Below are 105,985 nucleotides of genomic sequence, written 5' to 3'. Positions count from 1 at the left end.
AGCAGTTTAACAGCTTAGGTGAAAAATTAAGAGTTTAAATTTTGCTTAAAAGTTGCAACAACTAAAGTTTATACCTAAAAAAAAAGAATTTAAATAATATACAGCAGCAGACTTTTAACATTTGATTAGCTACTTTTCATTGTTTGTTTAAGCTTTGTATGGAAATTTCAACTAACTAAATTCTATATCTGTAAGGTATATAAATTATATACAGCACAAGAATTTTAGCTATTTTTCAATTTAAGTTCAAGTTTTGTTAGTAAGTTAAGCCAACTAAATTGTGCATCTAAATAAGAATCTTAAGAAAATACAGCAGGAGGCTTTCAGAATGTATATTTTGCTTGGAAGTTTAAACAAACTAAAATGTATAAAATTCATTACCTACTTTTCATTGTCCGTTTAAACATTGTTTGGAAATTTAGCAAACTGAATTGTATACCTAAAAAAGAATCTTAATACAAAACAGCAGAAGTTTTCAGAATTTAAATTTCTTCATCTCATCCTAAGTGTTATTGGGAAAATTTAATATCTTCAAAGAATCTTGATTAAATACAGCACATGACGTTAAGCTTTTAATTACACAGCAATTCTATTAACTCTTGAATTAGACCACCTGTTGGTATCTTTGATCGTTAATAAAATATTCTGTTGGTATCTTTGATCTTAAATAAAATATTCTGATTTAAGCTATTCTAAAATGCACAACAATTCTTTGTAATTGCATAGTTGGTTTTATTTATCACTGGATTAAATTATTTTGAGTGATTCCATCACAAATATCCTTTTATGTCGCGGTCACAAATTTGCATTGGCCACAAAAATAATGTATGACATCAGAAAATAAAAGCAACCGAGTCGCGACACCCGCAATTGAAGCCGCAATATGCATAAATCCTTGGAATCAGCCAATTGTCAAGACTGAGATGGAGAAGAGGAGGAGGGAGAGGGGCATGAGGATGGCGATCGCGATCGCAATGGAGACAGAAAGAAATAATAAATAACACAAAACAGTAAATGACGCGCGATTGAGTTTCACATTTGCCAAGTGATTTACAATTCGCTTTGCCTCAATTGAATCAACGACGCATTGAGGCAAGCTTGTGTCGTTGTTGCTTGTTGCTTGTTGTTCGTGCCTCATGGTCGCTGCTCGTTGCTATGTTGCTGCCACCGCCGTCGACTGAGGCTGAAGCTGAGACTGAGACTGAGACTGGCAGCATCATTGAGCATTTATGCGCGCCATCGATCAAGTTGAGCCGCCTCTGAATGCAATTGCAACGACAACGACAACAACAACGACAACGACAACGACAACATGCGGCATGCGCCGTCACAAATTACGAAATAGCCGAGTTTTAAATTGCATCTAGTTTTATCGACATTGTTGATTTCTGTTTGTTGACACACTTATTGTGACTTCAAGCCAGACTTGGAGACGGAGACGGAAATGTGTGTGCGACAACAACGTTGCCCATTGACCGATCCATCCATCCATCCATCCATCCGTCCGTCCATTCAAACGATGACTAAGCGCCAGAGTTGCTGGCAAACTGAGAGCACCACAGCACCAAGTGATTTCCAGTTATATCGTTCGTTGCGATAACTTAACAGAAATTGTGCTGTGATAAGCGGCATAGAAAAAAAACTGGTATGCTCATAAACAGCTACACAAATTCATAGGAATAATGAATACAGTTGGAAATACATTAATATAAAATATTTTAATTGAAATCTGCATACATCTGTTAACGCTCACAAATTTAAATCTTTTTGGGTATATTTATTTTTATACCCGTTGAGTAGGCTATTATAACTTTGTGCCTTTGTATCTCCGATCCCATAAAGTATATACATTCTTAATCAGCATCAAGATTAATTTGAAAGTTAGAGTCACGATTTTTGGTGCATAAAATCATAGCTAGAGTCTTTATGATTTGTAGAAATGGTTGTGATCAGATAACATTTATTAAAACTACTTGGGTGACAATCTGATATATGGTATATTTTAAATGTACATCGATATTCCAAAAATAGTCATCGGTATATTATAGAATTTTGTAGTATATTAATTTGGTATATTTTGAGAGCAATACGGCATTGTCTTGCTTTTATTGACAATGGGTAGCGGGTATCTCACAGTCGACCACACTCGACAATAGCTTTCTTACTTTTTTAAATTAATTTTCATACGGGAGAGCTGTATAGGTTCAGCTATTGTTGCTGATTCTTGTTTTAATTTCTAAAAGAGTCACTCGAATTTCTATAGAAATTGAATTAGTAAGCATCTATTTTATGTGTATTTTAATTTTAGCTTAAACAATCTTCAAATATTTTCTCATTCTTAATATCTTCATTGATCATTCAGTTTAAGTTTTTTTAATGAACTATGCAATTCAGAATTAAAATAAGATGAATTTTAACAAATAAATAGTATCTCTGTATTTTATAGTCTGTGAAATTAAATCGTCTATCGTTTCGGAATTAGTTGAACATTATGTCTTTTGCATTACTTTTCTTTTAATAAAACGAAGTAGCCGAAAACAAAAATACAAATAAAATATATGGAACTTCAATTCTATTTTATAGAATAATTTCAGAGAAATTTAATGTTAATTTTAGCTAATTATGAATGAGCTTGAATTAAAATATTTCTTCATTGTATTGTTTCAAGTCAAGTTTTAGTTTTGAATGAACTGTTTGAATGAACAAGTTCAACTACACTTCATTCGCACAATTCTATTGTGACTGTCCGTTGTGTAGGTGGCCCAAGCAAGTGGTTGATCTGTGGCGGCCTTGCTGACAACAACAACAACAATAACAAGAGTAACAACAATATTGAGCTGACAAACTGTAGCAGCAACCACTTGGACTTGGTTATCTGTGTCAGACAACGAAGCGCTGGTGGTAAGACGACAGCAACAACGACGACGACGTCGGCAACAAGCTTGCTTGCTAGTGGCGAAGAGAAGGCAAGCTTGATGCCTTAAAAGGCAGCGCCGCATTCGCCAAAATAAGTCAACAGATCTGAGAGAGCCGTTCAACAAAAATAAAAATAAATAAAGAAACAAAAAAAAAAAGCAACTGCTCTGATGGGTAGGAGTAGAGATCGCTTAAACAACTCGGCAAACAATAACAACATCGAGTGACACACCATAAAACTCACTAGTTTTGTGTGTGGGCCGAGCTCAGTTGCAGTTGTCTCAATGAATCGATGTTGAAACTATAACAAAAAGCTTAAAACTATATAAAACTCGCAAGACGCCCAAATGAAAACAAAAGCACACACAAATTGTTAACGATCTCACGAATTGGGCGGCCAATTTTGAGGGTCACCTTTGAGCGCAGCAAACTGTTCACCCAATTATTTGATGGTGGGCGCTGCCCGATGACTTTGAAACAACATTCGGGTGAGCTGCCCACAGTTATCCAACAGAGTCGATTGTCGGTTGTAAGCTATGATGCAACGCATAAACAGGTTCGAAGAAGCAGCAGGAATTCAATTTTCTTAAAACTTGCTCCATTTGAAAAGGAAATTCGTCAGTGCTAACTTACCTGGAAATGCAATATAATTGTCCAGATCAGGCCCAGCGTTAGCTTGGGATTGCCATCCACAATATCTTCGGCGCGTATGTTGACCAATTTGATCTTCTTGTAGCGCAGAAAGTCCAGCGCCATTTGTGCATTCTGCAGCATGTGGAAACGCATTTTTCCCTTCTCTCGTGGCTGTCAAAGAATCAAAAAGAAATCGTTGTTCAGTCGAAGCTGCGTTCGATGGAGTCATGTGAGTCATCTCTACTTACCAGGTGTTCGCCAGATAGCACCTCCAAGAGTGAAAGCAAATTGTGACCATCGCGCAAATCCTCAAATAAATCGACAACTCTTCGATTGGCCTAAGTGAAGAGGGGAAATGGAAAGCATTTAATATTGGAAAATTGTTAATGTTATAGAGGAACTACAAACATGCAGGTGTTGGAAAAGTGTGCGGGTTTTTTTTTTAGTGGGTGAGTGAATTTAGTTGTAAAAAAAAAAGAAAACAACGACAACGCAACTATAATTAAAATATTATTTTTAGTATTAACAATGCCTCGAAAAAAAGTATGCAATATTATTGCGAAAAGAAAAAAAGAGAGCTATAAAAACGTTTTAACAGAAATAAAAACCAAGTATAACGATCTCTCATAAGCAACATTTATATACAGTCGAATGCTTGAGCTGAACTTACAGACTGCGAACAACAGGGTATACCATTTGTCGTAACACAAACGTGTAGCATTGTGTAAGTCTGTAAATTTGTAGAATTTTTTTTGTAAAGATAATAAAGGAAAATTAATGTACATGTAAGTTGGAGAAGTAACCCAAACTAATACCTTGGCATATTTCCAATGCTGCTTGTATTAAACAAATAGAAAAGAAGATTGAGCTCTGTTTTAATGTTTTTTTTGGTTTTTGTTTTACAAAAGAAGAATACTCTCAATACCTAATCGACTAACTTTGTGTAACTATTTTCGCATAATAAATGCACTTCAATAGGATGAAATATTATTGATGACGTTTGATGATGTTTTCAACTAAATCTCTTTCTTTCTCTGCTTTGGTTTCATTTTCATTTCCATTTTTTGTTGCTTTCGTGCACTCACCTTTTTAAGATGTTTGTTAACCCATTTTGTGAAAGTCTTCTTTTGAATGGCATCGCGTTCGTCTGTGAAAATGTGAAAAGCGAAAGGTTATGCATTAATATTTAAAAGCTCTTGTGTGATACCAATTTGTCAGTTAGGATTGGTTCATGCAACAACAAAACTCATGCCAAGTATTAAAATATTTCTCTTCAATCATTCAACAAATTTTGATATGATCTAAACTGCAAGCTGACGACATCATCGACCAAAAATTACTCAATAATTTATGCAAAATTTATACGCCTACTGTAAATAAAAAAAATGATCGAAAATCTAGCTATTATAACTATATTTTTATCGCGTAGGCGATGAATTATGGCCTAAACTTTTAATGAGCTTGTTTTGTACACATTCTAAAGTCAATTCAATTCATTTCAACTTAATTGACAATTCATTTAACTTGTCTCGTAATTAGCCCGACTTGTTCCCTCTACATACTTACAAATATTGCGATAAGTTTATATATAAATCTCAGGGCCTCAGGCATTGACTTTATTCATAGTCCGAGTCCGATAAGACTAACAATCTGATAAGTCATTGCCTTGATTTGCTTTGGCCTATAAATAAGAATCGAGTTGACCAAAAAGGGACAGTGGCGAAAGAGGCGCACTATCGATCAGATTTTACTATATGTGAAAGGCGATTTTGATCTAGGCAAAGGCATTATCTTGCTTTCTTCAGGACTCAATATAATTGATTAGCAAACAACAAAGCTCTAAACTAATAGAAAACATGTGTAGAAGATTCAGTCGAGTGTGCTCGACTGCGAGATACCCGCTACTCATTTTCAGTATAGGCAACATTATACGTTATTATTTTAAAAATATACCAAATGAATATACTGACTAATACTGAAATATACCGAATGTTGCTATATTAATAGAGTATTACATTTAAAATACCATTTGCTGGATGCACAAAGTTATAATACCCTTCTACCTCATAAGGTAGAATGAGTAGCGGGTATAAAAAACAAAGTTCAGAGCCCATTGACTGATATGAAGAGTCGAGTACAAAATGTACACACAAAACAGTTGTAAACGAAGTTAAGCGATTAAGCGAACCGATAAATTGTAGTGCAGTGTAAATAAAACGCAACAGCGACCGTAAAACTTCGTGTGAAGCAGAAGGAGAAGCAGAAGCTCAAAAGCAAAACAAAAAATGCAAAATAAAAAGTAGATAAAAATGAGTGTATAAAAATATAAACTCTAGAGAGACAATTCTGGAGTGACTCGCTCTCTCTGCTCTCTCTCATGTTCTCTTCCCTTTAACTCTCTCAATCTCTTTTAACTCTTTTCTGTGCTTGTGTGTGTGTGAAGGTTGTTAACTTGTTTTATTCGAGTTATTTTGAGCTATTAATTGCATTTGTGTTTGTATTAATAATTATTTTGCTGACTAAAAGCAACTGCAGACTAAGCCAACATTCTACTTAAGTGTGAATGACTCACACACAAGTGTACAAAAATACTCGTTAAATCCTTCTCTTCGTAGATCTGATTACAAAGACAACAGATATATATAATATATTGTCGAATATACAATTCTATTTATCTCATACATAAATCAAATTTTACTAATTACACAACTCACGTCACATTCATAAATAGCTAAATCGCCATTATGACTTGTGTTCATGTTGTCATTACAATGTAAATTATGCTATAGATACATATATAGATACCCTATTTGAATAATACAAATATATCAAATTTCATATCTCGTTTAATATCGTTGTTTTTCCTTCCTGCTTTGTGGAATGTTAATTCAAAATTGAACAGCAAATCAACTTACATAACTCAACTCTTTAGCGGTATTTTTGAGATCGTATTGGATTAAATAACTTGAATTCAATTAACAACTATAGGGAAGCATCTTCAAAGTCAAAGAAATAAATATATATCATTTCATCAGGATCATTACGAGCATGTTAATCTTTATTCACAAGCTGGTTAACTTTCGATGGTTGTTATTTAACTATGTAAATTTCCCTCAAATATTGCTATCAAAAGTAAAAACAATTCCATTTCAACAAAATGATCTAAGACTACTATATGATTGTATTTGTTATGAGTGCCAGTAAAAATCGTATCTTTAGAGGATCCATTAAATTTATCACACAATTAGGAAACTACTTTATCTGGCAGTATTTTTACTCTCCTATTTCAACATTATTGACTATACAGGGTATAGGAAGTTTATCACTTGCGGACCCCGTCAACATATCACAATTCATAAATTTATAGGGTTCACTTCAATTTGACAACACGACACAAGGTGTAGAAAAGTATTGGAGTGTGTGTGCGAGACATACACACACACACACACACAGGCACACTCACAGCGAAACACACGCTATCTGCTTTTAATGCTGTTGTTGGCATTTTGTTGTATTCGTGAGCGCGTGATGATGTCACGTTCTAAGTTGAATTCGTTTCCACGATTAAGTGTTTGTTAACGTATTTTGTTGCTATTAGTATTGTCGGTGGCTTGTTGTTATTGTTAACGAAATTTCAGTTGGCGTCTTGGGTCGCATTTGAGGTTCGTTAATGTTTATTTTTGCATTCTGATTAGCGCACTTCAATGTCAGCGAACAACTACAACAATTGGTACACTAAGCGAAGGACGTTGCTTGACCACAACAACATCAATATCAACATCAATATCAATACCAATATCAATATCAATAGCAACGATATCGATGACTACAACGAAAAATTGCCAAAACACTCGTAATGAGTTTAGATAAGGTTTGCTTTTTTGCACATAAAGTTCATTATGCAATTTCCTATAAATAACGACTTTGCGTTTCGGTGACGGTTGGTTTTCCGCAGACTTAAATCAATTGATAAAATAACAGAACCATTCAGTCAGAAGTATTTCTACGTCTATACTATACCCATCCACACTATATATGATGATACTTGATGAGCTCAAAGTTCGAGTGAGGTGCCCGATAGAATTTTAAGACATTTAAGCGCCTACCTTTCGCGCTCCTAACCAATCAACACATTACCAAAATGGTTCGAAATGCCACAAAACGTATTATAATAATTTATTATTTTCCATAATTCGACGACGATTCCGAAAAGATTTGTGTCAACTTCAAACAAAAGGCAAATTAATATAAAAATCAACATAAAAAGCTCATAAATGTGTTATTTCTTATACCCTCTCTATAATCGATAAAAACGAAACGGGTCTGTGATCACATACTGCTAACTAAAGTGTTGAATTAAGGTATCTAATAGTCTGGCAAGCTTTACCTCAACATTTTCTTCATAAATTAGAAAAGCATAAACGGGTTTCTATGCACGATATTGGTGGATATAAATATATATGCATATTTCCCCCAAAATGTGTTGAGACGAAATTCGAGGAATTCTGAGCAACGACTAATTTGTCGACGAGCTATAAGAGTTAATTGCCTCAGTTTGGTGTAGATTGTTGGGTGACCAACCGCAAGACGAACCAAACGACGAGAGCTAACAACCAACCAGTTTAAAAATATTTACGCAAAATAAAGAAGACGGAAAATAAAATACTTTTGGGCTGAAGCAACGTTAGATAAATATTGACAGAAGTTGGCAAACAGGAGGGAGACCCCACCTAAATTATGCAGACACAACTCACAACTGAAAGAGTAGAGTAGGTGAAATGTTTACCTTAAATATGGGAGGGTTTCGAATAGTTCGTTACGTTTGGCTTGGTTTTTTGGGTGCCACTCTTTGAGCATTGAATGTCCATCAAATTTCATGGTCAGGGTCAGTCAATCAAAGTGCTTTCATAAACAGAAAGGTGTCAAATAGGGTTTCGTCGCGTGTATTTTGCATATTAATAAGATATTAAATTGTTGCCACTTTTTGGCGTCCAAAGCTAGCTTCGATGGCCTTGAACTCTGGCTAGATGCTAAAACGCAGATACCGTATAATAATTAGAATAAGAATTATACAAACTTAATTTTTATCGAGATGTGTTAAGCATTCGCAAATGCAAATCATTTCCGCTGGCGGTATTTTCAATATCGCTTTTAATAACATAGCTAACGAACTGGAAAAATGTTGACAAGCGAGTGAGAATCGAGTAGCGAATCGTTTATTTTCAATTGAATACTTTTCAAAACTATGTTATCAAATTTAAATGGATGATTAAATTGCTTATGTATATATTATAGCCCTCAAGGAGAGACAAACTTCTAACGAGTAGCGAGTAACGAGTAATTCTTTGAAAGCTTTAAGCACTCTATTAAACTGCGAACTATTAGTTAAAAATAAACAATTAAGGAAGTACGAGAGTTTAAGAAGTGAATGGTAGTTCGAATATTTTCATTCACAATTGGAACTGACGAATATATTTCAGGTGACGAATAACGAGTAGCGTATATGTTAGTACGGCTTTAATCAAGGACTCGCTAAAATGCAACGAGTAGCGAGTATTAGAATCAGCTGGAATTGGTTTAATTTGATCTGGAGCGGTCAGCATGTAACGAGTAACGAGTAACGAACAACGAGTAACTCTTGAATTTGGAAATGAACCTTGGCTGACTTACGCATGATATCCCAATCTTCTATAAAATGATCCCAAATGGACATGCTACCTTTAAACTGTGTCAACGCATCCTCGTAACCGCCCTGCGGTTGCGCCTGCGTCGACGAGTGTTTCGCCTTCTTCGCCGCCGGACTCGCTTCAATCAAACCTTGCGAGTGCCGATGATGCGAATGTTGCTGCTGATGCTGCTGCTGTTGATGATGGTGGTGGTGATTGCTGCTGCTGCTGCTGTTATGGCCATTCGCATACAATTCACGATCACGCTGCTCGCGCTGCACCTGATGATATTCCAGGGTGCCATTGCCACCGCCATTGCCACCGCCACCGCCTCCGGGCGAGACAGAGATTCGTGCCGGCGATGCGGCGGAGCTGCTCGTTGTTGTGGCATGATGATAGCTCTGGTGATGCTGATGCGTCTGCCTTGAGCTGCTGCGTTTCATGGAATTGGTGGTGGTGCTGCTGCTGCTGTGATGTTGCTGCTGCTGGCGCTGAAGACTATTGGTTGATGCCTCATGTTGAATCTCATTGGGATCGAAACCGAGACGATCCTTATAATAGGAATGCGATGTCATCTTACGATGTCATGAAGCACTCAAGCACTTTGGGATTACTTTCGCTTTCAGTTGCAGTTGTAGTTGCGGTTGCGATTGCGATTTATTTTGTTGTTTTGATTATTTTTAGCACGTATTCGTCGTTGGAGTTTTTCTTTATTCGTATTTCTTGTATTTTGTGTATTTGTGGATGGCACTTTGTGATTTTATTTTTATTGCTTTGCTGCTGACTGATTGACAAAACGAATGAGAAATGCTGGACGGACTTTAAAACGCGACTCTTCCACAGAGAAACCAGACAAAAGGGAAAGGAGGAGAGAGATGTGATGTGTAATGTATCAAATGCAAATTAACCCCATGAGTCAGCGTACTTGAACGTGAAATCATCGAATCGAATTGCAACAAAAAGAAGCAACGAAGCGAGCATAAAAAAAGGCAAAAGCAAATTACAATTAAAACAAATGCAATAAATAGCATTGAGAAAAAGTTGAGGAAGTCGTTGTCTATTTGCAAATCTAAATATCTCTCTCATGTAGCCGGCATTTTGTTCCAATTGACCAGCAGCCAAATTTTGAGCCACAGGCCACGCCGAGATACTTTTGTATCACTTGTATCTGTATCTCTACATATGAGTATCTTTATCTGTGTATCTGCTAGTGACAGACGACTTGCTGTTTTCTGCATTTGTTGCCCGGCTCTTGAACTGTCTCGACACAAAACTACAGACAATTGACAAAAAAGAAATGAAAAGAATCGCAAAGATTCCATCGCATAGCTGAAGTTCAGATACGCTTTCCTTCTGATAATAGTTTATAATAATATAAATGAAATATTCATCATCTTATTGTCTTGTCCAAGCATGAGTAAGTATTTATTCTATTTTTATTCAACTATTTATAGTAGATGTTTTAGCTAATTTCCTGACTTGTCTCTCAAATTAACAGATGCTCTATATATTTGCACTTAAAAAAAGGGCAGAGCACCATTGGGCAAATTGAAATTATAAAGATAAATTGAAATAAGACAGCACACAGCTGCAGATACCGAGATACAAATACACCGGGAGACCCAGAGACACTTACAAAGATACAGATACATTTACAGATACAGATACAGATACAAAGCAAAAGCGGCAAGTAAAAGCGAGCAATGCTCTGAATTGTTTGTCTCCCGTTTGTCTCTTTTTTTTATTTGTGTCTGTCTATGTGTTTTGCATTTAAAACTCAACAATGACAATAATAAATTGTACTTTCATTTGCGAAACTCTTCGAGTTTGCCGCTGAGCAAATTTTTTTATTTTTGGGTGCTTATAAATGGCATTTTTTGTAGCGCCTTTCTGCATTCTCAGCTCAAATGCATGAGGTCAGCTTTCTTTCAACTTCCACAACTTCCATAATAAATGTAAAAATAACTACATAAATAATAGTATAAGCACGCAACAGGCAGCTGGCCAATGAGACTTGCTGTCGCGCTGATTAGATACAAGTCGTCGAGTCGCCTCCGCTGCTCAGATACAGATACAGATACAGCAATAGATACTGATACTGAAATTTCTCTCTTCTCTCTCTCTCGCTCTTTCTCTAGTTCTCTGGCGCAGTGTCTCAATTTGTTTATAGGCAGCGGCTATTTTGTTATTGTGCATTGTGTTTGCATTGTTTTCACACACACAACACAACAAATATGCAAGTGAAGGGGGCGGTTGCTGATGTTTTTCATTGCCGCTTTTACTCAGTTTTCCTAATACTATTATTATGGTTGTGGTTATTATTATTGTTATGTTTATAAATATGTTGATTGTTTTATTTGGTTATTTGATTTGCATATTTCGATGAGTTTTCAATGAGTTTTTCATTTGACAATTTCAATGTTAATTTGTTGTTTGTGTTGTTTCACAGCTTTCTTCACTTTTCCGTTCGGTTTTCACTCATAATTTGTTTGCTTTTGTATTTGTTGTTGCTGCTGCTGCTGCTGCTGCTAGTTTTCTTCATTCACATGCAAAAATTCACACAATAATTCATAAAATGTATTTCTTGTTTACTAATTTTCACATCACTCGCTCGTCGCACTTTTTCAACACTGTGTGCCACAGTTGCTCCTCATAATCTTTCACACTCTCCCCACTGTCCAATTGTCCGTGTGTCTCCCATTTGTACTTGCGTGTGTGTGTGTGTCTAATGCCGAGACCTGACTTTAGAGGTTCACTTCTTTGCTGAGCACAAATTGCCATGAACAGTAACTAAAGCTGACGACTGTTCTTCCCAGTCTTTGTCAACTAATATTTGAGTGAACTGCTCAACTGAGAGCGCGATAGAAAGAGAGAGAGAGCGCAACTCAACTATGCCTGGCATTTGCAAGTGGGTAAGAAGAAATGTGGCAAAGAGAAGATAATGAAGAAAAAAAAACCACAGGTAGCACAGAGTTTGAGTCACATTTGGAATTTGCCAGCAAATTCGCCTTGCAGCGAAATCAAATGCTACAGCAACAAACAACAACAAGAAAAATGTGCGTGTGCAGTCGCATAAGCCATGAGAACAAAATGGAACAGAAGAGGTAGCGCCCAAAAAATGTATAAAAATAAGAAAAAAATAAAATAAAACCCAAAAAAATAAGAATAAGAAAAGAGCGCGTCAAAACTGGTTATTGAATGAAAAGCCAGGCGGAGACAGAACAACAAAATCAACACACAGACAGACGGACAGACCGACACACACACATACACACAAACAACAAAATAAGCAAAGCAAGCAAAGAAGTTTATTGACTGTCTTTTGGGACTGAGCCATTCTTTTGACTTTGCAAATATTTAAAAAAATGCACACACGAAAACATACACACAACACACACACACACGCATGCAGATAGGAACAAATACAGCTGCAACAATTTGTGGGACAGAAGCGAGGGGAACACCCTCTGAATCTGCATTAAATATTCAACAGTTATTTTATGGTTTCAGTCACTCTATTAAGTCATTTCTTTAGTCACTATTTTAGTGCTTTATTATGTGTTAGATAAAACACGCGTTTTGTTTGTTTCTTTTTTTTTGCATAAATTCTATATTATTTTTTTTATAAGCTCCGGAATTATTACGCTTTTTGTTTCCTCTGCGATTTTTGCACAACTTTTTTTCACTCGCTTTTAACACACACACACACACGACACACAACGAACGCGTTCTCGTCGTTGCTGCCGCTGCAGCTGTTGTTGTTGTTATTGTAGGGCCGAGTTAGAAAAACGGCTGTGCGTTGGCAGCAGAATTTACAAATTGTTGTTGTTGCTGCCTACTGCTGTCTTTGGGCACTTAAAAAAACGAAAAACTTTTGCTTGCAGAGGAGAAACGCCAACCGCTCGGTATCGTTGTTCAAATTGGACTGAGAGACCTGACGGAGCGCAAGCAACGATTTCAATGGGTGCCGCCAATAGTCGACCGCCTGCCTGCCTCTCTCACTCTCTTTATCACATACTCTGCATGCGTGTGAGTGCATACGTGAGTTAAGCAGGTGTATCGTGCTCTCACTCTCTGCGCTCTTGCTCTCTCGCAATGTGGCGCTGTGTCTGTGTGGGCAGTGTTGATCGTTGTGGACTCTTTGAGTGCGTGAGAGTGAGCGCGACTTTTGCTCACTCACTCGACTCCAACTCACTCAAAGCCAAAAAATGCCACATATTTGGTCAAGATTTTCGCTATGCGCCTTGCCTTTTCTGCGGGTCTTTAATTGCCGACAACTGCGGGCGAGAGGAAGCTGCTTATAGCTGGCTTATACTGTTTGCGGCGGCTCTCAGGCATGTGGGCTAGCAAAAAGAAGAAATCAAAATAAAACTACAACTAAAAAAAGAAATAGAAAAAGAAAATAAACCGCTAATGGTCATGGCCGTTAATAAACAAAAAGCCCTAATTTGGGTTTGTAGCTTGGACCAAACTAATAACCGACGAAAGAAATGGTGCGCGAATTGTTGCAGCCCTCGTTTCGAGTTCTTCAAACTCACTTCCTTATTGCAGCAAAAGAAGAAAGCACCTAAAATAGTTTTGGAAAATGTAAACAACTCGGTGAGCATTCGGTGTGGAAGGGGGTGCGATATTTGGAACGCCACTATATTAGCTGCTGACCAAAAACAAATTATAATACGGTTGGCGCTCTTATAAACATAAGTAGCGGCAGCAACAACAACAGCAACGAAGAAAAATGATGTGTAAAAATAGTGTAGGAATCCATAAAAATGTAGAAATGCAAAGATTAACAACAAGTCATCAACAGAGCGCACGAGTGCTGAGCGAGCAAGCTTAAGAGCGCCCAACGACACAGAGAGAGAACGCATTGAACACTGTGAGAGAGCGGCAGAACTACCATACAGAGAGAGAGAGCAAACAACAACAGCTGAGCGGACTTGATGAAGTTCATTGCGTGTGCGTAAAGCACTTGACAACGCAACACCGACACACACACACACACACAAACTGTCACATGTGCTGCACTTTGAGTGCAATTATTAAAAATGGAAAGTTGAGTAAATTGCAGAGAGATCGATGTAGTAAGTTGTAGTGGGTGTGAGCATTAATAACAGCTGTGTTCTAATTGACGGAAATACGTGGAAAGTGACGCCGAAAATGAGCTAAATTTGTCACTGGCCAATTGCCGAATTGATGAATGAGTCAGTGGCAAAGAGCCTTGGGAGTCGTGACTAAGCCGACCACTCCAAATACGAGTGTAAATGAGTAGGCTTAAGCTTAACACAGTCTGACAGTATTTGTGAGCCTGCCTTTCATTCATTTGCATGTCGTTTCTCGCAGTCGCAGTCGAGTGATTCTCGTATCTAGATTATGGAGTGTTCTCTGTCTCTCTCTCTCCCCCGCTCTTTCTTCAGCCCACTTGTGCAGCGCCTGCTGCTCTCTTGGGCTCTCAAGTGGCCGGCCTCAATCGATACAAGTGTGATATTCAGATTGCGAGCTTGCACTTGCTTGTGTGTACATATATGTGTGTGTGTGTGTGTGTGGGTGCGCTTACGCAAATTTCATTTTTAATTAGTTATTACCCAGTTCGCAAATCGTTGAGCTGATTTCCAATTGCCACTATTTAATTGCCAGCTGATTGCTTACGACTTCTCTTGGGCCATATTGCCTTCAGTCACGCCACGGTCGTGTTGTTTGTGGGGGAGGAGCAAAGCAGTTAGGAACTTTTATTCAAAGTTTGCTATTCACAGCGAACTAAATCCATGAACTGCGGATTATAGCGAGTTGAGTGGGGCGAGCTGTGGAAGGTCAGCAGCAAGGATGAACGTCTTGATAAATTATTTAAGCTCTGTTAAGCTCAATAATGTCGAGTACTGATTATTTATGAATAGTATTCGTGAATGCACTCGTGAATACACTTGATAACCATTCATTAATAATGTCAAAGCTGTCGCAAATATATCAGAAATGTGTGAGGACACGTGTGCAAATGAAAACACTCATGAGTGGTATTCTGGAATGCACTCAAAAGTATTTGAATATTATCTGCGCACATAATAAATAAAAAATACTCATGTGTATTCGTCAGTAATACTATGACAAAACAGTTCTTTATCAATTCTCATTTGTATTCACGTATACACATGAACAAGACTCATGAGTATTCGTCAGTGGTATTCAAGACTGCACTCATAAGAATTTGAATATTATCTGCAAACATAAAAGATACTCAATTATCGAATATCGCTTGTATTCAAATGTGTACTCGAATAGCACTCATGAGTATTAGCATGAATGCACTCATAAGTATTTGAATATTATCTGCAAACATAAGAAATACTCAATTATATTACCGTAATTATTTGCAAACATAAAAAATACTTAATTATACTTTCCCAATAGTATGATGTCATAGAAGCATTCAATAACACTCATGAGTATTCAGTATTCTTTAAAAACAATTTCGAACATCAAAAGTATTCCATTATAACATGCCAATATAATACTATACCTAACAATTGGTTCTCAATTTTCGCTCGTATTCAGTTTTCATGATAAATATGCATAAATTCACTTGTGAATACACTCAAGAGTGTTTCGCAGAAAATGAGTCTTGCACAATATTGATTAGCCAACTAGCCAAGCAGCTGCCTAACACACTACTATATATTACAAACTGCCCACGCTGTAGACGCCCAAACCACAAGAATACCGCCTGTCAGTTCCACATCCGCTTCATGACGAACAGCTAGAGACCAGACCAGGCCAGACCAGACCTGCCTAGAGTTGGCCTAGCCCCAGACCCGCCGATCGCAGACACTAGCCTCAACCCAAACCCAAACTCAGTCACAATCTCAGAGTCGACACTTTTCCGTAATGATACTTGTACCTCGACTTGAAGATATGCCGGCACTATAGGGCGTCAACCGAAAAGTAAATACACACATGACTGTCTGTCTGTCTGTCTGTCTGTCTGTCTGTCTGTCTGTCTATCAGTCATTCAGTCAGTGAGTCAATCATTCAACCAGTCAGTCAGTCAGTCAGTCATTTAAGTAGTAACTGACTGCGTCATGTGCTTAAAACTGGAGATGGAGACATTGCTGGACATTTGCTGCGCTAACGAGTATTGTCATTTTATTCATTTCCCCGACGTCCCGCTTCTAAAGTACATACTATATTACGAAAAGTGACGCAAATATGTACGACGAATACATAGGAATACAAGCGAGTATGTCAATATGTGGAATTCAAAATTTGGCATTAAACTGAAGTGAGTGTTCGCTTGAGAGTTGAGAGTGGAGTGAAAGACGATATGGGATTTCAGGCAAACAGCAAATACATTTTTGCAAAATGTGTAAACAAAGGTGAACAAAACGAAACAATGGAATTTTCGTGTCTCACTTGGCAATGAGAAGGGTCCCGAAAGCACACACACACACACAAACACACAAACATACATTGAGACTACAACTGACCCAGTGAAGAGACCCAGACCCAAGACCCCAAGCCCAAGACCTCAGATACGAACAAAGTGCCCCCATCACAGCTGGTCACATACTACACACACACACACACACGCACACTCAGACAGTCAGATAGTTTGTTGTACGTGTCTACATGCAACACACAATCACAAGCCAGACTTGAGACTGGTTTCGTGTTGTAGGCGTCTCGTCTCCGTCTCAACATTTTTTCAATACCATGGAAAATGTGGGTTGCCCTGGGAGTGTGACAGACTCTCCTCTGACAAGGGTTAGACGATGTTGCGTGATTATCAAGAAGCCAGGGAAAGTCAATTATATGGAACAATCATTGAGTCTCTTCCATAACGATTTAACTCACGAAAACCACAAGTAATTCGTAACTTGGCAAGCTCAGTTATTCCTAGATATAGTACCAGTATACCCCCATTTTTGTATTATATATATGGGTAATTCTCTAGTATATGTCGCTTGCGAACAGCTTTTCAGTGAAAAAAAAAAAACATAAACTAAAACAATTTGAAAAATAAGTGAAGCTTTGGATTAGCGCTATTTTTAAAGCTAAGATTGATTTTAAGAACTTGTTCTGTTTTACGATAAAATATATAAATTCGTTCATTTTTTTGTTTTGCGTACGAATTTGTTAATTTTTGCAATTATCAGAACAGAAAACAAAACAGAAAAAAAATTCCAAAACCATTCTTAGCTCTAATTAATCTAGAGCTATAAAAATAATCTTTTCTTGTTTTTAAAATTGTTTCAGAATATATTTTTTTTTGTCACTGTAATGCTGGTCGCACGCATCCCTCAGAGAATTACCCATATATAGTTTTCTTTATTCTTTATTATAATTACAGTTTAGAATTCAAATGTATAATATATGCATATATATAATTTCTTTATCATACATGATTCATCTTCACTTATCTAGCCGTTTTTTCGTTTCATTATACAAGTTCTTAGTATTGATAATATTTAGAATATTGTATTATTGTAAGATTTGTTTCATTCTTTATTGTACAATCATATTTATGTTGATATCATTCAATATACATAAATATTAATATGAATAATAAAAATTGGAAATAAATTCAACAACATTTATGAAATGTATGTAAAAAACTCAATAAATTTGAATATAAGGTTCCTTTAATCATTATTCTATTTAATCTGTAATCATTTTTTAAAAATGATTCCAAAAAGTGTTGAATTTGTCAACATTTGAAATTCTTTCATATTGAATGAAGCAACTTTTATACTTCCAACACTTTTTTGACTAATTGTTGAATGTCTTTATTCGAGCTCTTGTGAGTTCTAGGGTATCTTAAATGCGTGCATTCATCATAATTGCGAACAAGTGACTTGTTTACGTTTATTTGCGTGTAATGTCATTTAAATGATTTGCGCGATTGTTGTTGGCTTTGTCAAAAGGCCAACTTGTTTTGCAAGCCAGTTTTAACAGTGACGTCATGGACAACAACCTCCCACACCACAGCACAACAGACACACATACACACACACACACGCAACGAGCAGACACAACTGACTGACTGTTAAATGTATAACAGACCATAAATAACCAAAAATAAAATACGGCTAACAAAAAATCATATTTTAATCATTTTATTTGCTGCATTTTTAAGGGAATTGATCATTGAGCAACCAACGAACGGAGCGCTGATCTCATTGCAGTTGCTCGCTCGATTGAAGTTGTGGGCGTAACCGTAAAAAACAACAACAATAATAGCAGCAGCAGAAGCAGAAATATCGCAAAAAACACTTGTGCTAGGTGATGTGTGTTGTTTTATTGTGACACTTGACAGTCTCAATGAATCGCCAAGCAACAACTGTTGTTCCCAATGCGGGGAAACCGAACCGAGGAGTCTCTTGACCTCGCCAAATTGTTGTTGTTGTTGTTACTATTGTTGTTGTTGGCAATTAGTAGCGTAATTAAATATTTATGTACAAATTTCATTGTATGAATTTCTATAATTTCTGTATTTATTTCTTTTCTTCTTCGTTTTTTTTGTATCATTTATACCCTGTAAAATAGCTTACCAAAGAATAGAGTTGCAAACTTAAAGATAATCTTATTCTTGTAAAGCGCATTTCTATTTCGAATTTTCAATACCGCAAGGCGAATGTGGAAAATTCTAAGAATTTGAAAAATTGAAAGATCAGTTGGGATTTTCAAATGAAAGGAATTAAACAATTCGAAGCGAATTAGAAAAAAAGTCATCGATATCCTCTTTTGTCAATCTTTACGAATTCCTTTCTTTTCTATTTTCATTACTGATAATGATTTTATTTCAGTATTTTATAAAAAAAACAAAAAACAATCTAATATTTAATTTTCATCGCTTATATTAAATAGTTTGGTAGAAAAAAATCATAACAGGTTTAGTTACAATCAATTCCGAAAATTTCAGATTACAAAAGTTGTATAAACTTTGTAAGCTTTTATTGGCTGTTCTTTAAAAATGGGCAGCCGGTTACTCAGTTAGGATTATCTACTACTTAATATGAACTATTTTGCTTAAACCCTCGAATAAAATATTTAAATAACATTCAAAAATCGAGTTTCCTGTTCACTTGATAAATTTTCGATTTTGTGTGCCAATTTTATGTTAGAAAATACAGGGTATACAATAGTCGCACACTTTTGCCTTTTGCGATTGAACTTGACGCTTTATTGGAGTGTGTGAACGGCGGTATCTGCGTTTGATCGACGTTTATATATTTAGATATATGTGCATGTACTCCACTAAAGCCATAGACAGAGTTTCAATGTTTGTGTAGTTGACAAATTGACAGAGCAAATTGCTTATCTCTAATGAGTCAGAGACTGACGGAGAGCCCAACGCATTGGGAGCTCTGCCATATGTTCTTCTATCACTCGACTAGCCTTGGTGGGAGAAGCACAGATAAAAAAAAAAAAAAAAAAAAGCGAGCGACAAGCAACCGATATGGAGATGGCACAAAACTATGTGGAAGTGTGCAAGTTGCGAGTATCGAAACTAGTTCGAATGACCTTCAGTGTGGAGATACTCGGTATCTCTCTCCCCAAATCATAACTCACTGAAAAGAAGAAGAAGGAAAAACAGTAAGCATACCATAAAGAAGTCAACGCAAGCTCATTAGTTAAACAAGTTGCAAACATCATTATTATCGATTTATAGTGCTATTTTCGCTGGTCGAGACTAAGTCGTTAAATTCTAATTAAACTCTCAGGCACTTAAGATTGTCATAATTTAAAACGGTTAATTACCAAACCGACAAAACAAAGGCAGCAAACGAGCGAGAGCGAGAGCGCTATGTAAATGCAAATTGAATTGAAAACTAATTAGAGATATCAACACACACACACCGTCAGAGACGGAGAGTTATAGATGACAACACGCCCCGCGATAGGTTCGCTCGACACGCATACATAATGACAATTAAAAAGCAAAAAAAAACTAAGAACTGAGAACTGAAAACGGAATCACAAACAGAAACGAAATCAGACGATGTGGAAGCACAACTCGATAGATAGATGGAAGGGTAGAAAGAAGCGTCTACGTGCCTCATAAACAGAAGCAGGTTCCAAGTGTAAGAACACTCATCAGGCGCCCGCTTCACGTTAAACGAGAGGGGGAGAGGAGGGTTGCCCACATTCAGTTATCAGTTTTCAATTAACAACATCGTGTTATGTACGCGCAGTAGGCGTATCGGTATCTATAAGATACAAAACAAAGCGCAATGCCGAAAAATAAAAAAAAACAGAGGCAGCTCCACAAAATACAACACAAAATAAAAGCGAAATAAATTACAAGCAAATATTCTGTGTGTAGTGGCGACAACTCTGGCAAACTCAACTGTACTTCCGGTTTGGCAGTAGTATTGTTACCAGGCCAGGTTTATAATGCACACACATTCGATACTCGATGCGATCGAACTGCGATTGTGCGACCTGCATATCTAATACGTTATATCCAATAATTAGCTGACTCGCACTCGCACTCGCAATCGGAATCGGAGGAAGGCGCGTCGTGAAATTTATTAATGAATTATGCTAATACAACCCTTCCCCGATCGTTAATCGATAGCTCGATTAAACGGTATCCAGTCTCAAGACGCGACTGTCTGTCAGTGATGCAGACTTGCTAAAAATAAAAGCTTATGCGATACACGAATAAAAAGTGAACTCTTTTTCTCATTTGGGGATAGCCCCTAAAATGGTCAATGTGATCGAACAATGCGTAATCAAAATGACAACAAACAAATAAAAAGGAATGAAGAAATCAGAGTCGCTATTTAAATACTCTTTTTCCCATAAAAACCTGGCCAAAATATCGATTATCGAATTTATCAAACAACATATTTGCAAACTACTAATTAAAAAGCATAGACAAGAACATACAAATTAATATACTGAAAAAATACTGAACTGTATTGAAGGTATATCGATATACTATTATTTGTAAAATATATCATAAAGTACAAAATATACCAGACGTAGCTGAATGTTTATACACTCCAAGATAATAGATTAACTTGAAACAAAATAATTTACAAAAATTAAATAAAAAAATATTTAAGAAATTCATTAAAACTAAATTATGGCTTTTGTTTTGTTTCGCTTTAACTTGAGAAAAGATATAATATTCAATAATTTGTAATTTCACTGCAACTGCTTAAAATAAAATTCAAAAAACATTAAAAACTCATATTTTTAAAAATATAAAAGCTGCAGAGAGTTTCTTTGACGAAATCTTTAAGCTAAACTGAAAATCAAGCATACCCTTTGTTAGGGTATCGAATCGAAATATTCACAACCTTCTTTTGGTGTCAGAAGTGCGACCTACGCAACCGACCATAAGATTTGAGCCAAGTTTGAAACGGCAAAAATAAAGCGAAGAAAAAACAAACAAAATAAACATTTTATTTGGCGTAACCAAAATTGGGAATAAGAAATAGGCATAGGAAAATAGCGTTTAAAATTTGTTTGATTAAAATATTAGCAACGCTCCCCGAAATGTTGATGATTGACTGCGCCTCGCAATCAGACGCCAATGGATGGGAGGGATGGGGAAGAGAGGAAGGGGAAGGGGAAACAACTCTTGCAATCTGTGTGGGAGCTCAGCTCAGACTTCATTAGCTGACTGCGAAATCCGAGTTCCGAACTGCGAACAGCGAGCTGCGAGTTGGCGCTATGCAAAGTTTCAGTTCTCTCTCTTTCTCTCTCTCTCTCTCTCTCTCTTTAAAGCCAAATCGAGAAATGTAGCCAAGTTTTCCGTTACATGAACAAAACGCTGTGGGTGTGCGTGAGCGTGTGTGAGTGTGTGTGTGTGTGTGTGTTAGTGGGTAAACTGGCTCAGGGCTAATTAAAACTAACCATATGCGAAAAAAGCAAGTAAGGAAGCAAAAGTCGAGTCTCGTCGACTGTGAAATACTCGCTACACATTTTCAATAAGAACAGAAAATTCTGAAAATATACTAAAATATACTGAACGTTATATTTGGTATATCGATATATCTTCTCGACTTTAAGATACTTGTTACCTATTTTCAATATAAGCAGAAGAATACTGAAAAAACTACTAAAATATATTGAAGGCTATATTTGGAAGCTTCAATAAAAGCAGAACAATACAAAAAATACTAAAATATTCTGAATGTTATATTTGACTGTGAGATACTCGCTATCAATTTTAAATAAGAATAGAAAAATACTGAAAATATTAAAATATTTAAATATACTGAATGCTATATTTGGTATATCGATCGAATTTTTAATTTAAAAATATACCACACAATACAAAGTAAGCCAGATTGTGAATCAAAATACGAAAATATACTGAATCTTATATTTGGTATATCGATGTATTATTACATTCAATAGAAGAACAATATTGAAAAAATACTAAAATATAATGAAGGCTATATTTGGTTTAATGATATACTATTACATTTAAAATATACCATAGATCAATATTATGTATTGTACATACTTTATGGGATCAGAGACGCCTCCTTCCGTCTGTTACATACATTTGCTGGAGCCTGAAGTTATTATACCCTTCTAAACAATGGGTAGCGGGTATAAAAAAAGAGGAGGGAGAGAAAAACTTTGCAACATTAAGAGTTGTCCAACTTTTGCAAAAGACTCGAAATCGGTACAGATTGATTCACATGGAGCCTACGCAGTGCGGCAACAATATTACAGCTGCCTAATGTTTGTGGGTGTCTGTGGCAGACTGGTAGCCACTAGTCTATGTCTGAGACTGAGATCTGCTCCTCTCCCTTCTCTCCACATCCTCAACTAACTATCAATCTCAATCAACTGTAGCTGTGGCTTTCAGTTTCGCTTGAAATCTTGTCTCGCGACTTGTTGGATTTTTTCAAATCATTTGCAATTGAATATAATTTGGTTTTTTGCTTTTTTTGCTTTTGTGGGCGTGGCTTAACAACAGACTCGTTATCGTGAGTGGGCGGCATGGAAAGTGGAAAAGTGAGAAAGTGTTTTACGCCGAAGTGTAGACAAATCTAATCAAGGTCAGCAATTGAAATATGGAGACAAACAACATATTGGATTAGCCAATTAGATGTCTCAGACAACACACTATTTGAATGCGATTGTAAATAGACAAAGACAAAACTTGACTCACGGATACAAAGCCGATTAGTGCTAGATTTTGAGATTGCCAAAGACAATACAAAAAAATTTAAAAAACGGTTCACGAAATTCCTGAAAATTTCAAGTTAATGCTGCTGAAGAAAATATTAAATTAAAAGTAATTTTAAATAAATAATTATGGTAAAGGTTCTTTTAACTCGTCTGCAATATAATTGCTTTAAAGATCAATTGCAACTTTTATCAATATGATTTATTGTTTTAAGTTATTCAAAATACAAAAATTTTAAGTATAACAAGTAAGAAATCTACAATCGCTTCCCATTTTCAATAAAAGCAAAAAAGTTCGGTATTATTTTTGCAAAATAACAAATTAACGTTATCAAAAAAAAATACTAAAATATACCCACTGATATATTTGGTAGATCGATATACATACTAATGCATTCCAAATATACCATAAAATACAAAATATACTAAATTAACGAATACCAAACTGCAGTTGTGTCATATCGAATTATTTCTTAAATAACTTCTACAATTTTTATCTGATCGCAACCAAGTTTTTAAGAATTATTAAAACTAAGCTTTACCAAGCGTATGGTATTTTTTTCTATTTGTAGTATATACAGTTTTTTTTTTGTTTTAACTTAAGCGCAAGTCAGTTGGATTTCAATCAGCAATTTTCTGCCTACAAATGAACTCGGTTGAATGAAATGATTCTGTTGTTCTTGAAAACAAAATCATTTGAGTATATACTTGTAATAACTTTTGTAGTGATAACGTTATTACGTGGATTATAACTATTGAAATGCAATGCTTGAAGAAATTATATAAGCTGAGTGCTTGTAACCATATTCTTAAATTATAAATAAATTTCTTTGTGTTATTTGTGATACATTAGTATTAACGCCAATAACACTAAGATAATGCATTAAATCGAAGATTATTTCGTTGTTTATCTGAATCCGAAATAAATTTATTTCCACAGCCTGAAATTCCAAAGTCATTCCAGTTCCTTCCAGACATCCAATAAACTCGTCAAGAATCTGCATTTACATCTGTCTCCGGGCCACAAATAACTCGCAGCAGAGGCGAGACCAGCGACAATTGTAGAGCACTCAATAGACTCTTCAATTTGATTTTCCTTTTCTCAATTTGTTTTTTTATTTTGTATTTTTATTGTTACCGCACAATGCCCTCAACAGAGGCAGCAAAATGACTGCGACATAAATTTCAATTTTGTGTTGCAATTGCAAAAAAAAAACTAAGTAAATAAAAGAGCAGAAACAAAATAAAATAAATGAAAAACGCAAGCGACAAAACGTTAGGGAAATGGGATGAACAGAGGAGAGAAGGAGGAGGGAGGAAGTGGGGAAATCGCTGTGGGCTGCCTACTGCCAACTCCGTTGGCGGTACAGAAATAGAATAAAAGCGACAGGCAGGCAGGCAGGCAGGCGGAGGCTGCACCGTTAGGTGTGGAATTAGCGCATAATATGCGAGTTCCATCAGCGGATTGGGAGCGGCGACTGCCACAGAGCGAGGGAGAGGAGATAAGGGGAGAGAGGCGCTGCTACCGTATTGAAAAAATGTCAATGCAGCAAGCGAGCGCATAGAATAAAAGTTGTGTTGACTCTTGGCTGTTGGCTGTTGACTGTTGGCTGTTGGCAACTGCAACAGCAGCAGCAGCATTGCGGCACAGTTTGACATGCACTGCCATTAATAGGTGCAATGAACCGTCTGTCGAGTCTTGGCTCTGTGTGTCTGCCTCCGCTTCTGTCTCTGCCTCTGCCTCTGGCTCTGAGCCATGTTCGAGTGGGCCAACGCAAATATTTGGCCACAGAATTGGCACACACACAAACACAAACAGACGTTTTGTCATGTAGACAAAAGATTTGCACATAAATATTGCCTATTTCTTTTTAAGAGTTCTGGTTTCGAATAAAGCTCTACCATAAATAAATTCTACTCTCAATTTTTATGAACACCAGTGGGATGATATATCAGTTATTTTTTAAATACCATTCATACATTAACTACTCCTAGGGCATTATAAAATTGAATTTATGAATGAGCTAATTAAAGATATAATAAATATGAAATGTCCTAAACTAAGAAGAATATAAAAAGCAATATTATGATATTGCTATTCCAAAAATCTTGTGTAATTTTGAATAAATTAATTTTTGTATCTGAGAATAAATATATTTAAGAAATGCCATTTCTGGCAATCAAAAAATTTTAAATTAACACTAGAGCTTTATTCTGAATGAAATCAAACCCGACGTAATACCAATCAAAGTATTCTTTTAACTTGAACCGATGAAAGTTTCTATCAATATATGTTACATAAGTTTTATCTTAAGTGTATTCAGTCTGCTATTGTATGAATTCCTTATCAAATAATCAAGTATGTAAATAAAAGTGAGAAAGCTAAACACATTTTTAATAAAATCAAACTTGTGCGATAACGGTATTATCGTTAAAATATACTAAATGAATTATACAAAAATACTGCTTGTCATTAGGATATATCTATACATATAAAATATACCATATATACCCGACAGCAGTCGCAATTTTTTCTTAAATAACTTCGAAATTTTCAGCGGATCGGAGGAATCATAATTCGATTCATTCAACAACATAATGAAAGCTTTATCCTTAGAATCATAATTCGATTCATTCAACAACATAATGAAACCTTTATATCCTTATTCTTATCCCTATACGTCGTCAGTTGCATTTAGACCATATAAATAATATGAAAAAAGGATTTTTGCAAACTCACCTGCTATCCGCAGGACGGCACGATCCGCCGGATCCAGCTGGAGTATGCTGAGCGGCTTATCCTTGGCCCATTCGCTAAGGGCTTCGCGATCCATCATGATATTTGCAGCGCTCCCCGTTGATGCATAGATGCAGCGCCGCTTGGACAATTGCTGCTCCGATTGATGATGCCGTGGCTGCAGCAGCGGGCACGAGGCCGACGATGCAGCTACTGCTGATGACGATGCTGATGCCAAGTAGGCGCGTCTGTTGGGCTCCTCCCCCCGACCGGCGATCGCCACCAATTGCGGCGAATGTGGCGATTGCGGTGTGGAGCGAGAACGGACGTAACTCCGCGGGGACGCCGTCGTTGCGTCTGCGTCTTTGGCTGGGTGTGAAAAATGATTTGCGATCGACTGTCGCAATCGGAGTGTGTTGTCGGAGTGTGTCCCCTAATTTATTACTTATCCTTAATATTTACTAAAATTTGGCTAACATTTTGTTGGTAATTTATTTAATACTTTTCTGTAAATTAAGCAAACACAAAATACAAAATTAATATGGAAATAAAATTTCAGTTGCATACTTTTAGGCGGCAATGTTAAAGTCTATTGTGAACTGCTGTCTTTATATGTAAAGTGTGCTCAACAACAACAGTAGCAACAGCAACAACGACACTTGTTATCACGCGCTCGCGCCGTTGTTGTTTACCAGTGGGTCAATGCCAGCAAAACACACAAACACACACACACTCACCCACATAACAAGTATATAATATGAAATTCAAACAAAACGGAAAGGCCTTTGAGATAATTCAAGCGACAGCAGTTTTAGAGGCACTGTGTCATGGATAAAACACATAAAAACAACACGAGCACATGCAGCGCTGGTTTCGATATCGAAAAACGGTCGCGCAATTTGCAATCAATGAATTTCGAACGAACAACGGAAACTACGTTTGCTGCTGATAAACAAACGTGAGAGTGCAGCGAAATGTCAACGTGGGCTAGACAGAGATAGAGAGCAACGGCAAGAGAACGTTAAATGCGAGACCGGTTTAATGGGTTAACACAGAGAGAGAGAACGTGAGAGCGAGAGCAAGAGAGCGCATTTGCGCAGTCGCATTGCATTACCGGAAATAGACAGCGGCAAGCAAAGACAATGCGAAGCAGCGTGCAAAGTGCAAGAGCACGTAAAATGACGCCGACAGCGACAGCGACGCGGCAGAGGCAGCTGTGTAACAAACTTGGCCAAATAAGAAATCACAAAAGTAACAAGAAGAAGCGAACGTTTTATTATTTCTTCATGCTTCTCTCACTCTCTGTCTGTCTCGCTCCTTCGCATGCTTGCGCTGTTTGCGTTTCTTGCGCTTGTTTGTTATCTGCAAGCCCAAAGCCGGCTCAATGGCCAATTATTGCTGCTAAATTGTATTATTATTGAATGTCTTTTGGCAAAGTAACCTAACTGTGTCTGCGTCGGTATGTGTGCAACAATGTGTGTGTGAATTGTTTATGGGAATTTTCGTGACGCTTTTGGTTTTTGCCGCTCGCTTTTATGACTTTTAATCAATTTATGTGGACACTCTTTGGCCAGTCGTCATATGAAACAATACTAACTGTACATACTGAATGGCATTACGCTATTGAGGGCGACAGAGTGAGAGAGAGGGACGTCCGCTAGAAGCCGACGTGAGTGGCAAGCTTAAGATTAGAAACAAATGATTATCACTGTCAACAGCAACAACAAATCACTGTTGACAGTTAGCACAAGTGACTGTCAAACTGTAGTCGGTGGCCGCAGCTTGACAAGCACTGACATTGGCGTCTAAGCGTCGCTGCCACCGACGCCATCATCACTGTCACCAGACCTCAAATCAACAAAAAAAAAAAATAAAAAACTTATCGTAATAGCCTAAAAAGTATTTCAACATTGCCAGGTGTAAGTGTGAGTGTGTGTTTTTGTGTGTGCTTATCAGTAGATAAGCGAATCATGAATTTAATTGTTGACTGATAAGTTGTACAGTTAGAATTGAAATGAAAACTCGCAACAATACGCACGCGGCCTTAACTTTTGTACCTGAGAGACTGCAAGTGAGGGAGCGACAGAGAGACAGAGACAGCAGCATAAGAGGCTGATCTAATCGTTGCTCGAAAACTTATAAAACACGCCAGGTTAATTTACGATGACTTCCCCTTGGACTTGAATTTATATTGGGCTGAGACAGAAGCTCTGCATTTACATAGTTTTAATTAAAGATACATTGGCAATTTGTCTCTGCGCATTTAACTTGCAAATTAGCAAAGCGAATCCAATCGGCAAAAGCACAACAAAATGAGAATGAAAACGAAATGAGAAGAGAAGAGAAGAGGAGAAAAAGATTTGCAAGCACTGCCCTCCAGCTGAGATGATGACGACAGGTCCAACAACAGTTGTTTCGACTGCACAGACAAGCGAATATAATTAAGAACTGAGAATGGATGTTTGAAGAGCACTGAGGATAAAACGTGCGAATTTTTAAAATACATTGCAATAAGGAATCTTTTTAAAGATATTCCGCAGCTAAAAATACATTTGCAGAATTTCGCTGGCAAGCAAGCAAATCTTGAAAAGGAGCTGCAAAAATGTGATATAGGATGCTAAGGGAGTTCTAGAGTACGATCTAAAAATATAGAATCGTTTCTGCGAAGAAAAAAGAAAACTCTGCTGCAAGTGTAATTTGAGATGGTACAGAAATTATAATAATTCCTTTTTAGTGCTCTTTATGTTAACAAATATTTTAACATTATTTAGAAACTTATAGCATAGTACTTCTGAACTATTTAGCAATTATAATGATTCCTTAAAACTCCACAGAAAAGTTGAAGCTCCATAACGACTTTCAATATTTAAAGACTATTCCAAAAAAAACTGCTACCATCAGGGCTTTGTGAACTTTTTCACACTTTGTAAAGACATTACCGCTATTACTTAACACTGTGCTAGCCAGGTCTAGTGATTCCTAAAGCAATCCACATTTATGGCTCTAATAGGCGTTTCTTGTTTTGTGGAGAGCCCATAAAAAAGCACTTGAAACGACCGCAAAGAGTATTTTTGATGACATTCCACTACGGGAGCTGGGAGCTGGGAGCGATCGGAGAGGAGACAACAACAATGTGAGCTGTGAAGTGCTGCTCAAATGTTCAAGGGAAGAAAAAGCAAAAGCCGAGCTTAGATCAGCATTCTCGTGGGGTTCCCAGGCGGGTGGCAAAGGGAAAGGGAAAGAGAGAGAGAGAATGAGAGAGGCAAACCACAAAGTCAATTAAGCGACATTTGAACGGTCACAAAACAATAAATGCTGATAAAACACACTCACACAGGGACAATCAACCAGTTTGACAACGTCATCGCATAGTAGAGAAAAAAAAAGCGAGAACAAAACTAAAGCAATATTTTTAAATGGGGGCTGGGGGAAGGAAAACCATGGGAACTAAGCTCCGTGCAAATTATAATTGTCCCGCAAGCTGACAGGCATTAATAAACGAGCATTAATCTCGATCTAAAGAATCGAGTCGAATGAAATCATTTTTATGAAATTGCATTGATTATAATACGGGCGGTAAATGGCTCCATTAGATCATGAGATCACATTTATATTCACATGTCGGGGCCACTTTTGGGTGAGTTATACGATCATGTCAGCGATCATATCATGCCTAGCAGCTTTATTGTAGTTATTACTATAAAGTTATCGGACAGCGCCCGAGGTTGCCAATTAGAAAACATTTGCATATTAGTTGAGAACGAGCTCAATTAAAATGATATTCAGCGTTTTAAATTCTTGGACTATTTAGAATATAGTCCAAGACCTCGAAATGTGTTAATTGTCAGTCGTTTTGCCCTATTTAGAGCATTTTATAGCATTTAAATTTCGTTCAAGTTGCCAGCTAAGGCGAAATGTTCGAGTATATTTATGTGAGTATAATAAATTGTTCTTCTTCCGATAGATGAAACTATTTGAATTTTAATTTTTAACATATGTATATTAAAATATAGTTTGCAATGTTTAAGAATATTTAATATTGAATTCCATTACATTTTTTTTTTATTTCCTAGTTAGTCTAATCTAGTACTTCGATGATGGGGAGCATCTTTAGAACATGTTTTATTTAATCTCTAACGAGTCTACTCAAACTTAAATTCTCTCTAACATATTATTTTGTTGTCTTCAATGGTCTGATATGAAAATTGCAGGCAGATCAACCCAAATCTCAGATATATCATCATTCTGTCATCTTTTGCGGTCTTTGGTTGGGGCATTCCCATTGCCCACAATCGCTAACTGGGATCGGTTACTCTTCAAAGTGAGCTCATACTCCAGCTCATGTCGACAGCATTCTTTTCATCTTTCCATCCGTCTAGCCGCTAATTGTTAAATGGTCTGTTTGAAACTCTTTATTTTCATGTTTACGAGCAACGGCGGCTAATTGGGGCTTTCCTTTCACATATGCTATGTAGGCCTAGAGAGAACCGACATATTTCATCTGTGGAGGCGTTGCCTCGTCAGAACTTTAATTAGCTGAAGTTTAGGAAGTTCAAATTGAAAACTGGTGACTTATTAATATTCGAATTATTCGAATTGAGTCGAAATGAAGTTGTTCCGATTGCTGATGCTGTACTTTGGGGTAAACTAAGTTTAAATAATCAGCCAACTGGTGTTAAACTATCTAGAGAGTTTGGACTTGCAATTAGACTAATCGGCAACACCTCATACTAGGCACGCCCTTAAATCGCATGCAAGTCGGGCACTTGAACTTTAGGCACGAGTTCATGAGGAAACCAACGACACACCCAGACCAAGACCCAGACCCAGAGCCAGGCCAAAGGAGAGGAAAATAAATATAACAAAAACAAAAACAAAAAAAAAATAACGCAGAACTTGTCAGACGGCAAAAATACTTGCAGCAAACAAGAACAAGCTAAAAGCACAAGCGGCAAACAAATGGGGAGAGGGGAGAAGGGTGAGGGAAGCAGTAGAACAGCTACAGTCAACGCTCGGCTGCATTTTCCAGGCCAACAACAAGAGGAACAACAACAAACCCTTGGCATTTTATTTTCTAGGCTAGACGCCAAATCAATTTGATGATGTTACAAGTTGTTAAGAGCGTGAGAGAGACAGACAAACGCATAAAAAAGATAGGGGAAAGAACAAAAAAAATAATGTGCTGCAGAAGTCCCGACAGCAAAACACCCGATACAACTATTTCTTAAAGAATAATAAGAAATTGAATGTGACGCATTTAGCTACCAACGTTTTTCCACGTTTCTGTTCCCATTCCCACTTCGATATAAGCTACACCCAATTTCGATTACAATTGAAAATTATTCATTAAAATTTAGGATATTACCAGACGTACAACTTATTAACAATTATCGCCATAGCATAGAATTTCGATTGATAAACTCATTCATGACTCATTCCAAATTGCAAATTATTTTTACAAAAATGTATTTGCGTAATTTTGTTTTATAGATTTGAAAACAAACTTGAAATACGCATAATTATTATTAATCCTATTAATCCTTAGTATTGTTTCGCTTTTCATTTAATTAAACTTTTATTAAATGTACTGTAAGATGGGTAGAAAACAACATACTTCAACTTTAAATTATAGAAAAATAGACTACAGATAATTTATAGGGTCCATAGTTGGCTAGTTGCCACCAAGTGCTAATACCCTTTAACTCTTTGGCTAACGGGTATAAAAAACTGGATAAAGTAATATACACCATGTATGAGATAGTGGACGTGTGCTCGTGGCCAGCTGCCAAAAGGCATACGGAATTCTATTTAGGGGTTGATTGCGTGCATTTCTTGTAGCCGCTGAACTTCGTTGCTGTCTGTTGCGAAGAACAAGCACAAGAAAACACCAATAAAATTAAAAACACAAAAAAAAAACATTTGTTCGAAATTGTAAACAGAGCGGCATCGGCATATAAGCAAAAGTAGAGATGAGAGCGGATGTCTTGCACACGCTGCTCTCTCACACTTGCGAGTAGTGTGCAGTACTATCTCCGTTTGCTCGCTCTTGCTGAGGCTAGCTCTCCTTCTTTCGCTCGCACCTGCAGACATCATTGGTGTGCCTGCTATTAATGTTGTTGTGGTCAGTGTCAGGGCTGCCGTTGGCAGGTTGATTGCTTGTGCTTGCATGTGTGTGTCAGTGTGTGATATGTTCGTATGCGTGTGCTTTGAGCTTTGCCTGCGTTTGAGTGATAAAAGGAAACATGTGAGCGAGTTGATGTGTCACCCGTCATCATCAACAAGCGATTCCCTATCGATTTTTACCCAACAAAAAATTTGCCTTATTAGCAAGACAATGTGAAATTTTACGATTAAAAGCTTCACTTGTTTGCACAAATATAAAAAAAACGACAGAGAGAGCAGTATAAGAGACAACATCTGGGGGCAGCGCTGCCTTTGAGTAACCGGCCTTTATCAACTGCGACGCGACTGAGTTCTTAAGGGGTGGATGGAATACTCAAGGGGGGTGATGCAACTGACACAATTCTTGTACACACACACGCGCACACAGAAACTACTCTGCTCTCTAGCGTAAATAGAAGTGTATAAACAAATTAAGTCGATGTTTATTTAAAATGAGGAAAAAACAAATGAAGGCAACTGTTAAATACGAGCAACTTAAATTCCACATTCTGTCCATTAGCAATTACTTCGTATTGTATAGAGCAAATACCATTTTTGCTTGAAACTTTAAGCAAATGTATGTTTGTGGCTGTTGTCGATCTGCTTTTGCTTATGCCGTTTTTATTGTTGTTTTTTTTTTGTGCATTTGCATTTGTCACTGCCACACACACACACACACAGATCCAGAGAGAACGAGAGGAGACCGATGAAACACGTTAAACCTTTGAATTTTGCACAATTTCTTTTACACACTGTGTTTGTCTGTGTTTTTGTTGTTTGCTGTCATACATTGCCCTCAATCGTGTTGCTGCGGTCGCTGACGCCAACGTCGACTTCGACGCAGGCTGCATGGCTGACTCATAAGGAGCAGTATAGCGGCAGCGCGAGAGAGTGAAGCAGCACTCGCAAAGCAAATGAAGAGAGCGCAAGAGAGCGAGCGAGAGAAAATGGACAGCAAGGAGCAGAGCAGAGGGTGACGCGCCGTACTTGCTGTTTCCACTAGTTTTTTTGTCGTCTTCTTCTTCTCGCTTTTGGCTTTTCTCGTGCAAAGATTTTTCTTTTCAATTTGCCGTTTTTCCTTCCAATTCTTATGTTAATTTTCACATCTTGGCAAACAACAAACAAACTGCATATATATAAACATGTATTGTTGTTTGTTACACTGCATACACAAAAATTATAAAAAATAATTTATGGCAATTTAAGCAAGCGAATCGTCGGCGTTGTTGTTGTTGTTTTTGCTATTGTTGCAGTTGCTACTGTTGTTGTTGTTGTTGTTGGGAAATATCTCTTTGCGCTTTTTACACGCGTGCAGTTTGAATGAGCTGCACAATTTATTTTTTTCCATGTTACTCTTTAACTTTAACTTCGTTTACACACACACACACTTTACACTATGCTGCTGTTACAATAGACTGGCGCTCTTGTTACTGTCTTTACTGCTGTTGCTGTTGTTGTTGTTGTGCTTGATGCACTTCTAGATATATATACCGTTACACTTGTGCAATTTACCCAAAAGAAATAGGAACAACAAAAGCAAGAACAACAAAACTGCAGCGTCTACTACACACAGACAACACTTACACTAATACATGGACAGCAGCCAATTGCACACTCACACACACACAGTAATGGGCGTTTTAGGTGCAACGGGCACAACGGCGACGACGACGACGGCGACGAAAACACAACAGCAAAATAATTCACGTGCCGAAACCAAATCCAAAATCCAAATCCCAGCGAAATTTAATTCTATCGAAAAAACAGTGCGAGTAACGGGCCCGACAGCAACGATCACGCACGTCCTCCCTCGTTGGCTTCTAAAATGTAACTGACGACTCGTCTATCGATTGAGCAAGTGAAATGTTCTTTCCGGCGCCGCGGCGATAACTCTGCTGAGAGAGAGCGAGGGAGAGAGCAGCTGCTGCTTGTGTGTGAAACAGGTCCATTCAGTGCACGGCAATCGTAATGAGGTGGTTGTTCTCTCTTTGAGTAGCATAACATTGACGCTTATGACGTCACAACTTCTTTGAGAGATATTACATGGCTTATATTATATTTCGTACTGCGCGCCATTTTCAAACCCTCTTATCATTTTAAAAGTACAAACGAGTTAATAGAAATTAAATAATGAAATAAGAAAGTTTTTTTTTAATTTTATATACATTTATTAATATTTTAAGGGGCTATCTGACAACTTTCTTCCTTGAGTAATATAGGAGATCCTTATAGTTTAATTCTCCAAAATGTTAAACACACTTTTATTACTTAATGCCTTGCATATTTTTAATTCAAAATGAGAATATATTTTATTTGAAGGTCAGCAGCATGCCCTTGGCAACCTCCTGGGCCTTTTCAGCACCCGCCAACTGCTCGGAGATCTTCAGGGCGAACTCAAAGGATGTGCCTGGCCCACGGCTGGTAATCAAATTGCCATCCTGAACAACGTTCTTATCGTCCACATAACTAAATTTAAACGTAGTTTATTTTGGTTAATCGTTATTCATTTGTTCATTCATGTCAATGAGATCTAACCTGTATTTATCTGCAAGTTGATCCTTCATTGCCGGGTATGAAGTCAGCGATTTGCCGGTAGCAATGCCATGCTTGGCAAGCGCCGTGGGAGCAGCACATATCGCGGCAATCAGACGTCCAGCTGATTCCTGAGTGCGCAACAGTTCGCCAACAGCCTTCGACTCGCCCATGGCATTGGAGCCACCTAAACCACCTGGCAGCACAACCACATCGTAGGGTTGATCCACTGCTTGATCCAGCGACTTGTCGGGTACGATGATTATGTCTCGAGAGCCCTTGACGGGCTCACTGCCATTAAGACCGGCAACTGTCACAGCGATCTGCCAATAAAAGAATATAAATTAATCTATAAATAGCCGGCTGGCAAAATGATAAGTATTAGACAACTTACGCCCGCACGACGCAGAACGTCAGTGGCGATTGTAAACTCCATTTCCTCAGCGCCGGGGGCCAAGATAACCAATGCACTTTTACCCATTTTGTTGCAATTGTTGCTGTAGCCACAAGCAAAAGACGGATTCACTGCAATTCGTTTTAATAATAAACAATTATTAACCACAAGGTTAGAGAAATATCGGTGGCGAAAAAGATGCATCGATGTATTTAACATTATGAAAAACATCGATTTCTTATGTCAAACTGCGACGGTTTTTGCAGCCAAATAATAATTTAATTTAATATATTAATTTCTTATCAGAAAATGATTTATTATTGAATTAAGTAGTCTATTTTTTTACATGAATTCTGACCTTTCTTTAAGAAGTGTCTTCTCAAAACTTTTTACTTGTTGGAGTGTGACCACAAGTAAAATTTTAGTAACATACATTTTAACCATGAAATATACCAAAATACAAAAGCGCTGAAAAAAGCTGCCTGGTTACACTTGCTTGAGTTTTAAACAGTTCGTTATACTATCTATGTGCGTCAGTGGCTTGTACAAAATTGAAAATAAACATTAGGAAAAATTTAACTTCTATTATATACATAATTAAAACAAATTTCATTATAATTTACAATGTCGATTTGTTAAACAAGACTCCCGTAACTCATACAAAAATCTTCCAATATCATACGATGAATGATTAGAAAGTATTGCATGAGCTACGGGGAATACAATATGGAGTTTAGGGATATGTGATACTAATGAATACAAAAATATTCTGTTCTTTACAACGTGCAAATGCTGCACTACATTTCCTGTGACATCCATATGTAAAGTGCCTTGTTTTATTTGGGTCAATAACATATTAATATGTTCTTTGTCCCATATAAAATCTTCAAGCTTGGTTGATAAGTACTGAATAAAATAAGAATGTTTTTTAAAAATCATACCGAAAGCATCGACATAAGGATCCTTGTCGAAATCAAATTTCCCGTTGTTTTCTGATAATAAATTTCTATAAAAAGGCAGTTTCTCATTTGACATCTGGTTACTACCAACTAAATCTTGAGTCATATTTAACTTGTTAATTTTTTTAACTCTATATTCAAACGCAGTACAGTTTTTATGGAGGCTCTTTCGATAAATCTATTCACAGCCCTGCACTGTGTTTGCTTTTATGAAATACCTAGTATGTGTTATTTTAAAACTACTTGTTAGTACTTTAACTACCCCATCAAAAGACCCTTTAAATATAAAGCTATTGCACGATGGATCCATACAATAACCATACGCTATAAAATTTAATTTATTAATTCTTAGCTTCTTAAAGTATAAAACACACGCATTATTATGTGAGCTGTAAGCTTTTCTAATCATGTGCTCTATACTTTTTGAAACAGAGAACTTGTTAATTAATAAAAATCAATAACCTTAAATTCACAGTCCTCATAATTGAATTTTGAAAACATTGCACGTGGGCTATTCAAATTGTCAACTAGGAGAACCGATCGATTTAAAGTTTCATTTCCACTGTGGCACTCATTTCGAAAACATTTCAAATTGGCTTCTATCAATGTTTTGTCTGCCGGTTCAATGGAAATGTCAGTAGAATATATACTTGTGGTTAATTTTATATTTGAATTTAATTTATAAATACCATTAGACTTATAGACTCCATTAGTGGTTTTTGCCTGAAACTATATACAAATTCAAATTAGAATTGAAATGATCTACAAATATTTACAAATATTAAATTCAAATTTTTAATACTTACACGTTGGAAGCTCTTTAGCAAGGCATAACGAGTCTTGCTAGTGTTGGCAAATGGAACTACTCGCTTCTGATTGGCATTTAGTTTGTCCAACAATATTTGGTAATCCAACGTCGAAAGTGTGCTTCCGGAAATTAGTCCCTCGGAAACTGCCTCCTGTACAGCATCCTTATATCCATACTTGCTATAAATGCAAAGGAAACATTGAAATTATTTATTTATTTACATGTTACTTATTATACAAAATAATAAAAGAAGGAAGTGCTAGCTACTAAGGCCATCGGCTCTGAAATTATTACTTGTATTAAATACAGGGACGCTTTAAAGGCAGTACAGGGACTTTTCAGATATTCAGAAAAAATGTGTTGCAAAGTGAATAATAATAATTTTATATCTATATATATGTATATGTATATATACATATATACACTTCGAATATATATTTATGGCATTGAAAATTCAAACAATATTATTCACTTTGAGCACTCACTTTTCCAATCAATTTATATTTTCCCGGAATGGCCGCTGCATTGTCACAAAAGTCCCGCTGCATATACATACATACATATGTACATATATGTATGTATGTACATACATATGTATGTTAATGCTCTTAAAGTGTGCACTGGATGTATTATACATACATATGTATCAGAGAACGGCTTCGGGTGAATGAAAAAAATTACATATTATGTATGTATCTACTACTGTATGTACTTACGATTTCGAGAATTTGCGTGGCATTTTAAATATATTTATTATTTTAACTTTATAAACTTTCAACTTTATAAATCACTTGTTAAGACTGCAGCAATTTATCAGAACATACAATATTATTCCGTTATGTTCTAGAGTTGCCACCAAGCTTTCATAAAGCGTGGCCCAACTTTCGGTCGTTACAAATGTTGCCACCATGGTAATATTAGTTTGGCAATACTCACTAAAATTTAATTTTCTCAAAAATGGTTCTAGCGATTTGAATAAAACAAAAAGCAAAATATATGTCTTTCATTCGAATAGAATAAAATAGCGCAACAAAGCAAGTTCTACAAATATGAAGAATAATTTGATGATAGCGCTAACATATTGTTTTGCCGCTAATAGTGATCAAGTAAACTGTAAAATTACAATATATATAAGAATATAAAATTGCGTGTATTTATTAATTATAATAAATCAATATATATGTACATAGAATATTAAAATGTAATATTAAATTATAGTTATGGTTATTTCATTTAGTTATTTCCTGCAAGTATTTAAAGTCCCGGCAAAGTCCAAAGGGTGTTATTTAACACTAAAGTTTTCCAAGCTGGTTCCAGTTATTTGATGCACCTTCGAAATGAACTTGTTTTTGCGGGTTAACAAAAGGTTAATTTTGTCAAAAACCGCTTTAAGGATTTCAACCAAAATTGCTACATATATTCCTTATATCTCGAAAACGTCTCTAGAGAAATTTATGTTTTTTTTTTCATAAAACAATACTCTATAACTTGTCATATGCCGATTTGGCCGTAAACTCAAATGCGAGATATTGGCAAAAATGTTGCTAACCCAATTTTTCATTCACGATTTCAGTGGATAAATACTGCATGTAATTTGATAGAAAAATAATTTAGTTTTTTATTGTTTTGCATTTAAACTTTTTTAATTTAAAATTAAATATCAAGTAAAAAGGCGAAAATAAAAAGTTTTTTTTATCAATATTTTTGTATCAATGTGACGCTAAAGTTGCGGAGCTATCTTGACGAACATACACTATTTAATTGTTCATTTATAATTGTTCGTTCGAATCACTCTACTCTCTACCTTATCAATCACATCTCCTATAATGCATTTTTGGAGTAAAGTCACGATAGATCAACGCATCGTTGTTTATTTTCGATGTGTTATACAAACGATATCGGCAGCTCATCGATATTGCGTGTGAATTCAAAAATAAAAAAAAGTATTGTCTATAACGACTAGAAAACCTTGATAAATCTTAGAATGAAAGTAGTGAAAAATTCGATGTCAATATTTAATGAAGTATGATTCAATAATTCCCTCCATGGAAAGTCTTTCCAACTTCTGTACTCATTAGGCTTTAGTTTCGAGAGTAACAAATTAATACACATGCTTCTTGATTAATATAGCGATTCAATCTTATTAATCTTCACGTTCTTCATTGCGGTTAGAACATTTATTCGTATTTATAAACTATCTGTATTATCATCTTCATTCTAATGCCTTCCTACTCGTATAGTCTTGGAGATCTAATTGCCCATAAAGATGTTAATATGTATATACTTTTATGTGTACCCAATGGATCGAAGATATAAAACCGTACCCAATGAGTGGGCTATCAAAATAAATATATATTTCCTGTCGTTCCAATAATTTATAAATGCCATATAGTTTAAATATATTTTTATTGAACAGAAAATAGGTGTATATGTATATTGTTTTTATTTTTTATAATTAATGCAATCGAATATGTTATTTGGCTCTCTTCTCACTGTATATGTTGATATTAACATATGCGGATATATATGGATTGCCATTGTTCAACTTTGTTTTTGAAACGCAATTCAAAAAAAATTTAAAACCGCAAAAATTTGCAAACTAATTTGAAATATTTGTATAAAATGTAACTTAATTGAATTAGTTGATATACATACATACATATGTATGTATATGTACATACATATATGCACTATTTGTATTGAAGCTCTTACAAACTAATTGTTAGACAGCTGATTTTACTTTGTATTACTGAAAACTCCAATTTAATTAAATTAATTGTTTCTGATGATTCTCATACATATATTAATATTAATATGTGGAAAAGTGTTTTACGTCGTATTTTAAGTCACATTTAGAACTTGTTTGATTTGTTGTTGTTTTGTTGTTTCACTTATTAGTTGTGTTTTTGTTGATTTTTTTTTTTTTTAAGTTTTTGTGTATTTTTTACTAATAACATTTAAAAAGATCACCAAAGTTACAGATTTCCCATATTTGACGTTGCTTACGTTTCTCATTTTACGAATAATGTATTTTTTTCTCATTGTTTTTTGTTTTCTTAAATAATAATTAATAATTACTCATTTTATTGATTAATTACCCGGCATGTTGGTTTAGACTTTAAAGTAAGGGGCTTGAAATTGATCATTATCTTTATATCATATATAAGTAATTTGTAAGCTTCTGACGATACTTGATACCTTTGACTTTAACGATTTTACGATTAATTTTATGATTTTCACTAATCCAATTTCAGCTAGGGTTTAATATATATGTACTTGTTTTGTTGGAACACTACGACGACTTTGGATCTCGGGATGTGGATTGTGTTTGTGTGTGTGTTTTGTGGAACTAATTGGAAGAGTAGAGTATACAATTACGCACACATATACATCTATATATATCAATAAGTATATAATTGCTTGGATTTAGTCCTTTGATTTTATTTTGTTTTTTGTTGTTCTTGTTGTTTAATTGTGGCATAATTTTATTTCCTTTAGGAAGAGTTGTGCAATTGCTGTTCTAGCTTCGATATCATTATTCGCTCTAATGTATTCCGCAAATATATATATATATACATGTATATATATGTGTTTGTATGAAGTACTCTATATATATATATATATACTTGTATATTATTGTAGACATCTATATGTACTTAGACTCTATTTATTCATTATTCATTGAGTTGCAATAAACGGCACATTTATAAGTAATAATTGTTTGTTATTCTTCATAATCATATAATTTTATTCCACTTTATTTCATTTACGTTAAAGCTCAATTTAATTTCGACACATAGAAGTTGATGAAGCACTAATTGGGATAGTGACTTCTGTTCTGTGAATAGAAAAAAACGTATTATCTACATATATACGATATTATATATACTCGTTATTGGCGGCCTCGAGATTGAGATTGAGCAGAGCAAAAGTATTTCATTCAGTTGGGTTTTTTTTGTTTTCGGTATTCAGTTTACGTTTTGCTACTGTAACTCAGTTTCTGCTATGTTTAATATATATAAGAGATAATGTGCTTCGACATTGAAGAAACCATTCAATTTTGTTGTTGTATGAGTGAGTTTTGAGTGTTTTTCTTTTTTTGTTTTTTGATTTTGGGAAAGTACAGTTAATTTTATTGCAATTTCTATCAGCTTGTCACACATATAGTATATGTATGTATATGTAGTATATATACTAGTAGTTAATATTGTACGGGATTATATGGATTTAATATGCCCCATTTTATTTCGTCTTACATCACAAGTTCCAACTGAGGCTTGGTTTTTGTATTTCGTCTCGTCTCATTTTAAAACTATTTCGTGTTTGTTGTTTAAAGCTTTAAACTTCAAGTATTATTAGAATTGTCGAAACAGCAATTACAGTTACAATTATACAATACAAGAATACAAGGATACATATATCTCATATACATGACACACATATGTACGTATGTGCATGAGCTGAAGAATCCTTAACTTAAGAGACCCCGCAGATTATTTGCATTGTTTGTTGTTTGTTGATTTGTTTTGTTTTGTTTTGTTTACATTCACTTAAAATTATCATGATTGGTTTTTGTTTGCGTTACTTGAAATAATCGTACAAATTTAATCCCTTGTTAAAAACATTTCTACAAAAAAATCGTTGTAGGCATGTTAAAAATAATCATTTTTCGTCATTAATAATTTAAAATCAAAAGCAAACGCTTGTGTCAAGTTTAACAACTAATTTGTAATTTTAAAATAAAATATATATATTTTTATGTATTTTATAATGCTCACATATACGAGTGTGGTGTGTGTGTGTTTTTTTGTGTGTATGTGTGTTGTGTTTGAATACGACACGTTTACTTGGCAGATATTTAAAAAAAATTTAAAATTTTAACTAAATTTATAATGCGTATGTTGTTTGTGTGTGGGTTTGTATGTTAGGGACAGATGTCTATATATATATATATAAATATATGTTTATATATAAATATATATAAATTAATGAGCCACTGCATTTTCGACTCGATAGATAGCAAATCAGCAATAATGTTAACTTGAACTGTGTCCTTTACAAAAGTACATTTGTTGTGTATATCATTTGATTGGCATTTAAAAAACAAACAATTAAAATTAAAACTAAACTAATGCGATTTTTGTTGATGCTCTTCTTGATATTTGTTGGGTAGCTGCTGCTGTTTCTTGATTTTTTTTTCTTATTTTTGTTCTATTAACTAAAAGAAATGTTTGTTTTTGACCCGTACACCATGTAATATTTTTGTTAATTACAATTAATATTAAAAATTATGCAACTTATAAGATGAGCTAATTTAAAGGTACATAAATTAAATGGACATTGGGTTGATATGCCGTTTGTGTGTGTGTGTGTGTGTGTGTGTGTGTGTGTAGATGGTTGTGTGTGTATTTTGGATTGTCTGTGTGTATGTATGTCTGTCTCAAATTATTTGCTTATAAGCTAAAACTCACTTTGTTGACTTTTAAATTATTGAAATCTGATGCTTGTTCTAAAGTTTTCACTTTCTTCCCTTCTCGATTTCTGCACACAATATATAGTTACATATAAGTTGCCTAAATATATATATTTATATATAAATATAACTAGTAATTGTATGACCAAAAGTTTTGTCCCTTGTTGAAATTGGAGTTATACTTAATCTTTCTGGATTAATATTCTTATTATTTTTTTTTTCTTTTTTGTCTTGTTTTTTTTGGTAATTCTTTCGGCTTATGTGTTCTAAAGTTTCACAATTCTCTCCATTAATTTTACACAATCTGGACTTTGAGTTGAAGTATTGAAGTTATTTGTTTTGCATTACATTAATACATGCTAATTATTATTACACTCGTTTAATGCTTGTCAAGCTTGTTGTTGGTTTTTGTTTCGTTTTTGTCATTTTGCTGATGTTTTTACCTTATGCATGTTGTTGGTGGTTTTCGTTCACAGTACAGAGAATCCGAGTTGTTCTTGTTATTGTTGTCTTGTGGTTGGTATTGCTGTTGGTGTGGGTGTGTATTTGTCTGTGTGGTGTAAGTGTGTGTGTGTGTGTATTGCAACGTCAGCAACATGTTTTTTGATATACTAAAAACCTTTGGTTATTTGCAATTCTTGTCTTCATTTTTGTGTTTTTGTTTTGTTTTTTTTTTTCTTTCTTTTCTCTCAAGTTTGTGTAAAAATATAATTTATTCTATTACAAAAAGTTTCATCGTAAATGTGTGTTGCAGTTTTGTTGTTGTTGTTGTGGTTGTTTGTTTGACTTTCGTTTTGTTCCCTTTAGTAATGTTTTTATTTGTTTCGCTACGCTTTTTTGAGAATTTTGTTTTTGACTTGTGCTTTTCATAACATTCGATTCCCTTTCATATTCAGTTGTATTCTGCTTGGTGTATATTGTGTTCTGTGGTTGTTGTGTGTGTATGTGTTTATTTCAGACCTTCCGGCTTCTCTCTTTCATCATCTGCTTTACTTACTACTTTTAAACCTAATTTCTAATGCTTTCGGCTTGGCTTTTTCGTTCTCACTTTTTTGTATTTCTCTTGTTTTTCTGCTGCTTATTCGAATTCATTTTCGAAAATTTCTTGTTGTTGCTGTGTGTATTGTGTTGATGCTGATGTGTTTTTGGTGTCGTTTGTTGATGCTGTAACTCTTTAGGCAAAGTACATGACCTTTTTGGTATCGGCATGAACAGTGATGGCTCGTGCCATGGCTCCTGGTGTACGATCCTCGGAAGAGCCGCTCTGGTGTGATCCCTCGCCGGAATCGTGTTCCTTCTCAACCAGATGATATCTAACAAAAGCCAAAACGAATGCATTCAGTCGCTAACATTCAAAGAGGTAGAAGAGTTCATTCAATTACCTGGCACGGAAGGCAACCAAATGCGCATAATATGCGGGCGCTGGTATGCTGACAGAGCGTGTGCATCGCACATAGGTGTGGCACAGTTGATAGGTGAGGCATTGCAGCTCATCGGAATCAAAGTGATTGTCATCCCAGAGCACATGGTAATGCGAGGGACGGCTGGTGCCCTGGATACCCTGGTGACTGCACAGATAGAAATCGAATTCCGTGGGATGGGTGATGCCAACGTCGACGGTGGTACCGGCGGGAATGTTACCCGACTTGCCGCTCTGCTCCTTCTTTTCGGCACAGAAGAGTCGTGTGTGATGGCGCTTCTGGACGACAATGAAGGTGATACCCGGTCGGTATTCGGGCTCCAGTTTAATGCATGCCTCGCGAATGGCCGTCAACTCGTGCTGCAGCACATGGGGGAATTGACCCTCGGAGACGCCATCGCGGTAGAGTATGATACGATGCGGCTTGTAGCCGCCGGTGGATTTGTAGAACATAATGAGCAACTCTCGCACCATGCTGCTCAGCTCCTGGATGATCTCCTGGCGATGTTGCTGCACCCGCACCGTAGCCGCATAGCGCGATGGATGCGCATCCATTGAGCCAACAACGGCGGCAATCGATGGTTTCTTGTTGTCGCCAGCTGGCGGGTGAGTGACATCGGCGCCCAAGAAGATGACAGGCTCGTTGAAGACCTTTGGCCGAATGGATGGCACCAAGATGGAATTAATGCCGCCGAGCTTCACATTGATCTTGAGGCACAGATTGGAGAGCGTCTGCGGAGACGTCTTATTAACGTTCTTGGCCTGCACACACTGCGTGGCCATGCCCAAGACGGTGTCGCCTACACGCTTCACCTCTGCATAAACTGGCGTTTTACCCGGCAACACGACCACGACCAGTTGCAGTCCTGGGAACGTTATCTTCAGATAGCGGAACATGGGCTCCACCTGATCCGGACCTGTGGCATATTTGCAGAAACAGGGCTGGCCAATAATGGGCATGCCAGCATCGTTGGAGATCTTTTGCAGCTGTTGCGTAAAGTTGCGCAACGCATCCTCTCGCACTGTGCGCTGCGGAGCAAAGCAGGCGATGGCCCAAATGCGAATCTCGACGCCGGTAAAGAACTGCTTGCCACGCATATCCCAGACACCCTGATTGGGTGAAGCCAAACTGACCTTGTTCTGGGGCGGGAACAACTGTTGCCCGGCAATGCCCGACACACGTCCCCCATACTGCAATTTGGGTGGCGGCAAAACGCGACCGCGCACCTCCATCATGGAATTCGAGATGGTCAGACCGAACTCTTGCACATACGAGTCATTGTTGAAGTCGGCACGTTTCACCAAATTGTTAATCTCACGCTCACGATCGGGTGCCGAGCGTGCGGTGGCCTTGATCATGGTCGATGTCTGCATATCGGTCAGCTTCTTGATGCATCGCTGTCCGGCCACAATGTTGCACACCTCCAAGGGCAGGTAGGTGTGTTTGTGCTCCTGTCCCACCTGCAGACACGGCAGATGCGGATAGCGCAACTTCATGCGATACTTATCCAAAAAAGTACTTGGCAACAGTGCACTCCACTGTCTGGCCGTTCTCCAACTGCAGTGGGAAACTGCAATAAAATGCAAATTAGATAAACGAGACTTTTACAGTGCAGATAATGTACGACTTACGATTGCATTTGAGCAGGGCGACGTGTTACATTACAGACACGATATTTGCGACGCATTTGGCCGCAGTGCGTAATCTCGATCTTGAGTCCCTTGATTTCCTTGGTGAACTTGACGCGCTGCGAGTCAGTGAGCGGTTTTCGCTGCTCGTTAATGTCACGTATGTCCAGCACCTCGCACATAAAATCGATGACCGGCTGCGCCTTGTAGAAGGCAGTGGCCGAAACTGCAAGACATTGAATTGAATTAGTTCGAGTGGCATTAAACGCTTTCAAATTGACTTACCGTCAATGTTGAGCATCATCTTCCACTGCGAGGGACGCACACTTTGATGGAAACCAAACCAGACCTCACGACCGCCGCCAAGGGGATGATAATAGCCATCGGGGGGAGCTAAAGAAACTGCGTCCAACCGGCGTGTACGTCATGCTTGGCAAATGACGCATGACCACATCGAGGGCCAGTATGGCATCATAGGGTATTTGACGGGTGCGTCCTTCGAGCGCCTCCTCCAGATTGAAGAGAGACACTTGCGCCTGCCACTTGATGGTCACACGGAAAATGCGATCCTTGCCCTCGCCTGGCAGCGTCACTTCCAGCTCCAACCGCTCATTGCCAATGGGGAGCGGATCGCGCGTGTACAAATTGTTGCGACCATCGAATACGGGTTTGAGCACTCCAAAGATCTTGCTGTACGCATGCACCATCGTCTCGATAATTTCACGGTTCACCTTCCGTGGACACTTATCCGGCTGGATGTTGATGTCATAGTGATGCACAAAGCCGCGCGGCATCGTCACTTGAAAGTGATTCGCACGCAGCACAATCGGTCTGCCCTCCCGTCCCAAATTCGGCCGTCGGGGGCACGTAAACACCGGCATGTCCGGCTGAGTGGTGGGCGATGCAGCTGCCGCAGCGGCAATTGCCGCCGATACGCTGCCGGTGGAGCCAAGGGCCGAGGCGACCTGAGCCGCAGCGGCGGCAGCAGCGCCACCCACAGTGGCACCTCCGGCAGCCACATTCTGAGCACTTGGGCTGGTGACAGCGGTGGGATTTACCGAAGAACCGGGCGTTGGTGGTGCTGCAAAGTGTCGTGTGGCAAGTTCAAAGAATCTGATTAGTCAACTGGTCGTCTGATTGCATTTTCTTTGCAGTTGCAATTTTGCGAAAAACAAATATCTGGTGAAATATATATATTGGGCTATGCGACTAGCACTAGCACTAATAAATTCAATTAAAAATCCTCTAATTAAGAACGTTGCATGCACAAATTGCAAATTTTTGTTGTTGCACTACTCAAGAGAATATTAAAACTCTAATCGCTATAACAGGTAAGGCGCTTTGTAGAGATTTAAGTGTAGATTTTTAGTTGTGTTTTTTTTTTTGTGGTAGGTTTAATTTTTAAGTTTTAGTTGCACGTTGCATTCCAGAAATAAAAAAAAGTAAAATGAATATAGAGACAAACAAACATTACATGAACTAAAAAAAAGTATTGTTAGTAAAAATTTTGCACATTACTATGAAAATTCGTGTGTAGACATTTTGGGTTAGTAGTGTAAACTTTTTTTTGGTTTTTTTTTTGTTAGATTTGGTTTTGTTCAAACATCAACTAAAGAACATAAACAATTGTTTGGTTTAGCTTTTCAAATTCAATTATAGATTTTAAAATTTGATTTTTTTGTTTTAGTAGTTTTTAGTAATTTGGTTTTGGTTGGAGAGAAATTTACATGTGAGCGTGTCGAAGCTAGTCTGCGCCTGAGAGGGGCTCTGAGGCCGCGTGGGCGAGGGGGTGGTCCACTGTGACTCTATAAAAAGAAAATTTAATCAAAATCAAAATGGTCAGAAATAAACACAAAAATAAAATCCAAATTAATATATGTAAATAAAAACAAACAGAAAACAATTGGCCAATCATTGTTTGGTAAATAAAAAGAATAAATAAAAACAAAAATGAAATGTAAAATGAAAGAGAAGGCGATAAAGAAAATGTTGAATATATATGTATATATTTATAGAGAGAGTGCGATTAATATTTTAGTTACAGCTTCTCCCAACTTATTCGTTTCTTTAGTTATTATCAATATAATTGTCAATAAATCTGCCACAAGTGTGTGTTTGAGAGTGTGTGTGTATTTGTGCCGAGATTAGTCACCATGCCCCACTTACAATATATATGTAATTGCATACTATCGACAATCTATCTATGTATTATGTCATCTGTAGAAAAACAAAACGCATCTGGCGTCGTCGATCTATCTCTAAGACGCAAATACAACAAAAATGCGACGCAATTTTTGTTTGAGTTATGCTTTTTCAACTCCGCATTTAAGGAGCAATTGAATTGCGACCCCTTATTGCCGTTGTCTCGCTTCCTCTGCCTTAGAACTCAACTACTATGAGGCGGTCGTTGACCCAGTTTGGCGCACATGTTTCGTCAAATGTCTGTCAGTCTGTCGCACTCACTCTGCCTTAAAGCCCCACCTACAAACACAACAAGTCTGGCAGTCTAATGCAATCCTCTTCTCTTCCCTCTCCTTTCTATTTATTTGGAGCTTAGAGGCATATTGCACTTTACAGTCACTCAAACTCGTCTGAGTGATTTGTCCTCGTCTGTTTTACGCATTCATTCATTTCGCATTTAACGAACTACGAATGACGAAGATTGTGTGTTTTTGTTTGTCTTTGCAAAAGTAGAACATCACACTGCAATGAAGGGGGAGGTTGTGCGGGGTCTTATCTATATGTATATAACATGTGGCAGATTTGTAGGTTGATTTTTGAGTTGCATTGCATTCCCCACTTACGTTGTCCAACTGGATACATTTTGCACTAGTTATTTGTTTGTTTAAGAAATGTAAGAGTGTATCAAAGGTGTGTTTTGTTTTTTTGTCTTTGTGTTTGCGAGTGTTTTTTGTTGGTTTTGCTCTATTTTAAATGTAATTGATTGTTCTTGTAGTTGTTGGTTTTTTTTTTATTTGATGCTTTTCGTTCCTACTAATTATTATACTTTTTTTGTTTTTTTTTGATTTCAGCCTTTTGCTTATCACACTTTAAAGTAGTTTTATTCGTTTGGTTGATTTTCGCATTTGTTTCTTTTTGTTTTTGTTTATGGGCGCAATGTGAATTTATTTGGAATTTTCGCACTTAGAACCACGCGATTTACATAAAAAAAATGCGTTGAGTTTAATGTCGAGTCTCGTTAATTATTATATTTCTATTCAATTATTATTACAATTCTTATTGTTGTTGTAGTTGTTGTTTTTTATTGTAGTATTGGAAAAGAACACAAATGTAGGCACAGCTTTCGTTATATGTATGTTTGTATATATGTACATCTACATATGCTTTTACATATACATATACATATGTATGTATGTTTTTTTTTTGTTGTGTTTGCAATACAACTAAAGAACAAATTCTCTTTTATGCTTTTTATCTTGATCTCTCAATGTGTGAGTGAATGTGTGGGTGTTCTCTCATCAATGTATGTATGTGTATGTGTGAAAATTTCTGGTGTGCTGGGTGCTCCGCTGGACAAACGACGACGACGACAACTTCGGTGGCGCTTCTACAGCAAGAAAATGCTTTTGTATGCGTTTTAGATTGGGCAGCAAAAAATGTGTGCACGTATATTTCTTATATTTTCGAGACGTCGTTTTTTGTGCACCCGAACACGTTATGCGCTGCCAAAATTATACACAGACGTTAGCCAGACTATTCAATTTTGCTTTTTGATAACTTTTGTTAGCTTTTCACGTCGCGCATTATGCAAAAAATGCAATTTTCTTTAGTTTTTCACACTTGGACGTCCCGCAGCAAACACAAAAATTTTACTCGCGACGTGTGTGTGAGTGAGACGCATACTGTACGCTAACCACACTTAAATGAGGGCAAAGCACTTTGGTTTGGGGGTTGATGCGCATGAGAGTGATGGCTATAGGATGTCGCCTCGCGACGTGTTACAGTGGCGTATTCTGTGCATCATTTTTTCCAAATTAAATTGAAAATTGTTTACAAAAGTCATCCCAACCATTTCTTATGCATCAATTAATTTATTTGATTATTGAACAGCCATTAAATCATAAACCATAAGTCTTATGTTAACTCAAATTGGCGCTGTTAAAGCCAAAATGGCAATAACAAGGTTGCCAGATCGCATGTACAGTGTTGTACAATAAGCATTGAGCCTAATCTGACATTTTTCTCTCTTCCGACAATGCTCGCAGAGTAGAGAACATTTTTATTTGTATTTGTTTTCAAACAATTAAATTGTTTAAAATTTAGGTAAATAACAATGAAATGGAAACAAAAAATATGTCCAGAGTCTGTTAATCAGTTTGAACATTTTTTAGAAGTAGTATTTTTGGTATATTTTTAACCTAAAATACCAAATTTTTAGATATGCATGTCTGCTAAAAACGAAAAAAGCCTTAAAACTATTTTATAAATTAAATAGGTTTTACATTCTTCTAATGTATCTAATATTATCTAATTCTTAACCATTCATTTATTAATTTATCTTATTTGCCAACAAAACTACGAATCGATACTGAATATTTCAAAAGCATCGATTCTGTCATCGATACTTCTTGCGGTCTCTCCAGCTGAGCGTGTTTGTTACAAAACCAATTGTACAAAAAAAATTGTTTTTCGTTAAACAAATTAACTAATAGTTTACAAATTGCATTTGAAATGTCGGTGCCGTTTTCCGGCACACTCCGCCGCTCTGGTGGCATTGTTTCGGCGATTGGCAAGCAGCTGAAGAGCGTTAATTTGAAAGGCGTCAAACGCATAACAGTGCAGTTTGATCCATTTGCGGAAAATGTAAAATCCACACGGTGAGTGGGAGTGGGAAAGAAGGCGGGTAATGAATAGGGTTGGAAAAGCGCTTTCCCAACACCCAGATGGTTTATCGATTATGAAACATGCGCAGTACAACGCAAATAAATGGTAAAGATTTTCACGAACAAAAAGTGCTTAGTCAAAAATGTATTAAATATAAATATAAAACGAATATGTTGAAATATATATAAAATACAAAAATAATAGATGTGCAGTAAAATGATTTAAATGATTATGAATTGTTAGCACTTACCATAAACCTTGCCAATGATGCCAACGGAATTCAGCTGCAATGCAGTGCCCAAATCGGGCTGAAATGTCAACGGCAGCGTATGGAGCTGAGCTGTTCCCCCCGCCAGCTCCCGCTCCGTTGACATTTTAGTCGGTGTCGGCGTCAGTTTGAGGCGTTGCTTTTATTTCCACAAACAGAGACAGCTGCAAGCAAGCAAATGAATCAGCTATATAATAGTTAAACATATAGAATTATTCTTATTGACTGACGGTCATAAAGCTGTTTTATAATAAATATCGTTTTTCTTGTTTTTTTTCTATAGTGAATTTCTGTTCCTGCTCTCCACTCCGAAAGTGTCGCTATCAAATCCCAAGTGCGTTGTCAAACCGGAAATTGTTTGCGATCGATCGCCAGCGTTTATCAAGTTCTCGCTTATCGATTCAGCACAAGGTATGAACTCCATTTTCTTTAATGAATTTAATAGTAAATTTCTATTGTTTAATTACAGAGCAAGCCAAAGTCAAGGAGATTCGCTTCAACAGTGCAAATCTGAATACTCTGGAACTCCTGCAACTTTGTAACCAACACGTCTCGACTTTAGCGCCGCCTGAGGAAATTACCAATAAGGTGCTAACCAAAGCCGAAAAACAAAAGCTGGGTGGCGGTGCTGGTGGTGGCAAGAAGGCAATTAAAAAGAAGTGAATACTCCTCTGGAGACATCATCATGGTGAAGAAACACAAGGGCACTTTGGCGGTCATTGAGCAGATCTATCAGGATATTCCTGCTTTCACCGACATCTTTACGGAGGAGAGCTTCTACACGTTTGCCTTTTGTTTCGTTTGTGCCACGATTATAGTGGCATTTATTCTGTCTCGTTTTATTACCATAAAGCCTGTTGATTTCTAAGCCAAATTGCCCAAAATTAAAACTTAAGCTTTAAATATGTAAAACAAAAACTACACTGATTTGTCTTCTCTTTGCACAATGACTACTGCAGCCCAAAAAAAAAAAGAAAAGAAAAATAAAAAGGGCAGCGCATTGGGATCTCGTTTGCCGTCTTTTCGCCTGTTGGCGAAAAAACCAGTTTTGGGTACAAACTTTTTAATACCCGCTATCCGTTAAATAAGAAGGGTATTATAGCTTAACGCCAGCAGGAATATAAGCAACGATAGCGGGAGGTAGCTGTAAATATATTTAGCCATGGCCTTCTTGTTTACAGCGTGCAGAGAAAATAAAAGCTTGAGTAATCACACTTGCTAGCAGGACTCATTCATATAATATTAAGCAGTTTAGTTGAGAATTTGATAAAATCCTTCAAGTGCAAATAAACTGTACAACAAAATCAAACACTTTTTCAAGATATAGTATTATATAGTAAAAATAATATCCAGTTAAAAATATAATCTAATATGGATGTGTAATATATTTCAAGGTATATCTTCTAAAATATTCGCATGAAATGTTTTAGTTTTACGCTGAAATTTTTTAAATATTTTTATGATTTTGAAGCAACTCAGCGATCAGTTTTCATACACATATGTACATATTTTGAGATTATTTAAAATGGGTATTGGATAATGATATATTTTCCTACGAATTATAATATATATTGGAATATCTAAATTGCCTAGAAAAGTATTTTGCTTTGAGTCAAAATTAGTAACAGGTATCTCAGAGTCGAACACACTCGACTGCAGCTTTCTTACTTGTCTTTTTTTTGCAGTCAGTCGCTGCTTTGGCAAACCGGAAAATCATCTGCTGTCGAGCAAAATTGTGCCAGTCGCTGGGGCTGTGGAGGAGGTGTGTAGGGAGTAGTGGGGAGGACTATACAGACTCCTTATAATTGCATTGTTGAATGCCCAGTACGCAACCCAAAGTAACGAACATCTGGTCACACTGGTAATGAGTGAGACTCACCACATAAGGGTTAAACAGATGTTTACTTTAGTCAACAAGCGACAAAATAGAGCAAAACAAAGATTTTTCACTTTCATTTGGCGATTGGCTTTTCTTTTTTCAAACACTCACTAACTTACTCTCTCCCACCAGCAGCACTTGTTCGATGACAAGGGGAAAGAGAGAGAGATGCTTAAAATTCGTTCACCAAAACCCCCGCCCACTGCAAGTGCAGTGGTCAATGAGAGTATGCAAAGCCAAAGCTTCGAGTTAAACTTTTAAAATGGCGGGCAAATGGCTGATAGTGTACATGTGCTTATGTGTGTGTCACAACTACAATAACAACATATCGATTGTGGTGGAGTGCAGATAAAAACAACAAACTGTTGAGATGCAGGTCTGCAATTGGTGAAAGCAGCAGCTTAAAGCTGTTGCAGCATCCTCTCAAACTACCAACTCACACATATTTCAATAGTGTATACTATATACTTTTAACTGTGGATGTCTGTATGTAAGTGTTTGTGCTGTCATTCAAGTTCAATGTCAGTCTAGAATACGAAAGCTTCTCACTTTGATTTCTGAGCGCTTTTTACCCGAAAATTGCGTGGGTTTTTACCTCAGGCCACGTCGGCCATATTGGAAATTGCTTAAATACATTTTCCTCTCTGTTTGCATAACCTGATGAAATAGCGCTAAACTTGTGGTTGGGTTGACAGTGAAAGTATCAGAATGGGGCAGAAAGGGTTAAATATGTACAAACCTGTCTCGTGTACATTGAGTTGCAGAAACGTGCGCTTTTTATTTGCCAAATGTCCTTCAATCAAATTTATTGGAATATACAAAACACACATAGACACATACTCCTACGTGCAATAATGCACTTTCATATGCGAAAAACACGAAGAAAATTGCCCGTGTGACCTTTCTACCAAAACATAAACAGAAGTTGTCTCACACAGCAGCGGAGCTTCTACAGTACCTACATACGTTCATATATGGTCATCTCTTTTGCACAGCTGTCTCTTGAAACTGGTATAGCATATGCTCAGGCGCCATTACAGCATAATGTGCTTGTGTGTGTTTGCATCATTGTATGCATGTGTTTGTGTGCACAGCTTTGTTATGGCTCCAACTTCCTTGAGAAAGTTGTTAGCTAAAATGGCGCGCGAGTGCCAGGCGCGTGGGCGTGCAGAAATTTCTGCAGCTGTTCTAGAATATGCGAAGACAAACTCGGCACTGCTGTCCCTCTCACACTCGCACTCTCTCCTTTACCGCAACTGACCAGCGACACAAACTCACGCATACACATTCATAAAGTATATGTATGTATGTATATGTACATACAATGTTTGCTCACCTTATCGCACAATTGCAGCTGATGCGGCGCTTTTTAGATTTTGCTTTCAGCGACAAGTCGTTCGCTGTGTTGTGCTGTTGTTATTGTTGTTGTTGTACTTCGATTGGGATTTGTTGTTGGTTGAATTCTTAATTTAAATTTGTTACACATTAAAAACAGCTTGTGTATTATTCCGGTCGGTTTTTTGTCAATTGTTTGTTTGTCCTTGAGGATTTCTTTTCAATTTTATCTTGTTTTAAATGTAAGTTCCTTTTTTATTTATCAACTGTCGATTAAATTAATTGTTGTTGTAGTTGTCGGCTGTTAAATCGAATAATTTTTCAAACTTATTTTACTCTGCTGCCAATTGTTGCGATTGCCGCAACGCAATTTCTTTTGCTGCGCTGCTGTTGTTGTTGCTGCTGGTGTTGTTGGTGTTGCCAGATCGTTACCGGGATAAAGTAACTTTTGCTCTCTGCCATTAACTAGCTCCATCTCGCTCTCACGCACATATTCGCACATGCGAACAACAAACTTGCGAATTTCTTTCGATTTTTACTTTTTTTTCGTTCTTTCTGTTTATTTGTCTTAACAACAAAATTTGCAACCGCTGACTTTTTCCATACACTTTTTTTATGCAAGCTTTTATGTACAAGTGTACGTGCGTGTGTGAGTGTGTGTTAGTGCGAGTGCGAGTGAGTCAAAGAGAGAGACAACGTGAACGACAGCGACAGCGACGGTCGCTGGTTCATGCTCACCAATACCAGCACAGCTGGGTGGCCGCTCTGCCACTACAGTTAATTGTTGTTATTTTTTGTTGTTGTACATTTTTGTTATTGCCGCGTCGAGCTAAGTTTTTATTCGTTTCGTTTTTTTTTGGTTTTTGCCTTACTGCTGTAGAGGGAAAAGCTTTTCTCAACAATGCGGCGCGCAGTCATGCATTGAAAGGCAGAAAAAAACGACGACAGTAACAGTAAACACACTTGTACGTACATACATATATAGATATACATATATGTTTTATACTGGAAGCAGCTTGCTGCAAAACGAAAGCAGCAGCAGCAACAACAGCAACATACAAAACATAAACTTACGACGCAAAACGCAGCAGCAAATTTCTTTTTATTTTGTTGTTTTCAAGAACAAAATAACCACTTTTCTGTGCATATAGATGAACGCGTTATTATTGTGATTATTATTATATATTTGTGATATATTGAAGAGATCAAGATTCAATATCAAAATCAAAAACAAGCGAAATAGCGAACGCGCGGTTTGCCCGTTTGAAGTTGAATAAATACACACATTGTATCTGCTGCTCGCAAAAGTATTCGCAAACCATGCAAGCGTGTGTGTGTGTGTATCTGTGTGTGCTTGATGAGAGAGCGGCGGCGCGTGAGCGCAGGCAAGAGCGAGAGAGGGAGAGTAAGAGCGAGCCAAACAGTGCGTGCCATTTGTATGCAGCCCAAATCAAGTGTCAAGGGCAACAAATGAATTTCAGCTTAACTCCAGCAACACTTGTCGATCCACAAGATACAAAACCAAAAAACATTTGCATGGCCAATTAGTTTATTTTGGAGCAAGTGAAAAATTATGGTTTCATTTCAAATGGGGATTTGCGGGTATATATATATTTTTTCGTAGTATTTGCTTAAACTACTTTTGCTTCTCCTCTGGTTGCTCGGCAGATGTGGCAGCCTCATCCTTGACCTGCGGCTCTGCATCGCCCTTCTTCTCTCCAGCCGCAGCAGTCTCCTTGGCATCCTTGCCCTCCTGCATTGTGGCACCAGCTGGCAAACTCTTCTCCAGCGCACGCACAAACTCCTCCAGATTTCCGGAATAAGCAGCGGCAACAGCTTCGGGGGACAACTCAAATTGCTTCACAACCGGGCCGAGTTGTGCCGACTGTAAAGCGTTGGAGAATTGTGCGAGTGCTTGTTGAAATTGCGGCGAGCTGATGTGATCCTTGATCTGCTGCTTGCGATCCTCGTCGCCATCCTCAGAGTCGGGCAAGTGGACGATTAGCGATTTGACGCGCTCCGGATCGGCGATCAATTGATTGATGGCATCGGCGCCCGACAGTGCCGTCGATAGATCGATATTGAGTGAACGACCTGCGCCATGTTCGGGGGAGAGATTCGATAAATAGGCTTGGAATGGATTTGCATAGGCGCCACTTGTGGTTGCAGTTGTGGTTGCTGTTGCAGTTGGTGTTGCTGCTGATGTAGTTGTTGTAGTACTTTTCTTACCAGAAGCATCAACATCGCCGCCTTGACTAGCAGCGCTGCCGCCGCCTGTTGAATCGCTCTGCTGATTGCTGCTGCTGCGACTGCTACCGGACTTGGAACCCTTGGTGGGCGCAGATGGTGGGCGTGGTAGACTCACGTTCTCAGGCGTTTGCAGAGCGGCGCCACCTCCAGAGGACGCAGCGTTGCGTGATGGTGGCGTGCGTGAACTTAATAAGAAAAAGCATTAGTAACAAATTCAATTATCTTATCCTATGAACTCACTTCATCTGGCCCAACAGCGAGCTGAGGCCGCCCATCTGTCCCACTCCACCGAACAGCTGCATCAACTGCTGCTGCGACATATTGTTCAGCATGTACTGCAAATCGTTTCCTTCGCTTCCGCTGCCGCCGCCACCGCGTTGATGTGCCGATGGCGGATTGTTGAGCAGCTCGTTGATCCGACGGCAGTGCTCGTCATCCTTGTCCGACTTGGGCTCCTGCATCCAGAAGAACATGCGACGTGAGCTCGTCTTGAATTTAAGCACATAGACGCGACCAGTTTTGCACTGATCTACGCGTTTGTACTCAAAATCATCGGGGAAGACGATCAAATCGTCCTCGACCTTGCCGCTGGTGCGATCCTTCCAGCAGAAGTGCATTAAGCCATCGTCGCTTTGGGTCATGTAGACCAGACCCTTGCGTGCATCGGGATGAACCATTTTGCCGACCGTATTCATGCGACCAGCGCGAAACTCTACAAGATTCGAGCTGTTCGAGTTGCCTAATCCGCTTTGTCTGCCAAACATGATGCGATTGCTTCTCGAGAGCTGCAATCAATTTAATTATTATTCCGTTTTCGTGTGCTCAGTATTTGTTGGCGTAGTTGTACTTACTGGATATATAATGTGAGAAATATTAATAATTTGGGAATCCTTTTTTAATCAAAAATCGCCTGCTCAGCGGATGACGGAGCAAATTATTTTGACAGTGGCGTAGTGTGACCACAGAATATAATAAAAAGTACTAGTGGTATAATACCAAAACAAAGTTACCACCACACAGTGGTATAACAGAGTGTTAACATATTGTCAACATTCAGTCAAAAGACTCGTTTAATATACCCAATTGTTATATTGGCTCAAATAAATTAAATTAGAATAAACCGATCAAACGCATTCATGATGCTCTCAAAGTTTGTTCACCTCTGACGTTAGCGGATTGAGACCGAAAAACATACTCGTATAAAACAAACTGCAATAATAAATCGATTATCAGTTCGATAATGATAATTCGATAATCGAAGCTACTCCAGCCCTGCTAAAAGATTTCTTCGCAACAACAATTTGCAATTGGTTTTATTAAACAACGAAAAGTGTTCGAGAGTGGAGCTAGCGCAGATTAAGCTAAACAATTATTTCAATTCTGCCTGCACAAAGTGTTAGCTGTTGGTTTTATTGTCAAGTCGCAATTGTTCAGTAATTAATATTCAACTCGAGACTGACTTTCAAGTAGTAGGTAAGCAATATTAATATACTATATAATTCAAATATAACAGCTACATCTAAGCCACTTCGTCATTTGTTTCTTGTTAGAAGGGGCATACTGTTTGTTTAAATAAAGTGCGTCGTGACTTAATTTTGTTGTCTGATCCAAAGTAAGTCTCCATTATTTCCATTGTCTGTGGGTTTACCTGCTTCCGTATTTTTCTCTCTCTCTCTCTTTTTGTCTGACAAGTTCTAGCAGCATCTCTCAGCTGTGTAGACATTTTCTTCTATTCATTCCATTCTATTCTACTTTCTTCTTCCTACGTGTTTTGCTTTGGCTGGCGTCTTTGTTTATTGCGCTCTGCTCTGGACGCCATTATTATTTTTGTTGCTGTTGCGCATTTTGTTTTCAACAGCTGCTTCACTCTTCTGCTTTGGCCTATTTTCTCTTTCTATGCCGCTTATCAATTCGCTTGGGGTTTTTTTCTACCTGTTGTTTGTTGTTATTTCTGATTCAGCTTTGAAACGTTTGCAAAACCTGTTTGTTGGTGGCCCTCGAACTTGGCATAATTGTGGCAATATTACAAAAAGTATAACAAATACATTTCGCAATTGGCTCAAACAAAACAGTACTTACGACAAAAAAACGTAAAAACACACAGAGGCAAATGTAAGATAAGAAAGATAACGGAGCTCAGTTTCGAAGTCGAAAAAAGTGGGAAAATGTAATGAACAAGTGAAAGGTCGGAGACTTGCTTTTCTTAATTTTTTGCCCATGTGTGCGGCTCATGTTAATTAACTGTAAACGCAGCAGAAAACATTCTTTATTTTATTATTTCATCAGAATTTAGCTTGAATTTGGTTTGTTTATACAAAAATGGTTGAGCTTTTGCTGGCATGTAAAAGCTCATCACGTGATGTCAACGCAGACAAGTCAGACTTCAACTGAATTGAAGCTTAGATAGATAATTATTCGTATGATTTTATTTTAATTACTGTTTTGTTTATCCCCCTTTTGCAGAAAATGCGCTTTGTGATCGCTCTTTTGGCCCTGGTGGCTGTTGCACAGGGTGTTTCGTTTGCGGATGTCATCAAAGAGGAATGGCAAGCGTTTAAGGTGAGTAATAACAATATCGATCTTCGAAATCGGACCTCTCAACAATTAACAGGTGGCGAGATTTGAATGCATTATAGTTTTAATGATTAATGCCATTGTTTCGGTTTAGTTCCGTGTCATTCTTTCATTATTTTATGACATTGTTTTGGACTCTCGTGTGAGTCATGTGCATCAGATGCACTGACAAATATTGCAACATTTTGTTGCAACTGCGCAGCTGCAGCTGAAATCGCTGATTAAGCCGCGTCCAGTCACATGCCGGCTCACATGACAGATCGCAGAATGTCACATGAGATGATAGATAGGCAAATGTACTGTTAAACCGCCTTCCATTTATTTCTTGTACCCGGCTCAACTCGGTACGGATCAACAGCACTATTGATAAGCAAAGTCAGCTTATTGCGATAAGCATAGCGGCTTCATTCAGCGAACAATTTCTAACAACCGATTAACAAACACAATATTGACATTAATGTGATTTTGCACTGCTGACTCATTGAACATTGTTTTGTTCTTTTTTTGTGTATTTATGCCGTCTTTGTCTTTTGTGCTAGTTACGACGTAGAGCGCTTTGAACTCTTGTATGTATGTATGTATGTATTTATAATCAACCATCAGCGTTATCAGTGTTATTTGCAATTGTGCTCAATTCGCCTCTCTGCTTATCGACTGACTAGAACGATTGACAAGCTTCCAACTTTGTCTAGACTTTCCCGACTAGTTGCTGTTGCTTTATTTACATACATAGTATATAGAAACTGATAAGCAGTTTTCAATTTATAACGACTTTTGCATTAATACCAAAAAATATTGCATACTTTCGAGCTGTACTCTAAACCATATTTGCATTCAAAATTTCATAGCATACAAACAGGCGCGCATAAAATAAATGCTTACTTTGCAAAATAAGAGGACACAGATTGTGAAATGTGTGCGTAGACATTACAAATTGCCAATAGTCATTAATATTGATGAGTGTGCAAATTATGTTATTGACTCGAGCACATTCCGATGAACTAGAGCAATAATAATAATAATCAAAATAATGAAAGAGCAAGGCAGTGGTGAGTCGGCCTCGCAGGCTGATAAGCGTGTGAAATGCGACCCCCCAAACTCTGTCAATCATCATGTGCTTATTAAGATGTTATTTTTCCAGTTCATTCAATTTGTGTGCGCAATTCGCAAACAAAAAACTGAACAATAACAAAAAACAGTCCCCGCAATGGCGTGTGACTCTTGTTAAAATAAAAAATGCTTGCTTATCACTTGTATGCTGTTTGTTTTTGCTCAGTTGTATTTGCTCTTTTACCGCAAAGAAGCTTCCATTCGCTCTCGCTCGCTCTCTCCGATTTTGCAAAGTGCGCGAAAATAAGTAGGCAAAAGTTTAACAAGTGGGCGCGCGATATATAAATACATATGTGTGATATCGATATACATTTTATTATGCTACAACCGGTTGGTTTATTTCGATACATGAATACACATGCAGGCTGTGCATGTGTTGTTCGTATTTGAATAGATATCCTAATAAATCAGTTGGTTTCTTTTTTGAGAAAACCGGTTGTTTTGTTCGTTCTGCCCGTTTCGACCCCTGCATGTTTACACACATACAACGAAAGACCCTAATGATTAAATCTTCATGCACATACACATGCACATTTATTTGCGTAGCTTGTATGTTTGTGTGCGTGTATATAGCGTGCACAGTGCGCATAACGAAAAAAGTCAGGCTGCTATTTTTGTTATTAGCCGCTCGACTCTCAGCGCAAGTAGACAGGCAGTCGCTCCGTTAGCTCGTAGCAAGAAAGAGAGTGATAGAGAGAGTTCCTGAGAGAGGGGGACAATATAGTGCGCGCGCCGAAATTATACTGCGAGAGAGTGAAGGAGAAACACATTAAAGGAAAATCAAAAGCCAAAGCAAAGCACGCGCGTCATTTGGAAAAACGTGCTAAAGCCAACTACATAAGTCGAGCAGACAGTTATTATATAAAATAAACCACGTATTATTATTACCATTATTATTATGGCCCACACGAGTGATTTAAATATAACCGTGGATGTTGTGGTACCAACCGTGTTTGTCATCGCAATATTCATTATCAATGGCTTTGTGCTGCGATTCATTCTACGGAAGCGTCGCGAGTACCAAGAACTGGAGGCAGCGGCTGCTCCATCAATAGAGGAGCCCACAACGTCAGCCAAAGCAACTGCATTGGTTTCAAATGCTCCTATTGTAGAGGCAAACGATAGCACCTCCATTGAAATGGAGCGACTGTAGCGAAAATGAGAAGCCCACACGATATACATATGTACAACAAAATTATCCTGTAATTCTAGTTTAGCTACATTTTTGTAGTTATAAGATACTCAAGACATGTGGCTGCATCGAACTTTTATTGTATTTAAACACAAACAGTAACCGACTAAAGTGCAAAGCAGCAGTAAATTGTATAATAAAAAAATCAACACCTATACAGTCGCATCTCGTATGTGTGTGTTGCGTATTTATAAGCACGTGCATTTAATTACTATTTTAAGTTTGTGTTGTATCTTCCTTTTTTGTATTGAACTGAACCGCATAGTCTATTTTTAACGCAAACTATATATTTTGTAATAAATGTGCGAAATTCATTCAAAAAATCAATAAAAATGAGTCTGGAATTCGTTAGAATTTTATATTCACAGTTGACAAGTCCGAAAATGGTGCCACGCAGCAGTCATAGCAATTATATCAATTATATGCAATTTACAGTCGAATAACTTCCCAAAAAAAAGAGACACGCAACGCAAGTCTAGGGTGACAGCATTAATGGAAACAAACAATGACAAAAACTTTGTTATGCGGCTTCATTTGAGCGCCAATTGTTCTTTGTTTGCGCATGTTGTACGGGTCCAAAGAGTGTGTTTTTACTGTGCACTCTAATCAAACATTTGCATAGCGAACGCATTCAATGTGTAGAGGGAATAATACATTACTATATGTATCTTTATACTGTATTCTCGATACTCTAGGGTATCTGCTAGTTGACTACAGCATTCAATTCAGGCATTTTACGATTTTATGGGCTCATTTACAACTTCTACCTCCGTTTTTGACAGAGTCGTAAAATCTTGTTATGGCTATCGTTTAATTTTATGTTTGCCACCGTGCTACGTTGACAACACCAACACCTGTGTCATAGCTGGCCGATAAGAATTAGAGCGTCTTATCAGCGCATAAGGGCGTTAAAACAAAATCAATCGTGGCAACTAAATCTAAGCCGGTTCTGCTCTCGAATTAAGTGAACTTCTTCACGGGCCAAGTGCAGCAAATGTAGATTGCTGTGCTATCTAATCTACATAGTGTGTACTAGGTAAACATATTGTTGTTTAACACGCTCGTCTTGCGATAGACGTCGTACATGATAAGCAAATGAATTGTTGTACTCTTTGTATTTCAAGTATTTCATGTTATTGTTTTCGCATTGCAGCTGGAGCATCGCAAGAACTATCTCGATGAGACCGAGGAGCGTTTCCGCCTCAAGATCTTCAATGAGAACAAGCATAAGATTGCCAAGCACAATCAGCGCTATGCTGCCGGCGAAGTTAGCTACAAGATGGCCGTTAACAAGTATGCGGATATGCTGCATCACGAGTTCCATCAGACGATGAATGGCTTTAACTACACACTGCTCAAGCAGCTGCGGTAAGTTACTTTAATGACCATCAATTTGCAAACGACTTGGAAATCAGGTTTTTCTGATTGGCATTCGCTTTTGCAGCTCGACGGATCCCAGCTTCACAGGCATCACATTCATCTCGCCCGAGCATGTGAAGTTGCCCAACTCTGTGGATTGGCGCACCAAGGGCGCTGTGACTGAGGTCAAGGATCAGGGACATTGCGGCAGCTGTTGGGCATTCTCCAGCACTGGCGCTTTGGAGGGACAGCATTTCCGCAAGACTGGCGCCTTGGTGTCGTTGTCCGAGCAGAATCTGGTCGATTGCTCCACCTCGTATGGTAACAATGGCTGCAACGGTGGCCTGATGGACAACGCTTTCCGTTACATCAAGGACAATGGTGGCATTGACACCGAGAAGTCTTATGCCTATGAGGGTATTGATGATTCCTGCCACTTCAACAAGGACACCGTTGGAGCCACAGATCGCGGCTTTGTTGATATTCCTCAAGGCAATGAGAAGAAAATGGCTGAGGCAGTTGCCACTATTGGACCCGTTTCAGTTGCCATCGATGCCTCGCACGAATCATTCCAGTTTTACTCCGAGGGCGTCTACAATGAGCCACAGTGCGATCCCCAGAACTTGGATCACGGTGTGCTTGCCGTTGGCTTTGGCACAGACGAGAATGGCCAGGACTTCTGGTTGGTTAAGAACTCTTGGGGCACCACCTGGGGTGACAAGGGCTTCATCAAGATGACGCGTAATGCGAAGAATCAGTGCGGTATTGCCACAGCTGCCAGCTATCCATTGGTCTAAAATCATCATCATACACAGCCGTTCAACCTCATTTAATTATTCACAACACCTCTATTCCAATACAAGAAGCATCTCAAAAGCGAAGTTATAATTTAAATGGCATATATTTATGCTCCGATCTGTAATCATCATATATTCTCTATTAGTTTGCCATTACAAATGAAACAAATTAGGCATATATCAATGTTGATGTTTTTGTATTAAATAAATAATTATTAAAATAATACTGCATTTTAATTAATATTAAAATACAATTAATATTAACTACACACTGCTCAAGCAGCTTAATCTTCACAACGTTGAATATTTGAAGTCGATAGATTTTGATAACGAAATGCAGCCCTGCTTAATAACATCCAAATCAGTACGTATCGATAGAATTATATTGTAGAATTATCGACCCGAACGACGCACGCGCATCGATAACACAAACAGCTGTTGTTTTGTAATAGATAGTAAATAATGCAATAGACCTACTTTCTGTCAATTAAATAAATAAATAAAAAATAAACAGCATGAAAATGTTATTAACACTGCGCACAGTGCATAGTGCAAGGCTCTGTTCGCGACGCTTGTTGGCCAGCAGCGCTGCCGAGGAGGCCAGTAAAATAGTGACACCAAACAACCAATCACAATTGGAAATCAATGGAGGCACGTACGCCACTGACAGCTGGACGAATGTAACGCCCAAAATATTGACGCATCTGGGAATGAATAAGCATCTGCAACAAGATCATCCACTGTCGATTATACGCCAGCGTATTGTTAACTATTTCTATGCCGCGTATCGCAATCAGCGTGGAAATCCACTCTTCTCAGTATACGACAAATTGAATCCCGTTGTGACAGTGCAACAGAATTTCGACAACTTACTGATACCCAGTGATCATGTGAGTCGACAGAAATCGGATTGTTATTACATCAATGAGCAGCATTTGTTGCGTGCCCACACCACAGCCCATCAAGTGGAGCTAATCTCGGGTGGATTGGATAATTTTCTGGTGGTTGGAGAAGTGTATCGACGCGATGAGATCGATAGCACGCATTATCCAGTGTTCCATCAGGCCGATGCAGTGCGTCTGGTTACCAAAGATAAGCTCTTTGAGCGTAATCCCGGCCTGGAGCTGTTCGAGGAGACGTGGACTGGTTCGATAGCCAATCCAAAGCGGATTTTGCCCTCCTCCAAGTTCATGGATCAAACCAAACAGCCGTGTCATACATTGGAAGCCGTCAAATTGATGGAGCATGAGATGAAGCATGTGCTTGTGGGTCTTACCAAGGATCTGTTTGGGCCACGCATCAAATACCGTTGGGTGGACACGTATTTCCCATTTACTCAGCCCTCGTGGGAGTTGGAGATTTACTTTAAGGACAACTGGCTAGAAGTGCTCGGCTGCGGTATTATGCGTCACGAGATTTTACAACACGCGGGTGTGCATCAGTCCATTGGCTATGCCTTCGGGTTGGGTTTGGAGCGCTTAGCCATGATTTTGTTTGATATACCTGACATTCGATTGTTTTGGTCCAACGACAGTGGATTCTTGTCGCAGTTCAGTGAGCAGGATCTGCAGAAACTAACAAAGTACAAACCTATTTCGCACTATCCACAATGCACAAATGACTTGTCCTTTTGGCTGCCACCTGATGTGGAGGTTAATGAAGGTTTCTCTCCCAACGACTTTTATGACTTGGTTCGTTCGGTTGCGGGGGATGTCGTGGAACAGGTAAATTCTATATAAAAAATATCTAAGCAAATAATAATTGATTTGTTTTTCCATTTTATTCAGATAAGTTTAGTGGACAAATTTAAACATCCGAAAACGGGCAAATCCAGCGTTTGCTTCCGTATCGTTTATCGCCATATGGAACGCACAATGACGCAAGCAGAGGTTAATGAAATACATAAAAATATTGCTGATGCCAGTGTGGAACAGTTTAATGTGCAAATACGTTAAGCTTAGTCAAATCTTGTTCAAATAAAAAAAGAAAAATTGATAAGAAAACAAAATTTGAAATCTATTTAATCGATTTTTCTAGCGCACCTATCGATAAATGGCAGTTGACAGCATTTTAGATTTTGGTATTTTATATATTTTTATACGAAAAAACAGATACAAATAAGGGTAGCAGGGTAGCAATGATATTTTGATATTTGATTTAAAAATAAATTTAGAAAAGTAGCGTACTTTTAAACGAATAAAGTAAATCTATATACCGAATGAAATGCAAGTGGTTGGTATATTTTTGAACTGCAAAAGGGTATATTTTACTATTATTCACTTGCGGTCACACCGCCGTTCTGATCGGCGTTGAAGTTTTCCTCTATTTTTCATATAGTTAAAATTTATGTAAAATGACTTCGGTAAATGCAGATACTGTGCTTTACAGTATTTTGGCTTTGGTCATTATCGAGAATGCACTGGAAATTTATATATCGCTGCGTCAGGTAAGCCAATATTGCGGATTTGCCGGCACGTGCCGTCATTAAATGCGGCAATAAAATTGTACACAGTTGTATGATGCATCATATGTATATACAAACATACGTGTACACAGAGTTTGTATGTGTGTATGTGGCAAATACGCATGTGTATATTTTTAGCACTACTTTAAATGTCAATTGACTTGCTACTAAATAACAGCATTCACTCTTAATCAATCGTTACTGCAGGTGAAAGTATATAGAAATGCGCGAAAAGTGCCTGAAGAGCTGACGTCGCATATGGGCGAGGCGACATTTGATAAGGCACGCAAATATGGTCTGGACAATGAGAACTTTGGCATATTTAAGGCACTGTTGATGGATGTTTTGCTGTTATGCCTAGAACTCTATTTGGGATTGATCGCAATCATTTGGCAGGTCTCAGTGGATGTGGTCAATCGTCTGCAATGGGACGCCAGCAATGAGATTCTTGTGAGCTGTGTGTTCGTGCTCATCTCGAACTTGATGTCCACGTGCAAGTCGTTGCCCTTTAAGATCTACAAGATCTTTGTGCTGGAGGAGCTGCATGGTTTCAATAAGCAAACAGCCGGCTTCTTTGCCTGGGATCAGGTGAAGGGCTTCCTAGTCACCCAAGTGGTTATGGTGCCCATCACTGCGGCCATTATATTCATCGTTCAGCGTGGCGGCGACAACTTCTTTATCTGGCTCTGGGTATTCACTGGCGTCATCTCACTGGTGCTACTCACCATTTATCCCATATTCATTGCTCCATTGTTCGACAAGTACACACCGCTGGAGGATGGACCACTGCGCAAATCTATTGAGGATTTGGCAGCCTCGTTAAAATTCCCTCTGACCAAACTATATGTGGTTGAGGGCTCAAAGCGTTCCTCGCATAGCAATGCCTATTTCTATGGACTGTGGAACTCGAAGCGTATTGTGCTCTTCGATACACTGCTGCTCAACAAGGGCAAGGCTGATGATACTGATTTGACGGACGATGAGAAAGGCAAGGGATGCACAAACGAGGAAGTGCTTGCCGTACTTGGCCACGAGCTGGGCCATTGGAAGTTGGGTCACGTTACCAAGAACATTGTCATTATGGAGGTGCATTTACTGCTCATGTTCCTGGTCTTTGGATACCTGTTTAAATATGCGCCCTTCTACGAAGCCTTGGGCTTCCAGCCGGGTACGCGACCCATTCTGGTGGGTCTACTGATTGTCTTCACCTATGTGATGGCACCGTACAATGCAATCATTAACTTTGCCATGACCATTCTGTCGCGTCGCTTCGAGTATCAGGCCGACGAGTTTGCTCACTCGCTGGGCTTCGAGGAGCAGCTGGGACGCGCTCTAATTAAATTGAATTTGGACAACTTAGGCTTTCCAGTCTATGATTGGTTATATTCCACATGGAATCACTCGCATCCGACGTTGCTGCAACGCTTGGCCCGCCTCAAGGAGTTGGGCAAGGCCAAGAAGCAGCAGTAATTTTAATTAATGGATACCAAAGCATTTCACTTTTTCTAATGTGATCCCGCTTCATGTTCCCGCCCCCTTTTCCTGTATTTGTAATTTATGTAGATTTCAATAAAGCAAGCGATACAAATTTTAAAATGTCAATTTTGGAATTGGGGCACTTAAAATGATCAAATCTTTTTGGAATGATCCCGTCATAATACTCTATATATTAATTGGCGTACTGGTTATAGATAAACTCTGGTCGATCTATCTCATAATGCGCGAGGTAAAATCCCACATGATTCCCAACTCGATCCCAAGCATGGCTTCTAATCTCTATTGCAGATTGTAGTCGTCTATCACGTCCATGAGGTGCCGGAGGTGCTGCGTCCATATTTGTCGGGAGATCTCTTTAATGCAATGCGCACCTACAAGCTGCACAAGAGTTGGTTCACCATAGTGAATATGCTCTGGATGGTCGTCATCTGCGGCTGCCTCGAGCTGTACTTCGGTTTCTATGCGTACGTCTGGGAGTTGGCCAACATGATAGCATGGCTGCGTTGGATGAAGCACGAGGTTGTCGTCTCCATCATCTTTGCGTGTATTTTCAACCTTTACTTGTTGATCAAATCTGTGCCGGGATTGCTCTACGAGAAGTACTGCATCGTCAGTCTGGTCAAAAAGCAACCAGTGATTTGGTATTTCCGCATCTTAAATCTTTTACTGGACGCGATCCTCTCGTTTCTCATATTCTCCGTCGTCGTGGTGACTATTGTCTTCTTGGGCCTCGCTTTGGGTAACTTTGCTTTTCTGGCCCTTTTTGTTTTGGCGCTCCTGGCGACGTCGATCATCATCCTGCTGCTGCCTTATTTGATCGATCCCGTTCTGGGAAAACGTGTGCCGCTCGAGAACCAAGCATTGAAGTTAGAGCTGGAGCAACTCACTGCCAGAGTTGGTTTTCCCATGAGACAGGTGCATATAATTAGGGTACGGGATCCGACCACGGGTAGCAACGCGTTCTTCTACGGCAGCTGCTGCCTCAAACGGATTGTCATCTTCGATACGCTGCTATTGAATCGCGGATTCCGCAGTGGCTTTGAACTGCCGCCCGAGGATGTTGGCAAAGGACTCCGGGATAGCCAAGTGGTGGCCGTGGTTGCTCACGAGCTGGGCCACTGGAAGCACGGACATTTCTACAAGGGACTCGCTATGTTCACCACACAACTGCTGCTGACGCTGCTGCTCTTTGGCTTGTGCTTTCCACATGGTCCCATCTATGAGGCCGTAGGATTTGAGTCTGGTCTGCAGCCGATAATTGTGGGCTACCTGATCATCTTTGGATATGTGCTGCTGCCGTATTTCACGCTCTCCAATGTGTGTATGTTGACGGTGACGCGGCACTTTGAGTACGAGGCAGATCGGTTTGCCTTTCGGCTTGGCTACGCTGCAGCCCTGAGGCAGGCGCTGCTCAAGTTGTATGCGGATAATCTATCGTTTCCCATTACGGACGATTGTTACTCGATATGGCATCATACACATCCCCCAATGCTGCGACGATTGGCCCAACTCGAGTGGTTGGAGCGGAACCACAGACTGTGATCCAAGTAGCCTCGATTCCAATTTTCGATTTTGACATTTATTTTTTATTTCGATTTCGTTTCGGATTCCCCAAGAAATAAAATATTTATACTATAGTATACTTTGTATGTGTTGTTCGTTTATTATTGTTGTTTGTTGTTTTTTTCGGGAAAACATGATCTTATCCTGAGCAATGGTTTTTTACGACACATGGCCAAAGATCGATCCGCAGCATCTTCTTTGGGTGCTGCTGGCTGTGCTCACCATTGATCACATCTGGGAAATGATACTGGCCAAGCGTCAGGTGAGTAATGGTTTCATGGCTTCTGATTACAATTGCTATCCATAGGGTAATAAAGGTAAAAATTGTAATAAAGTATATCAGCGTCATATGTAAAGACCATATAACCATGTCCGTATGTCTGTTTATCTGTCTATTTATCGGTACGTATGGATACCTAGAGCTCAGAAACTAAAAGAGCAAGAGTTTAACAGCACTGTGAATCTACACTCTTTGATATATTTTGAATCTCGTAGTATATCGATATACCAAACATAGCTTTTGGTATATATTAGTAATTGTTGGAATTTTAATTTCGTATATTGCTTTTATTCAATATGGGTAGCTAGTATCTTACAGTTGAGCACACTCGACTGTAGCTTTCTTTCTTGTTCCCGATTCCTCATTCCGTTCTCGTGTCTGTCCAGTAGCAATTGGTCTGTCTGGGAGCTGGCGTTATACCCGAGGAGCTGCGTGCCGTCATTCCACCAGAAGTGTATCATCGTGCCCGTGTCTATGAGCTGCACAAGATGGAGCTGTTCATGTGGAAGCATGGCATCGATTTGGTCATTAGCCTTGCCGAACTCTTTTTCGGCTTCTATCCCTTCGTATGGGGTTTGGCCACACAAACACTTGGCTCCGTCACCGGCGATGAGCTGTGGATTAGCCTGATCTTCGTCCTCTATCTAACCATCTACATAACGCTGCGTTGCTTGCCCGTGCTGCTCTACGACAAGTGTATACTGGAGTTGCGGTATGGCACACAAACCCGCATGCCTTGCTACATGTACATCTGCATGGGCATCTTGTCCATAATCCTGTCACAAATCATCCTGGCTCCTCTCACCTTGGCAATTGTGTTTGTTGTGCGCACCATTGGCTATTTTTTCTTTTTGTATTTCTGGGCAGTGTGGGCCATCTGCACCTTGCTGCTCGTCTTCCTGCTGCCCTATCTCTGCATTCCCTGCATTGGACGGCAGGTGCGTTTGCCCGAGGGACCTCTGTACCTGGATGTGAAGCGTGTCTGCGATCTCACTGGATTCCCGATGTCCCGGGTGTTCATCATACGCACCAAGTCGACGCAGTACAGCAATGCCTATTTTTATGGCAGCTGCTGTCTTAAGCGCATCGTGATCTTTGATACGCTGCTGTACAACAAGGGACTTCAGCCGAATGAGCTGCAGCCGCATGAGGTGGGACGAGGGCTGTTCAACATTCAGGTGGCCGCTGTGGTGGCCCATGAGCTGGGACACTGGAAGAATGGACATTTCTACAAGGCTACGCTGATAATGAAGTTGCATTTTCTGATCACTATGATCCTGTTTGGTCTGCTCTTCCATTGTCCTCAGCTATACGAGGCGGTCGGCTTCAAGCCCGGTCTCTGCCCCATCATTGTGGGCTTCATCATTGTACTGCGCTTTGCCCTCACGCCTTATCTGACACTGGCGAACTTTGTGATGCTGTGGAACTTACGACGCTTCGAATATGCTGCCGATCGGTTTGCCCATTATCTGGGCTACTCGATGCCATTGCGCTCGGCCTTGATTAAGATCTATGCGGATCACATGAGCTTCCCCGTCTATGACAGGTGTTATGCGCGCTGGCATCACACGCATCCGACGATTCTCCAGCGTTTGGCGTATCAACAGCGTTTGGACATCGAGGCGGCCTACAATTAATATATCCGACACATAATACCCCTTAAATTTCAGTGCCCGTTTAATTGTCAGTCAAGCAACATTATTTGTTATTCCCATTTATTGATTTCGTTTTTATTTATGTTGTATTTTTTGTAAATCGATTGCAAGTTGTAGCATGTCTTTTGGACGCATCACAAAATTGAATGTTCACATTGCAAAGTGGTGAGTGATTTATTTGCATTTCATATTGATTTTATTAAATTCCATTTATTTTTCAGCCAGACGCACATCACTTATGCCAATGACGCGACTCGCTTGCTCACCAACAATCCCTCGGGCTTTGCTTTTCGCAGTACGGGAGCAGCCAGCTGCAGTTGTGTGGATGACTCCTTGGATCAGGCAACGCGTTTCCTGCAGCGACACTTTGGCAAACATGGCTGCATTGAGAAGTCTTCATCACTGTGCGCATTATTATACGCATTGGGCATAAACTATAGCCAGGATGAGGAGCAGGAGCAGCAGGTGGAGCAAAAAGTAGAGGAGCAGCAGGTGGAGCAAGAAGTAGAGCAGCAAGTAGAGCAGCAAGTGAAGGAGCACGTGGAGACCCAAGTAGAGCATCAAGCAGAGCAACAAGCAGATCAGCAAGCAGCGCATCAAGCAGATCAGCAAGCAGGGCAAGTAGATCAGTCATTAGAGCAGCAGTTGGAAACAGAGCAGCAACATGGCGAAGAGGCTAACGAAGAGCAACCGCTGCTGATGGAGTTAGAGGCGCTCAAGTCTCCGCAAGTGCAGCACACTTTGCAGCTCGAACTGTTGCCCACGGTGCTGCCACAGTGGGCCATTACAATCGAGTGGCATCGGGAGCAGTTGCAGATCTTTAATTGTGCCTGGCATCTGCAGAACTGCAACTGGCGCCATGTTTCCAGCAGCGAGTTTCAGTTGCCCAATTGGTGAGTTAAACAGCAAACAAAATTAACAGCGACTGTTACCTCTTAAATATAATGATTGTAAACAAAATCTAAAATAATAAGTATTATTTATTAGCTTGAAAAATAATGATTAATAATGATTTCTTTCAACAAATACAACAAAATTTAAATTCACAAAAATAATGAAAATTATTTGTTGTTAAAATATTTACTGTACAGATCTGTGTGATTTTTTTGCTAAACAAAAAAACAGAATAATCATTATCAATTCGATCGCAGCCACTGCCATAAGATCAAGCAGATGACGGAGTACATCAATGGACTGCTGAAAGTATCATTGCCAGCGCTGAATGAGCAGAAGGAGGAGGAGCAGAAGTCGAAGGCGGAACAGCAACAATCTGAAGAATGTCCCCTGCCCGATGTTAATGCCAATATAATGAGCCTCAATTCGCTGCTGCAACAGCTCAACGAACTTCTCGAGCAGCAGAACGAGGAACAAGCGGTTTAGGTTTAGGATGCTTTTGTGAATTTGTGATCTATCGATAGTTTATTAAAACACATTTCGTTTCATAGAATTTGCTTGACATATTTCGTATATGGTATTTTAGTTATTATATAGTAGTTATAGTATAGATTGGTATTTTTTGTTTGTTTGTTTTGTTTTTGTTTCGGAAAGTCCTTTTTGAAGCTTTACATGCATGTTACTCTATCGTCTGATATTGTGTGTTATAGACTTTTCATTTCGATCTTAAACATAGTATATATAGTACGAGTAAGTTGACATAGTATATAAGTATATTTTATAAGGTATATACGATATTCGTTTTCATTCGTTTACTTGGCATTTGTAAGATCGTAAATTTCTCTAAAACATATAATAATTTAGCTAGCATAGGATTGGGTTTGTTTTCGTTTGGCTATGGTTGAGTTTTTTTTTTCAAATAATCAAATAGAGAAATAATAATAATATTCAAGAGAGAGCTGGCTTAGTTATCAAGTATTTATAATATAGAGATAGCACCTTGAGGACTTGTTAAAACAATTTCCAACAGTTGTTTGACTTCTAATAGAACCTGTTCGGTTCAATGAATTTTGCTCACCTGCCATCGCCTCAATCGAATCGCATTAATCAATGCAGCAAGGACAATTACGAAGGCAACGCGACGCATGTCGAGCACAGTTGCAAGAGGCGTGGCAAGTGGATGGCACGTTGCAAGTGGAATCTTATATTACCTGCTTTGGACAGGCGCCCGTGTTCGAGTGCCAATTGGCAGCTGCTGTTTGAGTGGTCTGATTGATGTTGGTTAAACTTATTCACTAAAAAAAAAAGTGTTTCGAAATGTAAATACGATACGATTTACGCTTAACTGGACACTTGAATAGTGTTTTGAAATTGTTGTTGGGCAATAATTTACGAGGAAAGTAAAGCGGAAATAATCACACGCATAAAATATATTCATTATACATATACATATACATTTATATTATATAATTTAATAATTATAATTATTACAAATATTTATTTTGGTACACACAATAGTTAACAACAATTATCTAAAAAAATCTCGCTACATAATAAATGTATTTATTTATTTTATTTTTATTTTTATTTTAATTTTTTTAATTTTCATTTGGCTTCTGCCATAAATCGTTGAGTGTCTGCACTTACACTTAGCTAAATTTTCAATTAATTCGAAATTAAATTAGTTGTTTTATCTTTTTAAAAATTAAATAAATATATGCAATAAATTGAGAATATAAAATATAATGTTTTCTATGCATTTTCGCATTCAAAAATTCATCCCAGACAAGACTTTAAAATCGATGTACTGAACTTTGTTTTTGTTTTTCTGTTTTTTTTGTGTTTCTGGCTGGTTTCGAGTTGCTTTGTCATAAAAGTAATTACTTTAGCTTTATATATTATTATTTATTGTTAAATTACGAATACACATAGTACATAATATTGTTGGGTTCTTATGCCTTGGTAGTTGTTGATGTTGTTGTTGTTGTTTAGGAAATAGACTTTCAAAAGCTTAACATGCATAAACATTTATTTAATTTGAAACATTTATATTAGCTTATATTTGCTTTGTAATTTTGATGGAAATTTAGCGCTTCATCAATTTGTCAATTTGTCAATTTATCAATGTTTTGTTTTGTAATCTTTAATTTATTTTAATATATTTATTTTGCAGAGGTTTTGCATTTCGGGAGTTGCTTTCCTCTCAGCTAGCCACCTATGAATGGGGCCTTATTAAAGTAATCGATTGGCATTGTGACCAAAAAACTCTGCCGTTTACCCAAATTGGTAACAAAAATATATATTTATATTGTTGTGCTGTTGTGCTAACAAATCTTACGGTTCGTTTCGTTGGCATCGACGGACACTAAAATCTTACTGCTCATCTTCTGGCGATATTTTGGCCAGGGTCAGTAAAATCATGGTCAGCTCTTTGCGTGAGATCTTGCCATGTTTGTCATGTCCAACGCCTCGCATGATTGTCTCCTCAAATGCAGCCAGATCCTGAGCATCATAGTCATCCTAAAAATCATAAATCAATATATATATCACAATTAATTTAAGTACATTTAAGTTAAAGTAAAATCTTACCTTCTTGACCAGCTCTAACAGATCCTTCAGGAAGCCCTTCAGCTCCTCATTCTCAATGGTACCGCTGTTATCCTGTTGGCGAAATCAGTTGATTAACAACTTCTATACTAAGAATTTATTGAAGATACTTACGCGATCGTATAATGAGAAGACTTTCTCAATGTCCTCCTTGGTCAGTTTGGTAGCACCCTAAGAGAGAAAAGAAAGCCATTGTTGTTCCAGTTAAAGTTGTTTATAAAGTCGATTTTCTTGTTTAATTCTATAGTATTTACACTCGCAATTATACTGTGTTCGACCCAATTATACAGTCAACTCGCATGTATGTAAATGGTATGTGAATTGGAGTGTGTGGGTGTGGGTGTGTGTGTGTGTGCTTACTAATATTGTGTTATTTACAGTTCATGCCAAACATTTTTGTTGCTTTCAACTTTTGTATTTATTTTTATGTAACCCATGCTGCGTGTGTTTGTTTGCCTATGGAAATTTAAGTCACACACATGCCCACGCATTTAAACACACACACACTCGCACTCATATACACACACACATGGGACTGAGATTGCCTGCATGCAAATCAATTTTCATTTACATTTTTCTTTTTTGTTTGTTTGTTTGTTTCGTGTTTGCGTTGACTCAATCTCTCAATAAACATTACAACCAATTTGAGCACAATTATTTGCACAATCAAGGCGAAAACGAAAAACTGCTGAGGGGCAGTGAAAGATTGTCCCTAAAAGTATGCTACAAATTACATACATAAGGTATTATTTCTTTATTGCGACTGTCGCCAGACTTTGCACATGGGTCGCAATCATAACGAAACAGTTAATTTAGCAGGCCATGTTTTTATATCTTACTTTCTTCGACTGCCTTTTTTATGCTTTCTCTGTATCCTGTACCAATATTATATATACATAAGTAAGTAATACTAACATGTAGTTCAAACAAGTAAAAGTTATATTCATTGAAACTTTAATACAAATTATGCTTGACGTTGGAATATGGTCAATTTGTAAAAACGTTGCAAAATATTGCAGCTTACATTAACAGCTGTAATGTTAATTAACACTGCCGGTAGTGATCTTTAAAGTTTAAGTTGTTAACATACATTAAGTATTGTTTCTGTATTTAGGTATTTTGCGGCTGTCGCTAAGCATTGCAAACAAGTTGCAATCATAATGAATCACTTAATTTATCAGGCCATGTTATTATAACCGACTTTGTCCCACTCCCACCCTTATGCTTCTTCTTTATCCGGCACCAATACCATATATACATACATGGAAGTACTACTAACATGTAGTACAAACTAATTAAAGTTAAGTTCATTGAAACTTTTATTCAAATTATGTTTGACGTTAGAGCATTGGCCATTTGATAAAACAGCTGAAAAATATGGCAATTTTTTAGCACGTGCTGTTAGATCTAATAGTAATGCTAATTAACATTGCTGGTACTGATCTTTACAGTTTAAGTTGTAAGCATAAAAATAAATACAAGAAAAAAGGGCACATTTCCATTGCCCCTACAAGTATGCTACACATTGCCATAAATTAAGTATTATTTCTGTATTTAAGTATTTTGTTGCTGTCGCCAGACATTGCATATGGGTCGCAATCATAACGAATGACTTAATTAAGCAAGCCATGTTTTTATTCCTTATTCTCTCACACTACCTTCCTACCTCCCTCTATGCTTTGTTTCTATCTCTTTCCCTTTGACAGTTCGTAATTAATATGCATTAAGGTGAAATTGCGTATTTCTCTGTGGCTTTCTAGCGCATTTGGCAAATGTAATGGAGCATGTATTTCGGCGCGCACATTTATAGCTCCTCGACTTGCGTGTGTGTGTGTGTGTGTGGGCAAGTGTTGTATTGTATATGTGGTACTTAGATTTATTGATTCCACTTCCTTTCCAACACATACTCGTGCACTGCACTTGCGGTTATGCAAGCAAGGGCAGGAGTTGGCAGCAATTCAAGTTCAAATCAGCTGCAGGTGCTCCCTTGGCCCAAAAACACCAGAAATGGGAACGGCTTAAATTCAGCTAGCTAACAATTTGTTACAACTGAGTGTGTGTGTGTGTGTGCGTTTGGGTGTCCCTAAGGGCTGATAACATTTATTTTATTTAGCCATGTAAGCTGCTTTATAAACGGCGCTAGCGACAAAACGCATTTGCTTTACTTTCAGCATACCCTGTACAGCGAAAGGGGCAAGGAAGGGGTATAAGCAGCGAAAAGACGCATTTCAAGGATTGGCTTGTTTGCCAAGAGTGTGCAGGGTATCGGACAGTCGAGCTGAAGTGATTAGGACATTCTTAGCTGCTCGTTTATTCGGTTTTCTGGGGATTGGAAATCCATTAAGTGCCCGCTTTGGCAGCCCTTTCAGCGCATTGTTCTTTCTGTGTGTCGTATCTGTGTGCGTGGCGTAAAAATGACTGGATGGCAGGCTCGCTTTATGGTTGTTGGCTTTAGTGTTTAATTTTGCTCGAAACATTTTCACACTGAATTATATAACATTGGACGGCGCCTAAAAGCGTGCTTTACATTTTGTCGGAACTCTGACAAATTGCGCACTTAAGCTGGCTGCTGTCAGTGCGGCACGTTCGCACATCCCTGATAAAATGAAGTAATTATTTTATACTTCAACACTTTTGAAAACCATTTCGGGGTTATACGACGCCTCGACGGATGTCTGCGGCTCCCATTACCCATATGGGCGGCATAGACGGATGCGTCTCCGATCTCGCTCTCGCTTCCAAGTAAAACACACACATATACACAGTCAGACTCACACTCACATAGTTGCACGCATTTGTAAATTATGCAAAAGGTCGCTGTGGGTCGTATCTGGACTATCATTAGGTTTAAGCAGGGCACGTACACGTACTTATCACACATCTCTCACACTCCCATCGTCTGTTTGAACTACTTCCCCCACTCACAATGTACTTGTAAAGGTATTTGTGTGTCTCTGTCTCTGTGTGTGGGACTCGACAAACATCTAATTAGTAGCGCATAGTTGTCGTTTGGTTATTGGATTGGTCAGAGCTTAAGGCTCCATTGCGGTTAAAGAGGATGTGTTTGATAGAGCTTAAGCTCTGGATGTTTGACTATTTAACACATAAATTAAATTGAACTTTAGCATAGAGTAAGGGTTGAGTATATATACATTGAACGGATGTGTTTGCTTCCACTCTCTAAAGGTAGTAAGTACACTTTGTACATCATTTCTCTAAAGCCTCTTGAAATAAGTCGTTAAAGTGAATGCTTTTATTTTAATAAAGAACAATCTAAATGTCTAATTACTACATATATATAGAGGTACGTCTCTGGTGTCAAAAGAGAAATTATTATGCATTCAAACTGTAACATAATATACGACCAGACGTTTTTTTGTTTTGACAAAAACCAACACATGTTACTCTTAAAATTGGTATGAATGTTGTTGTTCAGCAATTCCTAAATTCAAAGAAAATCACAAAAAAATTAAGGCATTGGCAAGCCACAAAACACAAAAGTCACATTCGGGGCGAAGCATTTAAACACTAATTTCAATAAAACCTATGAGAATATTTGAAATTCACGAAATTTGGATACGCTGTGCATAGAATTACCTTTTTTTATGCTGCAAAAATGTTGAGTCGTTTATTTGTCTATTTAATGCTAAGTTGAAATTGATATATTGCAGCCGGCAGTTAAATCTTTCACTATATTTTACTATAAGTGCTAGACATAGATATAGATATATATGCTTCATAAAATAAACCAAAACTGAATTGGATAAATCCAACCTTAAATAAGTCAGAAAAGTGTTAAATTTAACTAGAAACGTTGCTAAAGATTTTTGCTAACACCAAAAATGTTGAAATGTTGTTGTACTGTTTTTTCGTATTCATTGAAAGAAGTGTATGATAAATATATCTATACACACAATCACCACAATCAGTTGCTGAAACAGCATAGAAATAAAATTTGCTTTTACTAAGTGAAGTAATTCAAGCAATATTTTATTTTTGACATTAAGTTGCTTCTGTCTCTCTTCTATCTCAACCAGAAATATATTCTTGGTTATAACTGAGTTAACTTTTGTTGACAGCATTCAATTTATAATCGCCACTAATTCAGCTTAAAACACTGGCTTATACTAGATTCAGTCCACAAATACTTATTCAGTTGTTTATCACTCTCTTGCGACTTATAGTTGCATCCTTTTGTTGTAATGTGGTTGGACGCACAGCTCAGAGTTATATAAGTTTCCTCTGGACCACAATCGCACAGATTCACTCATTCTTAAGCATACAAATACTTAAAAGTATCTAAGGATTTTGAAGGGAAAGCAAAAGCAAACACACAGCATTCCAGCATGCAGTTAAAAGCTATTTAAGTAAAATATACAATAAATTTAAATACACACACAAATTCTTTACAGAATCTTGTCTACCGAAATGCAATTGTATATGTATGTATTTAGGTTTGGACAAAAAGTTGAAACTTTCACAAAACGCATAAAAAGGGATCAAAAAAGCAAAAGTCAATAAAATCCTTTCAGTTTTTCTTTTTGCTAATTTAAATGTAAACCAAATATTATAGTTAAAAATCATAGTTGATAGAACAATTGTTCTTAAATATGCACATTTGTGTATTTGTTTTTTTGTTTTTGTGGTCTTTCACAAAATAAATATTAGTATATTTGTAGGGATTAATTTTTGATACCATTTCGAAGTGTTTTTTTATGATAACACTTTCGTCAATAAAATTGAATATTAAATTGATGAAAATAGGAGCAGAATTTATTGAATCTACTTTTAATAGGAAGCAATGCTAGTTAAGAGAGGTTTGCTATATTTAAGTACTCGTATTATTATTATTTTTTTATTGCAATAACGAATATAATTCGAATATAATTCGTTATTGCAATAAGATAAGCCAAGCGAATAGGGCCTTCAGGCTATGTTTAAGTATTAAATCTGTTCGATCTATGAGATTGTCTAGACTTAAATCTATGCTTTTATTTTGATGCTTTCATTTAATAAAACTTATATATAGGAATAATAAAAAGAAGAGAATGAAATATAGACTATAATTTAAAGTAGGTTAGACTTGTTAAATAATAGAAATACAAAAGCAAAAGCGTATTTCGTTCTCATTTTCTTTCCTATTTTCTTCATATATTTGTTTTGTGTTCGGTTTTGTTGTTTTGCCGTTGTTTTTTCCAATAGGTTTGGTAACGTGTTTCTCTCTCTTTGCGTTCAGCTTTGGTTGGTAAATACTTACATCAATGCCCTCCTGTTGAACGAGTGTGTTTTTTATTGAATATTGTATAGTTGTTGTTGTTATTGTTGATGTTGTTGTTGTTGTAGGCAGTGCGAGTAGTTTGTAGTTGTTGTTGTCGATTTTATTTACAGCAAATTGTTTTGTTGTTTATTGTTAGATTAATATTATTATTATTTTTTCGTTTTTTTTGCAGCAATATTAGAGTCGGGTTTTTAATTGCATTTTATTTATTTAGTTTTTATTGCATTCGTTTAGTTTTTATTAGATGTTGTTTTTATTTTTTGCAAAGAGTGAAAAGAATATTTTGTGGCAGCCAAAATTTACATCACGTGCACATATATTTTTAGTTTCATTATTGTTTTGTATTTTTAAATGAAATAAAATTTACAAGTGTTCATTGTTGTTTTTGTTGTTGTTGTTGTTGTTGTTATTGATAAGAGTTTAAAATAGTTAATAGAAATATGCATATATAAATATGTATGTAGATAGGTTTGTAATAAATACAGTTGTTGTTTAGGTAGTTGCAGTTGGTTAGGCATAGAGTTGCAATAGAGAAGGGGTTATGCGGAGGGGAATGAAAAAAGAAAGTCAGAGAAAATTTTGTCAAGTTTCGAAAGTAGTTAAATAAAAATCGTATTGCTCGAGCTGCAAAACTATTTGGCAGCAAAAATAATTAATTAGTTTAGTTTTCCAGATATATTTGTTTTAGACTAGAATAGATTTTGTTAGTAAGCTAGTTCCAGCTAGAATGCAGCAAACTTAAGATATAAGATTTAAGTATACGTCTAATAAACATAAGCTAGTCATATGCAAGACCAATTAGTAAACGATTTAGTTGCAATTACTTAATAGTTGTTTTATTGCTACTTAAATTATCTGTCGCTTAAAGGTGCAAAGAGTGTGTTTCAGCAATACATAATCATAGAAAGAAATATAAAAAAACAACAAGTAATATTTATCGTGTGTGTGTTTCAGTCGAACGTTGCCAACAACTTGCCACGTGGCTAAAACAAATGCCGCTTCAGAGACGACGCCAAAGTAGCGTAAATAAAAATATGTGCCCCACACAACTGGGAACTGGGAACGAGCCGAGTTGGAAATGAAATGGCCAACCTTCTAAATGGCCAAGTTCTCTCTTCTCTCTCCTTCCCTTGCCTAGCATTATTAAAGTAAATTTGGCAAGCCACATTTAGACCGAAAGTTTTTGCACATTTTAAAGTTTTTTGTATGCCGTTGCATCTCTTGTGCATTATGCTGTAGCCCATTGCGACACATGCGGCGTATACGTGATGTGCATTAGCATAAGCTGTTCCGGCGTTGCTGGCTCGACGCCAAAACAGCAGCAAAAACCTGCAGAAGCAGCAAACGTCACATCAAGTGCTTGCCTCGTACACTGAGCAACCTCAATTTAATTTTATAGCCCTGCATTTATTTATAGGGTATCAAAAGTTATGTATAACTACTTTTGGCTCTGAGTTATTTGTGCTTCTGCACATTTGTTTTTGAATATGTAGCGGAAGTGAAGTGCGGAGTTCGCTTTTGGAACGCGTAATGCAAAATATGAATTGACTTCCCAGAAGGAATTAATGGAAATAAATTTGAAAATGTTGGCAAAAAGATGTGGGATTTTATAATTAAAATGAGTTTATCTGGGAATTCTCATTTGTTGTACGGAATAGTTAGAGAGAGTTATATCATGACTTGAATTATTCTACAGCTTTGATATAAAATTTGAACTTAATTTTCACAAAGAAATAAATTTTAATATTTGGGAATTGAGAATTTTGATTTTATAATCAAACAATTTTATCTTGCAGTTGTAGAACTTACATTGAAAGGCTATCTTCTGAAAATAAATTTGAATATCTTAGAGAAACGAGTGTGATTTAAAAATTGAAATTAATTTATCTTGAAATTCTGATTTGTTGTAGGGAATATGTATATAGAAACGTTCTATTTAAAGGCCTTGAGCACACTGCGAGCTTAATGTTGAACTTACAGTTGAGCTTATAAGGAAGCTAATCAGCGCGCAGAAACAAAAAAAACGCTGAAGCTTAGAATCGAATTCTTGTAAAGCTTTGCTTTAGCTATGAATTGAAAGGGAAATGCAGAACATGCTTGTGCAAATTAAAAGCGAATGTGAAATGCGGAACTTGTTGGTGAAAAATATGGACTGAATTCTCAGTAGGACAGAAATTTGAATATGTAGTAGTTAAATATGTAGATCGAAAGGAAATTTTAATATCTTAGAAGAAAGCAATTAAAATGAATTTATCGTGACATTCGCTTTGTTTTAGAATATGAATAAGAAGGCATCTCTTAGAATTTCACTCATTTTGCGGTAGCATATTTATTTGTAGACTTTTAGCAGCCATTACGATGGGATGCAATTTGTCGTGCAGTGTAATTGGGCAAGGCAATTACCTGTGCTTGGGGTGTAAATGCAGCATGCAGAGGAGCATAACTCATAAGACTTTCTCGCTGCCACTTGGCGGTTGTAAAAATGTTGATGCATGCTTATTTTTACTTTTATTGCTTACGAAATGGTCCCAACTGGCAGCAGTCCACCCATCCACCCATCCCCCACCTGACTTCCCCCCAACGGTGAGAAATATATGGAATGCGTATTATGAGATGGCCAAATGGGCTGGAAATGCCAATTTTATGGCTGCTTAAACTTGTAGCTTGTTATTTTATTGCATACTTGCGGGCGTTAATAAGCACTGCAACAAAGTTCGAAGACGCGCTGCGACTCAACGTCTTATCAGTTACAGCTTCCGCAAGTCTTGTGTTGTGAGTTGTGTTGTGTTTTCACTACCCGCAAGTTATGGATTTTTACGAGGGTTGATGGGCATTATAATTGGGTGCTGATGCTGCACAAATGTGGAGGCAAAAACTTGTGACCAATAGAGAGGAAAGTTGATAGAATCTCCATTTTGATTACAGCGGTGTGACGGTGTGTGTCACGCGGTGTGGCATGTTGCATGTGGCATGTGGCATGTGGTATGCGACGTGTACGAGTTGATTTCAACTTGTCGGTTACATTGTAAATGGGCATCGTGTTACTTGCGACATGCGACATGCTACATGCTACGGGGCGTGGCAGCAAAATCTCTTAGGATTGTGCAAAAGGCGGAGAGGGGAGGGAAGGGGGAGTTGTCAATAAAAGGCAAATAAAATGTCACTGTGCTGCCAACTGTAACAATGGGCAAATAGTTTACATGGCTGTGGCGGCTGTGCCTCTGAATATCGTTGTTGTTGTTATTGTTGCTGTGGCTGTAGCTTTAACTGAAATTGTGGCTTTCTGTGGCTGCACATTGCTCATACGCCACGTTGCACAACCCACTGAAAGCTGGCAATTGCAATGCATTGCTTGTGGATCTGTGGCTAATATGCAAATCGAACACGTTGCATTGCGTGCAAAGCAACAGCAACAGCAACAGCAACAGCAACCGTTTAGGTCGGTTAGCCAAATTAAAATTGGTCGAATAGTCTAATCAAATCATACGAATTCTGAGAGGAGCTTTAAAAACTTGGAACTAGCGCATGGAAAGCACATCCATATGTTCACTATAAGCAGCTCAAGTGTGACTCAAGCACGTACATTTGCAGCAAATAACAATAAGCACTCGTAACTGGCAACGAGCACATCTCCGGTTTCTGTTTCTCTGTTCGTTTGTCGAAGCCCGTCGAAGTTCGTTGATTGCCAGGAACAGCTCTCAAAGTGGTATTGTACATAGTAGTTGGTCATGGTCAGGATTTGTTTTGCTGTTAGACATCTGCTTGAAGTACAAGCGCCATAAGTAACGAAAAAGTTTTTCCAAGTTCAGCTGCAGGCATCAGACATTCGTTTACTTGCTTACTTACAATGCTATAGCACTCTAGACCTTTGAGGCATTCGTTAAGGGTAGTCAAGAAGTTTCTAAAGATTTTCTATTCAAGTTCAGACTCATGTACGAGCAATTTGATAATGTTACTTTGGAAGCATCTTTGAGAATTTGTTGGGGTTATATGCATTCAAATTAAGTTTTCTTTCCATTCCAATTCAGACTGGAATAGGTGCAATTATGTATATAATGTTACTTTGGAAGCATCTTTGAGAAGTTGTCTAATAATATGCATTCAATTTCAGTCCGATTCAGACTTTTTTGTGGAAGCATCTTTAAGAAGTTGTCTAAGTAATATGCATTATGTTTCCAACTTCTGAGAGGCTAATGGCTTTGATTCTGTAACTCTTTTAATAACACGTGCAATCATCAAAGCATTATGCGTCAATACACATAATTAGCCTGGTAATTGTTATGATAATTTGAGGTCCTTTCACAATAAGTAATTTATCATTTTCATCCACATTCATTCTTGCTTTCATTTCCAGCGAGAACTTGTGACTAACCCTAATGCAGCCTTGAGCTCAACCCAAAAGGCTGACTGAGCAGACTGAAAGCCAAGCACATAAATGTGAGCGCACAACGAGCCACATTTTGGGCAAATATTGCAGTCAAAAAGTTGGAGTAGCGTCTATAGCGATGGCAAAGTTATGGCCAAGTTGGTTTTGTTCTGTGGCCTGGTGACCAATTACGTTCCGGGCAGTCAGTTGCCTGGCAGAATGGCAACAATGAATGCCATAGCTGGGGCTTTTTGTTGCTCCAAACACTGCTGGGGCAACGCTCCATTTAACCCCAATGGGCGCATTTTGAGCAGCGCTCTTCTTTAATATTAAATGTCAAAACAAAATTCTGAAATGTACAGCTATGAAACAATTTTCCCCTGGCATTTGTCTCTCCCCAAAGAGTAACACCTGCTGCAGCAAAGGATTGAGATTTGTCATCGGATTCAGATTTGGGGACTCAAACTTTGTCTAATTACAGAATCAAAAGTTGAACAGATGTCAGTCATTGCCATTGCCGATTTCAAGCGGAAAACTTTGCTTTTACCGACCCCTAAAATGTGCTGACTGTGGACAAGAAAAAAACTAGGGTAAAGCACACGAGAAAAGAGAGAGGTAAGGGGCGGGAATTTATTCTACTCGAGAACACAGAAATTGATTTGCTCAACCCCTCCACCGCCTGCTCCACTGAACAGGTGTTTCAATCTGTTGTGTCTGGCATAGCTGCCTTTTGACATCTCACATACGCCACGTTGGTCGCCTCGGTTATTATGCTGTGCATTGCAATTTCTTTGGTTTTTCGCCGTGTGCGCTTCACTAACTTTTATTTTACGTTGATGGCGTTGAAACGTGGCTGAAATATATTTCAACTCGTTCGACCAGACACACAGCTTTAGTTTTGTAAAAAGAAACTAATAAGAACAAAACAAGTAATGTGAAAATATAATATATACGCGTGGCCTTAGTAGTTAAATGCAAGATTAATACATTGCTTTTAGCCAAGTATTTCAGTTCAGAGCTAATATTTAAAGCTAAAGCTAAGACTAACCTAGGTGCTATAAGTGTTGACCTACTCATAGTTATAAATATTTATACTTGTATATATTGTAAAGTATATATTCTTGCAAATTACAGTTAAAGGCTCGATATCTTTCATCGCAATTTCCTCAATCGAACGGTAAGCGCACTAATAATGCTTGGCACTTACCTTGAATACCTGACGGCATAGGAAGTTCTCCTTAACCGGAAGTAGTCTGCAATAAATAAGTTGGGCGTATTGTTGACATTGAATGCAGTAGGCGGTCTGCTAGGCCTTAGCCAATCTACTTACTTGGCCATTTCCGAGAGCTGCAAACGGCCATCCTTATTGGCATCGAAAACTTGGAGCTGCCAAGAGAGAGAGAGAGAGAGAGAGAGTGAGAACGAAAGAAAGAGACACCGGGGCTAAAGTAAATGAGCTCAATGACAAAACTTTTATACTTAATTAATGATATAGAAATTGCTTGTGTGTCTCTTGAGCATTGGATAACATCACCGAAATAAACACATGCTCGTAAATCGACTTAGCTAAGTTACTTAACGATTTTAGTCATGACTTTTGTTCCCCGCGGACCAACAACGCCTCAAGAAAAAAAGCTACAATTACGTATTATTCTTCTTGTTTCGTACAATAACTGTTTGAGAGGCTTAAAAGATGTTAGGCACTGCCAGCCTGTTGAATTCGAACTATATATAGTACTTCCACAAGTAAGGAAGCGACAGTCGAGTGTGCCGGACTGTGAGATACCCGATAACCATTTTCAACAAACTTCAGTGCGAATGCTAAATTACCCTTAAAATATTCAAAGCTAATAACTAAAAAATACTTAATTCTATTAAAAGCTATATTTGGTATATCAATATACTGCAATATTCATAATATACTATAAAGTAAAAAATATACCAGATTGTCAACCAAATAAATTAAGGCTCGTCAGTGTATAAAAAGCAAGAAAGCTACCCTCTACCTATTTTTAACAAACTTCACTGCAAATGAAGAGTTATCCTTAAAATTTACCAAATTAAAATACCAACAAATACTAAAATATATCATAAGCTGTATAGAAAAATATAGAAAAGAGTCCAAAATATTCCATTTGTCAACCAAAGAAGTTAAGACAGAGTATAAAATTTCTTAACAAGCGTTAACAAGGATTGGCAAGAAATGCTAAATATAATTAATAGTTTTTATTCTTAACCCGTTTAAGAGTTATGAGTTCAGAAATTTTCGCGTAATGTCACTGATTTCAGAAATGAAAAATTTGACAACTTTTCTTTTTAGATATTTCATCCTAGGCATTTTTGTTCCCTCTTTTTTTTTGGTTTTTTAACATGCAAATGAGTTTGCTGTGCTTTTAACGGCGTGGACTCTTTACCATGATTTATTATGATACGTGCTTCAAGACGAAGAAGTCCGACAACCAAGACTGGCAAAAGAACAAAACAAATTAGCTTCTTATACCACGCACTTTAGAGATGCACGAAGTTGTCCATATATGTCTGGTACCATTATAAACTTTTTAATTTATATCGCTTTCAGTGCAGATAAATTGCAGAGAAATTCTCATTATATTGTCGCTGTGGAAATTTAATTGCAAATTATACGCACGACTTGACTCACAACATGTTTATGGTCTGTAGGAAAAACGTTGACATTGATTGAGTAATGCATAGTTGTTGATGCTTTTCATTTTGTTTGTGCGGTAATGAATTACTCTCTAGCTAAACTAATCTAACATACAACATCAGGTATATGTACGCACCATGGTGTCTGTGTATTCAATAAGCTTATCCTCGGAGACATCATTGATCTTTTTGGCCTCTTTGAGCAAGTCACGTAAGAAATTCTTAAGCTCATCCGCTTCAATGTAACCAGAGTTATCAGTATCGTATTCACGCCAGATCTATGGGTAATCGAGTACATCATGTTCAAATTAATTAAGAATACATTTCTGTAAAAAGCTGTTAACGGTTTCGCCATCTGCATCCGCATCGGCGAAAACAGCTCCAAACATCTTCAACGGCATCTGTGACTGCCTTGGGTCCAGTCTGTTTGCCAATGGCTGCTCCTCGTTTTACGCTCCGTTGGCCAACACACTTACCTTCATGAATTCGACGCTTGATTCCAAGGGGTTATCGAAGCGGAAGAGCAAAAGGAAATTTTCCTCCATGGGCAAAAGTTGTGCGAGCTGTGAATTTATATAAAAGTTTACAAATGTATTTGTCACCAAATCGTTTGACTTTAAGAATCAACTGTAATTTGGCTTACGGCTTAAGTTAACGATAAGCAAATGATTCACATAACATTAAACATTATATAATAATATATTTGTTTATTCTTACATGTTCTCCATTAATATAAAAAAAGCGAAATCTACTCTTGATTAAATTAGCTCCATTAGCTTAAATTATGTTAATCAAGTTGAATAATACTTGAATATTAGATGGTAGATAGATGCTTTAACTTTTGGGTTCTCTAACTTTAAGTTATAATTCAGCAAGCTTTGTTTACACAAATAAGTTAATTGAGATGGATTCTGTAGCAAGTGAAACAATTTGGAACTGAAAACTTATCCCGTTTCTCTGTAGAGTAGTCGTGGTTGTATTGCTATTTTAGCTGGAAATATTTTGGCTAACTAAGAGTAAAATTCTGCGCTTTAGTTTTACTCGAGTTTCTGGGGCGAAAATTGCAACGGAAAACTTTTGCCTCCATATTTAAGTGACGATTTGAATTTTGGTCATGTCGACAGTCGAGTTGCACCCAAAGATTGACAGAAGCGAGGGACGAAAACTTTAAAGTTTGCTCTTAATTTAATTATTACAATTTCAGATGCTTTTCTCCGTCCCCAAAAATGCTTGGGTTACGTGTGTGTAAGCTGATTCTTAGACATTTCCTTAGCAGTATTACCTTGAGATTGTTTATTTTGAAAAGTGACTACATTGCATATGCGCAACATTTCCAAGTTGAATAAATGATGAATGTGGGTGGCTGAAAGCTTTTTGAAGTCACATTGTAATGCGAGTAAGCTGGCACAAAGGGTTGTCCCAACCTGTCCAAAAATACCGAGTCTCATTTATCATTCGCCACTTCGCCCAAAAAAGCTGGCAACATTATTATTATTACTTTCATTGAAGTCGAAGTTATGTTACACAAAAGCTACATTCAATAGTCTGTGGCCGCTTCTTCAGCAATGCTGAGCCTCAATTAAAAAGTCATTTAAAGACGGGCGAAACTTTTTCGAGAGACCTTGACGCTACCAAGACTTTTTCAGCGTGGGCACGATGGCGAATGGCAAATGGCGAAAATGGCCAAATAAATTATTGAGCCCCCCAAGGAAAAATGGGGACAAAGCGGCAACAGCAGCATCATTTAAAAAGCAATTTGAAAACAGCAGGCACAGAGGCAAACAGAATGTCACATTGCCCATACGACATGTTCGACATGAAGCATTGAAAATTGCCCAGCTATGCTTAAAAGAAATGTTTTGTACAACATGTTAAGTAAACATGTTAAGTAGTTGGATCTTAACATACCTCTCGGATATCGATTTTGCCATCCTGATTATCATCGTAGGCTTCCATAAAGCAGGACTTCAGCTCCTCCAGCATTGTGTCAGTAACAGCCTACGAAGAGATAAATGTGATATATCGTGTACATGAAATATATCAGACGAGTTAAGTTGAGATGAGTTGACAGTTGGCATTGAACTATGGTACTCTAGCACTTACCTCGGGGCTGATGTCAGTGGCATTGGCGCTGGACACAAACTCACGCAGAAAACCATCCAATTCCGTGCCCTCAATGTAGCCATTGCCTGTGACGGAGGAAATAAAGCTGACAGTTAGCAGAGAAGCAAAACATGTTCACTGATTAAATAGTTCGAAAATCAAAGTTGTTCTTGAAGCAAGAAAACGCATCTCAATTTCAAAAACATTGAGCAAATTCTTTTTAAAAAGCAAACAAAATTGTATACTTTCAACAGCACAAATATCAAATTATTATAAGATAAAAAAAGTGTTAATTTATTCTTATTTTGAGAATTGGCACTGTTTAGAATAATTTTCTTAATTTGAGTAATTTGGTCGTAAAGTGGTCTTATTTTAAGAACCTAAATTTTAAGATAAATGTTTATAAATATAAACTAAACTTTTTTAGTGTGCACATATGCTCAAATCAAGTACAACTACACACCATCTTTATCGTAGTGCGCCCACACATCCATAAACTGATTTGCCGACAGTTTCTTCAGTTCCCGCGACTCGGGATCACGATATTGACGCATAAAATTGTGTGCCTTCTCGATTTGTACGCGCTTGGCGGCAGCAGCAGCAGCAGAATCCATTTCAACTTCTTTTCTTTATTGAATTTGTTTGGTAGTTTTACTGCCGTGTATATTTGCTGAGGTTACCTACAAAATAAGCAAAAGATAATTTGAAAATTTCAATTGAATTACATTTGGCAAAAAGTCACGTAAGCAGGTGCAATCAAAAATCACTCAACTGCTGTTAAAGGAAACTTAAACTAAAAACTTTTAGTAACCACAAAAAATAATGAAAATAAAAAGTGAACCGAACAAAAAACTTTAAAATTGTTGCATATTTCGCAACACCACAGCAAAGAATGAAAATTAAATCAATTAGTTTGACGGCAAGTTCATTATTGGCTTAGTGTTTGGGAGAGTGAGAGTCTCATGTGGCATCGGAGGAGGGGAGCTTAAAATTAATAGCACACATAGACAGTGGGATACCAACGAATGACGTTCTTGCCTGACGGCGGCAGCGCATATAAAAGGGCAGCTAACAGGATTAGAGCACACAATGTTGTGTGCGTGTGTGCGTGAGTGTGTTTATACTCACTACTCATAGGGTAGAAGAGTACTATAACTTTGTAGTGACAGAAAATGCATTTAACAGACAGAAGAGACATCCAAGAAGAAGAACACCTAGATCTTAGAGACTGTATAAGATAGAGCTGCAATTTTGTTTATATTGGTGTTGCTAAGTTTGTTTAATCACGCCTACGTCCGCCTACTCAAATCGAAAATAAAACCAATAGCAAGCTTAAATAGAAATTCGAGGCTTTATAAACAATAATAACTACAGTCCTTAAAACTCTTGAAACTCAGTTAAAAAATAAAAAACATGTTCAAAAACAATATGATATAAAAAATAAACTACTGCAGCTGTCGGGTGTTAAGTTTTTGGTTAATAATCTGGTATAATTTGTACTCCATATGATATTTTTCGAATTTGGCAGTATTTCGCTTTACCAAATATAGCTTTTGGTATATTTAAGTATCTTTTGATATATAAATATACAAATTTGAATATCAATATAACAAATATAGCTTTTGGAATATACAAATATATAACTTTTAACAATATTTGATATTTTTGCAGTTTTGCTATTATAGAAAATGGTTAGCGAGTATTCGACAGTCGAGCACACTCGACAGTAGCTTACTTGTTTTAAACCAAGGCAGGGACTGCTGCTGCGCACTTATATGTAAGCAGGAGCAGCTACCTAGACAATGTTTGCCGTCCATAAAATGCAAAAAGCATAGTTGAAGGCGACACTTAAATTAAGCCATGCTCCCCGACATTGGCCCCCCGCAGACAACACATCAAAAGCAGCAACGTCACTCTGCGTTAAATATGTACTTATTTAACAAAGAGAATGCGATATAAATTGCTTTACAAACTAAAATAACAAGCATAAATTACAACGAGTGTTGCTGCCTCTGCTGCTGCTGCTGTTGCCGCTGTTGTCGCCTGTCTGTTCCTGTTCCCGTTGTTATGTGTTGTGCGGTCGCTGCGGGCATTGAAACAAAAGGAAAAAAGACGAACCAAAAAAAAGGCAGATGACGCCGCAACAGCAGCAGGATGTGGACTAAACGTTTGTCCTGCTCGGAAGTTGCGGGCGAGTAGCAGTTTGTTGCGGCTCCTGCGGGCTCCTGAACTATGGGTATGTCTGCCTCTGGACATGCCAGCAAATTCTAGAGCAGCTGCCGCTAAATGAGTTGCACCGTGCCCTATACATAGACACACACACAAACACGCACATACACAGAATCAATGCGGGCAACGGGGGCAACTTGTTGCTGTTGTTGCTGTAACTGCTGCAATTGCTTTTGCTGTTGCTAATGCTACTGCAAATGCGTTTGCCGTACAAGTTGAGTCATGTAGCACTATCTATTCCAAACAGTTGCAGCAATTTCAGAGCCAAATTGCATGAGATTACGTATACGCACAGTGTGCGCTCTTCATACTGACCATTCTGTTTTGCTTTTAAACTTTACTCCCCGTTAATATTTGCTTTTAATGCTGTGCAACGAGAAAAGCGTTCGCTTAACAATCTAAACCACTTGGAATTATTAATTAAAGCGAAATTTGTCTAGTCATTAGTTTTAGTACTCCATTAAAATTAATAAATAAATTATTAAATTATCATTAAATACTAGGTTTTAATGCTGCATTTAGTAGTGGCAAACCCAATTTAAATTGTAACGATTTGGCGAATTATGATGTATCTAAAATATGGTCAACACATATTCAACCAAATATTGATAATGTATAGTTGACTACTATTGCAGTCTTGAATTGAGAAAATATACTTAAATTTATAGAAGTAATGTTTAACTTAAGCCTTAGACTACTTAAATATGGTCATCAAGAAGTTTTCCTTGATTTTATCACGTTTTTCTTCTGTATAGAAATATATGAAAAATAAAAAAAAAATTGTATACTAAGGAAAGTTTTTAAATTTTCTCCTACATTATGCTTCAATTTCATTTCATTAAATTGAGTTGTGTAACTTGCGGAATAGTATCTAAGCAAGCAACAACAATTGCAACACTTGTTGAACTTTTAGTACCTACCAGCGTAAAAAGTACGAACTTTCGCTGCGTAAAGAACCCGCTTAGCTCTGGCTGATTGCAATAAATGCAACTTTAACTGCAACAACGAATCCAAGTGCAACTGCAACTACAAAACTAAGTGCAATAATGCTGCCTAAAGACTTTTATACTGCAGCTATGTTGACATTTTATGGCTGAAAAGAAATAGCATAGAAAAACCAAGAGCACATAGCGAAGTAGAAGCCTTGGAGCACATTCTGGGTCAGGCTCATTAGAAGGACCTTCGCATTGTTGGCGCGCCGTTTGTTATTACAAAACGCATAAAGGAACACAAATACGAGTGCGAGTTGCACAGCCTGCAGCAATTGATGTTGTTGCCGCTTTTATTGTTGTTGTTGTTGTTGTTATTGTTGTTGCTTTTGCTGTCACTGCTGCAATTGTGGAATGGCATATGAAGTAGAAAATATATTTATGTGAGTGCTGCAGGATATTTGAAAACTTTCATTGTGTAGAAGACACTCGAAAATGGCAAACGCTAAGCGCGTTGAGCATCGAAAATACAAAATATGGCATGCCACACAAACACACACACACATGAGCTAGCAAAATGTTATGGCTAAGCTATTTCCACAACTTGCATACATACTATAGGTATAAGTTATAGCCTCTATAAGTTCAAGCTGCGATAGTTTATGCATAATTCACGCTCTTCTGTTGCACCCAGCACCCAGTAATGCAATTTGCAAGACAAACTGCCGAAAAAGAGAAACTTTGAAAAATATGCAAAGCAAGCAAATATTACATGCAGGAAATTGGAAGAAGCTAAGACAACTTTGAAACGGCACCAAATATTTGCATAGTTGATTTGTAAACTGCTGATCCAATTAATAGTTTGCTTTGATACTTGTGACCCAAATAAAGTTTGTCTCTTAGTTGTGTCTAATTATTAAAAATAAATAATATAAATATATGCTGGAAGTATAGTTAAAAATTATCTACTTCAACATACTAAAATTTGGTTAATATACTAAATAGTTGTTTTATTTGACGATGTTCCCTGAGTTTGCTTGTATAATGTATAAATAATAAATAAATACTTACAGTATAAAGTATAGTCTCAAAATGGTCTTCTTTAATATAATAAAATTTCATGAATAATCCAAATAGTTGTTTTTGTTGTCTTTGTATAATTAATAAATAATCTATACTGCAAGTATTGTCTAAAAATATCTTATTTCAATATACTTATTATTTGTTTTTTTTTTGTTCCTATTGTAAGAGTAGTCTCAAAATTATGTACTTGAATATACTAAAATTGCATTAATATACTAAATAGTTGTTTTTGTTGACGATGTTCCATGATTTTCCTTGCATAATTAGTCAAAGTGCCCCGTGAAAAGCATAATATATTTATATTTATTTTCTGCCGATTGTTGATTAGCGCACGCACTTGCCTAATTATGTGAGACCCGCGGAATGTCAACATAAACAAAAAGCATAAATATTTAGTGCGTATATTAAGTATACGCATCCGACATGAAAATGCCATAAAAATGCTTCTGCAGCGTAGCGAACGAAAACAACGAATATAATTTAATTTTTGCTTTTGCTGTCACATTTTTGCGAGCTGTCAACAACAGGCGAAAACAGCGACAACAACAGTTGCGGAAACGGAAATGAAGAAACAGAAATAGTGAAAATTCGTCTGGCGAGACGGCTTGCGGCTTAATGGTCGTTTCACATGGCAGCTAACAATACCAAAACGAGACCCGCCAGTTGACCCAGGTAAGCAAAAAGCAACAAGGAACGGGAAAAGCAGCCTGGGGACAAACAATTGTCAGGCACTGTTGTCGCCTGCGATTGCATAAGTCAAGACTCTGGCGTGCGCGCGTGTTAAAGTGGCCCCAGCCTGATGAGTGCGAGTCACAGCCCGAGAGCTTTTGCTTAGCTACCTGTGACACGTCGGCCTCCAGAACGCCTGGACAATGGAGCAGCCTTCCAGCTGTGGGCAGTGCTCAGCACTTACCCGTTGCATGCTCAACTGTTTACTGCACGGTGCTAACTTTAACTGCATTAAGCTTGCTTCTCGCATTCTATTTAAGTGTTTGTGTCTGTTTTTTTCTGCCTGTACTATAGTATTACCGCCTTCCAACACAATCTGCCGGAAATGTGTAGTACATGTTGGGCTCACGTCCTGCTCTATTTATAAGTTTCTCAAAGGCTGAATTATATATTAGTGCCTTGAGTATTTTTGACGCAGACGATAGCTTTGTGGCAGATTCTATTTTTAGCTTTAATTACGCCAAACAACGGCAATTGCAGTTGTAGTAAAAGTATTAACAACACAAAACAATAACAGTTTGGCTTTTTGTTGACGTTTTCAGACTGTTTTTGTTTGGCCTTCAAATTAGTTGTATTATTTTTTTTGGGTTTTTTGTTTTTATTTATTGATTATTTTATAAATTCAATATTTGGCAGGCGACTGCGATTTCGAACGCTTTCACTATTTCTAATGTTATTTCAGTACCATAGTATTATTATTATTTATTTATTGATAGCTAAGTGTTCTGTCTGTTATGTATGTATATAAAATAATTGAATTTTTGCATACGATAGATTAGCACATTTTGTAGCACTGATATCGATGACTTATCGATATTGAGGTGTTACCGAAGAGGGAGAATGTCAAATCAAGCAAAAGAAAAGTAAAGTAATCGTAAATGGTCCGGTATATTTCATTTGAGTAATAATTGTTTTTGGTTTTTTGAATATTACAAATTATGTCCAGACTATTATTCTACCATTTCAGTATTGCAGTGCAAATGTTTCTATTATATATTCCATTTCCTATGGTCATCATTCGACTGGCTTTTATGCCAGTGATCTGACTGGCTGACTGCTCAAGGACTACGACCAGCAAATGATGAACCAAGTAAATGTAAGTAATGTTGCTGTAAAACCAAAGGAAAAAGAGACGCTTTCCGGTTTTACAAGCGGCTATATAAAGAGACAGCTGTTCATAGTGTGTTCGTGTATAAAAACTTTGTGGCTTTCAGCTTTCTACTGCAATGTGTCAGCCAAAGTCATATTCATAAATAATAATATATAAAGACATTCAAGCATCAGCACAGCAAACCACACGCACACTTACACTCACACTTCTATATAATTTATGTGCAGTGCAGGCGGAAGTTGAAAAGCAAAATACACTTGCACACACATTCATTCACACGTACAAGACTGACACGCTGACTGACTGACTGAATGAATGTCTGAATGACCGAGTAACTGACTGACAGACGACAGTCTGCTTGTGCTGTTGTGCCTGCTGCTTAGCTGTTGAATTATGCAGCATATATTGTCTCTCTTGGTATACGCTTTTAACTGTCTTGCATATAGAGGATATACGTATAGTAAATGCATTAGATTATTAACTGGCCGCAGATTCTATCAGCGGAATTCAAGTGTTTTCAATATTATTTGTGTTCCTTAAAACTTATAATATTCACTATAGATGAAAAGCCATAAAAGAGCTATTGCAAAAAAACACTTGAATATTTTGTATAGTATCAAATAATACAAATTTGAGCATTCCTCCACTTATAGTATCTCAGTATACTGAACAGTCTGTCATGATAAGCACGCGAAGCACTCATTACAGGGCATCTTGAAGTAGCGCATAGTTGACTCAAGTCTCAGCTGCTTTTTGTGTTGAGTTTTTTGTATAGGTTGTTTTTAGTTTTCCCTACTGTATTTCACTTTCATTACAGCACGACATAAGGGTAAGGGAAGAACCTACCTACCCCTACCCCCTAACTAACACTTGCTTGTGCATGCGAGCGGGAATAATAAAGTTAGCCTTGGCATCAAAGCAAGACACTTAACAAGGCAAAGCCGGCAACAGTTGCGTCTTGACATTGACATTTCCATTTGGCCAGGGCACCACGTTAAAGCCAAGCTGAATGCTGAATGCTGAAATTCGGCCCAAATCAGCTGCCCAATGGTTTGAAAATTGCGCTGAGCTCACACGCATCATAAAAAGGCAAATGGTCCGCATTGATTTGCATGCTCCAGCCACCCTCAGCCTCACCCACTTGTATGGTATCTGTGATCCGATCAATCTGTAACCCAAAGGGATTAACCAATAAAAGGTTTGCCAACGTCTGCCAAATGCCGAAGGGAGCACATCTAATTTATGAGCGGGGCTAAGCCGAGACAGACAATTTATCAAAACACTTTGACATTGCCACAATTTTATTTATTGTATTTCGCTTCACGTTTTGGATTTGGATTTGAGTTTGGGTTCGGACCCTATGCTAATAAAAATGCACTTAAATGTTAACAACCAATTTGTAAAGTTAAATTGCAGTTAGATGCGACAATAAACCAAAGGAATGCAATTAAACAAACGCGACTAGCAGTTGATATACACATAACTCTTCCGTTATATCTGCATCCATGTATATCCTATTGTATGTTTATATTCACTTCGTATATGGAAATAGCATGTGCTTCACGTGGCGTATTCTGTTGGAATGAATTTCTTTCAAGCGACTTAAATAATTAGCGCGTAATTTACGAGTATTTATCCGGTTTCGTCGGGCACATGGCTACAATAATTTCAATATCGAAAATGTGCATAAATTTTAATTAAGCGAAAGTTGCAAACAGCGTTTAATTTATGTGATTTTAAATAGCATAAATCTGCTGAACACAGAACATGGAATCGAATGGTTTATGGCATTCTAATTTAATAAATCTCAATATTTATTTGTCTTTCCCCAGAGATGCGCTGAGCGATTTCACACGCTAAGTTTCGCAAGTGTTTGGCGTAATGTGAAATGTGTAAATCGCAATAAATTTCATTCTAAACATTTCTTGAAAATTTCATACTTCTCGTATATACTCAATTAGCTGGCATTGCAGAAGTCTCTTTCAAGTTCAATGGGTTTGTGATTTACATTCTTGTCTACTCACTTAATTGGCCAAGTTGTCTGACCTGCATAAAGATACATATACATATATGTATGTGTAATATGTATCTACAACAATTGGCGGATAATACGTAAAGAAGTCTATATATAGGAGCAGCAGCTGCGTTTATATATTTTTTATCTTTTTCGCACTCTTCAATGAAACTTCAAGCGACTGCCTCAAAATTATTTTTGGCCTAAGTCTGACATGTGAAAGAAAACATTCGGAATTTATTATTATGATAATACACAGGCAAATGCAAAATGTGTCGGTGCCAATGATGCCATAAAAGGTCAGCGGGGCGTCCATGCTCTGCTTTTCATACTGAACTGAGGGGGAATCAATTGCGTCATTTGTATTAAACTAGCTTTGGTAAAGGAATTAAATAGATGGCTTCTGTTGTAACATCTTTGCTTAGTCAGGACTGAGCAAACAGGAAATAATAAAGAGGAAAACTGCATTTCTCTACAGCGGACTCGATAATGCGAATGTTGAATTGCCTGTCAGTAATTTGCAATTTTCCATTATTCAACAGACAATGCAGCAAATTAGCTAGAAAGTGTTGTTAAATTCACCCATTAATATTTACTGACAATCTCTTAAATGAAGAGAATTATGAGAATTATTTTCGTAATAAACTGCTAATCAGATCGCATTACTCGATGAACACATTTAACAACTACCGCATTGAGTATACGCAGTGTTAGCTGGCTGTCGCAAACAAGTGTTGGCAGTGTGCATTTAAACAAATGAAAGCTTAGGCTGCCAGTGCTGTATACTAATTAACTGCTGTGTCTGTGGCCACACACAGAGCATCTCATCACCTGGCATGCGCCCCTTTAGAATTACCATACAAATTTAATTAAAACACTTGCAAACTGACGCGTCGCTTGCACCACATGATTTCCTCTGACTTTATCCGGCGTATCATTTTATTTTATTGTTCAATTTATCAGAAGGCGGCTCGTATTTCAATATAAAAAAAATAATAGAATTATGTTGAAGAAAAAAATAATAAATTTAATTGCAAGCATGCTATGCGGCATTGAATAAAAGAGAGAAATAGAGATGAGAGCGAAAGAAAGAGAAAGAGAGCAATAGCGGTTCTCTAATTAAATTTTTTGGTTAGCTGAAGAAACAAGAGTCTCTTGAATAGTCTATGAAAAGCAACCAAAGCAAACGTCTTTTTGAATTCCGGTTTTCTGCTTTATTCAGACTTTTTTTTTGTTGGCAAATCTTTCGACGCAGTATTTTTCACACTTAAGGCTACAGCGAGCTAAGTACATAGAAGTTTTTCTTCTACTTAGGGATATGTTGCTGGCACATCGTAAACAATTTGACACGAGTTCAATTAAGCTTGAAACAAGCAGAACTCGCAAGGTTGAATGAGCACGAAATGACTGGCAGGGTCATAAGAGATGGAAGGACCCATTTCAAAAGACAACTTAAAAGTCAACCGAACATGACTGAGTAGGGTCAAATGGGCTTCTAATATATTAATAAAACATTGATAATGGTATTCTAATATGACTATAGAAAAAATGCAAATTGCGCTACGAATATTTGAATTGAAAATTTAATTTGTTTTTTATGTACACTGTATGAAAGTAGTATACTTATCAGTTTTTAAGGAATTATAAATAAGATTTTATTATTAATATTATTATTTAAGCACAAATCACAAATATATTTAATCCCTAGTGTAAATTTGTCTTTGGCTGAATGAATAAAATATATCGATACTTTAAGAGCTCACTTGATAGATCGCTTGAGTTGGCAGCACTGTGCGAAAATAAGAGGTTACTGTTCACCGATAAACGATAACCGATATCGAACGATTGAAGAATTGAAACTAAACTTTTTATATTTAGTATAACATTTATAACACCTTTTCAGTCTTGAGTGATGTAGAAGATTTATATCCAGTAATGGTTTATGATTTGTGCAAATAAAATTGCCTTTGCAAATTTGTTAATTGCAATTTCCTGTAAAGAGGAACTTGACTGGGAAATGATGATCCAGTAGTTATGTTATTTACTTCAATAATAATAAAATATTAAAGAATTTTAAATAAATAAAAAAAATAGTTATGTGTTAAGAGTTTGCTTTACAAATACTTTTAGTTTATTATTCACTTCAGGCAAAAGGTGGATAGAATAGTACAACACTTGTTAAAGATATTTGTCGCTCTGCTGACTTTTGCCGGATGCTGTGACAGTTTTTGTGAGTTGTGTTTTTAGCTGTTGTTTTGGAGCGGAGCCCGCGGGTTTTGTCAATTTGCAAATGGAAATGCCAGTCATTCATTTTAAAATAGTCGCCATGCTGAATATACTCTGGACATACTACACACCTGTAGTACATATAAATGTTTATACTATATAATACACAAACAGACAGAGAGACACCTGGGCAAGGACACGTCAGACAAGTGCTGTCAGTTTGAGTGTTAGGGAATGATTTTATGTATATAAATAAGTGAAACCACATCACATTTCCGTATAATAGCAGAAAAATTACTCAATTAGCGGGAATACGAGTTCGTAGTATAGTCTGTTAAACAAATAGCAAAAGTGTTGGCGAAGCTGCTAAAGTAAACAATAGAGGGGCAAAACAACCAGCAATAACAACAACGCAAACAATGCTGAATTCCGGCTGCGTCATCAGCAAATTTCGGCTGAAAATCATACGGACATAAAAAGTCGGCTACACTGAAGATAATAACAAGCCGCCCAGCATTTTGTTCGGCCTTATTTGTATAAATAAAAATGTCGAACAAAAGAAGAAGCGAAAACATTTACGATTTTATAAGATTTTTAATATTATTTACCCATCGCTGCCATTTCAAAGAAGTTTTTTAATTGTTTGTCGGTAAAATTGGCTCATTAAATCTGTCGACGCCTGTTGCAAATGCCATTTTATGACGTCGCTCTTCCTTGATTAACAGACTTCCCCCCATCACCACCCTCAAGAGCAATCCACAGTTATCTGTAGCCAGAAGCTTGATAAATTGACCGACTAATGCCCATCATAAAACTGAGACACGCGCAAATGTTGTAAATATTTACATAGTCGGTACGTTTTTTATGCCCGCTGGCAGCGCGTTTGTATAAATAATAATCAAGAAGTAATAATAATAATAAATAATAATGGGCTGGCCAACATAATTAAACAGCTGGATGTCTATGCCAACCAAAAGCAATGGATGTGTGCAATGATTTCTGGTTCTTCCCCAAAACAAAGCAACACATGAAAGACTCAAAAGATTCCCTTTAGTCAACCAAATGACAGTCACACCTAAAAGTATACTGTCTCCTCGATTTCTAAATAATTTAAATATTTTATTTTATATCTGCAGGATTTTTATTAAGCGTCTTGAATAATTATAGCAACTCACTTTTGCATAAAGAACGCTTAAAAATTTATGTAAAGTTTGGCACTTTGAAAACTGTTTTACATTTTCAACACATTTGTACAGGGTATACGAGTATGTATGAAAAGAAAAACAAGAGAAAAATTTATGCTGATTGCCTCTACTGTTGTTGCTGTTGGTGTTCTTCAAATATTTTTGGGTAAATATTTAACGCTGCCTGAGGCAAACGGCAACACTTTGGCCCTCAACTTCTTGGCCAACTTGTAATTATAATAATTATTATTGTTAGGCGTGAAAGTTCCTTAATGGCACTTTCACTTTACCAACCTCCCCTTTCCCCGCACCCCTCCCCCCTCACACTCTCAACACACACGCACTCCTCGCGAGTTACAAAGATTGTACAAAGATAATTTTGGAAAATTCCTGTGGGTTCGCCTCGTGATGTGTGTGGGTGAGGCATCTTGAATTAGCGCTTTCAAATTGTCTCTTCAAGTGGCGGCCAATTGTTAAGCATTACACAATTTGCTTAATGACAATTACAGTGGTTACACAATGAGGCTCAATTGAAGTAACTATTTTGGTTAATTCCATGAGCTTGTTACAGGCCAAGGTCTCTCATTATGCTATGAAAGGTTTGCTAATTGGCAGTACCCTTTAAGCTGATAATCTTGTGAATTAAGTCGAATCAACCTATTAATGGAAAAATCCAAATTTCTGTTTTCAAGGTAGAAGTCATTTGAATCTACTTAAATTTTGTGATATTTATGATAGTTTATTTATTTCTTTTTTTTTTTAATATATGAGGGGAAATCTTTTTTCATTTTTGTTAAAATAGAAAAAGATTTGGCTGTATTTCGAATTGGTAATACGAATAAATAATATAAATAAATAAAGTATTTCACATAAAAAACATGTTCAAATCGAAAAATAAATTTGATTTTCCAAAAATAATGAGATCAACTATGTTCGCAATATAAAATGTCTTATTTGTTATCAACTTTATCGCCTGAGCAATTATTTTTTATAATAGAATAATCTATAACTATCTGTTCTGTCTTCTTCTTTAAATTCTGTTGTTAATCTAAAATGTCTCTTGTCTAATATGATCGTTCGTCCAATAGTTTTTAACAAGATTTTGCTTTAAAAAATCATATGAGCGACCCATAAAAATATTCTAGTCACAAATTAAAAGTTTAGTATTTCATCCAAGAGAGAAGTTGACGATTTGTTAAGAAATGTAACACTGTGTGAATCTAAATTGAATCACTAAAAATATTTGTAAATCAGTTTTGGTGTTTTTATGATTTATTAAGTATACGCACACTTCATACGACTATAATAAGGCATCTGAGAATTGTTATTTGTAATATCACTTTTCTTTCCGAAGAAAGCATTATAAAAGCCTACAACCTTAGAGCAAATAAGGCTTGTTGACTTCCTGGCGTCTTTCACTCATTCATTTCAATTTTGCCATATTTATTTTGATTATTCGAGGGGCATTGTTGTTGCCACAACGCGTGCACAATGAGCCGTCGCTTTTCTTAAATTAAGAAAACATTCGACAACAAGAGAGATTCAACAATATGTGTTGTTGTGTATTTTGGGCGAGGTTGTGTGTTGCTGTTGGTGCGCATTTGTGTTATTTTAATTATTTCATTTGTGGCAGAGGAAAAAAAACGAAGGAAATGCAGACGGAAGGCAAAAGAGAAACATGCGAAACAATTTCCACTGCGTCGACTTTTTATCTGCAATTTCCCATACCGAAAAATAATATAAAAATTAAATGTTGTTGTTGTTGACGCTGATTTTGTTGTTGTTCTGTAGGCTAAGCAAAGAAATAAAGCCTGCAATTCGCAATTGACTCAAGTGTGGCCACAAGCATGACAACATGTTGAGTATGTTAAGTATGCAGATGACAGCAATTAAAAGTAATTTATTGTACTATATACGAAGTATGTTACATGTAATTAACAATGCACTTGGCAAGTGCTAACGGTAATTAACATCAAAGAATTTAAAAACTTGTTGATGGCAACTAAATAATTATTAAATGTAGACAGCAAAAAGTTTTAGTGGCACTTTATGCTGAAGAATTAAGCTACTAAGTTCAATTATAAATTAAAGTTTATTATTGTTTCCTTTTCTCAAGAAAAATAATACAAATCTATCTAAACAGACAAGCCTTTCACTAAAAAGGAATTTTAATAAAGTGTTTAATCATAAAAAAATAGTATTGTTTCTCCAACAAAACTTAAAATTCTAGAAAATAGCAATAGTTTGTACACTTGTCGACTGTGTTCAGTGGTGTCTATAAATATCAGTGAAATGTCACATTGTGCGTATCACGCGATGAGACGACTTCTTGACGCACAACATAACGTTCAAAGTTGGCGACTTGATTTGTGTTGCATACACGGGGGCGCAAAATGCAAATGAACATCTCGACTAAGAATGTTCGTGGCGGGGAGCAAATTTATGAATGAACATAAATTAACGAGACCCGGGCTGTCATAAATGTGACGGAGCGGAGCGGGTTTCCGACGAGGACCTACGATGTATACAGACAGCAGACAGAATTAGACATTCCGACAGCTCTTGAGGGCACATTGTGTTAAATTTTGCGAAAGAACAACAAATACAATACATATAAACAAGGACGTTGTTATGTTATGGGGCATTTTTAGTGTCAAGTTTGTCATTAAATGACTGGTGAATGCGGCGCTCGTGCCGTATACGTAATATGAATATAAATTACTGCTGACATTTTTTCGACCCTTTTTAATTGAAATTCAAGCATTTTCAATGCGGCTGGCTCCTTTATTCAGCCTGTTGTTTGTGAAATTTTGTTGGTTGTTGTCTTTTTTATTGTTTTCTCGTCCCACGGCTTTATGTCTGCCAAATTGTATTTACGGCAATTTGCATAAAGGTTGAGCAAACGCAGAGCGAACCATTCAGTTTGCATATTAGATCCGTCGATTGTGCCACCAATTGACGCAGCCATATTTTGCATTCAATTTTTGAGCTCTTGGAGCTCTCAGGGACTACTCCGAGTTGATCGGGCTGCTGCTGCTGGCTGCAACATTGCAAATTGTGGCAGCTGCCACTGTTGACCAACCTTGAGAAACGATTGGAATGCTTTTTGGCAACGCCGTTTGCACTTGCAGCATACAATAAATTACGTTATAAATAATTTCATGTGCTGTACTTATAAATATGACAATCAAATTAGAAATGTGGTAGAAACGAGAACCAAATATAGAACAATAAAACCAATAAAAATTATTTTACATCAACGAAATCAGTTTAACGTTTAAATATATTTCAACTTTATTGAAAAGATTTCAAAAATATATTTCGAAGAATATCCAAATAATGTTTGAAATTAAAAGAACAATTTAATGCAGCCATTTGAAATTATTTCCAATCGATGAATCACATCAATTTATAAAATATCACACACATTCTAGTTAATTTGATAGATAAATAGAAATGATTTGTTTATAAAATATTTACTTTAATAACTGCAGCAAATAGTTGAACGTGTATTTTTTATAGCACTTTCTTCACTTGATTTAAACAATCAGAAACTGTTAGAACGCACGCAACGATTTTGCTCTTGGTTTTGAGTTTGATATTAAGAAGAACCGTTAACGTCTAGAACCCTTTGCAGACTGCTTCAAATTCTGGCTGGCGAATGGTTTATCAAAGACCAGCAAATTCAACACACCTTGGGACTGAAAACGATTTAAGAGACGAGGCTGAGAGAGAGAGAGCAGAACGCCAGAGAGAGCCGAGTGGAGCATACGCCGGCGACTTACCCGGGGCCAGCGAGTGTGTAGGTGCCACACAGTGTGGCAACATTGGGTCTGGCAACATTTTTGGGGTTGCTGGCAACAAACTGTTGAATTTGTTGCTAACAAATGCTCCGCGCCTTGCCTTTTGTGGTTTTCCAGGCATTTCGTAAACAAAAACAAAAACAAAACACAACCAGAGCAAAACTTCCACAAAGGCCGCTCTGGTGGCAAGTGATATGGAAATGTGCTTCGAACTGGGCCTTGACTGTGCCAACTTATCGGGCCAAGTGGCAAAAGGCAAGTGGCAAGTGGCAAATGGAATGGGGCATGGGGCATGGGGCAGAGTGCAGGTATCAGCAAAAACAAGTGGGTTGAGTGGAGAGCTCTCTTTGGCTCGCTTTTTATCTGCCATGCAAAGTGTAAAAATACAAATGAACATAATGCTCAAAATGATTTCCGCCAGTTCAACTTTCTCCGTCGATTGTGAAGTTGTATGTTTGTATGTATGTGTGCGCATGAGTATAGATACTTTTGTATGTGTGCTCGCTTTTAATTGTAATCCCCTTGGGTGCTTTGGCTCTCAATGTTTTATCAGCATGCAATATTATAATTCTACAGAAAAAAGCAACTTTCGGCTGTTTTATAGCATTTGGCCTTTGGGGCTTAGCTCGCATGTTTGTCTGTGTGAATATGGTTGCATGATTGTTGTTTCTCTGTGTGTGTGTGTGTGTGTGTGTGTGTGTGTGTCTGTGTGTGTTTGGGTGTGCTTGTCAGGCAATGTCAAGTACAACTCATGCCTTACTGCGCACTAAAGCAGCTGTTCTTTGGCATACCCTGTATTCAAAATAACCTATAAATGAGTGTAAACTTGTTTACTACAAACAGCCATTCAACTTTTCTCTTCGTCTGACAAGAGAACATATTAATTTGATTGAATTCTATAACAAGTTATGTAAAAGACTTTAAATAAAAACCATGTCATATTTCTTTCCCACATTAGCATATAAAATACAACACATTTATGCAAATCCGAAAAAAAAGCAAATGTTTTGTTATCCGAATATTATGGAGCATCTATTTGTCATGCATTTCCATATGTGAGTGCCCAATTGTTGTGCTGGTTTTGTCCTAGCGTGTGGCTCATTCATTTTTCATACACTTTTGTCGTTTTTCCAGCCTTTTCTCAGCTTTCTTACGCACACTTTTTGGCCACCTTTGTGCCCGGATTTGTGTGTCTAAGCCTTTAAACTTAATTGTTTCTGACTTTGCTTGACTATTTCTGTATGTGCTTGTGTTGGCCATGAGATACTTTTTTTCGACTGTCAAAAAGTCCATTACATAATTGCTTTGACATTAAACACAAGTAGGGCGCAGGCAAGCTTACCGTCTGTCCACATCTCTCCTGAATGCTTACGGCGGAAATTACAAATTACAACAACAAGAAATACATCGGTAAACTCAGCGCATTTACAGCTCATCTCAACTATGAAATCTGGCAATAAATTTCCGTTGCTAATGCGGCGCTTATCGCTCTATTGGGGCAGAGTAAGCAGCTTTCCCGAATCTCAGCGAGTCATCAGATGTGCTTTTTTCCAGTAAACACAAAGCAACAACTACACAGCATGGGTGAAGGAAATCGTTGTTTAGAATATGTTGTTAATTTAAAATATAATTAAATTGCTAATAAATGGCCAAGCATACATATATTGATATCTAGTATAGGCAAAAGTTTCTGCGAAGTTTACAATTGTTTATATTGAAGGCACAAAAGATCGAAGAAGAAAAGAAATTTGACTTTAAAAGTGGCGAGAATTTGTTTTGTTTTCAAGAGTATTAAAATCATTTAAATGTGTAAATATGTTAATGGCATCTTGTGGGTCGTCATTCGCATGAATAAAACATTCAAATGTTAAATCAAAATAAATAAGTAACAAAATTTCAGTCTGAATCATTCAAATGCGGCGCAAGTTTACCACCAACCAGTAGCATTGAGACTGAAGGCTGAGGGGACCAGCCACAAAATCAATTGTGAGAATTTATTGCCTTTGACTGCCCCTCATACACACACACATATACAGATACATACACATACACACCTACGCAGAGTCTGATGCATATTTAGGGGCTATAAAGTGAAAAGTTTTTTATTCTTCGTGTTCTGTAAATCGCTTTCGCTTGTCATTTATCAGGCTCTACTTGATTTCCATGCGAGTCACTTAGCAAAGTTCCAACAAAGAAAAATGCACATAAAAATATTTCTAT

At 37.5% G+C, this 105,985-nt stretch overlaps 13 protein-coding genes and 2 long non-coding RNA genes across 22 annotated transcripts; 9 read left to right on the top strand and 6 right to left on the bottom strand.

Moving 5' to 3' along the window:
- Positions 1-34,406: 34,406 nt before the first annotated feature.
- Positions 34,407-35,618, bottom strand: LOC133843793 (protein dj-1beta). Its single transcript, XM_062277489.1, has 4 exons — positions 35,547-35,618; positions 35,189-35,319; positions 34,798-35,117; positions 34,407-34,728 (listed from the first exon to the last, which is right to left on the bottom strand). Exons 2-4 carry the CDS (start codon positions 35,273-35,275, stop codon positions 34,572-34,574), a joined length of 564 nt encoding a protein of 187 aa, XP_062133473.1. The 5' UTR covers positions 35,276-35,319; positions 35,547-35,618; the 3' UTR covers positions 34,407-34,571.
- A 4,250-nt stretch (positions 35,619-39,868) lies between these two features.
- On the bottom strand, positions 39,869-55,057 carry LOC133841636 (protein argonaute-2). The gene is given in 10 exon segments (XM_062274262.1): positions 39,869-43,741; positions 43,811-45,363; positions 45,365-45,419; positions 45,481-45,703; positions 45,763-45,865; positions 45,867-46,558; positions 47,205-47,282; positions 50,573-50,754; positions 53,806-54,105; positions 54,879-55,057. Coding segments are annotated over 8 exon segments (2,967 nt in total). The 5' UTR covers positions 50,697-50,754; positions 53,806-54,105; positions 54,879-55,057; the 3' UTR covers positions 39,869-43,602.
- On the top strand, positions 50,058-51,279 carry LOC133841648 (large ribosomal subunit protein mL53). Of its 2 annotated transcripts, none has more exons than XM_062274278.1 (3): positions 50,058-50,315; positions 50,874-51,001; positions 51,060-51,279. In XM_062274278.1, exons 1-3 carry the CDS (start codon positions 50,170-50,172, stop codon positions 51,251-51,253), a joined length of 468 nt encoding a protein of 155 aa, XP_062130262.1. In that variant the 5' UTR covers positions 50,058-50,169; the 3' UTR covers positions 51,254-51,279. The 2 variants fall into 2 exon arrangements, with proteins under 2 accessions (XP_062130262.1, XP_062130263.1); XM_062274279.1 differs by lacking the exon at positions 50,058-50,315 and adding an exon at positions 50,410-50,450.
- LOC133841650 (uncharacterized) lies at positions 51,276-51,596 on the top strand. The gene has a single exon (XM_062274281.1). The coding sequence runs from the start codon at positions 51,276-51,278 to the stop codon at positions 51,456-51,458; it is 183 nt and encodes a 60-aa protein (XP_062130265.1). The 3' UTR covers positions 51,459-51,596.
- Positions 55,058-55,335: 278 nt separating the features above from the next.
- On the bottom strand, positions 55,336-57,047 carry LOC133841643 (proteasomal ubiquitin receptor ADRM1 homolog). 2 transcript variants are annotated; one of them, XM_062274270.1, is made up of 4 exons: positions 56,906-57,046; positions 56,295-56,839; positions 56,034-56,239; positions 55,336-55,898 (listed from the first exon to the last, which is right to left on the bottom strand). In XM_062274270.1, exons 2-4 carry the CDS (start codon positions 56,816-56,818, stop codon positions 55,441-55,443), a joined length of 1,188 nt encoding a protein of 395 aa, XP_062130254.1. In that variant the 5' UTR covers positions 56,819-56,839; positions 56,906-57,046; the 3' UTR covers positions 55,336-55,440. The 2 variants fall into 2 exon arrangements, with proteins under 2 accessions (XP_062130254.1, XP_062130253.1); XM_062274269.1 differs by having other exon boundaries at positions 55,336-56,239; positions 56,906-57,047.
- A 315-nt stretch (positions 57,048-57,362) lies between these two features.
- On the top strand, positions 57,363-63,310 carry LOC133841644 (cathepsin L). 2 transcript variants are annotated; one of them, XM_062274272.1, is made up of 4 exons: positions 57,363-57,523; positions 58,518-58,613; positions 62,084-62,298; positions 62,375-63,310. In XM_062274272.1, the coding sequence occupies exons 2-4, from the start codon at positions 58,521-58,523 to the stop codon at positions 63,084-63,086; spliced, it is 1,020 nt and encodes a 339-aa protein (XP_062130256.1). In that variant the 5' UTR covers positions 57,363-57,523; positions 58,518-58,520; the 3' UTR covers positions 63,087-63,310. The 2 variants fall into 2 exon arrangements, with proteins under 2 accessions (XP_062130256.1, XP_062130255.1); XM_062274271.1 differs by having other exon boundaries at positions 57,364-57,527.
- LOC133841649 (uncharacterized) lies at positions 60,354-61,274 on the top strand. Its single transcript, XM_062274280.1, has one exon. The coding sequence runs from the start codon at positions 60,637-60,639 to the stop codon at positions 60,889-60,891; it is 255 nt and encodes an 84-aa protein (XP_062130264.1). The 5' UTR covers positions 60,354-60,636; the 3' UTR covers positions 60,892-61,274.
- On the bottom strand, positions 62,511-65,199 carry LOC133841651 (uncharacterized). Its single transcript, XR_009894325.1, has 2 exons — positions 65,129-65,199; positions 62,511-65,053 (listed from the first exon to the last, which is right to left on the bottom strand). It is a non-coding gene; the product is annotated as an uncharacterized LOC133841651 (long non-coding RNA).
- Positions 63,426-65,094, top strand: LOC133841638 (probable phenylalanine--tRNA ligase, mitochondrial). The gene is made up of 2 exons (XM_062274264.1): positions 63,426-64,810; positions 64,874-65,094. Exons 1-2 carry the CDS (start codon positions 63,602-63,604, stop codon positions 65,039-65,041), a joined length of 1,377 nt encoding a protein of 458 aa, XP_062130248.1. The 5' UTR covers positions 63,426-63,601; the 3' UTR covers positions 65,042-65,094.
- Positions 65,200-65,348: 149 nt separating the features above from the next.
- On the top strand, positions 65,349-67,146 carry LOC133841640 (CAAX prenyl protease 1 homolog). The gene is made up of 2 exons (XM_062274267.1): positions 65,349-65,532; positions 65,758-67,146. Exons 1-2 carry the CDS (start codon positions 65,440-65,442, stop codon positions 67,018-67,020), a joined length of 1,356 nt encoding a protein of 451 aa, XP_062130251.1. The 5' UTR covers positions 65,349-65,439; the 3' UTR covers positions 67,021-67,146.
- Positions 67,135-68,694, top strand: LOC133841642 (CAAX prenyl protease 1 homolog). The gene is made up of 2 exons (XM_062274268.1): positions 67,135-67,276; positions 67,336-68,694. The coding sequence occupies exons 1-2, from the start codon at positions 67,175-67,177 to the stop codon at positions 68,587-68,589; spliced, it is 1,356 nt and encodes a 451-aa protein (XP_062130252.1). The 5' UTR covers positions 67,135-67,174; the 3' UTR covers positions 68,590-68,694.
- LOC133841652 (uncharacterized) lies at positions 68,626-69,111 on the bottom strand. The gene is made up of 2 exons (XR_009894326.1): positions 68,978-69,111; positions 68,626-68,907 (listed from the first exon to the last, which is right to left on the bottom strand). It is a non-coding gene; the product is annotated as an uncharacterized LOC133841652 (long non-coding RNA).
- On the top strand, positions 68,730-70,532 carry LOC133841639 (CAAX prenyl protease 1 homolog). Of its 2 annotated transcripts, none has more exons than XM_062274265.1 (2): positions 68,730-68,872; positions 69,280-70,532. In XM_062274265.1, the coding sequence occupies exons 1-2, from the start codon at positions 68,762-68,764 to the stop codon at positions 70,525-70,527; spliced, it is 1,359 nt and encodes a 452-aa protein (XP_062130249.1). In that variant the 5' UTR covers positions 68,730-68,761; the 3' UTR covers positions 70,528-70,532. The 2 variants fall into 2 exon arrangements, with proteins under 2 accessions (XP_062130249.1, XP_062130250.1); XM_062274266.1 differs by having other exon boundaries at positions 68,732-68,872; positions 69,277-70,532.
- A 33-nt stretch (positions 70,533-70,565) lies between these two features.
- On the top strand, positions 70,566-71,992 carry LOC133841645 (putative uncharacterized protein DDB_G0271606). Of its 2 annotated transcripts, none has more exons than XM_062274274.1 (3): positions 70,566-70,707; positions 70,767-71,438; positions 71,697-71,992. In XM_062274274.1, exons 1-3 carry the CDS (start codon positions 70,664-70,666, stop codon positions 71,923-71,925), a joined length of 945 nt encoding a protein of 314 aa, XP_062130258.1. In that variant the 5' UTR covers positions 70,566-70,663; the 3' UTR covers positions 71,926-71,992. The 2 variants fall into 2 exon arrangements, with proteins under 2 accessions (XP_062130258.1, XP_062130257.1); XM_062274273.1 differs by having other exon boundaries at positions 70,570-70,710.
- A 76-nt stretch (positions 71,993-72,068) lies between these two features.
- Positions 72,069-103,609, bottom strand: LOC133841646 (calbindin-32). Of its 3 annotated transcripts, XM_062274276.1 has the most exons (13): positions 103,443-103,609; positions 88,921-89,137; positions 88,458-88,543; positions 88,263-88,352; positions 86,831-86,917; positions 86,492-86,632; positions 85,021-85,076; positions 84,898-84,943; positions 79,304-79,315; positions 74,161-74,217; positions 74,029-74,100; positions 73,778-73,959; positions 72,069-73,706 (listed from the first exon to the last, which is right to left on the bottom strand). In XM_062274276.1, exons 2-12 carry the CDS (start codon positions 89,069-89,071, stop codon positions 73,813-73,815), a joined length of 945 nt encoding a protein of 314 aa, XP_062130260.1. In that variant the 5' UTR covers positions 89,072-89,137; positions 103,443-103,609; the 3' UTR covers positions 72,069-73,706; positions 73,778-73,812. The 3 variants fall into 3 exon arrangements, with proteins under 3 accessions (XP_062130260.1, XP_062130259.1, XP_062130261.1); XM_062274275.1 differs by having other exon boundaries at positions 72,069-73,959; XM_062274277.1 differs by lacking the exon at positions 79,304-79,315 and having other exon boundaries at positions 72,069-73,959; positions 103,443-103,607.
- Between the last annotated feature and the right edge of the window lie 2,376 nt (positions 103,610-105,985).

Source organism: Drosophila sulfurigaster, chromosome 3 (genome assembly GCF_023558435.1).
Source record: "Drosophila sulfurigaster albostrigata strain 15112-1811.04 chromosome 3, ASM2355843v2, whole genome shotgun sequence".
NCBI classification, from domain to species: domain Eukaryota; kingdom Metazoa; phylum Arthropoda; class Insecta; order Diptera; family Drosophilidae; genus Drosophila; species Drosophila sulfurigaster.
Note: the sequence above shows the minus strand (reverse complement) of the source record. Positions and strands in the feature narration are given on the sequence as shown.

Coding starts and splice junctions, on each gene's coding strand:
- LOC133841639 (XM_062274265.1), top strand. CDS start 68,762: ATGGTTTTTTACGACACATGGCCAAAGATCGATCCGCAGCATCTTCTT. Junction 68,873..69,279: donor TGATACTGGCCAAGCGTCAG/GTGAGTAATGGT, acceptor TCTGTCCAGTAG/CAATTGGTCTGTCTGGGAGC.
- LOC133843793 (XM_062277489.1), bottom strand. CDS start 35,275: ATGGGTAAAAGTGCATTGGTTATCTTGGCCCCCGGCGCTGAGGAAATG. Junction 35,118..35,188: donor ACGTTCTGCGTCGTGCGGGC/GTAAGTTGTCTA, acceptor TTTTATTGGCAG/ATCGCTGTGACAGTTGCCGG. Junction 34,729..34,797: donor CAACTTGCAGATAAATACAG/GTTAGATCTCAT, acceptor GTTTAAATTTAG/TTATGTGGACGATAAGAACG.
- LOC133841649 (XM_062274280.1), top strand. CDS start 60,637: ATGGCCCACACGAGTGATTTAAATATAACCGTGGATGTTGTGGTACCA.
- LOC133841644 (XM_062274272.1), top strand. CDS start 58,521: ATGCGCTTTGTGATCGCTCTTTTGGCCCTGGTGGCTGTTGCACAGGGT. Junction 58,614..62,083: donor AGGAATGGCAAGCGTTTAAG/GTGAGTAATAAC, acceptor TTCGCATTGCAG/CTGGAGCATCGCAAGAACTA. Junction 62,299..62,374: donor ACACTGCTCAAGCAGCTGCG/GTAAGTTACTTT, acceptor TCGCTTTTGCAG/CTCGACGGATCCCAGCTTCA.
- LOC133841638 (XM_062274264.1), top strand. CDS start 63,602: ATGAAAATGTTATTAACACTGCGCACAGTGCATAGTGCAAGGCTCTGT. Junction 64,811..64,873: donor CGGGGGATGTCGTGGAACAG/GTAAATTCTATA, acceptor CATTTTATTCAG/ATAAGTTTAGTGGACAAATT.
- LOC133841646 (XM_062274275.1), bottom strand. CDS start 89,071: ATGGATTCTGCTGCTGCTGCTGCCGCCAAGCGCGTACAAATCGAGAAG. Junction 88,544..88,920: donor GGCGCACTACGATAAAGATG/GTGTGTAGTTGT, acceptor CCTCCGTCACAG/GCAATGGCTACATTGAGGGC. Junction 84,944..85,020: donor CAGCTCTCGGAAATGGCCAA/GTAAGTAGATTG, acceptor TATTTATTGCAG/ACTACTTCCGGTTAAGGAGA.
- LOC133841650 (XM_062274281.1), top strand. CDS start 51,276: ATGGTGAAGAAACACAAGGGCACTTTGGCGGTCATTGAGCAGATCTAT.
- LOC133841643 (XM_062274269.1), bottom strand. CDS start 56,818: ATGTTTGGCAGACAAAGCGGATTAGGCAACTCGAACAGCTCGAATCTT. Junction 56,240..56,294: donor TCGCTGTTGGGCCAGATGAA/GTGAGTTCATAG, acceptor TTTCTTATTAAG/TTCACGCACGCCACCATCAC.
- LOC133841645 (XM_062274273.1), top strand. CDS start 70,664: ATGTCTTTTGGACGCATCACAAAATTGAATGTTCACATTGCAAAGTG. Junction 70,711..70,766: donor AATGTTCACATTGCAAAGTG/GTGAGTGATTTA, acceptor TTTATTTTTCAG/CCAGACGCACATCACTTATG. Junction 71,439..71,696: donor GAGTTTCAGTTGCCCAATTG/GTGAGTTAAACA, acceptor ATTCGATCGCAG/CCACTGCCATAAGATCAAGC.
- LOC133841642 (XM_062274268.1), top strand. CDS start 67,175: ATGATCAAATCTTTTTGGAATGATCCCGTCATAATACTCTATATATTA. Junction 67,277..67,335: donor TCTATCTCATAATGCGCGAG/GTAAAATCCCAC, acceptor TCTCTATTGCAG/ATTGTAGTCGTCTATCACGT.
- LOC133841648 (XM_062274278.1), top strand. CDS start 50,170: ATGTCGGTGCCGTTTTCCGGCACACTCCGCCGCTCTGGTGGCATTGTT. Junction 50,316..50,873: donor GAAAATGTAAAATCCACACG/GTGAGTGGGAGT, acceptor TTTTTTCTATAG/TGAATTTCTGTTCCTGCTCT. Junction 51,002..51,059: donor GCTTATCGATTCAGCACAAG/GTATGAACTCCA, acceptor GTTTAATTACAG/AGCAAGCCAAAGTCAAGGAG.
- LOC133841640 (XM_062274267.1), top strand. CDS start 65,440: ATGACTTCGGTAAATGCAGATACTGTGCTTTACAGTATTTTGGCTTTG. Junction 65,533..65,757: donor TTTATATATCGCTGCGTCAG/GTAAGCCAATAT, acceptor TCGTTACTGCAG/GTGAAAGTATATAGAAATGC.